Genomic DNA, 125925 nt, shown 5'->3' on the forward strand with positions numbered 1-125925 from the left:
GTTTTATTAATCGATTATATACACAGTTCCTGTCTTTGAAATACTTGTAATCAGTGTTTCTTTAGAAACCATGGAACCCCTTTTAATAACATGCAGATGTAACTAACAACCTCAGATTCTACCACAGCCAAACATTTCCTCCTCCACAAAAAGATAATTTCACCAGAAGTCTGAGTTATTCTTTCCTCAGAGTAAACACCGTTTCTTTCCAAGTCCTGATATTCATGCTAATGTGACTCTGATGTCACAACAGATTATGAATTTCATTATTTGTGAAACCTAAAAAGGAACTTTACAAGATGCTCCACATTCCTCATTTAAATGCAGGCAACAAACTGATCTTCTGCTCTTCCTCCTTTAAAATGACAAGTAGCCTTAAATTATGACTTTTTTCTCAATCTCAGTAGTTTTGCCCTTTAATACTGCATTATTATTTTAGTTCTTTGTGTGATCGTTTTCTCTATTCGTCATGTTTTGATTTTATGTGCCTACAGATGGGAGTGATTCAGCTCAGTGCTCAGATTTGTCCATCCCGGTGCTGCAGATTTCACGGAGGTCACAGCAACAACAGAACAGAGGATGCCAGTCAGCTCCACCTTAAGCTGCAGGCTGCTCCTGACGGACGGCTTATGAATGACAAGAGCCAGGCTCTGAAAATTGCTCAGACGGTGGGAGTGCAAATACAATACCACTGCTGGCCGAAGGCAAAATGTCCCATAATGTAAAGTGAAGTGTCTTGATCTCAGAGCGGTATTACAGTTCCTGTGCGTAATCGTCTTTGCGGAGGACGTGAGCGATGCGATGCAATGATCCTCTGCCTGAACCACGCATCTTTATTAGCTTATGTGGGCTCCTCCCAGAGGTTTCCTGGCACCGCTGCAGATGAGTCAGACTCCTCACAAACACCAGAGAAAGAGAACCTGCTGCCTTGTGGTGTTATTGACAATTTATCTTCCTTCCATCTGTTACAGCAGTCGTGTTAGCGTCACTTCTACTTCCCTCAAATTGAACAGTTCTCAAAGCACATTCCTATTCGAAGAGTCTGTTTGCTCTCTTTCTGTGTGTGGGTATGGCTGCGTGTGTTTACCAGTGTGCCTGCTCTGTGTGTGGTTTTCAGTGCAGCTTCTCTGATACCACTCGTCTTTCAGTCTCTGGCTTTCATATGATAATCCAGGAGGCATTATTCAGAACCGATATGACAGTGGGGATGAGACATGAACAGGAGAGAACCAGACTAAAAGTGTGCCGGCAGAAAGTGTAAATAATACTGTTAAATATATGAATATATATTTTATTGTATCATAAAGGAGAAAGATGTTGCTTATAGGCTGTTACACCACTGAACTACTGCTGAGGTCTGTGAGCTAACTCACTCTGTTGGAAATTGTGATACTCATGTAAACTAGTGGAGGCAGCAACAACAAAGGCAGCAAGGCAACATTTTTTCATGAATAAATCTTGTAAACTCCTTATTTTTCACTTTGAAATACAAAACCTGTGCAAATCAGGAATGTTGAAGCTGTACCTGACACTGAAAAACAAAAAACAGAGAAACTAGGACAAGAAAAACAAGATTCATAACAACCAATTTATTAAAAGTGCTGCATGAAATTCCCACATAAACCATAATGACTAGTGGTGGGTTTGGGCAGGGTAGGGTCCAGGGAGATGGAAACCAGAATGAGTTTAGCCTAGACGAAGCTTATTACTTCCGTGAGGAAGTTGTGTTTTCACTCCTGTCCAATTATTTGTGTGTTGGTTTGTTATTTTTTATTCAACGATGTTACGTAATGACTACTCAACAGATTCCCACAAAATTTGGCAGAAGGATGGGACATGAGCTTAGAAAGAACCCATTAGATCTGCACAAAGGGGGCAATTGACATTTTCACAGATTTTGCTGGAGATAATTCATGGATCTTGATGAAATAAATCAAGGGTACGTAGGGGACTGTATCTTCCAGGTGCACAGTGTGAAATTAGGAATAATGGGAGAAAAATGCAAATGAACCCTGTAAACATAATGTGTAACAGAATACAATAGCCTAAACAACAAAGACGTTTTTCATTTCCTAACCATATTCCACAATCTGTACCCGTACAATATTTTTGATATTTCATTCCCAGGTTCAGTTTGGTTTTTCAATGGAGATTAGCTTCATCAGCATTTCAAAAAAAAATAAAAGGAGCCTGTGGTCCTGTTGAAACATACAGATGACGGAGGTTTTCCTGATACCAGGGAAATATCTGAATTTTACTCCGGCAGAGCAGTAAACAGCTTACTGGGATTTTAAAAAGCTCCCCTTCACTCCTCCCTACACATCTACACAGACTCCACATATAATAATCATACTCTGATATATTGTCTGAAAGTGTGCCCGGATGTGTCATTCATCTCGGAGGTGATTAAGTGCAAATTCCTGAAAAGCGCACTGTGAGTGCAGTACAGCAGCACCAGTGGGTGTTGGAGGGATGAACATAATCGGTAGATATATAAAAATGAAAAATGAAGCAGGGAAAAGTATGTGATGCTTAGAATATAGAGGTTTTCTTTGTCATTTATTTATGAATATAGACATTTCATTAAATAGTAAAATGTCCAGCCGATGGTTCAGTGAGTTTCTGCATTTCTCAGGTGTGTTGCATATATACGTTTAAAAAAGGCTTGTATACAAGGAGCAATGATTTTTCTTGGGTTGAGATGGATTTAATTTGCTGCAGCCTTTGACCTTTGTAACTAATCAGACCCCTCCACTTAAGTGTCAGTAGTTTTTGTGTATTACTGCCAACAGACCCACACCAATGAACAGATGACAAAAGCTGTATGACAAAGTATAGAAAAAAGGCTCACATAAAATCGTAATAAAGGCAGTTATAATGCTTTGTAAAGATTTTTTAAATTATATTCATTCATATATTAAATTTAAACTGCATTATTAATCTTACATAACAGTGAAATCAGGTCCAATAAACCCTCTGCTCGGCATGCTCCACACAATTACACTCGAGTCTCCATTCAAAGATGCCTGGAGTTATTCTCGAAATCAATTAAACCTGAGATGATTAAAAACATATCATGGCTAATTAATTAATAAAAAGGAAGTATTTTTAAACCTGGAATGGCACAGTTGCTACAGCAACAATAATGATAAAGCAGTTCACGTATGTAATTTAGACTTCTGTACTAACCAGGCACAAAGGTACATGACAGCAAGACGTTTGAAAACACAATGAAATCTGATCTGCTTAATAAAAGGCAGCCAGTCCCGTCCTTTCTTTTAGCCGTTATCGTCTCCTCGTGGGGAATATGAAGCATCATTAGAGTTGCTGTGGCGACAAGGCAAGCAGAAAAAAAACATTTTTCCAAAGTAGGGACTTCTAGTGTGAGATGATGGTGTTTACCAGCCAGGTATCGGTCCAGGAGCTTAATATTAAGATGAAGGGTCACTGAACCGAATACCTGGCAGAGATATTTCTTTTCAATTCACTTTCTTTTAGTCATTTTGGAAATTTTGGAAATGTTTGGGTCATCACATGAATCCAGGGATGATTGGGTGATAAGTGAAGACTGAGCAGGTCATTGAAAGCTTTGGTCAGTCAGTTGTGTCTGTAACACAACTGACCAACCAAAGCCGTGTGGAGCCATGGTACCGATGCCCATCGTTACAAGCCTGACCAATCACAACTAGGTCCCAGCTGTCAATCAAGACGTCCAATTTGTATAGCTTGAAATAACCAAGTAACCGAACTTCAACTTGAACATCAGTGTGATAAGGACTATTCCTAAAATGAATGTATTTTGCGTGTGTTTTCACTTATAATTTTGGTCTATGTTCCATCTGCCATCTGTGAGGAGGCTGGCTTTCTGACATACTGTGCATTCAGCCACCAGGGGACGATGCAAATGTTTTGCCTTCACCTTGGGGAAGCTGTCACGTTGTCCATCTTTATACACACTTCATAGTTCTGGCCTAAAATCTGTGTGACACTTTCTGTCATGACCACTATAAAGCAACCAGGCTCATATGATGTGCCTCATGACAACTACAGTGTGTATGTTTGAAGCTGTCAAGTGTATTTAAGCTGTAGTAAACCACTGAGCGAGCCTAACCTTTCATCTGGGTATAGAACTGGGCATAGAATATAATACAGTGAATAAATGTACAGACCGCGATTTCTCTTGTATCCTCCCTCGGCATCGGACATGCCAGCAGAGGACTGTTGGCTGAGCAGTTTCTCCTTGGATGCACCCATCCAGTTCAGAGTCTGCCAAGTGTATGTCAGCCTGGGGATGTCAGGCAGACACCAGAGTCCTCTTTGTGTGTTTGTGTGTGTGTGTGTGTGTGTGTGTGTGCGTTTGTGTGTGTGTTGAATGAGAATGTACCCCGAGTGCCCAAGTTTGGAAACGCATGCTGCTTGTAGGCAGCAGACGCCACAAGGTGAGCACACGCTGGCCCGAGAACAAGATGGAAAGAGACAAACATTCCCAAACAACGGAACTCATTCATGAGTTGAGTAAGAGAGAAGTGTAAATGTCTCAGTTGTGATATGCAACACTACGACTGCCCCCAGTGGTTAGTTTATGGGTCTGGACATCTGGAAGAAGCAGCACGTCCTCTGTTCTCATGGAGGAATGAGAAGAGATTTACTCTTGTGTCAGGAGAAGAGAAGTCGATTTTCATAAAAGTGTCTTCCTGACGTGAACCACTGCGAGGTCTGTGCTCAGTTTTGTGGCCATGTCAGTCAGGTCGAGTTTTGAACGAGAAGTTATGTGCTTATCTTCCCTCTATTTCTAACAGAAAATATGAACCATAAAGCTTTCTGACAGTGTTGATGAGGGCAGCAGAAATCAATGCATTAATTCATTAGCTGAACAAAAAATGGTGGGAGATAAATGTTGAAAAGTCGATGGAATATTTCTTTCTCGCTGAGGACTGCGTTTGTCTCAATCTTCCTCTGGGCCTCTCCCATCCAGCAAGTCACGTCAGCCTCGGGACTGAGGGACCGACAGCAGAACTTCATGTGCGATTTCAGTTTGAGTGCGTATGTGTGTGTGTTTGAGAAAGAGAGAGGAAGAGACAGGAAGTCAGACGGAGGGGTCCGCGTGTGACTGTGCCTGTGTGTGTGTGTGTGTTTTGCGTGCAAATCAGAACATATCTGTATCCACTGCATGTTACTGTGGCTGTCAGCTGCGGATCTTGATTCGATGGAGCGAACCTGTCATGCAGCGAGTATGAAATCAGATGGATAGGCCCAGAAAGAGAGACGGAGGGAGACGGCTCAGGACGTGCCCTTTCTTTCATTCGCCATTTCTCATGCGACCTCCTGGTTGATTTACAATTCTGAGCGATTTTGTTTAAACTGTGCAACAATGTGCAACTGCTGGTCGGCATCGTAAACCTGCTTTACAACTCATTTAATGCCTTGTGACCACGAGCGCCGATAGTTCTACACACTGAAGAATAATCATTAATGCTAGTTTTTAACCTTTTCCTGCTGAAGTGACACTTTATTGTTTGTGTGTTTAGTGGGCGTGTTCAGCCGAGTTAATTTAAACGTAACAAGTGACACAAGTAGACAAAGAAAAGTGTTTTTTAAGGCAGATGCAATTAAATGCGACCAAAGACTTTATATTTTTAGTAGCACTAAAGCAGAAGTAAGAACAGAAACATCAAACCTGTTAAGTCCAGAGTGCAACGATAAAACGTTGTTTCATAATTTAGCTTCTAATGCTTCAACTAGTAATTTATTGTATATCCCTACTTTGGGTTTGAGTGTTTTGTTAATCACATATTCATTTAATTTAATTAATTAATTAAGATAAATAAGCATGATCGTCTGTAGAATAGTTTAAAAAACAAAGAATATAATCAGCAGCCAATATTGAATACATATTTATACACCAACTACAAAATAAGTATCTGTATGTGTTTATAGCATCAGTTTTTGATTCATATAATCTTTACCTGGAAAATGAATCAGCATTGAATTATTATCATTAAAGAGGATTTAAACTTTTTTCTAAACTTGAACTTTTCTAACCTTTTTTTCTAATAAATGAACATATATAATAATAATGTTCTAATAATTAAATATATTCTGATTGACCCTTGAAATGAGAGAGTGACAACGCAATGATGCTCATTGACTTCCTTAGTGGAAAGCATTGGTAGGAGGATGAGGAGGATAAGGATGAAGATTGAGGAGGATAAGGGATGGATATGGAGATGAGTATGAGGATGAATATGAGGATGGGGTTGAGGGAATAAGGATGAGGACTGAGGAGGATGGGAAGGAGGATGGAGATGAGAATGAGGATGGGGATGAGGATGAGGAGAATAAGCATGAGGATCAGGGATGGGGATGAGAATTGGGATGGAGATGAGAACGAGGATGAGGGATGAGGAAGTGGAAACATGTTGCTGCAGACTGAATCTGGATCTGTAGACGCTGGCACCAAGCAGAGGCAGAGACGTCTGATTTACTCTTAACAACTTTCTGAGGCTTTGCCTGCATTGACTAAATGTCGGCTAAAAGAGGAGTGAAATGTACACACTTAATTGTCTGTGAAGATATTGATATATTGATATAGGGGAGCAAAACTAGCCTATTTCACTATTGACTCTGCTAACAGGTTGATTTCAACCATGCACATACTATACCTGCCTTCCTCTGTAAAATCATGCTGTCCCTTTCTTTTGTCTCTCTCCTATCTTCCTTTTTTCCCTTTGTCTCTGGAAGCCATGTCTTTCTTTGCACCTTGGCTGAACCATTTCATGTAAAAACAATACATTTGCTCTTTGGATGTTGTCTTTTTTCCCCAGAACATGAATGAAATATGCTCTGAATAATTTAATATTGAAAGAAAATGTCTCCCAATGTTTTTTCACCGACCCTTAGAATCCTCCTCGACTCCCCCCCACTGTGCAGCTCCAGCTCTGACTCCCCTCTCTCATTAATTGCTCCTTCATGGATGTAATGGACTTAATAAAAGGGAGTTGTTGGACAGAGGGAGTCCTATAGATTACAGAGTGTAAAACCATCTCAGGCCAATTTGTGATTATAGATGAAATAAATTTGCCTCAACTATAGTCCGTTTGTTATTTGTAACCTAATGACACATAACCTGGAGGCAGCATTACACCAGCGTCCCTCTGCCTTGAATTATTTAAAAACTCATTTTAGACAAAGAATATATCATATGACTAAAAAGCTCAAAGCTGCATTAGCTGCTGTTAGAATGAGGCACTCAGACCTCTGACTGAAATGTCAGCAGTCGTGCTGCATTGATGATAAAGTAGGCACCAGAACAGTGTGGAATAAACAAAAGACAATATTTGTGTTTAGAGTTTTTAAACCATAAAACCCAACAATGCTTAAGTAATGCCTCTACAAACAGTATGTAAATATATGCATGCAGTGTCTCCTGGCACAGAAATCCACCTTCACACCCTCTTCTCCACCTCCCTATTGCCTCCATAGGGGAGATATTCAGCAAAGCCATGGGCTTGTATTGATGGTGTTTCTAAAAAGTGACACATCAGAAACTGGAAGAAAAACAATAAAGAGGTGCCATATGCGTCTGATCCACACAATCTCTTGTTGAGCTCCTCGGATGTGAAAAGCAAAAAGTCCAGACCCAGTGTGTGTGTGTGTGTGTGTGTGTGACTCACCCTGCTCTCCTTCTGCTCCACATGTCTTATTCCCTGAATTCCTTCTGTCATGTGCTTGCTTACGAATACACTTCTGTTACAAAGGATCAGCTAAAAAACTAGGTGCTCCCCCCCGTCTTTTTCGGGGCAGGATCTGACAGTTTGTGAAATGAAGGGTGTTGATTTTGAAACAACAAAACACATAAGGAAGCTCAGAAGCAAAGCAGAGGGGATGAACGAAGACTCCTTGACTATTTCTCTTTCTCTGTGTGTCTCTGTGATTTAGGTTCCATCGCCGGCTGAAGGAGTGATGAGGCGGACATGTCGGAGAGTGAAGGGCCATTACAGGATGATTAGTGAGGGAAGTGGAGGGGAAAGAGATGGGACAGGTGAGGAAAGTTGTGAATAATAACTCAGAATAAACTCTCTGACTTTTAATGAGCCCGAGGACAAGAGGCGGCAGCATGAGTCATGATTTCTTCACTTGGAAATGTTAACATTATCCAAACCTCAATTATTTCTTGAAACAGCTTCTTTTTTGGGACCAATTTCAACATACATGTCTTCCCTGAGAGTGACCAAGCAAACAGTGTGATCTAGATTAATTGTTATTGAGTGAGTCATGAATCCCATAATGTGGACTAAACCAGTGATTGAAGAAAGCCACATACAAAGTTTCCAGTGATTTAATCACACTTATAAAAGGATTCTTTTAATGGTTGATTGAAGTAAAACTGCAACAACAAATTTGATCATTGATTTGATCGAATGTAAATATATGAAATATTAGTAAGTTCCGACTTCTTAAATATGAGGTGATTCTGTTTCTCAAGTTTTTATTATAATATTATATTTCATATTATTAATATAAACTGATTACATTTCGGATTTAATGTTTTATGAGTCCTTTTAATTTTAATAATTTGTCATACAAAATAATATAAAATTAATAATGGTAATCCTGTATAGTAATTTGGTAGTATAATGATGTAATAATATGCAGTTTGTTATGCTCTGCTTGTAATAAATGTTCTCATGTGAAGATCTAACCTCAAAGTCACAGACATCAACCTGTTGTGTATTCAAAAAGACTCACACGATCTACTCAACACACCTCTAGCATACAGCATCTCTAAAATGGTGTTCAATTTATGTAAAACTTGTAAACACAGCTGCTGAGATGTTAAAATATGCTGATTAATGTTGATTGAAATAACCTTTAAGGCTCAGATAAGTCCTGGGTTGCATCAATGTTAGTTTTACCCTGTTCGTGATTTTTGTCAGAGAGTGTAGCTGATTTTATTATTAATATTTTAACATCTCACATGTTTATTTCATGTTTTGGGCTTGAGTCACCTAAATTATAAATCTGCAGGATGAAGATGACTCCTCCCCTCAGAGGAGCTAGACTCCGGCACTCATCATGTGTGGGATCAGAGTTTTGTGGACCAGCCACTGGAGCAATGAGCTTTAGTGTCATGACCACGAATTAAACAGTAACAAACCCATGTTGGTTCGTCCAGTCTCCTCAGAAAAAAAAGACAGAATTACATCAGTCAACAAATTGACACACTTGTAGTCGGCAAATACATATGAAATGTATCCAGGTTGGTATTTAACATTATCTCTTGGTAATCCCTGCTCTCACAGAGCACGGTTTGCAGTCTGCAGCGCACACAGTCTTGGCATCAGCTCCTAAATATGACTGACATCTGACCGGGGGATTATCCCATTGCCCCACTTTCACTGAGACTGGCGAGCAGAGAGCGCCGTGTCGTAAATAAGCTGCACAGACCCGGCGCTGCACTCCCAAAGATCAGAGTGTGTGTCTGTGTGAGTGTGTGTGTGTGTGTTTGACAGCCTGACTCAGTCTGTGTCTGTGTGTGTGAGTGTGCCTTTTTAAGTATGATCAAGCATAAATCTCTTCACATGTTCATTTCATTCTGTGTGATCATTGTGTACGTCTTCACAAGTGTGTGTCTGCAGATGTGAGACAAACAAATTAAATACGTCAAATTTATTTATAAGCCTATGATCTGAAATATTATAACCAAAGACCAAAGCTATGTTTTCTGTTGTGTGCAATAAGGAATACAGCAGAGAAACTTAAATATAATGTGACCTCTTTAGCCGCTCTGTGAGAGAGACAAAACTTACATCCTTTAACCCAGACATTTTTTCCCCTTAATAATTTAACCATGCTGAATATTTTGAATATTATATGAACCAAAGTCAGAGAGCGAACCCTGGGAGAGGCAAGGGTCTGTGAACGTAGCTGGTATCCTCCTAAATGGGAGAAAGTAGGCCAGACCATAGTACTCGCACACTGACACACACACACACACACACACACACACACAAGGGAACACACGTGTGGATAGAAAGTCCATTCTGTAGATATGCAATAATCATTAATATACAGGACTTTGTTCTGTTCTTAAACACACACACACACACAGAAAGAGAGAGAGGGTCAATTTAAAAACCTCAGTGTGTCCTGTCATGAAAAAGGAACACATGGAACAATTTTACAATATTTTAATAAAAACTGTAGGTTCTTTAAAATATATTATTAACTGAGAAGCGTGCACACACACACTTACACATTCTAGCATTGTATATCTTCTTCTGGCCATTCAGCAACATCAAGAGTCCAGTAAGCAGGTCAGAAACAGACTGAGTGTGAGGTGAAGGGTGTGACATTCACATAAATGTGAATGTCTTCATCACTCCCACTCTCCTTCAGGAGTTTATAGATTCATCTTATCCTAATTAAGTTTGACATCAATTGTATATTAAAGCAAAAATTTGCCAAATTTCATCATCAGCAATAGAAGGAGAGCAACATGCATCGCTGGAAACATGCGGTGCTATTGACAATTTGGACAAAGCGTCAGACTTTCCATCAATTTGCAGCTCACATCCTGTTTCCTGCTGAGTCATCTACCTTTTAACCGTGATGATCGATCGCACTCAGTGAGACGACAAAATTCTCATAAATCAGTTAGTTGTTCGGGTATTAGGGTTTTCTCTGGACTGAGCAAACTAGTGAGAGTGAATGATGGTTTGTGTCTGTATGTATGTCCTGCGATGGGTGTTCTCTGCCTCTCGCCCCCATGTCAGCAGGGATCTGACTCCACTTCCCCAGAGACCCTCAAAGGATGAGCAGTATAGATGATGGATGGATGAATGGATGGATGGTTCTCAGATCCTGATTCACTGTAGTGCTGCTTGTTTGGATTTGACTCTATTCCGTGGCTGTTGTTTCCCAGATTAAAGATTGTACATTTTTCATTACTTTTATTTAAAATCACCCTCTTTCCTCTTTCTTTCATCGTGTGTTCATTGACTTTAAGACTGAATGCAAAAATGTCAACACCTGTCGATGTGCAGGTCTGGTTAGCACTTTTGCTGCTTCCTTCCATTTACTTGAATCCTCTCTAACTCCCCCTAACTCTCTCCACCTCCCACACTAATTCCCTCCTTCTCTGCCTTCTCTTCCTTCCTCTGAGGGCCAACTGCTGAGAGGCAGCCTTTCTCTGACAGCAGGAGAGCTCGCCGACAGGAGAGATGGAGGGGTACAGCACACATTACCCAGTGTGTATGTTTGAGTACATATTCATTTTCTGTGCATGTGTGTGTCGGTGTGTGGGTGTGAAGGAGGTTGGACGCAGGACTGACTAATCTTTTTTTCCTCAAAAACATTCGACAATTTATATCAAAGACCTTTAAAAACAACGTCTTTTGCATACATTCTCTTTAATGTAATTGAATAATTAGAAGGAATAGCAATCAAGAAATCCTGTAGTCATATTATTATTAACTGCTCAGACTCAAAAGCTGCTTTGAGAAGACAAAGAAATTGGGTTTTAAAAAATGGCTAAATCATGGAGGAGATCAAGGTGTATGAATGAAAAAGACTAAAGACTTTAACAGGAATCACAGAATGGTGAGGAGCTTTAATCAGGATATGTGAAGAGTGTGGATGAAGAACAGGGACTAAGGAGATTGGCGATGTACGTGAAGAGCTTTACTACTCTGTGCTTAAAGAATCTTATACCACACCCACTAAGACTTCTGAGTTTTGATTGGTTAGAGGGAGTTGATGCACTTCTTGTGACAGTTTTTACATAATGCTCAGAAGCAAGTGCTGTATCAGTACCAACAATGTTTGACACAGTAGCTAGAGCAGGTAATAGTTGCTAGCAGTAAATGTTTTAATGATTACTGAAAAAAAAATATGGGTCTAGACCATTCCTGTATATTTCAAAGTACTATAAAAGCACTTTGCTCAATAAGTTCAGACAGAGACTGATATGCCTGTGTTCAGGACCTCTCTGGCTACCTACATACTGAATATTAAACATATTTGCTGTATAGATGTGGAGATTTCTCAAAGTAAAGTCCAACATGTGTACAATCAAATCAGTTCATTCGCCTTTCAACGACTCCTACTAGCCTCATTCTCACTCTGCAGAAACCAACGGGTAACGTCACAGACCCTCCGTCCATTCATATATAGTCTATGGTCTAGACGTAGACCTTTATTACACTTTTCGACCTTAAGTCTTCACAATAAGTTATTAATTTAATTTCAATTGTTTATGAGCACATCTGTAAATTATGGTCTATTAAACTATGATAGGAGTTACTGACACAGAACATGTTTCCGCCGCTTCAAAAATGAAAACAGTAAAGTATTGATTTTCGTTTAGGTTTGGCTCAGAGACGGATCCTCGACGGAGGCAAACAGCCGTTGAGAGTTGAGGGGGAAGAGCGATGACACCAGTGAAGGGCCAGTAAAAGAGAGACAGATATTTGAAGATAAAACTAAGAGGACAATTGTGACGGGGGAAATGTACACAAGGGGAATGATACTCTGAATACAAATTATTAAACAAATACAGAGAGGCAGTTCTCATCATTCTGTAGAGGAGTCCAACACAGCACGTCCAAATCGTCTGAGAACCATAAGCACTTGTATTGTGTAGGGAAAAAGAAAGGATGTGTATGAATGGTTGTATGGACGACCCGTCTCTATTCCTCCTGCTATTTAGAAATTAAACCAAGACTCCTAGTATGGTTTCCACTTGTCCGACTTAATCTCTGTCTTTGCCAAGGAAACGCAGAACCTTAATTTTTCTCTCTCTCCACCTCCCTCTACAATTTCCCTCTTTTCCTCCGACATCATGTCTGATTTGAGAAAAGCCCCAATGACCTGTCTGCAACAATTAGTCCTTCTTCATTTCCACATCTAATATCCTGCGCTGGAAGGGGTTTAGCATGAATTGTGCCGCCGAAAGCTATTTGCTGCTATAATTAGAGGGTCATGGAGAGGATTGGGCCACAGGTCATTCCATATCTGATGGCCAATTGTCCCTCGTAAGAAATCAGGGCCGTATAGGAGTTCTGAAGCCTTTGACATGTCAGAGGGAAAACCGCTGCTGTGAAAAAGGTAATTTTTGAATGAATGGTCTAAAAAGCTCGGTCAGGATCAATAAAATCAGTGATCTTCAGAGATGATGCTGCAATGCTACATCATCCTCTACTGGTGTCAAAAGAGGACGTGCATCTGCAACCTTTTCTTTCCTTTCTCTAACTTTTCACATATTTTCAACCAAATTTCTTCTTCTCGGTTAAGTCACTGTCGATTCAACCTGTAGGAAATGGATGACGTGCACCTTCTGTCATCCATGTTAAGTCACCAGCTGCTTCCCTTTCAGTCACAACATGCCAGGGTTGTGTTAGCATTGTGTCAACGCTGCAAACCATCTGTCCGGTTTGAAAAGACTGTGTCAGTTGTGTAGTCGACACGGAAGTCAAGAAAACGGCAAACATCTGGAAAGACGTCTTTCGCTTGTCAACATCCAGCACCTCGTAGATTTGAATGTCCTGCACTTTGGTTTACGTGACGGTGACACTCCCATCACTGTCAGGACTTAAGTGCCAATTAGCAAAGGATAATCTGAGATATAGGGCACTGTGAAAAATAATGTGTGCTCAACTCCAACAAGTTTGCATTGTGATTGTGAGCATGTGGATTCAAAGAGCAACAAGTGACTTGGGCTGTCATGCACCATTTGTTCAGAGCATAGACTGAATGTAAAGCTGGATGACGGGTCTCCACCTCCACAGCTGTCAATTATGACGTTTAATCAAACAACCAATTAAAACCAAATACGAACACTTGAGCATACATCTGTGTGAAAAGAATGTACTTTTAATTTTTGGTTTTGTTCATGCGCCATCTGTTAACATGGAGGAGGCAGAGTTTATGACCTGTATTTACACCCCAGTCACCAGGTGGCGACCAAGATGCTTAGACTTCACTTTTGGCCAGCCGTCATATCATCCATTTTTTATACAGTTACATGGTTCGAAGTGAATATGTGCTAAAGACCACATGAAATATTTAATTGATTAACCAACATCAGGTATTCATGCCTGTCTATTTTATAATTGAAATGCGTCTATGAATTGTTTATTTTCATGTAATACTATATGCAGATAGTGATTTTATTCAACATACCGTGATATACGGTTTCTTTATGTGCTTCTTTCTATTGTCCCTGAGCATCATGTGACCCCACGTTTAATGTTGAGATAAGAAAGCATGTAATTCTGGCAGAAAGGGAGATAAACCTTTAATGGCTCCATTGTGAACTAATTATAGAAAACATGGCCATGAGCACAGATTAAAGATGCTGTCTGCTCGGCCTTAATGCGAACAGTTAGTTTTACGACTGGATGATCGTCTGTTGTTTGGAGATACTTTGGTTTTATGCCAGACGACAACATATAACGTATTACTGAGCGTGAGCAGCAGTTGGATCAGGGTGGAAACCGTGAAGAATAAAGTGTTGACTAGGATTCTAGTGCTATAGTCAAAGAAAAAACTGGTATTACTGCTGCTACTGTGTCACGGAGACATAAATTACCCTGATTTGATGCCTTTTCATCCTCATGCATTTCAGTAATGTTGAAGCTGGTGCATTCAGCTCCTGTTTCGCTCCTTAGAGGGTGAAAAGACAGAGAGCTGACGGATTCATTAGAATACAAGCCTCTAATTAGGAAATTCAGCTCTTCATGTCACTCACTGCAGGACACTGTTGTAAGTGCTACACACAAGAAAAACAAAGGCCTTATCTGTCATTTGCAGCAGACCCTGCACATGAATAACACATTCAGCAGCCATTACAGATACAGGTATTTTTCTTTCCCTGTCAATCACTGGCGCTCATCATTACCCACAAACCTGCTTTCCACTGCTCGGAACGCTCCACACACACACACACCAACACACAGCAGAGACCATCATTCATGTAATATGAATGTGTGTAGGTGTGTTTGAAAGTGTGAATAGCGGAACGCGCCGTGATGAGAAGTCATCACTGTCATGCACGCCTCTCTGCCTCGGGCTGCATTAGGCGCTGAAGAGAGGCGCCGGTAGGTGGGACTGACAGACACGCTCGGCACAGGTCACAGCTTGTTTTTATTTTCAGTTCAAATCAAACAGAGGAGGGACGGGGATGCACACTGATCAATTACACCAGGTATCGCTACATATTAACTAACAACATCACAATATCTCGTAAAAGCGCTCTTTGACAGCAGATCCAACGTTACAAACTTAACGAAACAGCAGAAAATAAGATTTGGCAAGAGACGGCGATGTTCTTTCTCTCGGCAGCATTGTGTTCGATGGAGCTAGAAGTCTAGCAGCTGAAGCAATAACTTGCATGGAGGAATTGTAAAACCGAACAAAACAAATGAATAGAAGTGGGGAAAACCTAAGGAAAGCTACTACAATGCATACACACCAAAAACTAGCCTGAATTCACAGTTCTATGTACAGCTTGGGTCACTAGAGGATTTAAAATGTATCACACAGCACATTGGACATGTCATTGAATGTGAACTAGCAAACAACCATGATGGGGGAAAAAAATCATTCAATCAAACCAGGATGTGTTGTGGAGGTGGACATCGGCATTAAACCTTCCGTAGAACTGAAATGTTCTATTTAAAATGTGTTACAGCAATACAAGACCATACTGATTTATTCTGGATTGGGGAATTATGGGATCTGTGTGTGTTTGTGTGTACGTGTGTGTGTCGTGTTTGACAGACATGCCTTAAGTTGCACAGTTTGGACAAGAAAGGTAAGAAATAATAACTGTACTGTAACTCTGCAGTAAACACACTTTGAACGTGAATCTCACAGAGAAGAAGCGTCGAGCTCAGCATTGACTCGTGCCTTTGTACAAAGAGTTGCCGGGTAATCACATAGAAAACATCCATACAGTACAGTTAAAAAATAAATATATCATGACAGTCAATAAATAATAAATTAGAGGGAGGCGAGTAAGTAACAAGGTTACGACAGAGCAGACTGTGTGTGTGTGTATGTGTATGTGTTTGTGTGTATATTAGCCAATGAAGATGTTCCCACGAGTGCAAAAGATCAGTGGAAAAAGCTCTCCAGAGAAAGAGCACAGCAATGGGCAGACGATGTGGCCTAGCATGTGCTTGTGTGTTTTCATGTCTGCATGCATGTCTTCAATCTATATTGGCATTACATATGTAGCTGCTGTGTTTGTGTGCATCTCTTTTGTCTACGTTTCTACATGTTCTCCCTACGTGTGTGTGTGTGTGTGTCTGTGTGTGCACCCGCCCGTGTCTGTGTGTGTGTCGTCCCGTCTGCGTTTTGTCTGTATGTGTTTGTACAACGTCGGTTATGGCAGCTGACTCAGTGGCCCTCTTCGCCGGGGGGTTTGGCGTCGTGCTGCTGCCCCACCACCCCTCCAGGCAGCCAGGGGGAGACGGAATGCGAGGTGGTCTGCTTGGCCATGCTGTAGTGGCTGATCACTGTGTAGAATCGGCCCCTCGAGTTGGCGTCCTGGGCGGCGTAGTAGGCCTCCAGAGAGGCTGGGATACAGCGCTTGTGCTGCGATCGAGAAGGAGAACAGTGTGAGGCGATTCATCAAGTCACTATCTGTTAAAAGTAAAATACGTAGCATCTTTGTAATCATCAATTCTCAAGATAGGATTAGAACAATTCTGTCAGTGTTCATGTTTATTATTGTTGGCCCTCTAATGCCTTGTTTATTTATAACTTGGTCGTTGTGTGCGAGCCACTTTGCGTGCTGGCCCGTGCACGTGCGTTTTTTCTCCATCGGCAACTTTGCACCTGGTGAACGTGCATGTGACACAGCTAATAATACCTCTGCTGACTGCAGTCTGAGCGCCTGCAGAGGTTATAAGCCTCAAACTAGATTCATTCCACCTAAAAAAAAATAAAGGATTTGACACAGACTTCCAAGGTGACCGCGCACAAAGTAGCGTGAAGCTTTTAAGTGCAGTGGAAATCTATACCGGGGGAGTAGAGGACGAGGAAACTGCATCCCTACACTGTGAAGCCTTAAAGATCCAACTGTGATACAGCACTTGAACAGCAGATTGTTCCGTGTTTTATTACCTCAGCCATATGGATATAGCCTGGAGAGCTGACCAATCAGCAAGCTCGTTTTTTATTTGCTCTTGCATTCAAGGACTGTATATAGAGATGGACACTTCCTCCCACTATCCAGAGATAAAGCCGAACTATCACATATGAGCACTTTTATATTTCACATTTGGAAACAGTCTGATCAACACTGATCCGGGGGAGGAGCTGTGGCAGCGAGGTCCCGCCACTGCACACGCTTGACAAATTTTGAGTCAGTCTCAGCTGTCGAGGTTTCACACATTTTTTATCACCAAATAACTAATTAAAACTGAACTGAAAAAATAACACTTGGACATACATCCGTGTGATAAGAACTTCCTAAAATTATAGAAACCAAATTTGCTCCTCATTTTCCTACGTCACCTTTCCTTTGATTGGTTGTAGGTCTGTTCCACAAAAGCTAATAATTTATGTTTAAGACCCATTTCACAAAGCAGATAGCTCTGGCGGTGAAGGCTAATGTGGATCAGGAGTTATAAGGTGGTCGTTAATGTGAAATAGACAGTGAGTCTCATTTGTCTCATTTTCATCTAATCGTCCGCCAGCTAATGACGTCTGCTGTGGGCTTCAATGGAGTCTCTTTATTCGTCTTTAGTTTTAAGGAACAAAGACATAAAATTACAGCTGATGACACGGGTCAAGATAAAAGCCCTGATATCACTGATTGATGATCGCTCTTCTGAAGAGACGTGTTCGCTTCATCTTGTAATGACGGCCAAGATGAGTCAAGGAGGATGAGAGTGTTTTTATGTTTTTCTCTTTTCCTTTGAGAGACTAATGGGTGATGAACTCATCTTTGAGTTTGTTAGTTTGCCCCATCTACGGTTAGTGATGAACAGTATGTCTACTTTTAGAGGATCCTGCTCCACCCTCTTTAGTAAAACTATATTTCAGATCTGTTAAGACTCATCCTCCCTGTTGATTGGGACAGACTAGCTCCCATATGCTACATAGCTAGATATGCTACCATGCACTATCATAAGCCACTTCTTCTGGTCGTCCTGCCCTCAGATGTTGGAATCCCTGCGGTATATTCACATCGTCACATCACACCTCTTTATTTTAGGTCTGACAGTCTGTGTTCCCATTTCTCATGATCCATTTCCTCCAGAGACACCTGTAGCTTATGTTAACTATCACAGTTGCAGCCGCTCCTACTATTCACAAAGTGGAGAGGATGTCCTATGACCCTCTGCACATCCTGCAGCCCACAGTTGTCACTACTGAATTCTGGGTCTTACCTTATAAATGAATCCATCTGGGCAGGCGTGGTCGTAGGTGAAGGCTTTATAAACCACCAGGAACACGATGCAGGCGAGGAAGGCCAGTGCCAGGATGATCAGGATGGTCACCTGCAGGGAGGACAAATGCTGGTCAGTAAATTGAGGGTATGGTTTATATATATATATGAGACAGAATTAGTGTTAGACAGCGAGGAAGATGGAGTATGGTGCACTAGTGTGTGTCTTTGCGTGTGTGTGTGCAGCCATAATAAATGGTAAGATGCTGCTGACTGAGGTCAATGGCTCCTCCAGGCAAGGTGTTCCTGTGGAGTTGGGTGATGAATGACTCAGGTTGTGACACTGTTAAAAACTACTTTGTTTCCATGGACACGGCGCTGCTTGGAAAATTATGAGACGTCCAGTCTGTGACGTAAATCAGGAGGAACATGAGAATAATTACAATACTGTTCTAGGTTTCTACTGATCTGTGTTCAGCATTTTAATGATGCTGTACAAAAGGATGCAATATGACTATTCAGAGTAAAGGTCTTACGATAAAAAACAAAACACAAAAGAAGTAAAATGGCACTCAGAAGAGCTTATACCTCCACGGACGGCTAATCCTTGGTGCACTCATAAATCAGTGCCCTGAATATGCCAGAGTTTTTCATCACAACCCATTAATTTTTGATAAAATAGAAATGTTAAATACAGATATTTAAGAATTAAAAATCCTGGATCTGCCCTTTCGGGTCCTTTTCTTTACCAATTTCCCATCCTTCTACCAAGCTTCACTGAGAGCAGTTTTTGTCTAATTGTGTTAGAACCAACCTACCGACGAACAAACAGACAGGGGTGGAAACATAACCCCCCAGGCAGAGGTAATAAAAATGCAGTTTAAACTCAAAGACCCCTCAAGACAAATAAATGTGTTTATGTATCGAACTTTTACGATTCATACTGAGTTGAACTTTGCTGTTGATTTCACTTGTTGAGCATTTTATTTAAGAATATCTAAATTAGAGAAATCGTCCTCTTTCTGTATGTTTCCTTCTGTTTTCCTGCCAAATTCACTGCCGGCAAACATCGTTATGAACTGTGTTTCCTGACACTGCATAAGGCTGAGTTCCTTACGTGAGCAAAATGAAGCCATTAAATCGCTTTATACAAGATATCTAATTATAAAGTGGGACACACTCAAAATGTTACAGCCAGTTTCCTCGACAAGGAAATATGAACTGTTACATTCTGTTTCATTGTGTTTGCATTTGTTCAGAGTCAAAATACATAAAGTGTGAAAAATGCAGTCAAAAGCAGAGCTCATGTAAAGCAATGTAAATGATGCATTTATATCTGCATTTCGATGCCTCTGTCTTGTTTGAGGTGTGAAATATTCATTTTTGCTGGCAAGCCAGACAATGTCGTGGCAAAGCAGATTAACATATAAAAGGATTTGTTTCCTCCAACTCATGCAAATGAAGCGGAAGGGATAGCGGTGTTTAAAAATTGTCCTGTCTGCCAAGTGGTAAATGCCACTGTGGGTATGTGCGGCGCATACATATTCCAGCATGAGTCTGTTTTGCCATTTAAAAAGTCATATCGACCCCAGTGAGTTATGTTGAAAATGGACCGTAATGGATGAATATCTCTAATTTCCTATTTTCCATTTCGAGTCAGAGTCCAGCGTTAAAGCTCGTTCTCCCGCCCGGAGTATGATCTATCACCACGGGACGTCGGAGCAATTACACAGGGGTGTGATCATCAGTCTCCATCAGCGCTGTGGGGGCGGATGGGGACACGCAAGTTAAGTGACTGTTTACTTGGTGTCAACTGGGGGACACGACTCTCAGCCTTGGTCGCCGCTGACATCCTTTTAAATTGCTTCTCCCGGTACGTTCAAAGGGACGCGTCTAAAGTCACAACCACCCGGCTTCTGGAGAGGAAACAGATGTGGAATGACTGATTAAGAACGACCCTGACCCCTATTTGAATAGCTACGGACATAAATAACACTTGATAAAGAAGAGGGATTACTGTAAAGCTCCATATCATGAGGCGAGCTATCAGTGTTTAATGCATGTGGAGACTTTGCTCTGACACTTTAAAACATGAAGCAAAGACTGGAGTTAATAACGACAGAGATTTACTTGTTTACACACAGAATCCAAAGGGAGGAAATTTGCCTGCATTTATCGGACACTAACATAATCATCCAGCGGATTATTTATTGAATGAAACTGCCTCCTGGGTAATATATTGTCTGACCACTCTTTAATGATGCTTCAAATTAGGTCCTGACATTGCACATACAGGGCATGAAACTGATTAGTGGAATTAACCCTGGCACGAGGAGCAGAGCCTTTGTGAACATGAGCAATAGTTGGAGCAACAACATGGCCTTTGTGTAATAGAAAATGATGTGGATGCAGCTGCAGCCATGTGGCGTATAAATCCATTAAAAATCTAACCTGACCTTTCTCCATTATTCATAATCTGGCTGAAATCCGCAATAAACCATAGGGGGTCGTCCGGGCAACGCACCAGCTCACCGATGAAGACTTCCTCCTTGCATGAGCTGGATTCATAACTTTTGTCCGGCAGCGTTGGTCTGATGTAATATTCCCCTGTTCTCACGCTGAGCATAAGAACAAAATAGAATTAAATTAAATATAAAAACCTTTCCGGTCAACACTCGACTCCGATACCTCCCAACATGGCATCTTCCCCCGCCACACATGCGGATGTTGTGTCATCACTGCACCAGTACTTGCCATCCTACACCACTATCACCACCAGCACAACCATCGTCCTGTGTGCTGTGCGACACAGATAACACACAGGCGCTTGTTTCCCTTGGATGTAGGTAGACGCACAGCATGAGGCTGAAATTTGGACCAAGAACAATGTGTCCTGAGTCAGAATTGGCTGCATCAGTAAAGAAGATTGGATTGACTCTGTGGCAGGTGTTTGTGCCCACTGGGTTTTAATCGTCGTGTCCCCCCCCCCCCCTCCCCCTCCCCCCCCCCCCCAGAGCCACTCAGGGCTGATTGAACCATTTTTGTAAATAAGAAACACTGTGATCGTATTTAAGGCTTTTTTTGCAATAATGGATTTTGACAGCATGCTGTTCCATTTGTTTCACCAGATGAAACTGCAATTGACAAAACCAGCTTTTAATACAGATATGTAAACATTTAAAAGTATACTTCATTAAATATTATCATGTGAAACCTCAGAGGTTCAACTTTTATTTATCATCAATGTCATTGATTTCGAATCTTATTTCCTGTGATACATACAATACTATGAAACATAATAAAAGAAGTCATAAAAGAAATTGCTATAATGAAACAATATGTAGAAAATACATATAGATCACATCCGATACCCAACTAACTTTATATAAGACTTTAGCCTATATACTCATTCTATATTAGGCTGTGAAACTAAAATTAAATTATGCGACGGTTTAACTTTTATTTAACATTGAGAATCTAATCTCCCAGGATAAATACTGTAATTGGATGAAAATGATTGTAAAACTTGACATTTTGGGAAGTAACTCTGGACAAATTGATTGAATGATATCAGCGCCTAGTTGATTTATGTTATTTAAAATGTAAAATGTATAGTTCTAGTTAAGTTGAAGTCATGTGGTCATTAAACCCTTTAAAATCGTGAATTGACATTTGTACACTTTGCATAAACAAAGCTTTAACAGTACTGGTAGTTGGATTTTGTCAACTTGTACAAACCCATACAGCTGCTTATCTGTTTCCAGTCTTTATGCTGAACTAACTTCTCATATTTAGTGTAAAGAGACATGAGCTTCTCATCTATCCCTGCAAGACAGTAAACAACTATATTTCCCAAAATGTCCCTTTGACATTACTTTAAAAACAATGAATACAATAAAATAACTATACACCGAATACAATCTATCCACCACAACATTTGAATGAAAATTACATTTTCTGAACGCCCACTTTCATCAAACATTTCAAATCTTAAATTTACTTTAAAATACTCCAGCGCTCCCAAACTGAACTATGGATGACTTGTCCCGTTTGTGTTGTTGTTGCCTCACAGAGCGGTGTCCCTGAAACAACAGGCAGCTGCAGCTGGAGACAGTTGTGTATTATGGACAAAGACAAACAATCAAAGCAGATTACAGAAGATCCAGGAGGATTGTTCTCTGTTCCCCGGCTTTCTCATCTCCCACCGCAGATTAAGTATCTACACTTTGCTTATTGTTGATGTTGATGTTTACACAAAGGCACACACACACACACACACACACAACACCTGCTATAACACTGACTGTCTCTGAATCTGAGAAGAAAAGACGTCTCTCATGATTTCCACAAAACACATTTGCCCTCAATTATTTATCGTTGCTCGGTGCATGAGGAGGTCAAAGACAGTCTCCTCAATGGACCTGCTTTTTCACGGCCTATTTAACCACCGTTGTACATATGATTTCTCTCTTCATTCTTTTTGGGGGGGGATGGGGGGTTAACGCCAAGCTTGCAACACACCACCCACACTCTCACTGCTGGAACTTGACAGGCCATATGGGGAGGCAGACACCTCCTCACATTCACCAGAGGAAAAGAGGAGAACATGTAGAGAGAGAGAGAGAGAGAGAGAGAGTGAGGGGAGGGGGAGGTGTGACAGGAGAGGGACGCGGGAGAGAAATGACGCTAATAAAAGTGGATAACAGAATGACGGAGAGGGAGCAAAGTGAGAAATAAAGGAGGAGATGACAAGAGACAATAAAGCTGCGAGCGAGGGGGCAGACAGAGAGCAACGATCAACGAGCGGGCGAGCGAGATCCAGGGGCAGATGGAGGATGTCCCTCCCTCTCTTGGAGGCAGGTGGCACAGACAGACAGGCGAGTGGGCAGCAGACGCAGTGGGATATCAGTTGAAGCATAAACAACTATTTTTCATTTATCCTCCATATTACTTCTCTGACAGCTTCTCAACAGCAGCATAAAGGGAGCTCGGTGGACCCGCATTTCCCCGGATTATTTTCCCGGCTCTTTTGTGACCGAAGCCTGGTGCTGCACAGGGAGGATGTGAGCCGAGCCGCACGCCAGCATACAAAAAGGAGCTATTAATATCAAATGTGAAAAAGTTCTTACATTAAATGCATTTGATCTCGGCTGTAATAACGTTGAATGCCTGCAGGGAAGTTGGTTGATTAATGAAATTAATGAGCATAACGGGTTGAGCTTGCACGGAGAGAAAGAGTCCCTAACAAAACATAATTATAACCCTTTAAAGGTCAGATCGCAGTGAAAGCCAGTTCATGTATATTTAACATCTAACATGTAAGGACAATAAGTCCAGAATTGGCCCTTAAAAGAGATTTGTTGGAAATTCTTTTGCCAACAATTTGTCCATCAGTTCAATCATAGTTAAAAAATTATAAGAGACATTAAGAGAGAGAGAAACTGTCATGATTTCAATTTGACTTTTTTCCTGTTTTTACTTGTGTGCACAGTTTTTTGGTTAAGCGCTGTATGTTTCATAAATATTACAAGTGAACTTACTCTTTAATAACCTGAGTGGGGGGGGGCAGTGGACCTCAAGCTGTATTGATTGATTGACGTGAGCTCAGTCCTCGAACTTAGGCCTTCTGCGATTAACTAGAAGGTCGAGGATTGATTAAAAGCTTTTGATAGCATCGCTACACATTAAGATATGTTGTGGATTATAATAATTGTAAAATAAATATTAGTTACTGTAACTGTATCATAAATTACATCAAAAGGTGAACAGCTCAGCTCAGGGTATTTAAATATTTAAATGCACAGCTAGATTAAAACCCTCTTGTCTCATCCCCTCTGGAAACCAACCAGCCGGTGGGTCTGTAGCCTGGAGGTTCAGATGGAAACGTGTCCTGCTGAAGTGTCCAATCAGTAAGACACTAAGCCCCTCCCACTCGTCACAAGTATGAGCGCCTAAGTCAGGGATCAGATCGCTACATAAAAATGTAAATGAAATATTCTCCTATCCTCTTAAGGCAAGTTTTTGCAGTGATGAAATAAATGAGGTGGGTCACATTGTATACCTGTCGGGAGGCATGTGGGTGGAAACTGGCAGTGATAACTGAAAGGTCACAGGTTTGATCCCTTTGTGTCCTTGAGCAAAACACTCAGAGCCCCTATCTACCCTGTCTCTGTACATGGAATATACATGTGCAGGATTATTATTTGAAGTTATATGATGACAATACATCGACTTCTGTAATTACCAATTATTTTAAAAATCTAATATTAAAGTAGTTTAGCAAAAAACAAAAAAGAACAGCAGCAGCCATTTTGGCTCCAAAACCACATTTTATTTCATCTTGTGGTTTTTCAGAGGCAGATGAAGATTTTTTTTCCATTTAAATAAAGAAGTCCTGAAAGCTAAAAGTACTTAAAATATTAAAGTGAAAGTACTCTCTTTGTACATTATTAATACTGATGATTTAATGCATAATCAGCATTTTCCCATTGAGTTGGAGTTAAATTAAACTTCTTAACATAATGGTCACTTCCCCCCATAACACACAGACACACACTCACACACAGACAGACACACACACAGACAGATAATGAAAGGGCTTTTAATCAATATCTCTGCCAAGTAGATTTTCAGCAGCATTGGTTTGTTTGTTTGTGGATTAAACGAAAACAACAGAGATATGTGATCTCCCAGTCTTTAGGCTGTGCACAGTTATTTTAACGAAAACATCCGAGCAGAGTAAAGGTAAAATGTTTCTTTAGTGAACCATAACCAGTAGCGGGAGCAGTAACATAAATGTATGAAGTACATGGTTAAAGTAAAGTAGATCTGCAAAGGGATATAAAAGCCTGAAAATAATACTTTACTTATTTAGACATTTCTACCCAACAGAACTGTTTTTGTCAGTTTTTGAGAAAAGCTTTTCTCTTTTACATTGTCCTTCCTCCCAAAGTCAAACTCTCCGAGCTCCGATCGCTCGGGGAGCCGGCCAGCTCAGAGCGGAGGATCTGAGACGGGGGGGCGGAGTGATGTCAAGGAGACCGTGTCGGGGGATTTGGGCTCTGGGGGACTGGCCATCCGGTTGAGACGAGCGCGGCTGCAGTGCTGTGCCAACAAGGTGCAAACACTCCACTGAGGAGATGCTGCATCGCGTCTCTGATCGGAAAAATGTGTTAAAATGTTAACCCGACAAAACACAAGCCGCAAAAACATCCATTGTGTTATTGCTTGCCGAAAGAAAAAAAAACAACGAATAGAGAGTGGAACCTTGTGGAGCTTTAATCTGTACCCTTGTTGTTTTTTCTGTGCCTGTGAGGTGATTTTATTACAGAGCCACAACCTATAATAAAGGTCACTCAGATGCAATAAAGAAAGCGCTGTCCTCAGTAAAGCTGCATATGTTGATGACTGCAGGTTTGATCCCTGAATACGAGGATTGAGACCGATTTAAAGCTTCTTTGTCACATACAGAGAAAATAATGCACAGGATAAAATAAAAAGAAGCTTTTCCTGCGCAAATCTCGAGGTGAATTACTAACAAAACACTTTGTACTTGAACGTCCTCTGCAGCCTCCTCCGTAAAGCACAGTGGCTGTTGTTGTGTTTCCTTTTTAGGCGAACAAAACTGGAAAGCTGGAAACAAAGCGAGGGCTCTGCTTCTTACAGATTTATGTGTTCAACCTAAATGGGACAAATTCCTGCCAGAAACAAACCGGAGGACATTAAGAATCCTCACACGCACATGAAAAGTACACGTGTAACAACTTATTTATGCAGATTAGAGTCGTCTTAGTTCAAATACTTTTGGATTTATTGTCTTAAACCACAGGATCACAGCAATTTTAGGCTATTTATATTGTAATAATCAATCTATTCTGATTTTATCTTGAAGCATCCGCCCGCTCTGCTGCTTCTGTGGGCAAAGGGAGATTTTAAATTGTGAGATAACTCGCTGACTGTCCGTTGTGACTTGGCCTATTTTCCAGGAGACGAGTGCAAGACTCTCTCAAAAGCCGTTTTCATGAGAAAGTTTGGATTAAAATCAGTCCTTATATCACATATTGTGTTTAGTGAAGGAATTATCTTGTCTGACTGGGATAATACAGGTATTTTTTGAGCATGTGTGTTTCTAAATAAATCATAGCATGCATCATTGTGAATTTCCACTTCCTGTTCTTGTCATTAAAGAACATCAAAAGTCTTTCCCTCACATGTGCACAGAATCCACAGGCTCACGACGGGTAAGACAGCGCATGTTCTGCCGGAGATATAGACGCTAATTATGCTAATGTTTCCCAATTAAGCCAGGTCTCTATGGAGACACAACTTCAAAGGTTTCCCGAGCACACTGTCATATTGGTTGGAGACTGCGCTCGGAGGAGAATGTGCTCTGGGGGAAGAGACTCCAAATCAAATAGCAGGTGGGCTCATATTGCCAGAAATGAGAAACGCAAAGTGACAGAAAGGGTAAAAGAGACAAAGACACACATGAGTTAACAAGGCCACGATGAATAAACATCATCGTGTGCTGCAACTCCGCAAAACCCCCGAAATCCAAAGACGAATAATACTTCCTCCTAAATTAGGATCTGCACCGAGAAAATAAACAACGCAAATCGGTAACAACGAACCAATTCAAATAACGAAGAACAATTCTTCCTCCATAACGTGAACACACGAGCATCCAGGCACAAGTAGATTCTAATTGTGAATCAGTAATGGCTCTCTGAGGAGACACTAAACATCTGGATTAGATTTACTAATCAGCTTCTACTCTGCTGGCTGAAGATGTTGCAAAAGAGGGATATTATTAATGATGGGATCCGCCTTACACACACACACACACACACAAGCACACACACACACTCTGACTCACTCAGAGCACACCTCTAAAGACTTGTTTACATCACCAGACAAGGTTGATTACTCTAATGTCTACCCAGCTCAGTCTCATGGGTGATTTTTATGTTCCTGCATATGTTCACCATGTAGGCAGCTGTGTGTGTGTGTGTGTGTGTGTGTGTGTGTGTGTGTGTGTGTGTGTGTGTGTGTGTGTGTGTGTGTGTGTGTTTGCAATGCTAAGTGTTGTATACAAAACAAATTGACATCTTAATTTCGGTTAGTCCTTTGGTATTTGTGTCATGGGCGGGGCTTACTTCTACTGGCCTTCTAATTATGTCAGCTTGTTATTATCATATCAAATCAAGTGTCTCCCCCACTGATGGAAACATGTTACTTTTAATAATATGTGTAATAGACTTTGATATATATATATATATATTCCCTTTCTTGGTTTGACACATTTGATTTAGATTCAACTTTTGGAGGATCTTTAGAAACCCCCAGATTTAATAAATCACAAAAGAAGTTATTCTTGTCTCATATTTATTTGATTTATCTGATCTTAATTTTCATCTTTGAATTATTGGACTTTTATACTAATATTCATATGAACATGCCCGGTTATCATTATCATCAATATCATTAACCCTTAAAACACTTGTTGTCCATGTACAGTAGTGTTATCTTGCTACTCCTCTCTCTAGGGCTGTAAACTAACCACTGTATCAGCACCGACAGTCCAGACAGGATCATCCACTAGCCAGAAGGTGGTTGGTTTGATGCCCAACCATATTTCTAAAGCTCAATATAAACACAGTCCTTTTACTATTCACCTTTGAAATATAAGAAATATCTTTACCATCAACCAATCAACCAATTTAAACCTAAAGAAATCTGGACTCCAATAATATCCCAAACACGAGTGAAGTCGACAATGACATAAAGAAAAATACAGGTATTTGTAAAACATAGAAATGATTCGTGCCCTCAGCTGCAGAGGATTTAAAACTATCTGATGTATTTTCACTTAAGTCCGGCTGCGTATGAAAATGTGAGCTTAGAGATTTAAAGCTGTCAGGTCACACGGACGTCTGGGCCATCGATCAGGCTCCGAAATCCTTTTCCGTCTTGGCAACCTCTCGGCTGGCAACTTAATTACGAAGTCCAAACAAAAGAGTTTGGATGCACCCCCGCCTCGGCGTCCTCGTCTTAAAACTAGACACAGATCTCAGACAGATTCCACGTCCTCTTTCAGTGATTGCATATTGGATTTTCTCCGCGCTTTGACCTTTGAGATAAAATAGGACACGCAGGGAGAATTTGAACTTTTCCTCGTGTCGCGACATGATTTATGTCCGTGTATTCACATCTGCTGATGATGATAGGCAGGCAGTGAGTGAAGCCTGCCGTCCTTTGAGGTGCTGTTTGAAACGGGATCTGAGGCAAGAAGTAGAGCAGAACAGAAGCCATCTGGACGTGTAAATCATCCCAGAGATCCCTCACACAGCGGCGGCGTCTGTTGTCCGTCCCTGTGGTTGTCAGGCTGTCTGAGCGTCTGTCAGTGGGTCTCACATGGCGGCTGACACCAGGGACCTCTTTGCACTGACAAATGACTCAAACTTGAGTCAGCTTCCATGCTGTGGGGACGGCGTTCTGACCCCACCGGGATGGTGTTTGTGCTTCAGCGGAGCGTGAAGAAACTCGTGTGGAACCATCCAGTCGTGCGCTGGTTCTGATTTTACACCGTTCGATTTCTCCGCCTGTTAACAGCCCCCACTTCCTGCCTGTTGTGCACTGATAACTGGTGTTGTTGCTCCTGCTCGGCCAACACAAGCAACATATCCAGCTGAGATCTGAACGCAGCTCTTCAGCCGGAGCCAATTCATAATTCAACAAAGAATCAGCTATTCAACGTGCGTGGACTTCAAGTGTGTGTGTGTGTGTGTGTTTGTGTGTGTGTGTGTGTGTGTGCACAAGCCAAGGCTGTGAGATTCAGGTATCACATCTGGCTGGTTCATTTTATAAGAAGCCAATTTGGAACAATGTCTTTGACAATCAGCCAACGGAGGCTGGCACAGCTATAACAGGAGCTGTGAGGGTGTCAGTGTTGAAAGTGTAAAATACAGCGAGGAGTTTGAGGGTGAAAGAGAGAAGGTGAAGGAGAGAGAGAGAGAGAGAGGGATGGATGTGAGGAAAAAGGAAGAGAGGCTTAACGCTTTTCACTGTTGGTTATTGAGCCATGTTCCGAATCGTCTTTTTCACAGAGTAAACTGTGGGCATCAGTTTTTCTTGCAGCAGAAAACAACAATCATCGACATGATATACATTCAGTGGTGCTTAAAAATCTTTCTGCTAAATAATTCTGGGAAAGCCTGTACACACTAAAAACAATTGGTATTTTTGTCGTAATTTAAAAATGTATAGATGTAAATGGATGATGGCTTTGGAGCTCTAAATCACTCGTAAGCGAAAAAAATTAAATAGAACTTTCTAGTGCACGTCTGAAAGTTTTGTTTGTGTATCAGAAAGTAACTTTCAAATTCGCACGAGTTCAGGAGGATTTCTGGCACACACTGGAGGACACACTGTCACCTAATGCCTCTTGGCTTATTATGTTTCCATTTGGAAATTAGCTGTGTCATATTTCAACCTCGGACTTCCTCATGAAACTGTCTCTGCTCGCATGTCGTCACTGTTACGTTGTCTCCGAACGTCTTTGCTCAACAGATACACCAGATACACGTGAAACTTTCTGGCCCACACCAGAAAGTTTCTGTGGGCTGTAGTCAACCAAAGAAAATCTTGGTTGACTGAAACTGCCTCTTTATTCATCCAAGCCACTTGTCACAGGAAAAAAGATTTCAGGTTCTTTACTGCATCTACATATATCCTCTCTTTTTAGTAACCTACCTCTAAATTTATGTAAAAGGAGAAAAAAGAAAAACCAATCAAAATGAGGCCACAAAATAAATTGAATATTAAATTGAATATGAAAACATTTGAACCTAAACATTAGACCAAACATATTCGTATAAGTGCATACTCAGATTCAGACACAACATCCCAAAACAGACACTTTAACCTCTCATTACTAGATTATGTGTCATGTTGGTTGTTGAGCTGTTTATTAAGTTTGTACACAACTTTTTGGTTCAAACAAAACTTTGTACTTTAAGTAAGTTAGACCCGGAGGCCGTCTCCATTAGGCCGGGTCGAAACATAAAAAACCTCCTCCCTAAAGGGTATCGATGTCGGGACGTCGAGCGTTAGACTGCAGCTCCACTTCTGACTCCTCCCACTGATGTTCTCCCTCCGCTCACAGCAAACAACGCTCAGAATATTATACCAGTGCTGACGGTAAATCAATTGTGCATTTAAATGTCTGTGTTTGTGTGTGTGTGCATCAGTGTGGGTGTTTAACGGAGGGCAGACAACTGGGCTATATACTCTCCCTACAATCAGCATACCATTAGTCATCCATACAAAACAAGGAGGAACAACACGTGGAACAGTGAGGTTGTGTGAGGTTTCGAGCCGCAGCAGTAATTACCTCCAACCTGACAAACAGTGCAGAGCTTGTGTGGAGGCGGCCGACTGCAGCAAAGCTTTTATCTAAAGGCAAAGTGGAGGTAATAATGGGATAATTGTTGTGGACGCTGGCTGTGTCTCCCGAAGCTACCTGCACAGGCTTTGCTAACTTCAGGTTGGCAGTGGAGGCGCTGTCAGGAGGTCAGTGTGTGTGTGTGTGGGTGAGATGAGGTTTGTGTTGGCATGTGTTTGGGGGGTGTAAGGGTTCCAGCCAGGCCTGTAGGATGTGGCGTGCTCTCGTGTTCTCAGGATGGCGCGCCCAACCAGAAAGCGAGCAGGACGACATGAATTCAATCTGCCCTTCATCACACTCTACACCTGCATCTCTCTCTCAGAGCCGGCCCCTCCGAGCCACCCTAATCCTCTCCTCCAGGTTTTTCATTTTCACAGATGCTCCTCTTGGCATTTACTCTTTATTAGAAAAGTCGGCCTTTGAGTGTGATGGGGGGGGAAAAACGAACAAGAAGTAGGAGAAATCTTTTGCAGCAAAGGTCATTAGCTGAGTGTGAACTGAAACACAGCATCTCAACACCTTTCTCCTTCCTCAGTTTCATCCTTCTCATTAGAGCCAGACCTGTATTCGTCTTTTAATCCGATCCAATACTAATACTTGAGTTTCCATGCGTTCAGTGATGGTATATTTGATGATTACATCGACATTTTTTGCAATCAATCTCATTTTATTTGTGTAGCTTACAAACCACATTTTGCTTCATAGGGTAAGTCAGGAAAAACTACCCCAAAAAACGATTAACATTACTTTTAATGAGGAAACTAATAAAACCCTTTAATCTTCATATCATGAAAACTAAATAGTTTTACATAATATACATATTGAATCCAACATATGTTTTAATCGCAGCCTGGATTATATTTATAGCTATTTATGATCAAGTTTTTATTTAAACTGTAAAATATCAAACCTGTTCAATCATTGCCCTTCAAATAAATCTGTATTAGTGTATCAATATATATTGATTGGGCTTGACAACAGTTAGTGTAGAAAAAATAATAACTTGTGATAATATGGTAGAAATGAAATGATGAGGTAGTGTAGTGTATTTATGCATTAACCGTTACAACCAATAAGATTAGAGACAAGTTGTACAGTTCATTTAAATAAATGTAATTTGTCATGATGTCATCATAAAGTGCTGTTATTATCGCAATATACAAAGTAACCCTGGTCTGATTGGAGATATTTAAGCCATGCGATGGAGGATATTGACCTCTGGTTGCTTTTCATTTCACTTGCTCATGTATTTTATCTGCCATGTTTGCAGGATTCTGTATCACAGGAACACTTCATGGCCACGTTTGTCACTGTGGATTAAAGCTTCAGCTAAATGCCTGAAATGTCATTTAAAAGTGATGCTGTGTTGCATTTCAGAATAAAGCAGTTTAATCAAAAAGGGGTCAAAGTGTTGCAGTAAGCAGAAACATGCGAAGAGAGGAAAGAAATCCGCAGCGGGGAAGGACAGCGGAGGAGAGGAGGATGGAGAGGAGGATGGAGAGTGGTAAGCAGGAGTAAGACAGTGAGGGGGGGGGGGGGGGGGGGCAGATTAGAGAACGTTTTACACTCTGAGCTCTTCATCCATCAACACAATCTGCAAAGCTTTGAAGAGAGAAGAGATGTGCAAGCTTTTCAGCCAGAAATGTTTGCTTTGCATTGCACAGCATGCTGTACAGTGTGTGTGTGTGTGTGTGTGTGTGTGTGTGTGTGTGTGTGTGTGTGTTTGTGTCAAACACAACAAGCGCTTCGGTCGAGAACCAAAAAAACAACTGACATCACAAAGACTGAGAGACTGAAATTAATTCCTGCCAAACAGAAGCTGATGATGTGCGACACAACAAGACTCGATTGGAATGTCTGTGGCAATCGTTTTAACAACTCTGGGAAGCAAGAACTGCTGTTTGGCAGTTTGTCGACGCTGTGTCGTGATTTGTGTTTCCACCGCTGCAAGTGTCCCAGAGCCTCGAGTCGACAAAACACCTGTCGTACCAATAATAGCACGAAGTGAGCGTGAGAAAATGGTCGACAAAGACTAAGATGAAGCAGCTGCAGGTTGTGTTAGTGTTGAACTTGCATCACACGAAGCATTACATTGAGAGGTGTTCCTACTATTTTGTCCACCCAATTTAAATGAATGGTGATTTGCTAAAGATCAGACACACTAACTTGTTACAGTCCAAATCGACACCTTTATGACAGAGTTTCAATACAAACTGAACATTATAATGATATTTTGTTGTAGGGCTGCTGTATTAGACTGCATTAAGTGTACCTTATAAACCGCCAACTGAGTGTATATTGATATTTTGATAAGATAAGATAGTATTCTAAATATACTGTGATAAAATATTTCTTCCACATTGACCATTGCTGTCCCTGTTTAACCTGTGTCATCTCAAATCCAGCTCGGACCACTTGGCTGACATTACACTGCCGTTTGAAATCAATACGGCTCAGCTGGTCTCAGTTGACTCCGTGGACAAGACGAGGATTTTCTTCACACAGACGCTGCCTGACACGCTGGTTCCACCGCTGCCACTTCCAAGACACCGACCTCATTGCATCGCTTTGAAGTGTGGAGGTCCAGGTGATGCAGTTTTCTACTTAACCTTGGCAGCAGTGCTCTGACACAGCTTCAGTATGTGTGTGTGTCTGGTGTGTGTGTGTGTGGGTGTCTGTGGGTGTCTCATCCTGACAATTAGACAGCCTCTTTTGGTGTCCGATATCTAATCCTGCTCTCCTCCGCTTTCAAGAACCTTTCACGCCCGTGTTACACCTCCCATTTACACACACACACACTCTGACATTTGCACACTTTCTCTCTCTCTCTCTCTCTCTCTCACTCTCTCTCTCTCTCTCTCTCACTCTCTCTCTGCCTCTCTGTCAGGGTTGCCATGGACCGAGGTTTTCTTTGCTGCCATGACAACGTAGGCTCTCTTTGGTCTCCCCTAACGACAGCAGAGTGGAACAGACAGCGCCTCGGAGATGTAGATGCTGTTGGACGGAGCACACGCAGCTGAAGTCCTATGTCCTAACCTTTGCTGAGGAAGTGCAGTGGTGTAAGAGGCACTCGGCTCTATTACTCAAGAAAAGGCAGCAATACAGCAAAGACCAATGTAAAAATACACTGTTACAAGTAAAAGCCAAGTGAAGATGGTTTCCATAATGTGAACAGATTGGTTTAGTCTTTTACTGTCAGGACGGATCATAAGGTTTCATCGGAGTAGTTACACTTATAAACACATTGGACGACAGGAGGGAAAAACATAAGGTCACAATCTTTAAATGTCGCACACAGCATGATTTTATCGGCCGCCGCTCAACACCAGCTGATCCAGAGCTCGGCCCATGCTGCCGTCACAAAACCAAACCTCATTCAAAACAGGCTAAACAGTTTTAATGAGTGTCTGTTAAGGGGGCGTGAGATGAATAATGAGAGAAAAAACAAGTTCTGCTTTACTTTTAATATTCTTATCTCTTTAACTTGTTATCTATCGATCTCAAACAGGTGATTGAATGAGGCAAATGCACCAAACTGCAGCTTTTTCAAGTGAACCCAAGCAAAAAGATCAAGAACCACCGTCACTGCGTTGTATGTTATAAATGCATCTTAATTTAAAATGTAAAGTATTTAATGGTTAAGTAACAAGTAATAGTATCTCTCCAATAAATGTAGCGAAGTAAATAGTATGATGTTTCACAAATCTTCAGTAAAAACTTCTACTTTATCATCAGTGATATTTGTGTTTGCACGGGATTTGTATATTGTTACCAGTGTTCTGCTCGCATGTCTACCTCCTGAATATTTGCATCGTGAACAGACTCAGCTGCCGGAACATTTCTTAACCAAACTGGCAGCCGACTAGGTCACGCTGATTTAATTTTGGTGAACTGAAGGAGGAAATGTCAGATGAATAAACATCTTGCTTCTAATCGGAACGATGATGACAAGAATGACCTCAGTACAAACTGAAAATAGAAGTTCAACTATATAATCACGTGGGGCTTTTGTTTTTGTATTCATCCAATTTCTCCGTTCTTACCTTAAGTCTCTCGGACACCCCGTCAGTGAAGCTGATGGTGAACTCCTCCACCTTGGGAACCTTCAGTCTCTTCTTCTCTGTCTGGTACTCTGTGCGAGTTTTCACCACCACCTGCAGGAGGGAGAAACGGTTCAAGCAGTGAGACACAGAGAGATGCTTTAATACACTTATGTATTATATATATTATATATATTAAAAGGCGTTAATGTTTAAGATGTAGAAAACAAGATGCAGAGGCACTTAAATGATGGACTATATTTGAGAACACTGTGTCCAGGACACTATGAGCCGAGTTAGAAGACCTAAAAAAATCGAATGTGAAGATAAGAAAAGTCTGCAGAGGCTAAGGGTGCATCTGTCCATGCGTATAAATAAATATTTCTATCAGTATCTCAGCGGAAATGCATCCCACAGACAACGTTCTGACATTGTCGGAATCGGTAGAGTCTCAGTCTCGCTTGCCTCTCTCCACATGATCTTACTCAGAACGGGAGTCACATGCCTATGAATAGAGATAGCGCCACACGGGTCATCTGTTGCTCTATCTCCGCACATTCAATATATGCCATTGGAGCTGAGTGTGCACAACCTTCTCTGCTGCGCTGCAGCTGTCCAGAGAATTCAAAAGTTGAAGAGATTTCCATTTGTCTTCTGAGGTTTTTTTTAACAGTAATAAAGCAACAAAGCATTACTTGTACCTTTAGTGCACACAGTTTCACATTCACAGGTTGATACGACACTAGAAGCACATCAGGGGCTCAGAAATGTCATAAAGAGAGATTGAGAAAAGGGCACATTTCAAAACTCAAAGGTGTAAGTTAGGATAGAGGAATAAGACACAAACAGATACTGAGCACAGATGGCAGATATAATAACACGACTGTCGATATATTGTTCTCCAGAGCATGTTCACTCCTCTTTATTTTACTGGAAATCCGGATTTGGGCATAGAATGAAACCCAGCAAAGCTATAGAAGCCGTATCCTGCTGGAGACACTGTTGCCAGGCATCTGTTAGAGCTCCACTGTATCTTAATAAGGTTTGGTGCCCACAATCCAAAACCCAGAGTCTGAAGAGAAAACAGCTAGATGGGGGCTGGAAGAGTCAGGGCAGCAGAGGCTTGCCCCAATACTGTCAGTGCAAAGCTCCTCAAGCAAACAGGTTTAGAGCTACGGTCAAAATACGGGAGGAGGAGGAGGACACGAGGAAAAGAGACGGCGTGGAACTCTCTCAAAATCAGTGAGTATAGAGAAAGTGGAGGAGATTTCTACCTGAATTTTGCAACTGCAGCTGAGGTTCCACTGAGCAAAGCGTCAACTCTTCTTAAGGGTTATTCTGGTTTTCCAGTCGAGTCGTGACGCCTCTTTGTTTCCAAATGTCTCCTGTTTTTCAGTAAATAGTAACCTCGGCGTTTCCAGACTTTTTTTTTGAATGGCAGGTGTTGACATGGCAACAGGGATGGGCTTTAGAACTAAGACACAGTAGAGTTGATGTAGCCTAAGGTTCAGGTTTTAATAAAGCAGCACTTCCCTGTATCTCTAATGAGTGACCATAAGGTATCAGGTAGTTACCATAGGCAAGATCATATCTGTGTCACCTGTATGCATTTTTTTTAAAGACTTTAGTTGATATAAAATAAATATACATTTTTATATGTATATCAATCTGAAACTGTGCATAAATTATTAAAAACAGTGATGAACTTACACTTCTCCTCATTTTAGCAATACAAACTTTAAATTCTGATTCTGAATCCTGAAACAAATCACTTCTTTCCCATCACCAACACAAATGGCAGAAGGAATAGTTTTTACCAGGTTTCCCCTCAACTTTGACAAGAAAGGTGAAAGTGTCCCTGCTGTTTTGTGCATTCACTGTATATTCATGTGCACCAGAGGACGTGTCAGACGCAGAGGAAGGTGAATGGACGACAGAGCAGAGGTGAAGGGAGAGGAAAAGATCAATGTCTCGGTGTCCTTGTAGCTAATTGTGCTGCCGCTGAGCCGCTGTCTCCGGGACAAAACCACAAACTGCTTTGCACCCTACGCGGCTCCACTATCTGAATAGCAAAGCAGCCGGTTGGCTCCAGAAAGCACTTATCTTAAGAGTTCAAGGCCGCAGTAGGCACAGTGAAGACAGCACATTTTGATTGGACCCCCTAATGCTCCGGAGCCCTGTGGCTTTTCTTCGTCATAACTTATGTCTCCGTTTTGCCTCAACTTCCTTGTTCTCTGACTCATTTCACAGTTACGTGTTCAGGATGTCGAGGTTAAAATACACCAGAGCTTTACGTGGGTTGATCAGTCCTCATTCTAACTCCTTTATTACATATCTCCTGATGAAGTGGTTATCAATAAAACGTTGGCTCGTCTATATACTGTGAGTCAGTGGTACAGTACAAAGTGCCTCCTTCTTTCATTAGATACTCGCTGCTAAAACATTAATTCACGAGCAATAAAATCGGGTTTGACAAAGTTTGATGTTAAATAAAAGATTGTATAAATGATGCAGTCAGGAACAGTCACGACAGGATGAATGGAAATGTAATTACAGCTTAATTACAACGAGCTACAGTCACATTTTTGATTTGTAAATTCTATTTATGTTTTCAATTGGTCAAGTATAGTTTTTAACCAATGATTGCAGTTGCTTCACAAAGGACAGCATCAGTTAGTTGACTGGTCCATTGGTTTGATTCAAATAGCTCAACAGCTGTCGATTTGTGTCTTGAAATTCAGTTGAGACATTCATGGTTCCTAGAGGATGAATTGGACAAAGTCGTTATGTGTGCTTCCACATCAAGAACGATTAGTTTCGGACTCACTAATAACTCGGGTGCTGTCTGGCTGCTTTTGGTTTGTTTAAAGATTTTCCAAGTCATCAGTAATGTCTTATTTTTATTTAATTTTATTAGTCAAGCGACTGTAACTCTGCTTTTTTAGAATCCTCTTTTGGTTATTTTGCTTCTTTGATTTGAACAGTATCCATTAGCCTCTTTCCCCTATAATTGTGTCGGGAGATTTTTCAAAATTCCCTGACTTGACTTTTATCCGTCTTACAGTTTACAGCATTGCAGCCTCACAGAGTATGTAGTTGGGCTGAAGCAGGAGGAGATTTAAACAAAAATGACCAAAAATCCATGCCCCTAAATAACCTGTCAATTCTTCCATTTCCTCTCAGCCATCTCCACATCCCTTAGGAGAGTGCTGTGTGTGCACATGGAGAATTTGCTTGTGCAGGTGAACATCCTGTCGTCGAAGCTGATGACTAAATCTCAGGATCCACAGTTTAAGTGGAAATGGCAGGAGGACGGCGCTCATTTCCTCGCTCTCCCCCTCTTCCACACAAACACACTGACGTCTGTCAAACTGACCAGCGGCACCGGAATGCTGATGGCCGTCGGCCTTTTAAACATCCATAAAGATTTAACCATCTTTGGCAGGCAGGCATGATTAATCGGTAGAAACTGAAACTAACTAGTTTAAACTTCAACAGCAGTAATCTACAACATAGACATTTCAATATAATGGCAAATTATAACTTCTTCACTTCCCCTGACCCTAAAGTTTGTTAACTACAGACAGACAAATGCTTGTACAGCAGTAACTGGCAGGCAGAAAGTAACACACAGACTCAGACGCAGCTCCCTCTGAGGACTGTTCAATTAGTCGCGTATATCTTTGATGTCTACACTTTGATTCACTGTGACCTGTTAATATCTGTTAATGAAGCTCCACAGTTTAGTTGTGTGTGTTGACGCGGCTGCTACCACTCTGTCCTGTGACGTTTCTGAAGTCAACCGGACTTGATACTTGATTTGATTTACACTTTTGTAACAGCACACTTTTTTTTGTATTTGAGTGAATGAGCAAATAAACGAGCGAGGCATGAAGAAGTCCAGTGAGGCACATTTCAGAAAAGACAATTTAAGCCGGTCAGACTCAGCCTGTCGATCCTTATTTATGTTTCTCCATCCTTCTTTCTCCAATCACAGTATTTCTTTTTATTCTATACTCTCTGTAGAACAGCTGTCAGAACTTCTCTTTCCTCCCTGTCTTCCCGTTATTCCTCAAACCTGTTATCACTATCATTTCATTTTTTTCATCCCCAAAGACTACGCTTCTGGATAGGGTTTTTTTATTGGGATGTTTTTGGCACAGGAGGCAGCTCCAGACGTTTTCCTTGACATGTTTGATTCCAGTGTTTCCTTGTGAATAAAACAGTGAAAAAATCAATAGGAAAAGCAGAGGAGAGCCTTGTAATAACTTAGTCTTGTAATAACTCTGTTTTTGGCTATACTGTGCAAACATACAGCAAACCAATTAGAGTGCCACCTCCAGTCCACTTTAAAAGGCAGCAGCACTTCTACCTATATTGAGTTATCGGCATCCCCCAGCATTCATGGTGTAAATCAATCTGTATTAAGGCTCAAATGAAAACCAATAAACAGCAATGAAGTGCCATTGAATTGGGCAGTAAACAATACAAGGGAGATGTTGACGGAAGAAAATTACATAAGAATCTTGATCTTTTTCTTGTTGGAGCTATCACTCAAAACACGACATCTGAAGACGTCACACTCGGTTCAAGGATTTTCTGACACAAATGATTATCACTCAGTAGAGAAGATCCTCAGCAAACTAATCGATAGTGGAAATAATCACTATCTATAATTTGACTGAACTAGAACTAGGATGACGGAATCCCTTGATTTCATATATACATTGTACAATGTGAAATTAATTAAACAATAACACTTGGTATCTTGGGAGATGAAGGCTCTATCTGTGTGCAGGCTTTCACAACCAGTGTGTGAGTGATTCTGTAAAACATTAGTTTTTCTTCAGAAATCACGTGCCGATCGGATAAATTCCATAAAAAGTATAATTTGTTGTGATTTGTGAAATTAACCTCAGACGATGTTTCATCTCGTCATGTGGCCCCGCGTCATCTCAACACGTACGAAATTATTCAACGGCCCATTACTGACTTAACATGCTCTGAGGGATCCCTCACTATTTTATGACGAAGGGAAAACACGGCCGTGAAGAAGGAATGAGACATAAAAAGCTGCTCCAGAGGAAGTGAGGAGAGCAGAGGAACAGGGTGAGGATGTGTAGGGAGGCGTGTCTGGAGAGGAATAGAGAACATTTGTCTATCACAGGCTTTGAAGCAGCTCTTTGTACCTCGGCTTTGTTCCCAGAGAAACGACAGGCCGAGAGAGAAAAGATTTGGCTGACTTTATGTGAGTCTATTTCTCTTTCTCTCTCTCCACCCTGTTTTCTTTCCTTTTTTTTTTCCAACTACCAGCAATCCAATCAAGATATTGGTGACCCAGCGGTGGCTGCGACGCGTCCCTGCCCAGATGGAATCAAATCTAATACCTCTCTAATGCCTCAGCCTCTGTTGGCCACAGCAGCATTGTTAAGAGTGTTTGTGATTGTGTGTGTGAGTGTTTGTTTGTGTGTGTGTGTGTGTGTGTGTGTGTGTGTGTGTGTGAACTTTGCTTCAAACCCTGCCACCACCACAATCCCTCGCCTGCAAATATCCCTCGGTGACCCTGTAGTCGGGAGGTCACGCAGCAGGTCCAGGCTGAAAAATCGCTGGGGTCATATTTGTAAAGCTGCTCAGAACCAGGAAGCTGATCTGGGGTAGCATTGAGGTCACGTGACCAGTTAAACCTGCCTTTAGCTCTGAAGGACGGAGACACAGAAACTGGTCTGACGTCAGATCCTGAAGGACAAATAAAAGCTGATTAACCCTGAACTACTTCTGCGTGAGGCCAGTGGCAAAAACAACAAGTCTTTGCAACAAAGGGATATTATTGGTGAAACGTCTTTTAACATTTGGCAAAACTGTCCCACCGTCCTTTTCCCCTTGAAGTTATAATCCTTAAGATTTAAGTCCAAGCTGTTCCACTGCTCTTTTCTGAGACTGGAACTGGGAACACCGTTTTCCATATTTAACAACAACTACATTGCTGAAAAGCTCTGGTCTTTTAGAAATATACTGTTTAACATCCAAGAATAAATATATATAGGACTATATACATATTACATTTTCTTTATAGCTAAATTGTATGTTCATGAATACAGGTTAAAAACTAAACTTCGTGGTATTAACAAAGCAGGTTAAACAGTAAATAATGAAGCTATCCTAATAAATATGGCTGAATCAGTAACTTTCTTTTAATTAAGGCTTAAAACATACTTATCATGTTGCATCTTCTAATTAGGGCCCGAGCACTGATCAAAGGTCAGGGAGGTCCCTATTGTTATTGTAAGGATTATTTCTTCTTCTTCTTCTTCTTCTTCTTCTTCTTCTTCTTCTTCTTCTTCTTCTTCTTCTTCTTCTTCTTCTTCTTCTTCTTCTTCAGGCAAATTAATTGGCTTTTTGAGGGCTTTAACATTCTCAACTTCTTACCAAAATTTGCAGAAAGTTAGAAAGTGGTGAAAATGTACGTATTCTGAAGGAATTTTCATTCTATTTGTGTTATGGGTGTTTTTTATTGTTTCGTTTATTTTTTTGTGAATGTTTTTATGTATTCTTGCTTTTGTGTGAAGCATAATGAAGATGTTCTATTTACTCAGCTCCAAAAGACAATGGATCATTCTTTAGCCCAACAGCGTAATCACGCTAACATTAAAAACATAACATCCTTGCTGGCGGTATCAACGCCAATGTTTCCGATGACTGCTTCTGTTTGTGTTGAATGTTTTTGATAAGAATCCTCAGAAGTGACTTAATACAGCTCTGACGCAGCTGACTGTTGGGAAACTAACAATGCGAACTGCTTAATGTTCAGGCACTTACAATCTCAATTGCAATGATCATTTATTTACCATGTTATTACAAAGTTATTCTGAAAACTGGCATGAAAATGGCAGCAAAACACGGCTCTTTTAAAAGCCAGAGGAATATCATCACACATACAGTATCGAGGAAAGAAAGCGATGCGTGTAGAATTTCAATTAAACGACCCGTGCTCGCCATCATCCATTCCCTCTGCGCTCTGATGTTTAATTACAGATTTCATTATTTCTCTCCGCCTCTGTTGACTTCATGCATCACCGTGCCAGGAAGACGAATGCTCAACCTCACAGCCGGAGACAAATGCAAAGATTCTGCAGCAAACTGACCTTTGCGACTCCCACACTGTCCCACTTGAGAACAAATAAATTGACCCATCTGCATTTACATAATGACTTGGAAAAAGAGAAAAGTAGTTCTGTGCATGTGCCAGAACACGCAGGTGCTGAGCTGACCCTTTTCTCGGCCTTGTGAGCGCAGCACCAACACCACAATGGGATTCAGCGAGTGTTTCCAGGAGCAGCAACGATCTCCGTGCCTGCGTCTCCTGAGGCGTGGAGGAATTCACTGATAGTCGACGGAACAGCAAACCTCAAACGACCTCTTTTGCATTCAAATGTCAGCGGCTGTAACATCGCAGGAGCTCAGACTCCAGGTATACGGATGTTTGAGGAAGTTTCTTACAGCTCACTGCTTCTTTCCTCCTTCTCCAACTAATGTCGGGGTTCGATCCTCGTGGTTTAACACACGTTTTAAGCAACATCTGAAATCTCTAGTTTCAAGATTTCTTTCCTCATCCTGTATTGATTCTGCACTTCTCTCTGCGCTTGGGCCTTCGTCTGCAGGGAATACCCACATCCCTTTATCCTCCTTCCCTCGTCCATACCCACATCCCTTCATCCTCCTTCTCTCTTCCATACCCACATTCCTTTATCACCTTCCATTTTACATACCCACATCCCTTCCTCTCCTTCTCTTATCCCTACCCACATTCCTTCATCTCTTTCCCTCGTCCATACCCACATCCCTTCATCTCTTTCCCTCGTCCATACCCACATCCCTTCATCTCTTTCCCTCCTCCATACCCACATCCCTTTATCTCTTTCCCTTGTCCATACCCACATTCCTTTATCACCTTCCATTGTACATACCCACATCCCTTCCTCTCCTTCTCTTGTCCCTATACCACATTCCTTCATCTCTTTCCCTAGTCCATACCAACATCCCTTCATCTCCTTCCCTCATCCATACCCACTTCTATTCATCCTCTTTCCCTCATCCATACCCACATCCCCTCCTTTCCTTCCCTCATCCATACCCACATCCCTTCATCTCTTTCCCTTGTCCATACCCACATTCCTTTATCACCTTCCATTGTACATACCCACATCCCTTCCTCTCTTTCTCTTGTCCCTATACCACATTCCTTCATCTCTTTCCCTAGTCCATACCAACATCCCTTCATCTCTTACCCTCACCCATACCCACTTCTATTCATCCTCTTTCCCTCGTCCATACCCACATCCCCTCCTTTCCTTCCCTCATCCATACCAACATCCCTTCATCCTCTCTTCTCTCATCCCTGCCCACATCCCTTCATCCTGTCTTCCCTCATCCCTAGCCATGCCTGAGAATAGCCCCGACTTTGAGTCTCCCAGCACCCCATTCATCGCTGCATCCTCCCAGACCAGCCAATCAGACCCATCCTCACCTCAACTCCTTCCCTCAGTGTCCTCAATATCCAATACATCAATTTGCATTCAAACCTTTAAATCTCATTGTGTTGTCGTGTGGTATTTGCAAGTGAACAAACATTAAACATTAAAGCTCCAACAGAAAAAACAAAAAAAAACATGTTCTTCTTCACATGTGAAATGGGGGCAACTGGAAGCAAAGCAGTAACCTGATGGAAGATTGGGATGATGAGTTATTTTACTGATTCCGTCTACAACCATCGGCCTGAGGGCATCACTTTAAATTCTAGGTCAGATAGACAGTCTCACATTAACCTCTCTGCTCACATCTCCTCCCTGACTCTGTACGTTCAAGATCCAGGTTAAAAGTCTCATTCTTACTTGCAGAGCTCTGCACAGGCTCCTGCACACGCGTCTGATTTATTCCGTCCTCGCCCATCAGCTCGATGTCTTAGGTCAGATCAGCTAAACTCAGTGTCTGTCCCACGCACACGCTCAAAGACCCGCGGTAACCGAGCTTATGAGGCTGTGACATCTCAACCCTGTTGCTCTGCCTGCACCCGTTGTGTTTGCAAAGGCATAAAAAGACAAATCTGTTCAGACGAGCCTTGAGGTAATCTCTTTACACCGGGTCTGTGTTTTTTATTTTATTGACTTTCTTTTATTGTGACTTTTATCTGTTTTTATGTGGTTCTGTGAAAGCACTGTGACTTTTATCTGTTAAAAGTGCTGAACAAATAAATTGTATTTACTACCTGCCTTAAGTTTATATCAGGTTATCAGTTAAAACCAAAACACACCCCTGAGCCATCACTCGATATGTGTGTGTGTATGTGTGTGTGTGTGTGTGTGTGTAGCTGTGATGATAGTATGTGTGTTGTTCTTGTGTTTACTGGGACAGATTTAATCAGTGTAAATTGACTGACAGCTCAATGAATGTCATGTCACAAACTGCTGCTGACTTGTCTTACACACACACACACACACACACACACACACACACACACACACACACACACACACACACACATGCCTGCATTGGACACAACACACTCCTTAAAAATGCAAGCTACATTGTGAGTGTGTGTGTGTGTGTTTGTGTGTGTGTGTACTTAACAGGTATGTGAAATAGAAAGCGACTGTGCCTCTCTCAGCAGAATAACAACAGTAAGCGCTCCGAATGTTCTGGGTGTTTTTCTGCAGCGAACGAACATTTCTGGGATTATTTTAAGACTTCACTGTGAACCCCTCGACAATAAAAACCACTTAAAGAGCTTCAGTACATATTAACAGTTGGTATCCATCACACAAAGTACGTGACCCTGCACTGCTGCGCTTCTCAAGGGCCGGAAACTCAGGTGCTCGGCTGACACAATGATGTAAAAAGCCTTTTATACTTTGAGCTTTGCTGTTTTTAAAAAGTCCCGCAGGGTTATATCTTTACTTTTGTGTTGTATTTCTTTTCTTTTTTTGGGGAATAACAGTGATGCAGGTTTGCAACCAGCTATTCTTTTCTTTGTGAATTATTCTGTAAATGTTTGTTTTGATCAAGTGATTGATTGTTGTTCATATCACGTCAGAAAATAGTGAAGAAAAAACAGTCCAAAACTCAAATACATATAAAGGAACATTTCAACGTTATATTTTCTTTATATAGCTAAAGATTTTGATGAGGATATTGAAACCACTCTCAGGCCACGACCCCCATCCAGTTAGCTTAGCATTTAGCATATACACTGGAATTAAGGGGCCAATACTAACTGATTAGATATGAAGCTTCTCATCGACAAGGAGGTGAAAAACACATTTCTAAATATGTCAAATGATTTCTTTGAATTGAAAAAGTGCAGTAAATCTTCACATTTAAGAAGCTGAATTTAGAAAAAAGAAATCTTGATAAATCACTTGATGGCTAATCAATTAATTGACGAATAATTTTTTTATCAATATCATTGAGGCTTTGTTGATGGTAGTTTTTTACAAGAAGTTCTGGTCTGTATTTCTTCTTGCAAACAGCACATCTCAAGTTATCGCTTAACATGTTTTCCTACGAAACAAAAATTATATTTTTTATTAATCCAGTTTAACTAAAAGCTCATAGGGAGGGTAAAATCACTGTGACTGGCAGGATTTGGGGTTGATTCCCCAAAAGGGATCCATCATCCTTTTAGACTCTAGGCCAAGAACACTGGCTCAAATACTGTTTCATGACCATGAATCAGACTAGAACCAACGAAAATAGGCAAGTGATGCTTTGATTCTTTTTCCTACAATAATCAATCAGTGCTCAGTGAGAGATATGGATGTAGAATCATCAAACTCTGACTGTTTCCCTGAAACCAGCCAAACCCTGTCACCCAGTGAGTGAGCAATAAAGCTTCCATATGTACACATGCAGAGCGTCAGTGAGCCTATTGTCCAAATCCATTAATTTTCATAATGTGCAATTATAGCAGCTCTCTGTCCCGACCCCATGGAAACCCCAGTCAGTTCTCCATGTTGCAGAGCCACCATGGTAACTGGATTATCGTGCGGCGGTGCACTTACTATGGGATGTCGAGATGATAAATGACAGCCTGTCTGGCACCAAATCTGTCTCCTAATCTCAGCAGGAAAACAAAGGACGCGGCTGGGGGACGGCGGAGATGAATTAGTGTGTGAATGACTCAACGTGTGTGTGTGTGTGTGTGTGTGTATGTTGGGGGTGGGGGGTGTTATTCAGCATAAAAGTGTGTGTGGGTGGTGGGTCGACAACACAGAGTAAACAGTGCAGAGGAGTACACAAAGCAGCAGACGCATTGGCCAAACTCTCTCTCTGGTCTCTCACCTTGTCAGGTGCTTGGCTCTGGAGGCTGCCCACGTCCAGGGGGGTGATGAGGGGCACATTCTGAAAGCCGTCCTCCACGCTCACAGGTTTGGCCCCTTTGTCTTGAAGATTACTCCCCAGTTTCACCATCTTTCCCCGGCCTTATATATCCTCCCTTATTTCCCCGAAGACTGCTCCTGAACAGAGGGGGTGTTTGGAGAAAAAATGATTTTACCTCAGAGCCTTAAACCTGGCACACCTAAAGACAGATCTATTAAATGAGGATTTCAGCTTCAAACTACACAGCAAGCACAATATACATGTTTTGAAATTACTGTTTTGGTTAACTGGCGACTGATGAGAGGAGGAAAACACTTCAAAAAGCACATTTTATTTGCCATTCAACCTTTTATTTGCCAAAAACAACCTTCACCGATGGAATCTAGATCAATCACACTGAGGAACGACTGATTCATAACATAGAGATTGATTCAAAGTAGTTACTCACAGTGGCTCGTCCTTGTCCGTCTGCTTGCTGTGCGCTGCGGCAGTGTGTCTGTGTGTCTGTATGTGTGCGTGTGTGTGTCTGTGTGTGTTTGTGTGTGTGTGGGCAGCAGGAGGAGAGGATGCTGGAGTCTGGTGCTGATGCTGGAGTCTGGTGCTGATGCTGATGCTGGAGTCTGCTGCTGGAGGCTGATGCTGGTGCTGATGCTGGTGCTGGTGCTGATGCTGCGGGAAGGCGACGCTGCTCCGGCGGAGACAGACTGGGAGTGTGGCGGCAGGTTTCCGACCAGCAGGCAGCCCAACCCCCTAATCCCAACACAGCCTCCTCCTCTGTGCTGCTCGGCTACACCCAGCAGCCGCAGCCACCACTAGGGGGAATGATGTAGACACCTATTTACACCTATTTACAGTTTTATTAACGAGTTACTTTGTGATTTTTAAGATAGAAGATACGTGCAGATTTCTGAGTTGCTTCTCAAATTTAGCTGTGAGTTGCATGAGTCAATTTAACTCCCAACAACCCTTAATAAAACAGATCTGTTTCCTCTAATCCATCTTTAATTTCTGGCTCAGCAAATGTAAGAACTTCACTTCCGACACGTTTTCCGATGCGTTAACAAGTCAGACAATCGATATTTCCCACAGTGCATGAAAGCAGCGTGAAACACATGGCCCCCAAAACAACTCTCTTTGGTGCTACAGCGCCATCTTGCGGTTTGATTAGTAACACGCATCCAGAAAGCTGGTGTTTAACATTGTTTGTCTGTATAAAAAAATATTTATCTATAATCCAATTACCTGTGACTCAAACAATCGAAAAGGCAGATGTACACGTGGGAGACACAGGAATGTTGTTGTGATTTCATAGCGAGAGATCAATAGATTATTTGTGCTTTGTTTTTTTGTTGTATCCTAAGAAGTAGATTTTAATACTGTGGAAAGATAAACATTAGATGCAACAGGTTATAAACAAACACACAAATAAAAAAGTAGGGACAACAATAATAACATGCATGAAACCAAATGAAAGGAATGAAACTAAAAATTAAAGGAATACAAATACAGATGGAATACAATGATACATTAAAACCAGCTGACCCGAAAGGCATGCTAATAATTTAGTTTTAAACGATGATAGCGTTGGAGCCCCTGTGATGTGATTTGGCAACAAATTCCAGCGGCTTTAAGTAGAAGTGTTAGAGGCACCTTCACCAGTTGTCAGCTGGGGAATGACCAGACAACCTGTTCCAACCGAGCTGAGGGATCTACAGCTGGTTCACAGCTCATCAAAAAGACATGTAGGACCTTAAAAACAAGTATTGAAATGTTAAAATCAATCGTAGCCAATGTGACGCACTCAGTGCAGATGTTATATGGTCATAATCCTCAAAATTAAAATCTAAACAATATGAAACAATAGTTTAGAGGCAAATATACCTGGTCTGAACAAAAGTGTCAGAACACAAATGTTCGTCCACCTGTTGGATCTTAGATGTTTGCATTTCTTCTTTATCTTCTTTGGGAGAACATACAATACTTCACGTGGACTCCACTGCTAAATTAAATATCCTCCACGGTGCAAGATATAGCCAGGTGGTGGTGCTACAGAGCCCTCCCTCAGTTTGTTCAGTTTTTCCTAGAATTGGAGAAAACAACAACACATGACCCGGTCTGCACTCTTACTTTGAATGAGAGCTCACGTGCCTGGTTATCAGTTATTGATTTATTTTCTTACTCCACTGAGCGGGCTGCACACGTATTTATATAACTTACAATGTGAACTGCGTGTTGCAAGGTCAGATACTTTCTTCTTCTTCTGACTATTATTATAGTAATAACAATAGAGAGTAGATTCATAGTGAACTATAAAATCTGAATCAATTAATTGGATATAAAGTTTAAACTGGATTTGATTTACTTGCCTTATTCAATGAGTGGATTGAGTTTCAGAGAACTACTTTCCACCATCTTTGTTTTTGCTGACCTCTAGTGGTTTAATATGGCTGTGCCTGGGCATTTGTATAAGCATGATTTGTTTGGCTGTTGCTTTGAGGTTTTCTGAAACTTCTACAACCAACAATGCAGTTCTATACCACGTGACGTCACCCAAGCTTCCAGCACATATGTTAGATTTGTGTCAATGTCTAAACTGCTCATTCATACATTAATATTACACAACGTCATTACAACAAAGACAGGTGGGGCTGGGTAAGGTCGCAGTTAGAAAATGAAAAAAGCACAACGAGCACAAGTTTTCATCACAGTTAAGATTTATTTCATTCAACATTTCACATTACAAATATTTAAAAATTATGCATACTGTTATAAATAGTTGGCTGCAAACAATTAAATAACATTAGATTTTTCTTTTTCGTTTCACTAGCACTTCTACAGACCAACTCCTAGAAATATGGACATATCCGTATTACATAACTTAATTAGAAATGAAAATACAAAAATAGGAACTTATAAAGTGAAATGACAATAAAAATTAAGGTGATATCTTAAGTAAAAAAATGCTATTAATAAATACAACAACCTTCCCATACACAGTTAAAAACTATTGAAATCTTGCCATTAAGTAACAACAGACAAATATTTAAATATTTATTTTCCTTCAGAAAATGTGAACCATATATTGTGGAGCACAATATAGCAATTAGTAAAAACTAGACACTTTAACATATTAAAAGCTTCACCTCAAAAATATAACAAAAATCTGATCAAAATTATAAAAATCAATTATACATTCCAATTAAAAATATACCAATAAACAGCTAAATACATTGTTGACCTAATAATTACAATGCAATCAATCACAGTAGCTTAAAATAAACAAAATAAGCAAATGAGCACAAAACCTTTTAATGTTTTAAAAATAACTTCAATTATTTATATTAGTACAAATAGTTTGATTTCTTTTCTTTTTTACAAACACCAGCATGAAAAGGATTACAATAACAGTAGAAAATGACTGTGAAAAACATATTAACATCTTCTTTAATTAAATGTCTGCAATTAAAAATGGCATTAAAGAATTACATTGCAAAGAGTCTTTATCTGGAAAAAGGTTCAAAAGAAGTATTGCACATAACAACTTGAAGTTAACTTGCAACATTTACCACATTCAAGTCTTTAAGCTCCCCTTCCTCCAGATAGGTCTATATAAGATCGCCTCGACAGACAGCGGGGATGAGTTCTCAAGTCTTTTAAACAGTGTTCTTATAAGGATGCTCAAAGTCATGCACTCCCAAAAAAATCGATTTAAAGTGAGATTCTGTCTTGTTTCTCGTCTTATATCTTATCTCTTGTCATGTGCATCCTGCAGAGGTCTGCGATTGGGGGGAGAGGAGATCAACACGTGTCGAAAGGGAGCAGGGGTCGAGTGGGTCGGGTGGGGACGAGGGTGAGGTGAGGTGAGAGTGGGATCGGGTGGGGTGTCCTTAACAACTTAATAGTTGAGAAACATTTGGTGCACACCACAACAATTAATTTTAATAGCTAATTCATGTACTTGTCATTTTCTCTTTTTTTTTGTCATGCATGCTACGGATTACAATAGGTGCTAGTTGGCAAGTTCAAGAATATATATATATATATATACTTTTTTTTTCAAATATTAAAATATCTAAACACCAAACATCCATCCTTGTGATACGAGATTCCGCGTTAAGCGTGAACCGAATTTGCATTCTCCTTATAATAAGTTATGCTCCATCTATGGAGAGGAAACCAAGACAGAAGTTACCATTTCCAACTAGTATAGCCATGTTTAGAGACATTAACATCAATTTCAAATTACAACTTGTTTTTTTTTTTCCTTTATATATTTCTCGCCATGCCATTATTGACCAGATTGACTGGAAACATCTAGCGTACGAAAAGCTAAGACCAAGACAGCGATACACTTTGGTCTCTCCTCTGCAGATCTGAAGTCGCATCAACACAAGTGCGCACTTAGTTGTAAAGATTCCTCAGCACTGAAATGTATAAAAAGCATAATTGAAAATAATATATATTGAAATCACTCAACTTTTTTTTTTTTCTTAAAATGAACATTTCCATATATGCAGATCTCTCAGTAACAAAAGTACAAAAGCTACCTTTCACAATGTGAAAAATTGAGGTATTGCAAAAAGGAGTTTCCCCATTTGTGAAAAATGTGCCTAAAATGACTGTTGGAAAAAGAAAAAATATTTAGAAAAGTAGTGCATAATAAATGTTTATATGTGCATGACAAAATAATTTAGCTAGAAAACACTGTACCAAAAATCAGCAGGCCATGTATAAAATAATCTTTTTTTTTCATCTCATTTAACAGCAAATTCTTCACAAAGTGTTTTAACTTCTAAAATGCTCACCCACCACACCCACAAAACTAATGTCCAGGGTGCAAAACTGGTGCGACGACACCACACCGATATGAGGATTCTCACTAGTGTGTATTATCAAGTTTCTGTACTGACTCCCTGCCATGTTTAAATGCTCGGCTAGTAAGGATGCCACTGAGTGACCTAACGTGTCAAACGAATGTGAGGATTGGTTTTACTTTTCGCTGCGTGAATGTGCACTTGATGTTGAATTGTCCCAAACGTGCAGATCTATTTGAAATAAAAAAAGAACTTATGCCAACCGGTGTGCACCTCCACTTTGAGCTATGGAGAGTGTGAGGCCTTATGTGTGTGTGTGTGTGTCTGCAAGCCCTGTGTTGTTTTCCTCTGGTGTTTTAATGGGTTTTGTCTGCACCGTCAAATACATATATACTGTGTGTGTATATATAAATATATCATGTTCCAAGGCCAATCTTTGGTTTGCTGGATCTCATCAGGGCTTGACAGCGAAGTAAAACTGGGCAGAAGTGACATATTTTTTTGAAATAGGTTTGTGTGAAAAGAAAAACCTCCTGGAGGAAATGAAAAAGGAAATAAAGAGTAAAAAATCTAGACAAGAAATGAGCTACAGTATGACGCCACTACTGCACAGCCATCTTTGGTTCCCAAAAGCCACTGGGTACAACCGACTGGACCTGCGACACACTGGGTGGGTCACGAGTGTGTAGTAGCAGAGCACACTGCAGAGACTATCTTCATTTATGCTTCAAAAACACTGGATGCTGAGTTGGACTAACTTGGCAGGAGAAGGGATCGAGGGTTTCGCCCCAGAAGGCCACAACCCTCCATGACTCAAATGTGTGCCGACTATTTGGAAATCAGTTTGAACTGCTTCTTTCCTTAAATGTAGCTGACTGTTGGATGCGCACTAGAATGTTTTTTTTTTTTTGTCAAAGACTTGGGAGAATTGCACAAATGGATAAAAAAAGAAAAAAGAATGAAAGGCGACTACCGATTGGCGGCGGCCCCTCCCCCGTGAAAACTGCAATAAAAAGGCGGCCATTTGACCGGCCCTGTCGAGGAGTTACCTAAACCTCCGTCCTGAAAGATCTGTATCCGAGCTCCGCGGTGGGCAGACACAGAAAGTGGGTTTTGATCCACGAACGAGGCCCTACCTTCTGTTAGCTACTAGCTTTAGCAGCAGAGGCCACAGGCAGACATGAGGAGGGGGGAGTGGGGCTGGATTTATCTGTCTAGCAGTTAGCCTGTCTTCCCCTGTAGCCTCACTACGCCATACATTCCCCTAATACACTGGATGCTGTACGATGCTCTGCTCAGTCCCTCGCACAACCCTCGGCTTGATTACAAAAATAAGGAGGTTATGAAGCAAGTGAGTACAAAACGGTACCGGTCCCGTCACACTGCCTGTTGCGTCGCTTCCCTGTGATTAACGCTTGTGAGGAAAGGAGAACAGCAGCAGGTGATGATGCTCGCCTTCTTTCTTTCATTCATTCCTTCTTTCGTTCTCTTCCTTAACCTGTATTCGGCACATTAGCAGCTGAGTTTGAGGTATTAGTTTTTGCATGTCAAAATGGAGATCAAAACCCAAATATGTGTTGCTAAAAATTTTGTTTTGCGATTTTTCAAGTAACATCAAAACATCTGTATGGACTTGGAAAATTATAATAAAAAATAAAATAAAAGAGGTTAAAAACGTTTTGATTTGGGAGAGAGAAAACAAATCGATTTCTTTTTTCTGCAGTGGGCCCCTCTGTGTTTTTCAAAGTTAATTAAAGATTCAGCTTTGGTTAACAACTAAGGGTCTCATAAAGTGTATCTGCACTCTTAAAAACTGGAAATAAGTGCACTCTTCTTTAGCAACACCTTTTTCATTTCACATTTGCTCTGGAGCCTCTTGTATCAATAGAAAACGTAATCGCACCGCTCAGAAATCAAACAGCCAATGAGACGCTGCTTCGGAGACTCGATACAAAACAAAAAGCAACAGCTCTGCTACAAAAGATCCAAATGTCACATGAAGAGTATTTGTTTTTTCGGGACATCTTGTATCAAAATCAAATACATAGTTTAGAAAAACAAAAAAAATCCAATTGAATAGCAGAGTACCATTTCACACCTCAAACCTTCCTATATATGATTTTTTTTTTTTGAGAACTAATAAAAATATTTCAAAAAATCAAACGCATAAATAAAATGATGTTACACATCTTTTTTCCTTGCTGGACATATTCGGGTATAATTCCAGTTTTTCTTTTCTATCTTCAAAATATAGATATATATTAACTTAAAAAAGAGAAATGAGAAATAAAAACAGGTTTGGTGAAGATTAGAGCGAAAAGGAACCAGCAACAGAAAAGTGCATTTATTTGTACAATGATTTGCGACTCCTGCACTACCTGCCCTCCTGCTCCCCTGTTGCCTCTCCCTCTCTGTCGTCTGCTCAGTTCCAGCGGAAGGAGATGTGACGGGGTCGGTCGCCCCCCTCCTTCACCAGGGGCTTGTGAAACTCCCGCCCGGCACGCGAGTGGATGGCCGCCCAGCAGTACTCGCAGTAGTACTGCAGGCAGGTGACGTTGGCGCAGAAGAACGGTGCAAACTTCCCGCCGCAGCGAGTTCCCTGGCACTCGTCGCACAGCTGGTCGTCCAGCACGTATGGCTTCACTTCCACCTGCAATCGGGAGGGAGTCATTTCATCAGCCATGTTATTTTCCTAGCACTCCCTGCCTTCTGTATCCTGCAGTTCTTCTATTCCATGTCTCAAGATGTTGTTCAGGGCATGTACAGAAATAAAACTGAGGAAATGAGGAAATGAGGAAATGAAACAGATGGCTGCCTGGAGGTAGAAAATCTAATTCCAAAACCATTTTTTTTGGGAAGTGTAACAAGTACACGTTTTCTTTTTTGTGCCCAGCAAGAAAGAAAACTACTGGAATTGTTCTTTAAATGTTATGAGACATCATGGCTGACCACAGCCGTGTTCTGCTATTAGCCAGAGAATGTGACAAGACGTCCAGTCGACCACATTGGCACATGAATTATGGAACTGAAAAAGCAGCGTTCTCTTATTAACACGCTCAATGTCGTGTTATGCAAATGTGAACAATATTTGTGTCAGTTACAGGCCGCTGTAAGATGTCCAACACACCTGCACATATGACTTTAATTCCTCGGCTGTTGACAGCAGTGTGTCGTGAGTCATTGTTAGCATTAGCTTGCAAGGGCACACACATAATATTGTGTGTACTGAGTGCACTGAGTGTGTGACTGCAAGGTCAGAACATGCAGCAGACCGGGGGGGGCGGCGGAGTACGTGGATATTTTGACAGAGGACATTTTGACATGTAAGACAAGCACGGGTGTAAATAATTAAACGAAGGATGGATGAATTCCATTCAGCAGCTTCAGTTCCATGTTGTTTGCATTGGAGCTTTGCTTTCTCCCCTATGACAAGTCAAAAATGTCTTCGGAAAAAATATGGATATGTTGCTGCAGAACAAATTCAGCACGGTTCGCAAATATTTCACTGAATCTTAGTTATTCTGTGCCACTAACAACTCTGTGTGTTCCTATTCTTCTCATGTATTCTCATCCCACTCCGACTTGAACTGAAGATAGCTTAGATAGAAAATAAATAAGGGAGGGGGAGACTTTAAATTTTGCAATATGGGGGAAACAGTGTGGGTACTGAGAAGGGGAAGATCGAAAAACACTGAGCTCCCTTTTCTTTCTGCTCACCCGTTTATCGATCTCTCCATGCTGCAGCTGCACAAAGCGAGCACTGATAGCAGCAATGTAGCTCTGCTGATTAGAGAAGGCGACCCGCCCCGCTCCCTTGGGGTACTTCAGCTCAGGGTCGGTGTCGATGCCAGCGTAGCAAACTCCACCGTACAGGCGGTCCATGATCATGGCCAGCTCCACTGCACAGGAGGAAAAAAATGTAAAACTGGATGAGCAAAAATATTCACAAAAACAAGTTTAACGCACAGAGGGAATAACAAGCGCATGAACAAAGCTTCTGGCTAAATTTAAAATGTGCGCACACAAACACAGACCTTACACATAAACTTGTGTAGCCAGTGAACACAAACACGGGGACATTATGAGGGTTGTTTGATGGGGCAGACATGAGGGTGGTGCAGTGAAGACAGCTGCTAAAATGGCTGCAAGAAATTCAAACAAATGTATTTACTTAAGTTTTTGTGTTTTTCTTTACAGGAGCTGAATATTCAAAGTGAGGGGAGATAATTTGTTAAAAACAAGGTCAAATGGCAGTTTCTTTTTTCAATATATTTCAAATACTTTACACAGCAGGAAAGACCCACTACACGTGATAAGAATGAAATGCACAGCTCAGTCGGCCTCAGACTGCTTCCTGTTAGGACCAGCTCAGGTCAGCGACTCTTTAAGCTCAAATTTCTTGCAGATCTAATGTTTATTGTGAATACAAGCCGATCAACACTGCAGCGTCTTACAGGACGAAGAATCTTGCCCACAGCTGCCACTTCAAAGATTGGGAGGAAATGAGGCATAAGAAGTGAGGGACGGCTACTTTGTGTGGCCTATTGGTGTATAAACATACTGTTTGCATACGTTTAAAAAAGTAGAGATTAATGGAAAGGGTGATTGAAAATAAGGCAAAACAACATTTTAGGGCCTCAGATTAATGACAAAACAAAAACACAGAAATCCGCCCTTATCCACATTATTCTTCAAACCTGTTGTCATTATAAACACATGTGTTGTTAATACACTCTGTGGAGACTTGCGTAAAAAGATCAAGATATGAAAGTGGAGGTTACCTGCTCGGAGCGGACGAGGGACGCCTCCCACAAAGATGGTTTTCCTCGGGTCCAGAGGCTGAGATCCATCCATGACAAAATCGCTGTCGTTCAGGTTCCACGGGCGGATCTGGACCTGTCACGCACACAGAGCCCACGGGTTCAAATAGATTCAAAGTCATGACCGCAAGTGTCACAGAGTTCAGTGGAAATAGCCAGAGATGTGAGTGTGTGTGTGTTTCCACTAACCGGCTTGTCTTTGATGGTGGGGCTGGACACACAGAGGTACAGCTTGCCGTCCTCCTCGATGCAGGCATCGATCAAAGCCTGCACTGAGCTCTCATCCTGGAACAGCAGGAAGGCATATCCTACAGATAAAATAAAAAAATACAGCAGGGTTATTCATGCTACCAAGGACCAGAAGAATCATGATATCTGTGCACTGATTACTGTGACTGGTGTGTGATCACAACGTTCTGCATTCACAGAATGAAGCCATAACCTTTTTCCAAACAGACAAACAGTCCAGAGCCAGTTAACAAACGCTTCAGATACAGAACCACACTGAACAGATGCACACATGTCGATAATGTTCTATCATCTGCCCGTCTTCCTCCCATGAAGGAAGATGTTCTGTCAATATACAACACAGACTTGTGCAGTAATGCTTGATCATTTGAAGACAGTACTGCGCACTATGAAGAAGCTCTGACAATCATTTGTTTTATGATATCACAAACCTTTGGGTGGAAAATAGGATTTGCTCTCAGCTTTGTGGGGCCAGTCCACAAACAGGTGTCCAAAACGCCGGAAACTGGCTGTAATCTCATCTGAAATAAGGCAAACAGAAGGTTTATTCACAGGCACGTTTTTAAAAGGAGGCAAAGAAGAAGATTTAAAGGCAAAGTCCTGTCTCAGGATTATTTTTCATTTTACAGTAAGACGCTTTTTTAGATGACATATATTGTACCGTCCTCTCCCAATCTCTAAATCATTGTAAATGTTGACTGATGTGGCATATCAATTAAACCCTTTCCATGTAGTTTACTTTACCTTCATCTATATCTGGGGGCAGTCCTCCGACAAAGACCTTGCGTGAGTAGCGTTCGACGCGCTCGCCGTTCTGATGCGGAAAGCAGTGTGGGGATCCGAGTCCGGCGAGACCCTGATCACCACGGTCGTCATCGGGGAATCCATCCTCCATGGGGAAGAGAGAGGAGTGGCCTGAGAGAGAGTGGGAGAGCAGGAGAGGTTTAGTTTCCGAGGTAATGGTGGGGTCGGCGTTGTCATGGTAACACCTAGGCAGCAACGACACCTGTGCAATCGCAGTTTCATTTTACTTGTTGTCACCCAGCGATAGGTGGAGGGGGAACAGGCAAAGCATTTATTTTAGATGTTTCAACAAAAATATAATTTATCACATAAATTGTATTTTGTAATGCACGTTGTTTGGGCCATATTTAAACATACAGCAGTTTTTCTATTTCCTGTAGGACCATGTGGCTTTAAAACCACAACATCAATATTTCTACCACTCTTTGACATCTGTAAATGTACTATTATGAAACCTCTCGACGAGTGCCGAGACACAGGAGAAATTGATATATATATATACACCATAAGAAATCACATGGATCAAAAAAACAAAAAAATAATAAGAGCACAGAATGTCATGTTATGTGTCTTTCTGACTAAATGTCTTGTTTCTTAATTTGGTGACATGACTCACACATGGCCGCAGCAACTGTGCCGTCCCTGGAGAACTGGACAAACACAGTAGTCCTCTCAGTGAGGCAGTGTGAACAGTTTCACAGTGGCCTGTGTGCATGTTTGTGTGTGTGTGTGTGTGTGTGTGTGTTGGAGGTTAAGCCCTCCCTGGCCTGTTCCTGCTCCCAACCAACCCACTCTGAGCTGCTTTATAAAGATTTATGCAAGGGAGTTAGCCTCAGCTTACAGTACGTGATGTGTGTGAGTGTGTCCAGTCGGCCATGTGTGTGTAAATCACCAACTACACTGTGTGTGCCTCATTAACTTTCAGCTAAATGTGACGGAAACAACTTCCACTGAATGAACAATCCTGCAAAAGTGTGCGTGTGACAAGATTCAGATTTGAACTGAACGAGAAAAGACAAATTCATAAGATGAAAGATGCTAAAGATGGTTTCATGCCATCGTGACAAGGCTCGACACAATCATGCAGACAGACGTCACTTCACTGTACAATAACAAAGCAAAGGGCCATTCAAAATTCATATGAGCAGCAAAACCAATGGCCCGTAACCAAGGAAATCATAAAAAGCACAACATTTTTAACATGACAAAATAAGTCAAGATTAATGGTCAAAAAGTGACAGAACATATCCATGCTTATATGTTACCTCGTCTCCTGCTATAATTCCTGGCTGCATGTGGAATAAGGACAAACCAAAGGAGAGGATGGTTATTAAAAGACGTGTTATACACTCTACCTCCAATAAAAGTGCCACATGGTTCCTAACAGCTGAGGGATGATCCGTTGCCTCCCTGTCCTCTGTTCTACCAATCAGCTGTGAATCATTATGAGCCCGTGCGACTGTCAACATGTTGCTTTACTGACTGGAGCATAAAGATGACGTGCTGGTTCTGCTTTAGGGACATTGCAGTGAATTACTTGCAGCTTGAACATGTCAACACCACAGTTTTATCTCATGCCTCTCACCGGGGTCCCGGCATATTTAAACTCGTTAAATCGAAGACTTTTAAAACCCTTTCAAGACCCATGTCAAGAAGGAAATATATAAAGTGATATTGAAGTCCCGGAAATACTTGCAATTGCCTAAAATTGAAGATAACCCTTGATATGCTGCATTATCTTGCAAACATGGCCAGAGACAGCAGGTAGGGTATTTATCTGTGATAATTTATCAGTTCCACGTTGGTCTTGTTTGTAGTTTTCTTACAGTAGCCTATGCTTATATCTATATCATGGAGAAAGAACTAGAATAAAAGGAGACATGACAAACTGTATGTAAGCCACCAAAATATATATCTCGAAAACATTTCAGAGTTTTATAAGTGTGACAGAATTAGCATTTAATGAACATATTTAGGATTTTTTTCAAATTTAAGACCCCATGAAATCCCTGTTCAAATAAGGACAGAGATTACTGATATAAATCAAATTAAATATATAAAAATAAAGGACAGATCAGTATAACAAAGCTGAGGAAAATAGTATCAATAATAAATATAATTTATCATTTTCATAACAATAAAAGACATTGAAATACAAACATTAGAAAGGGAAACTGAGAACTGAAATACATTAAATAGGAAATAGAGTTCCGAGTAGATTAAAAATACTGATGCTGTGACTTTCCTGAACAGAGTTCCCCGAAGCAGGTGGCTCTGAAACCTGGTAACCTTGACAGAAATAGCACGGTAACCTTAACTCTACCCCGGCAAATAAGAAATAGCCATGACGCTCCTGACTCCAGCAAAACACAACTCCTCACATACAGCAGGCAGGCTTCTCGAGGAGAAAACAAATGACCACAACAACGTTTTTTAAACACTCCTTCGGGAAATTTAAAGCATTTACTCGTATGTTCCGTTCTTAAAAACAACATGAACTAAATGCCTCAGATCCGCAACAGAAATATTCAAACAACATAGCTGCAGATGAGAAATGTATTTCAGTTATTAAAGTAAGACGGGCTTGACTTGCTGAATTTTAGAGTCAAGGTCACGTATGTCGGGCCCTGCAGAGGAAATGTGAAAAAGTGAGGCATGCATAGAAACATGCTCAGGGACAGTTACAAGGACAGCAGCTAAAACCTGTGAAACTGGTCCGGATCACTCAGTTTGAGAACAATTAAAACCAATAACCCTCTGCTTCAGTGTAACCAAGACACTACACAGCATCTAATGCTTCAAATAGCACAAACAGAGAATATATACAACCCCTGATAACAGCAGACTCAGTTGCTATATTTAAACAATAATTCAACCATAAACTTAATGAGGCCAACAGAAGTAATAGCACAAGAGTTATGTCACGATCCCTGATGTTAAAGTTTGGTTCTCCTAAAGCCTAAACACAAAGCATCTATGACAGCGAGCGAGCATTGACCGTTGTAGCCTCGGTTGTTTGCAGAGTAAACACAACAGCAGCCCTGTGGCCAAGGAAGGCAGTAGGGGCAGCAAGCAAAGTGAGGCCCACCCCCACGTACATGAGGCTATGTGCCTCTGTCGCTTGCCATTAGGATTCTTGATCTTTCCTCAGGTAGCTCCTGTGTGCTCGCCCTGTAATCATGGCAACCAGAGGCGGCGTTTGGGGGAGAAACAGCCGTGAACCCTGGCATCTTCTAAATCTATACAGCATTCAATCTGAGGAGAAAATGAAGTTAGCGCACAGCTTTCTGTACACTGAGAGTGATGTGTTTCAAAAACGAGTGTGGCAATCATACCGCGCCATTCTACCAAGCTCTGTGGTAATCTGTCCAACAGCTTTTGTGCAGACTAAAAAGAAACAACAAAATAAACCAACATAGATTAAAACCTAACCTTCTGATGTAGGGAACTAAAATGTCTCTGAGTAGAGCAGATACATCTTTCAAGGCAGAACAACCCTACACGCCTGTCCAGTTCCTATAGTCAAAATATAAAGATCTATATGGAGGATTAATGGATATCGTGATCAATTATGTGTTATTTTGTAATGTTAAAGAAAGATATTTATTCAACAACATTTTGTTGAATCAATATCAAAAACCCGGACACTTTTTTGTTTGACTCCTGCAAAAATCCGACTCTTTTTTTTCTGCCTCAAAACAGGTCATCACACTGTTTGGTTCACTGTGACATGCGCACACAGAAAATCACTTCTTCTACTGAATCTGCTTAATACGCTCACTGGGAAATCATTTCTCTTTGCACAGGGCCGAAGTGAAACGTATTATAATATGGACGCTGCAGAGACTAAAGCATCGACCCAGCTGAAAGCGTATAAGAACACGGAGAGGATGAAGAACTGGCCAGTACACACAAGCAATAATCCCCAGCTCCCTCCGTGGACTTTCCAACCCAGATGGACATTAACTCTGGGGGAGAAGGTCAAAGAGAGCTGGAAAGAGAGAGAGAGAGAGAGGACGGACAGAAAGAGACAGGAAAGCAGATTGAAGGAGAGCAGAGGGTGCTATAAAAAGACGTGTGTGTGTGAGTGTGCGTGCGCGAGTGAGCGAGAGAGAGAGAAAATAGATTGGAAGAGATGAAGAAACAAGCTGATAAAAAGCTGTGTGGGGTGAGAGAAAATGAGAGTGAGCGAAAGAGAGATCAGGAGAATGGGGAATGCAATCTGTGTATGCTCACGAGAGAGAGAGAGAGAAGGGGAGAGGAAGAGAGAGAGGGGAAGAGAGATAGAGTGGTGTGCACAACCCTCTATCCGCTGGCACCATCTGTTTCAGGGCTTGATGACAGCTCCTGACCATGTGATCTCACCATGTGACCCGGCAATCTTGTGAAGAAACTACTGGCCTCTCCTGTTTTGCATCCTGACCCGAGACCAGAAGGCAGAAGCGACAACAACACAATTACACAACGATAAAGGGAATGAGATTGCGCAAGGGCACGGTGGAGGTAGCTGAATATTAAACTGCTGTTTGTGGAAACCGCAGCACATGTCAAGGGGATTTGGCAAATGTTTTTTCCAATCATTTCAGAGAGGCAGAGATATTTATATGCGATTTAAGAGGCTTTTTTGCTCAGTGCAACCTGGCCATATGAGGAAAAACTTGAAAGAGTGAGTTATCACAAATTCAATGGGCTGTATATCATAAAATTTTGCATTAACAGAGGCACGGATGATTGTATTCAAAAGTAAAACACAAAGGACAGAATACCTTCACTACTAGGATGGCATATAGCAAAATTCAATTGGATTGTGAATTTGTTCCTGATTTATTCAACCAAAATCCATGAACTATTCCCTGGGAAATCAGTGAAATGTCCCAAAGAAAAGTCACTTGTTAAAGCAAGTGATAAAAAATGTCCTGATTTCACCACTTTGTCCGGATCTGTCCCAAAATAGAATGACTTTTTTTCTTGGCCTAAGACCCATCCTGCCAACAAGTTTCATGGAAATCTGGTCAAGTGGGTTTTGTGTAATCCTGCTGACAAACCAACCAACCAAGAACAAACAAGCTGACAAGGGAAAACATAGCCTCCTCTGTGGAGACCATCAAAAAAATATATAACTAAGGGATTTACAGCAGCACAGTGGTCCAAGATGCAGACCAAATTCAAACCACATCCCTGGTTTGAATCATCATCCTCTCCTAAATACTTATTGTCTGCTTCTGTACTGTGTCTATCAAATGAAGGCAAATGTCTCCCAAAACAAAAACAACATGGTATTTACATTATGGACGGTTTTAGTGCACACACAGTGAGTCCCATGCTGAGGCCATTCTTCTTTCATGTTCTATTCCCTCAATCCAACCTACTGCCCCTAAAATCCTCAAACTCATTTGCAAAAATCACTACATCCTCTCCCCATCTACTCTTTCCTTCCAGGGACTAAGCAATATCAGAAGTAAAATGAAAGGGAAGGACACAACAAACATTACAAAACAAAGGGAAAGGTCATCACTGCTGATGCTTGTGGTTTTTTTATTACGCAAATGTGAAAAACTGCGATTTCATTATATGTAGACATTCATAAAAGGGCCTCGGCACGGAAGTCAGACACTGCTTAACCTTTGTTCAAAAATATTTTCTGATCATTTTAATTTAATTTGTACAATAAGCTATCAAAGTTTTCCCACAATTTATGATTTTAATTTATAAGGTCAATGGCCACGTGAGTAGGTCACCATACGCACCATTGAGGGGCAGAGGGTTGTCTCCGCCTGGATGAGGGAACCCAAGACGACCTGCACAGGGAGACAGAGCACAAATATTTAAGATGACGGAGCCAACACATGAATAAATGTGATGCATTAGTTTTTACAGAATAACCAGCCTTAAAGCTATTTTAGGGAAGTTTTGACTTCACTCCTTTTTACGTAAGAAACTTTTAATGCTGAAACCTTATTCTATAATATCTATTTCTGTGTGGGAGAAATGCAGACACTTTTTGTTTTTATATCGAGTCCATCTGTATTTTCAACAGAATCATGATTGTGATGAAACAAATCACAAAATGAAAATCACATTAATCAAAGGTCAACAGTCAGAGGCATGGAACCAGTAATACTTTAAATTAGCCTGCTCCCAAATGGGAAAAAGGTTGTGACCTTGTTAATAGAGCCTGACCATTATGGATTTTGAGGGGACCGATGCCAATACCATCAGGATGCAAAAAATTCAGATACTGATAAGTTGGCAACTAGGTTAAAAATACCAAATAGTCCATATAAAGCCAGGCATAGTGTCAGTATAAAGCCTGTATAACGTAAAAACAATTGAATCTAGATATTTTACAGTTTAACCTTAAACATTAATATAAATAACTATAAAGACAAAGAAAAAACTATCAAACCAAAGCCCTTTATTATAACTGTATATAATATATTCACTTTTATACATATATATATACATATACTGATATGTATGTGAAATGCTCATATTGGCCGATTTTCAATTGGTTGGGCTCTAGGTGATTATTCATGTCCTGGTCCCAATAGACTGACTTTGTTGAAAGGCACTTTTTTAAACAGGTCATACACTCTCCAAATAAAATGACACGATTTGAGTTTTATATAACTGGCTTATATAGAGATGTATTAAAGTGCTAATGCAGAATGTGTTCGGCTGTGGCAGCAGAGAGCCGAGTGTTGTTTCCACTTCAATCTCATTAGAGGCTACATCTGTGGGACACCAACAAGCCCTCTCCCTCTCATCGACCTCCATTTCCCTATCTGTGCCTCTCTCTCCTCATCCGAGCCGAAAATCATACATTTTACATGGAGCTATTTGCCAGGAACGTACACGCACACACACACACACACACACACAAACACGTACCCACACAAATACATGTTATGATGCCAAACAAGCTTCGAAGTTATGCAAGGCCCGCTTGCTGCAGAGGGATAATGAGATGAAAGAGCTGAAATAGTACAACCATTGTTGTACGGGTACGGACCGCCCTGTGATTGGTGCATTCCAGCGCCTCAGTCACATGGAAATCTGCTGGCCCCTCCCCCACACCTTGTCTATTGAGCCCCACAGTCACCAGTGGATGTGGTGCATAATACAGAACTGGGACTCACAGAGAACAGAAACCAGGGCGGACCACCCGTTGCTCAATCAGCTATTGTACTACAATGCAGATTTCCATACATTAACGCACTGTCATCACAATATGGACATTACCGGCACGTTTGGCTTAATCAAGCTTAAATCACAGATTCCAGCCCAAACCAGATAACACAAGATAAGCTCAATTCCTTCAGACTGCACTGCAGAATTCACCACTTTATCTCCCTCTGTAATTCAGTCCGGTTATATTTGCTGATATGTGCACTACCCGAAAATCAAAGTCCATTTGAGCAGAACACAACACATTGGATTTTGAGAGGCTTTTATGTTCAGGCGCAAGAGCACGGCACATCCCCGGGTGTCTGCAGGGCTGTGCGTGCCCCCCCGGTGAACCATATTTGCATGCTGCTGGCTGCATACATGTAGAGTAACAGCTAAAGAACATGCATGCACAAGCACACATCACACAGTGCCGTGTGACTGTGTGTGTGTGTGTGTGTGTGTGTGTGTGTGTGTGTGTGTGACTGTGTGTGTGACTGTGTGTGTGACTGTGTGTGTGACTGTGTGTGTGACTGTGTGTGTGACTGTGTGTGTGGTGGCAGAACAGAGAGATCCTTTCTGTCAGTCAGGACAATGCTGGAAGCGATTCAAAGCCACTTCTGCTGTAGACATTTTGTCTCGCCCATTTCCCTGGCTTCATCGCTCACACTTTGTTCAATGTGTTCCGCTGGAGGGAGAAGTTTGTGCTTCGCTTATGTGCGTCAAAAATATGCTCCTGTGTGTTCACACTGTCCTTGTTGGCTACATTTGTGTGCGTGCATGTACGTGTGTGCGAGAGAGAGCAGGAGTCAGTCGGCCAGGAGAGGAGTCGGCGCTCAAAGAAAATGTGGTGTAATTATGTCTTTCTTTCTACTTTGCTGTGAGGGAATAAAGGGAAGAACTCAGTGAAGTCAGAGCTACACCACACTGCCAAGTCTGGACTATAATTATGAAAAGGAGTAATAAATAGTATAATATTTTGCAGCATGCCAAAGGCTACAAGACAAAAAGGAATCTGGAATGGGATCAGGCATGATGCATCATGTGAACGCAGCAAAGAATGAGGTGCTGTACGAGAAACTAATCTGAAGGAGACGGTGGCTGAGGAAAAGATGGAGAAAGGGCAAGACAAATGAGGAGTGATTGAAAAGATAAAAATGACAAACTGATATGATATGAAGTCAGTCTGTTCCTCAAGCTTGTGCTTTCAAATTGAGAAGACGTGTTTTTCATCCTGGTGCCCCGCTCTGAGATCTAACAGCCACTGGAATCTGTGCCAGCACAGTTGGATCTAGGATACCAAAGAACGAGCTTCGTGAGTTAACTTCAGTCCTGCTTTCTTAATATTGAAGGAAGATTTACCAATGTTTGACAGCGGAACATTAGTTCACAGCTGGACGTGCCTGAACTCGGTGGGTGTGAGGCTGAAATAAATAGGACAGTGAAGTGTCAAGTGCTCGGACCTTTCACTCTCCATGGCATTGTGCTAGTGAAACTGGTGTGTGTGTGTGTGTCTACGCATTTTTTGTAGAACACATACAGGCAGCATTATTAAACAGGTAATAATTTCGAAAAATTTGGGACTGAGATTGGGAGGAAAGGAGTTCGGGGGACTATCTTTGATTTTCCATTCCGGGACACTTGATATTTCAATGTTCAAAATAGAAAGAAGAGAAATAAGAAAACTTTATTGCCACTGCCATTTTGAGATCTTTCATTTTGAGGTTTGAGCTCACACAGACACACGAGTTAATCGTTTCTGGGGCTTTAGCTCGCTGATAGATTGTGACAACCACACCATAAAACATTTGTGTGCATCGCTTGTTATCAAGGATTAGGAGAGGAAACTCGGAAGAAATATGGCAGACATCTTAAACTAATCTGTAGCAAATCTATCTCGAGCGCCGCACCCCACCCTTGAGAAATCAAATGTGTTTCCTATCAAACAATGATCATTACCAGAACTACTCCGACAAGCAATTCCCCCTCGAACAATGGCTTATAACCCTGGTCACAACGCTCAGTGTCAGTCAATAATTACTGTAAACACTTAACGATGAAACAACAGCGGCTACCTGCTGAATTCAATAACCTATTTCTGGGTTTACCACTGAGCAAGTGTTGCCCAACACCTTTCAGCCAATAACAAACACTGGCGTGTCTCTGTTAATCAATAACCAAAGTCTGTTATAATTCAATTTCAAATAGATTATGCTCCTTGTCAGACTCTGCTCTGTAATATAAAGCACACATACTCAACATGTCTATAAACGCTCATCAGTGCTCATTAAATCCACATTGGATCGAGTTTCAGAGCCTGTGAAGAGCGATTCACTTTCACCTAGAAACAAAACAAACTTGAAACTGAAAGCTTTGAGATTGCACCTTGCGAACACACCAGATGTTTCATTTGTAATTGAAAATATCTTCATTCTGGTGATGTGACATTCACGGATAAACAACCACAATGTGCATTAGCGTACATCACAGCTGTGTCGGACTTTTTTTTAAACAGAAACAACTTTGTCATTGTGTTGAGAGAACTTATATCCATCCGATGTTGAGGCTCAGCAGCTGTGATCATTAGAAACTTATGATTGCCAACAACTTCAGTTGAGATGGATGGGCATCCCTCCATCTCTCACATAAATCTCCTCTTAAACACAAGGCCCCAGCATCCACCAGCACTGTATTCTTCCTACCATAAACCATGCTCAGGTGGATTCTCAAAATGAGTGAAAGTGAGCCAACACTTTTTTTTGTGGTTTTTCTTTTGAAATTCAGACTGGAAAGGGAAGTAGGAGGAGGACAGAGGTGTGAGCCGAGCGCTGCACAGAATGACCTTTTCTTATTGTTGTTGATCATAACACAAAAAGATGTCTGATGTGTGGAGGACGAGGTGTTAGATCGTGAGTGTGAATGTGTGAGTGGTTACCGGCTCTAATTCAAGCGTAACACTCCCACGTGATGCGTGGCCTGTGAGATATACAACTGTGACACACATCTTTATATGTATATTTATATCAGCGTAGGCTCAATTTACAATTCAATATGTGTCTCTTGCCATAATTCTCTGTAATCTATTAAAAGTGTTTGGGGTTATTTCTGGGGGATTTATTATCATTCTGGATCTTCAGTAAAATTTTGAAAGTCACCTTGCATGAGTTGACATAGTTTGGATGAATATTCAGGGTTCCCACTCTTATTAGGAAAAATTTTGTTGGATCTTTCCAGGACATTTTCCAAGAGTCTTTCCTGACAATACACGTCAAAAATTGGTCACACAAAGTGCAGTACTTGTTTGCATTTTGGCCAGGTCTGAGATGATCACCTTATTTTTTTCCACGACTAAAGGACACTCTAAATGTTCAGTTATTTCCAGATGCGTGGGAACCATGACGGTGGGAGGTGCAAGAGTGCTATTAATAATAATGTAATAAATTTGTATGAAACATAGGAACATCGAAATACACTTGGTTATTTCCCGTCTGAAAATGAATACGGTTTATGCATGATCTGTTAAATCTTGTTTTATTTTGCTCTTACTGATGTTTGAATCGGATCACTACGTATATGTGTTATTAACTGAATGTGAAACTACTTAGTGTTTCATGGTGTTGACTGCCAGCTGCAGTGCTCACCTTTCAGGGTGTCCTGCTCAGCCCTCATGATGTCGATCAGGGAGCTCTCCAGAGTGTTCATGTTGAAGCTGTCAAAGGACCTGGTGCGTTCCTGAAGAGAGGAGATAAAGAAGAGGAGCACATTCAAATTTTTTTGCACGTGATTCAAAGTCAATTTAACCGTTTTTTTTCAGTTGCCCGCGGAGCAGCTCCAAGGGAACAACTGGGGCAGGCACATTTATCTACTTGTTTTAATGTAACACCGGTTCACTTCACAAAAGCTGATCAAGGAGAAAACCAACACAAGCAGAAGAGGCAGCACTCATCTTCATTATTACAAGGACATTTACTTCTTTAGCAATTCTGCCTGTTTCGATCTCTAAGCCAAGCCTGGACATTTATGAGTAAGGAGTAGAGCCATTAGTAAAATAAATAAACCCAGATGCTTTCCACCTCATATGTGATGTGTTTGTACTTTGATCTCGTTTGAAAACTCAAAAGAATGCTTCATTTATATCAGTGTGAGTTTCTCTCTACCTTGCTTGCCTGCAAGAACTGCAGAATACTGTGAAGGTTTAAATGCACGTTGACCTACATAGTGGGAAATTACAAACAAAACACATTATGAGAAGGTCCCAGTTTCACATAAGCATCACTGGTATTCTAAAGTGAAGTTTAGTCATATATTCTGCATCATGAAAACGGAGAAAGAAACTTGGATCAACCTTATAAAAAGACTTTGCTTCTGGGACAGTTTTGATTTTACATCTTTAAACATTTGTCGGCAGGTTTACACAAAAACTTCTGAACAGATTGCCACCAAACTTGTTGAAGGACAAGACATGGGCAACAAAAACTCATTCAATTTTTGCGTGAAATCCAGACAAAAGGGGCAGATGCCTTTCTTTGAGACTTCCTGACATTTTCACAGATTTCCCAGGGAATCATTCAGGCACATTGAGAGGACTAATATCCATGAGTGTGTGAAATGTTGTCTGGCTTGATTTGATTTAAAGGGACTGACGGGCCTTGCGGAGTTATGCGCTCTACTGAGTGACATTCTAGTTTGTTCTGCTTTAATTGTCTGGGCCTCTGGCCAACTCTGACACCCCACAAAGCAGGAGCTCAAACAATACCTCAGACATGTCTGTGGCACAGGTGTGTGAACCCTTTTTTGTGTTTGTTTTTGACATTGGGGAAGACACACTTTAAAGGGCATTTATGGAAAGAAACCTGCGGCGCTGCAGGAAGCCTCAAGCCTCCGTACAACCAGGGAGCCACCGGGTGCCCTGTGTCTGAACTATTTACATTAAACAGAGGCTTTTATACTGCTGCATCAGCAACAATGTTGTATTTGGTTTCTTTGTTGTGTACATATCTTTTTTGTTGTCACTGTTACATTGTTTGATGAGATGTCCTCTTTGGTTGGTGTCGATTTGTTAGTTAAGGGCATTCCCCCTTTTTACATTTTCTTGTTGTGTATTTAAGTTGACTAGTTCTCTATCTTAGCAACAAACCCACTCATTCAATGAGGCACAATAATAGAAGACAACAGTGAAATAAACAGGAGCCAAACCAATTGTTGAGGGACAGCTTTGTCACCTAGAACAAGGGCATCATTGGCATACCACACACACCCAGCCAATGTGTACACACAAAATATGCGCGCGCACCGAAAGCATGTGCCCTTACCCAAACACGCTCGCACATTCTCCAAGTGCCTTGGTGATAAGGCTTTTGACTCGACTCCACCTCAACCCCCACAAAAAATGCAACAGCTAGTAAACAAACTAATACGCTTCTGGGCTCCTCCTGTCCCACACAGCCACAGTTAAGGCACACAATGCGGCTGGAAGTTCTACCCTCCTTATTTACATTTACAGTTGATGCTACAGGGCTCGAAACTAAAAAGTGGATAAGTCACTGTGACGAACCGATATGGTCCGTTGGATATAAATATATATATTTTTAAATCACTTGATCCACTGGTTAAAGCAAAGGTCCAAAACAGCGAGAGGACTTGATGCAGATCGGCTTGGAGGGGTCTTCAGTACACAGATTTGATCCCAGTCATGCTGTGAAGCGCTGGCTGAGCGCAGAACGGGCCAGATGACCTGTTTACAAAAAAGCAGCTGCTGGACCAGTGATGTCCTGAAAGTCTAAAAGGACTGCACAGACTGTCTGGCGTTAAGAACTAAGAAGGATGAATTATTATAGAGCTGTTCGTTCTGATTATACAGTTTAAAGCGCTTCTTTGTCTGATCCCTTTCTTAAGCAATAACAAATTATTTGATATATTTTCATTGCACTCCTACGGTTTCTAATGTTCTCCTGAATTTTTCAACTCGTGCTCCTTGGTGGAAAAAAGTCCTCCCCTGTGCTAAATGTGCACTAAACTTCACGTGTCTGTCTCATTCCGTCCTCTGTCTCTTCCCCATTTCTTTTCCAGTCGTTCTCCGATGTGTGTCACCTTAAAGCAGGATATAAATTTGAGTTTTAGGATCTAGTTGCAGAGATACCGTCAAACAAATTGTCTAAACCAGCCAGTATCATTTCACATAATGTCAACCCCAGACTATTCACATTTAGGAACTAAAAAGATGTATGCTTGAAAAATATAAAAGCCATGACACCATGACAGCCATGAGCTCATTTATTAAAAAAAAAAATCAGATTTAAAATCGGAAAAACATAAGAGCATCACTCTGTAATGGCATAGCCTATTTGTCAGTTAGTATAGCAACCGTTTACGTGGGGACCTCATTGTTAAAGAGAGATGTTGTTTGTCAATTGTGCGGCAGTCTCAACAGTGACGACTGTCGGCTCAGGTTCCCGGATTAAAACCAACACATTGACAAAACACAAGAGGAATAAAGCATGACACTCTGCAAGTCACGTCAATTAAAGCAAGTGAGAGAAGTCAAAAATAAAATTGTTTAAGTCAAATTCACCTCTCCTGAAATGTCTGAAAGAAAACACTCCCTAAGACCAACAGTGCAAGATCAAATCTGCCGTTCGCCTGACTGATAATTGACGAGCCCCACAAGAGTTACCGAAATCGCCTGTCAACATGTAGGCAACCTGTTAGCAATCTGTATTGTCAGTCACTCCCATTATGCACTGCTTTGTCTTGCATCTGAGGCCTAACCTCCAGTATTTATCCAACAACCAGGTCAGGTCACACCCTTGCGACAAACTGTAGGCCAGTGTCTGAGGAGATCATTCGAAAAGCAAACCCAACTGGGAGACAAAAGCTCACAGCATACTCTGTTACACCATGAACACGGAGTCAAATGCTACAGGGATCAGCAAAACAGATCTGCGTCAGTGAAGCATATGAACAATGGTGTGCGGCAGGTATCTACTGCGTGCCGTCTACAGTGGCTCACCAAATTCAATAGCTCCTTCTGCTATCTCATCTGCCGCAGAGTGGAGATGGAGGTCTGGCACGATTGTTGCCAAAACAACCAAACGTGTGTTTTAGAGGCATGTTAAAAAACGCTGACGTAGATTTCCCACACTGACTGAAGGAACCGACTAGAACAGCGGTGGCGTGGTGGAAGAACACACCCAGTGATCACTCTCCCTCAAAACAAATATCAACGCTGGGATATAAGCCAGACCTGTGTCTACTATTTTCTCATATCCGCCTCAGTATCTTATGTGGAATTAGGTTATTGCTGCGGGTCAAATAAACTAAACATTGAAAGAGAGGGCAAAGCCAATATAAGTGAAGGACTGGTTATTGTGGCAAGTATACCCAGCTGGAGAGTATATCTTAGCATAGGCAAGCACACAAAACACATAATCCAAAACAAAAAAAGTCACAGCAAGTTGCAGTTTTCCTTTTATCTGCAGCCTTTGCACAGATTGTGGTACCAGTTCATTTAAGCGTTGCAGGGTAATCCTATTGTGTTGTTCCAGAAGAAAAATAATTCATTTTGTGCTAGAGATGGGCCGAGTACGGCGAGCTGGCAGCTTGGCTGGAGCTCTGCAGTTGCTAAGCATTAGCCTGGAGAGTTGCACCCGGTGATTAATCATCAGAGTCATCCAACATTCTCCCTCTCCGTCTCTCAACAACTGGCCAGCTGACCAGTAAAGCACTCATCCCCGATAGATTGCTGGGCCTTTACACACACACACACACACACACTGCTATGGTCACTTGTCTTATCCAGAGACAAAAACACACACCGATTAGACGCAAGCAAGACACACACAATTTACAGGTTAGTCTCTGTCACTGTGTGCCTAGGAAAGCTTGCCCATATGAACCCAAGGTCATAGGTATAAACATAGAAAACATGGCATGACACACTATATTATTTACAGGCAGCAGTGAAATGTAGCCCAGTGTGCCTGGATAAACAGAACACTGAGCATAACACAGTCTGGTTGAAAGTGAAATGATCACAGAGGCGAGAGAAACACCTTCTAACTGTGACTGTCTGCATCGATTGGCGTTATGCAGCCTCCAGCGAGCCCGGTCGCCATTTCAGTTTTACCCAGAATCATTAAATGTGCTAATCTATACTGTATGTGCCTGGATTATGTAAATCTGTTGATCCTTTCCTCGATAAATCATTAATCGCCAATAAAATAACAGATAACTCTACATGCGAACTTCAGGGAACTCAAGGTAGTGGTTTGCGTTTTTCTATAAAATTGAAAATGGTTGAAGTAAGAAAACAAATCAGATTAACTGCAAGTCGGCTCCTTTAGACAGGTTTTAATCTTCGGCACCATAAAACAGACAGGACAACCTCCGACTGATTTTGATGACATGAAGTGCTGCAAAGCATGATTAAATAGAGCATACTGTAGGTGATTAACTCCAACATTAATCTTCTGTGTCCCCTGTTTGTTAATGAAAAATGGAAGTCGAGGGAAAGTGAAAGAGTTGGGAAAGCAAAGGATGTAAAGAATATAAGAGATGTTTAAAGTAGTTTGATTTTTTTACGACATCCATGTAACATTCATCGCCTGGAATGAAGCGCCTTACATTTCCGTGCTTCTCATCACATCCCCGAGACGTCGTGGAGAGAGGAAGCCCAAGGCAAAGACGGGAAAAGGAAAGTGGCGATGAAAGAAAATGGATGATAGAGAGAGGGAAAGCGGGTATTGAAGCAAGGCAGCACAAACAACTAAGAAGAAAAGGGGGCAGGAAAGGGAAGCAGGTTGAGCTTTTGATGCTTGTGATAATGTTTCTTCCTGGTCTAAGTATATCAAAGGCCTGCTATGACATTAAATACCCCCAACTGTCAAAAACAACCTGCTGCCTGGTGCTGCAGCTGAATGGAGCCGTGGACGGTGTGTGCATGCGTACAATCGGGGTGTGACCGGAGTGACAGAGGCCTGGGTTCCAGCAGAATCTGCACTGCCTGGGGATTACACTGAACTGGCTCTTTTATTGTATGCAATGAGCTAGGCTAAATACAGTATGACACTTCCATTTGGACTCTGCTTTGTCTTCTACCTTTGTTAAGACACATGTGGGGATGACATAGGCCAGGGACTAATTAGGACTCGTGCACACATGAGAATGTGCACATGCACACACAATCTCTCTTTCAGAGCGTCAAGGGTGTGGGAAGGGCACAATGAGGCTGTATGCGCAGCAGAGCTGTGGTCTTGCCAGCGCAACTCGGGCCGCTCATTAGTCCAAAGAAAAATAAAAAGAACCACTGAGGTAACGAGTGAAACCTCCGGCTTCATAATGGCTCGAAACTGTTGGTGGATGTGCATGTAAGCAAGAGAATTTACATGAACACGTCATAAATGAGGGAAGGAGGTTTATCTGAAAGGAATCAAGCGCCTTAATTAAATGTAAACATTTCCTCACCAGCCTAAGAGCTAATGGGAACATTGGCTTCAACTCTTGCTCAACTTCCCCACTTGATAATTCAACCTCGGCAGGTCTGATTACAAAAATAAAGATCTTTTCAATTAATTAGCTCTTGCTGAAAGCCGACAGCAAAGATATTCTTAATATAATCACATGTGTGAACTAAGACATTTTAACCATGCATACTGTGATCTGATCAGAAAATGTGCATCTGTGACACAGTAATGTTACAGATACACACAGTAAAGCATTCAGAGAACAGGTGTTTCCACTGCAGATCTGAAGAAACGCTTCAATAACATATCTTTATAGAACGGCACTGTATAAGTCTGCAGTGTATGAATATGTAAGCTACAGAAACAGTGGGGAAGTAGCCGTAACCATCGGTTACTTAGGTAGCTTACTGAGACAATATCCTGTCCTGGCTTACTCGCCTTCAGGCACTGCAGGTCTTACCATGGTCACTGGCCAAATCTACCAATCCAAATCAGCCTAGTACACTTGACACAGCAGCAGGCATCTGACTGTGAATATCACAGGTGAGGAAGAAGAGAAGGAGAGAGAAAGATACAGGAGGGTGTGGAACACGGTTTCCTGGCATTAAAAAGTACACATTTCTGTTCTAAAGCTAGCTACCAGCTGACCAGTGCATTAGCAGTTAGTGGCAGACTGTTTGGCCAGGAGCCCAACGTAAATGCTAAAGCTGCTCTAATACGGCAACTGCAGCGCTTTTCGCAGCAGCAGCAGCAATGGTGCTGGTACATTGGCACATACGTGTGCCATGGCATCGTGCACCATTCTGGATACTATCCACCGAATGGTCTAAACACATTTGCTAATTTACACACAAATCCCTGATTCCAAACCTCCTGAAGGTTAGCAGAATGAGGGATCTTAGCTTTAGCAGCTAGGCACTTTCATACAGCAGCACGGTGACCATTTCGATATGTTATGATATATATCAGTATGTGTTATGAGTATTTTTCGTTCTTATAAATGCTCTGCAAAAGAAGCCTCAAAATCCATGGTACAGGAAGTTTTGCACCCCCGAATATGTCTTAAAGAGAACAGAGCTAAAAACCAGGCATGTTCAGACAAAGGCTAGAAAGAGGGGCTGCCAAATTGGACAGATTTAGGAAAGTGATGTATTTTCTTCTTATTAGAGTGTGTAAACCTTTTCAAGTCAGCATAATGTCTCCTTTAATATGCGCTTATATCTACTGAACAGCATCTTAATGGCAATATTTCAGAGGTACAATTATATGCGGATAACTTTCAGATTTAACGCTGTGTTTTGCAATCACATTTGTATAAAAAGTTAACTAATAAACAAACTCTACAGTGAAGTAACATTGATGGTACATAACAAGAACAATTAGGCTTCTAAGTCAAAAGCCACTGAGCCTTCATCTGTTGTGTCAGTGCTAAAATGGAAACTATGTGAGGCAGTTGGAGCCGGCTACTGGAATAGTGTGACAACAGTTCCTCATGGCGTGTGTTTAGTGCAGAGTTACAGGAGCGACGGTATTTCAATTACCAAACCTGGGGGGGTTGCCTCGTGTTAGGCAACATGTGTCATCAGTCATCTGAACGGTGCATGATCTCTGACAAACACTGACAAGCACCACTGACTGCCGTCTTTTTTTTTTTAATTAAACGAAGCTCTTGATCAAACAGTTTTGACTGAAAGCCTTCTGCAGCAGTGGTAGTAAAATGGAAGTGAGTAAAGAGGAAATGGCCCAAGTCAACTGGTCCCACAGACGTGGCAATTTTCATGTCACATCTAAATACAGATCCAGAAAATGAAAGTCAAAATCAAACCCTGACAAAGATATCGTTCAGAGTGAACTACAGAGGAGGAGTCTGACGAACAAACCTGACACTGACTGACTGTGTAATAATTAAACACTGGTTCCTACAGTTACGGCTTCAATGCTGCAACAGGATCAATGTCTGCACAGACCAAAAATGACCATTTTTCTATCAATTTACAGAAGAGAACAACATATTGTCAACACATGATGTATGGATCATAATTGAATATATTTAATCAACACCTTAGTTGGACCAAATCCTTATTTCTTAAGTGAATGTGGTAAACGCTTCTCAGCTGTTGCATTGTACGATGTGAGTCAATATTTGAAAGTGACATTAATCCAGACGGCAGTGGAAGATGTGAACATACTGTAGGCAAAATGATTGAGAAACACATTTGGGAGCACACACTGAAACACATTTGCTCCAGTTAAAAAAAATGCAACTAGAGCAAATGTGCACACATTTGCTAATTTGATAAACTCTACTTTTTCACACATGCATAGATGCAGGAGCAGAGAGGTCTGATTTTGTAAGGAAATTGAGAGTAGAGTTCTTGGTGAAACTAAAAAATCAGTCTGCCGGAGGCGTTTCTGTGTAGAAGTGTGTGTGTCCTAAATCAAGGAACTTATTTATCACCTCACACTCGGCAATCCCAGGTCTAAGAGTTTTAGGGCTACACCTATCCTCCATCTGCCCTTGCATCAAGGGGGCAGAGGGACAATGCTCCTTGAGCTGATCTGATTGAAGTACGGGGAAGCGCAACATGCTGCAGCCACAGTAATGCTCGCTTAAGCTTAAATCTGATATGGGGATGGAACAGAAGGGACGTGCTGCTGCTGCTCAAAATGGATGCAGAATCATGGTTCTCTAGCAAATATCAGAGCACGGTGTAAATTGATGGGCCTTTTTATTTCACATCTACAATTATTAATTGCTTCATTTTTATTCAACTATATTTAAATATAATGCTTGTCGAAGTTGACAAAATATACAGAGATCATATGACTTTAAAATATAAATGAGACCTAAATAATGGAAAACACATTAGGTGTGATCGTAACCCCATGACTACCAACAGTAATTAGGCTGTTATCTGCTGGTAAATTGCTGCTCAGAGGTAAGCTTTGCTACTTATTCAGCACAAAATACTCTGGGCATGTCAAGACATGTCAGTACAAAGTCCTTCACTGCTTGGCCTGTGCTGTGCTGTGAGTCAGTAATTGCAAGTGAAGATAAGAAAATACCTGAAAAAGGTCAAAGCATCGCTTTCTGAATTTCTAATTGAGATAATTTGCCTTTTCGAGAATTTTTTAATTATTCCTAAAGAAAATGTCTCCACGAAATGGATTTCGACTTCCTCCACGGACGGACGAGGCCAGGAAATGAAGCTATACCTGTTACTAGGGGTCTCTAAGCCCAATTAGTGATGTTGTTGAGCTGTTGACAGAAAATTGACAAAACAGAGGCAGGCAATCACTCAGACAATTTAACACTATCTGCTCCACCCAAGATCACATGGAGAAATTGATTGACCTTAAATTAAGCAAATGGATGGACACATTGTCCGAAGATAAAAAGACAGAGAATATTCATGATACTGAGAGAAACCTCTCATTAAGTCAACAGGCTGAGCTGGGCCAATGGCAACCTTACCCTCTCCACCCCCGCCTCCTAGTAACGACCGACACAATTAATCATGAGCCGGATCAATAAGATGAATCCATATCCGTGCTCCCTTTACCTCTTTCAATCAATTCTATCAGCGGATTCTACATGTGACGAAAGAATTATTCGCGCCATCTTCATTGTGCGGGCCTCCAGCTTTCAAAATTACAGTGCGAGCAGGGTGGTGTTCTTGAAAACGAGTTGCTAGGCATTACCAGGCCTCGACCTGGGTTCTTTTTTAAGTGGTCATCCTGAAAAATCATTAGGCTCCATTTCACAGAGTAGAATGGATTGATACCCTGTTACGTTGAAGGGTAAAGAGCTCGGTCCTTCAATCTTCAATATTACCTCTGTTATTTCTTTCTATTTGTTTCTGAATGGAATAAAGGACATCCCATAATGGTGTCTACTTGTTCCCGGGTTCATCTACTTTTGTCTTTTTCATCTCGGCGTCTGTCTTTACGTGCTCCGTCCCTGGTGATCCTTCTCCTCGCACCCTCTCTCACTTTCCCCGTTTCTCCCCATCCCTTTCTCTCCATCACTCCTCGACTCCCCACACCCCGACTCCTCCCCCCAGCCCCCCCGGCTTGTATACGTGGCACACACACACACACACACACACCACTGCAGTGACAGAGCCACATTAGTCATCATCAGGGACGTACAGCTGTGGAGGTACAGAGCCCAACGACGCCTTTCTACGCTGACGCTGAAACAAACGCATCATGTAAATCCATGCACCCCCCCCATCTCTAAAAATAGCATTTGCAGAAAATTACGAGCTATCATAAATAAAATGTTTATTAATAAGCACATAGAATAGAATGCAAATAGAATAGAATGGAAATAGTATACCAGAATTATTTCTAAAAATGGTACAATGAGGCTATTCAGAGGGAGACTGACCTGGAAGGGGAAGATGTTATCACTGCGGCCGACTCCTTCGTCCACCCAGGACTTGGGGTTGAAGCCTGCGGGACTGTTGCGAGGGTACTTCTGGGAGGCCACGTGGTTGTTCGGGAACGTCTTCTTCAGTGGGGAGATAGAGTTGATGGGGGTCATCCCGCCGTTCAGACCTCTGCGATAATCTCGGCCCTGAGACCCTCCCCAGCCGCCACCGCCGCCGCCACTACTGTAGCCTCCTCCGGGACTCCAGGAGGTGGAGGAGCCGGGGGAGGGAGAGGGGCTCTGGTAGCTGGCCGGACCCCAGGGGGACGGGGGCTTGTTCAGGCTGTTGGACATATGCGGCAACTGGCTGAACGCCGGATTCCTGTGCGGGAAGGGCGGCGGCGGGTGTGGAGAGGCCGGGGAGCGCCGGTGCTGCTGGTGTTGGCTGTGAGGGTGTTGGAAGTGGGGGTGGGGCGGGGGGGCCGCGTGGTGCTGGGACAAGGCCGTCGCCGGTCCTATCTGGGGGGAGAAGTTCCCACCGAACCCTGGACTGACGTGGTGCGAGAAGTTCTGGAACAGCAGGGGGCCGTTGTTGGCGGAGGCCGGGTTGAAGAAGCTCACGTCCTCGTTGATGATGGTTGACGGCGCCGGCGGGATGGCGGCCGACCAGTTGTTGAAGCTAGTGAGCGATGACGAGGTGGCGCTGGACTGGACCTGCCCGGTTCCCCCGAGACCAGACGTCTCCTGGTAATCGAAGCCTGCCAGGACTGGAGACTCGAGGCGCAGCTGCTTCTCCTTCCCGTTGCTACCTTCGGACGTGCCGTTGTCCGTCTTGCCTTCGTCGGACCGGGCCTTCTCCAGCTCTGAAATGATCCCGCCGCCGCCTCCGCCCTCCTGGTGACTCCCGGGGGACAACTGCTGCTGCTGCTTTTCTTGCGTTTCCTGCATTTCCTGTTGCTGCTGTGCTTTGGGCTTCTCGGGCCCCCCCAGGATTTCGTCTTGCACACTGCCGTGGGTGGCGGAGGCAGGGAAGAGCCAGGGAGAGCCTCCCGTGGTGCCATTCCCTGCGGCGGTGGTGCTGTTTATGAAGGCAGCAGGGCTCTGCGACACATTCTGGTGGTGGTGGGGGGGCTGCAGATGCGGGTGGATTCGGACCGGGAACGCAGACTTGTTGCCAGTGTTGTTTTGAACTAGGACTCCGAACCCGTAATCCCCCATTTGTTTTCTCCCCCCACACACAAATGCTATCCCGTGATCGTTCGGTCCTATTGAGAGAAGAGCACACAGGATGGCATGCACCGAGTTAGCAACTGGCCCCTCTTGTGTGTGTGTGTGTGTGTGTGTGTGTGTGTGTGTGTGTGTGTGTGTGTGTGTGTGTGTGTCCCTTCAGATCAAGGCGTTTACACACAACCAAGTCATGGACACACAAAGATTTTATACATATTCCTACCTCTCTGGGTCTGTTCGACTCCCTCAGAGGCTTCCTGGACATATGATAACCACACAGAACATGGTCATGAATGAGATCATTCTTGCTCTGAACAATCTAACCTTATTACTGCGGAGCCGTGGACAAAAGCAAAGCGGTTAACATCGCATCTTTAGCTAATTATAACCCCGTGACGTTGCCAGCTCGACTACAGCTGAGCTGCTGGCAGAAGGGCTCGAAGCACTGCTGTGTCGAGATCACACACACACACACACACACACACACACACACACACACACACACACTCAGAGACGTTTTTTTCTAATGCAACCCAATTGACAGACAGGCCATCCCCCACACTACATCGTCTAATGATCGTGAATTCGATGAACCCTTGAATAAATGAGACTGGAACCGCGACACTTCCGACTGGAACCACTCGACCTTGTTTGACAGCTGCCGGTCCAACCTCGGATCTGATCGGATCCGAACTCGATCGCTCGCTTGCTCTTGTCGTGTCACGCCGTGTTATTCATAAATACATTTCTCTCACGGATCGAACAGTCGAGTCGAGCCGGTTTCGCGAAACGACCGAGGCGAGTTAAATGCCCCAGAGCTAGCGAGTGCACCCGTCGTGATCGCTAGCTAGCTAAGCGTTAGCACGGATGCTAGCTAGCCGGGGCAGCCTGCTGTACCCGGCGGAGAAGAAGAGGAGACAAAACGGGGGATTCTCACCTTCTGATCAGCAGGTTCGACCCGGGGGCGATGTCTTTGTGGAGCGGCTTGTCCCTCCGGCTGACAGCGAGGTGTGGTGTCGTGGATCAGGCAGGGGAAGCGTTCCACGGGCGGGTGTGAAGGCTGACTCGTACAGTGCAGTCGGTCAGCTCCTTTTCTCTCTCTCTCTCTCTCTCTCTCTCTCTCTCTCTCTCTCTTTTCTCCTGACGTGTCCTGCCTGCTCAATGACACACAGCCTCGGATCTGGACCGTCTCAGGCAGCAGCAGCTCTGTGAACGTGGCAGTGTGTGGAGTCACCTCGGCCAGCAGGTCTGTCACGACTCTTCACTCGATGCGGTTCATTGTTCGTTTGATTTAATTCTTGTTTTTGGGTCGTTTTGATCCCGCAGAGCCAAGTCGATCCCGGTGCTTCTCCTGGCTGCCCCTGTCTCCTGGAACCGACCGTGGCCGAATAACAGGGAGAGATCAGCCGAGACTCACTTCCGCTTCTGGCGCCGCCCCCTCCCGCCGCGGCCGCGCCCCCGGAGAGCCACACCTCGGCGTGTGATTGGTCGGCGTGCCGGCTGCCTCGCCCGATTTCCTCGTCGTGTCACGGCCGCGCACCAATAGCACGGCCGTGTCATCCGGAAGCCCCGCCCACTGAGGTCGGAATTATTGTTAAAAAAAAAGGAAGGAGAAGCTGCTGCTGCTGCTGCTGCACGGTCGTGTCCTTTCCCGATGCAGCCGGTACCGGGTCGTGAGAAAGCTGAGATTCCCCGTTGTGTGGATAAATAAAGAAATCTAATCTAATCTAATCTGCACCTCCCATCCCGAAAGAGTGGGAATGACCTGCTTTACAGCACGCATCCTGTGGGCCACAGCAGAAAGGGTTTGAAGAAAATAAATAAATAAAGGGGAATGTCTCATTGTCATTCTGTTCAATGCAACACATCACAAAAATAAACCAAATGAACCAATGAACCAAAAACGAAAGATAAATTATTATCTGCTCACCACTCTGCCGATGGAGGGTTGGTGGGTGAAAAAAACAGGTTTGGATTTTCAGGGGTAAGGAGCATTGCAGCCACATCCAATACAATTGAAGTGATTGGTGAACACATCTTTAAACATAAAGAAAATACAGACAAAGTATATAAAAAATCCTCCATACTGCTTCTGGGGTGTGACCCAAGTGTCTGTAAGGCCCAACATTCAAATTCGACCAGAATTGGCGGCTATTACACCATGTTTTAAGCCCCGATGTCCATTGTTATCCTCCTGCCTGAGAAACGCGTTCCTGCGCACACGCTCTCGCCCAAGATGCGTATAAGCATTGCTACTTATGGTAGCATCGCTAGTTCCAGTAGCATAGCTGAATAGCACCTGCTGAATGACCTGCTTTACAGCACGCATCCTGTGGGCCACGGCAGAAAGGGTTTGAAGAAAATAAATAAATAAAGGGGAATGTCTGAGCAATGTCATTCTGTTCAATGCAACACATCACAAAAATAAACCAAATGAACCAATGAACCAAAAACGAAAGATAAATTATTATCTGCTCACCACTCTGCCGATGGAGGGTTGGTGGGTGAAAAAAACAGGTTTGGATTTTCAGGGGTAAGGAGCATTGCAGCCACATCCAATACAATTGAAGTGATTGGTGAACACATCTTTAAACATAAAGAAAATACAGACAAAGTATATAAAAAATCCTCCATACTGCTTCTGGGGTGTGACCCAAGTGTCTGTAAGGCCCAACATTCAAATTCGACCGGAATTGGCGGCTATTACACCATGTTTTAAGCCCCGATGTCCATTGTTAGCCTCCTGCCTGAGAAACGCGTTCCTGCGCACACGCTCTCGCCCAAGATGCGTATAAGCATTGCTACTTGTGGTAGCATCGCTAGTTCCAGTAGCATAGCTGAATAGCACCTGCTGAATGACCTGCTTTACAGCACGCATCCTGTGGGCCACGGCAGAAAGGGTTTGAAGGAAATAAATAAATAAAGGGGAATGTCTCATTGTCATTCTGTTCAATGCAACACATCACAAAAACGCAAAGATGGTTCAACCAAAAATGAAAGATAAATTATTATCTGCTCACCACTCTGCCGATTGTTTATAAAACAGGTTTGGAGTTTAAGGGGTTAGCAGCATTGCAGCCACATCCAATACAATTGAAGTGAATGGTGACCACATCTTTAAACATAAAAGAAAATACAGAAAAATAACATAAAATGCCTCCATATTGCTTCTGGGATGTCATTGAAGCCCCGACATTCAAATTTGACTCGAATTGGTGTCATTTTCACCATGTTTAAAACCCAATGTCCATTGTTATCCTCCTGCCTTGAATCGCACTCACGTTCCTTCACATAAGCTCTAGCCCAAGGGTAAAAAGGGTGAAATGGTTTTGTATTTATATAGCACTTTTCTAGTCTTGATGACCACTCAAAGCTCTTTACAGTACAGTTTTACATTCATCTATTAGCATCACTTTGTTGTTCTACGAGGGGCAATTCAGGGTTCAGCATCTTGCCCAAGGACAATTCGGCATGCAGATAGGGAAGACTGGGGATCGAACTGCCGACCTACAGATCAGAGGACTACCGCTCTACCCCTCAGCCACAGCCTTGCTAGTTGTGGTAGAATCGCTAGTTGTGGTAGCATTGCTAGTTCCAGTAGCACAGCTGCTTAGCTGTAGTTACTGCTGAGTATTGCTGGTGTCGTCACGTGACCCTTGAGCGAGAGCGTAGAGGCGCTAGCATCAGATCAGGTTTATTTGGCCAGTTAGCACACACAAGAAGTTTGATTCCAGCTAATGGTTACACTCTGCTAGTACACATACTGTAGACAATATACAATACAATATATAGACAGTACGTAATACATTCTATACAATGCACAATACAATTTATACACAATAAACAATGTGCATTTTATTACAGTGCCTTTCCAGGATAATGGAAAGATCTTGTCATTCATGTTATTCCATCTGATGGAAAAAACATGAGCCTAAATTATTGAAGAATTTCTGAATTCGCAAAGTTATTACAACTGAGGAACAGCAAGTCTGTGGTGTCTACACAGGAGAACAACTGAGGCCTTTATGAGCTGTAGACGTGCCTTTGTTTTGACCTTTCTTTAGAAGGAGTAAGACGAGCTCTTTCCATGGGCCTCTTTGGTCTTTACGCTAAGCTATGCTAACTGCCTGCTGGCTGAACCTCTTTATGTAGCGAACACAGAGGAGAGCGGTACAAATGTACACATATTTCCCTCAAATGTCACACTCCCCCTTGAATTTGTCCATCGATAACCTCCTTTGATATTATTCCTTATTCTTTATTCTGATTCCCATATAGCATTTGCTGATACAATTGTTTAACATGTAATACATCACATACATTTCAGGCAAGTGTATCACAACATAGCCCAGCTCAGAGATCTGCCCATCTTCGATTTCTCCGAAGGATGTCTGATCGTCCAAACCCTTTGACTTTATCTCCCGCCCACACCGTTCGGCACATCTCTTTATCTCCCTCTCTGTCCTCCTCTGTGTCCTTCTCCACTGTACGGTCATTATCACTTGGAGGTCATCAAACAGCTTTGACTCCGTCAGTCTCACCGACCCTCGACCGGCAGAGCTACATGCAGCCGCAAATGGCTATCTAATAAATCTGTCACTTCAAGTCCAGCTGGGAGAGGGTGATAAATTAGGGGATCTGTAGTGTTCGGCTGTGTACAGAAAGGGTGAGCAGGGTGGGGGGTCGGTATTGGCAGGGTTCCGTATAGTGACCGGCTTGAAGTAATCCGATTAAAAAAAATAGATTACTGATAGCTGATAGCAACAAATTGGTTTGAGCTGCGCAAATAACCACACATGAGATAGAATTTGGAGGAACATATAGCCTCACAAGTGAGTCATTTATTCTGACAACTACAATTAGATGCCAAACATAAAGGTACATTTTCTAATTAGGGACAAATTTCACATTTTGATCTTGTTTCCGTGTGAACGTCCTTTGTTTCCCAAGACAGACTATTCCCTAAACCACAGCTTTCACAACAGTCAGCTCAAGTCATGAAAACGTGACCATTTGTCCACCTAACGTCCTTGCAGTTAAGTTACACACAATACTGATGCTTGTTCAAGTGTTTTCCAGTAAGTTTGGTTTTAATTCCTCATTTGATGCTCGTCTATGACCGTGACTTAAAAAACACAGAAAATCCCCAAATAGCGATAACAAACCACATTTCTGAAGGAAAAGTATGTGTTATTTATGTCTCTTGGTGATACCAGGCTGGTCTACATAATCTGGAATCCAATTTTATTTTATTGGGGGGTGGAACATGTTTTACAAGGAGCAGCATCAGCCCAAATCTCTTTAACTTCCAAATTAATCATTTCCTTTTTTTACGAGGCTGAATTCTGATTTCAGAGTGCAAAATGTTCTGTCCTTTTATTTTCTCTGGACTAATATAGTTGATAGTGAAATAATTTAATCGTCTAATCATAATTTTGTAATAATGCAGCAGCTATGTTCCACATTCTAATTATTATTGCACAGCAGCTCCACATTGATATCATTCATTCCCATCATTCCTTTGTTTGACCTCCATTTCCTCTCCTCATTTTCTAATCTCTGTTCAACAAGCAAAAGTGTTCAAGTGAATTCTTAACCATACACCGGAGGGAGAGAAGCAGCAGGAGGAAGGAGCAACATTTGATAGTCGTAGATGTGCTCCAGCTCTACACTGTCTCCTGCATAGGGCACAGTATTCATCTCTCAGTGGGGAGGACGATTAGAGGGAGAGCTCGGTACTGTAAATGGATTTCTGGGACAGAATAACCGGTCTGACTGGCCTAACTCTGGAAAAAACACCTTCTCCTCCTTCTGCTCGCTGTCTGTCTTTCACTCGCTGTCTCACAAACGTCTTATCAAATCCGTGTCTGTGTCCAGAACAGCATGAAAACAATGCCCAAAGCAGAAAAGGCAAAGATATTTATGGAATTTACATTTTCTGTATTTACAGTTTCAGTTGAAAATGGTACTCTGTGATGCTGCTGAGATGTGTCATTTGTCTACTGTATGAAATAGCTAATAGCAAGTTTTACCATGTGTTCTTTCTCTGGCAGTGTGTGGGCATGTGTGTGTGTGTATGTGTGTGTGTGTGTGTGTGTGTGTGTGTGTGTGCGTGCATGTGTGCGCTCTGTGCCATATCCAAGACTGGATAGGTGCTATGAATAAAACATTGAATCCATTAAAAAATTAATCGACTCTACCTTAGGCATAATTATGGTGCAATTCCTCCCAGAGTGCATGTGTGTGTGTGTGTTTGTGTTTTGTGGGTGCGAGTGTGCTGTTAAATGCATACGTGCACATGCTAAGCTCATAAGATGCGATGTTTATGGCCTATATCTTAAAATTTCAATTGAACATGCCTGCTAATGTGATGGATATAAAAAAAAGAAAAGAAATTCAGAAGCTTAATCACGCAATGAGCCAAACTCTTGTCTAACTTGACATTTGGGAAATACGAGGTCCTGACCCCGCGGTTATTGTATTTGTGCACGTTATCTGGAGTTTTGCACGTTTGCCGTCACAGGGATATTTAGTTTTGAACGATGGAACAAAACCTTGTGATGTGCTGCTGTATGTTGTGTTTATGTCTTATGAAATATTCAGAGATGGTTCATGTTGCTAACAAAACGGTGCGGACATGCTCCTGTGTGGCTCTGGGACACAACAAAGAGACCTCTGAGTACAAGGTGGAGCAGGAGGGGGGGGGGGGTTGAATTAGATGATGCAAAAAGCAAATATGTGAGAGGAGGATGGGAGGATGAGAGGGGGAGGCAAACATGGTTGAGGGATGGATGCAAAACAAATAAAAGCATGTAAATCGTTCTGTCTACAATAGAACCTCTTGAGTATCACCAACATACAGGTGGGATTGAAATGATCTTGAGCTTTATTTTCAACATATATTATATATTATTTAGAGCCTTTGCAAACAAAAACCTAGGCGATTAGTGAGATTTCTCATATTTCTACAGTCAAACTGATTCATAAACTTATTGAAATGGTTTTGAATGTAAACGAAAAGCTTTCATTATAATTATCCATATATTAAAGAGCAATTCCTCCCCTCAGTGGTTTTTCTTCTGACAGCCTGACACTGTTCACATCCTTCATCCGTCCAGTGCATTTTGCCCTGTTGTGGTCTCTGTGGGGACGCTATACTAATTAAGTCACAGAGGTCTCTGCTGGGTAGCGAGCCAGGATGACTGTTGGAAAAAGTGTGTGTCTGTGTGTGTGGGTGTGTGTGTGTGTGTGTGTGTCTGTGTGTGTGTCTGTGTATCATAAAGGCCAGGCTGATTTCATGACTCTGCTGGGTACAGAAGGGATAATAAATTACAGCAGAGCAGCAGCTGGGGGTCTGTGATGTGGCAGTCTGTATGTGTGTGTGTGTGTGTGTGTGTGTGTGTGTGTGTGTGTGTGTGTGTGTGTGTGTGTGTGTGTCTGTGTGTGCGTGTGCGAGTGCGCAAAATTGAGCAAATATGTGGTTACGTGAGTTGACACATATTTACTATTTCAACATTTTGAAGTTTTTGAGCAAAACTGGGAAATCTGCTCTTTTTTTCTTTTGTCGGACTTCACTTCTGTCTGATTCCCATCTTCATAGAAGAAAATATGACAAAGGATTGAAAATTTGTATTTTAAAAACTCACTTAACAATTTATTAACTTGAATCTGTGAAAAAACTATGAAATTTAAAGTGGCACTAAAGATAAAATTGTCAAAATTAGAGTAGTGGGATCAAAAAACAGTGCTGGTAAATTAATCTTTTATTGCCCTGGTGGTAACCATGACAATCAGATGAGAACTCCACATACTAATGCCAAACTTTCATGGATGAATATGTGAAAGCAGAGTTAATATTAATCAGAGAACACAGTGTCTAGTTTTATCCAAAATGTTGTTGATCTTTCTGCGAAGAGAAACTGGGTCAAGGATGCACATAAACTGTTTCTGAATGTCTTCCTTATTCTTGAGAGAATTCATATCTACACATAGTCTGCTCTGTATGAATTTGTTGTTGCCATGGCAATGTCACATTTGCACTACATTTTCATTCATTCAATGTTCGTGACATGTGAAACTGACTCTTCTTCCGCTTATTTTCATATATTTGGGTCTTTATTTTTGTAATCAATCATTGCAAGAAAAGCAATTGGAAACGATTGATTTGCCAAAGGGCCATAAAGTGTGTGCATGTGTGTGTTTGTGTGTGTAATTAAAGAATGTGCACAGATGTGTGTGGAATCAATTGAGGGACCGTGCCCGTAAAGAAGGAGCGGTTTCATTTACCTTCTGGGCACTTTTCCATGGCTGATGAGTCTGGCTGAGGGACAGGCTGAAAGGAGCAAGGACAACAGACAACAGCTGCCGGGTGGCTGAGGTGGTGTGATTGTCTTCAGCTGCTTTTTTGTGTTTGAAATGTGACGTTCAAGTCGCATATCAACTCAAATCTCTTCTAAAGTGTTGTAATATGAATTTTAATGTAATAATACAATTAAAAATCCATGAATTTATGGTATACATTGCTGTTTGAGTGCGGCAGGAGAAATTTCACGACTCTCAGGCCAAGCCCAACGACCAGGAAAAATAATTTTTCACCAAAACTCTCACTCTTAACAGAAAACATTGTGTATTGAGGCCGCTTGAGGGCTTGATCCCCTGAACCTCTTCAGCTCTGAGGGTCTGAGGATGAAATTTGATCTTCTCATCAGACTTGTTGTCTGTTATCCACTGACCTGTGAGCTGCTCTCTGTCTTGGCTTGTTTCTCGTCTTGTCTAGTCTGCGTTGGAGTGGTTCATTGTGCGTGTCTCTAACCCTCTTACTTTCTCTTTTCCTGTGTGTCTGTACACACACACACACACACACACACATGCACACTTGCAGTGCTGACCCAGGCTAAAATAAAAACCAATGGACAGAGGAATGCTGAGTCAAGCAGACGTGAGCCACCCCCTACCCCAATAAGGGTACAGAGCATGTGGCTTCATCAATAATGGAAAGTCCTCCCTAAAGCCCTGCAAGTCATGTGTGTGTGCGTGTCTCTGTGTGTGTGTGTGTGTGTGTGCGTGTCTGTCTGTGTGTGTGGGTGTAAGAGTGTGTCACTAAAAAGAAAATTAATATGTTCTAGTGTCACGATTGTTTGTATATCTTGTGCGTTTGTGTGCCGCACTACTCTCTAGTGATTAGGGACAATTTTGGTTCAATACCATAATTGTGAGGACATCTTAGTGACACACACTACCACCCACACACACAGACACACACGCAGACACGTGTTTAGACATTAAATTCAGTTTCGGTTAAGGTAAGGGTTAGGCATTTAGTTGTGATGGTTGAGGTTAGGGTATGGGGCAAGGAAATTACTATTATGTCAATGAGTGTCCTCACAACTATCGAGAGACGTGCATGTGTGTGAAAAAAATTAGTTTAGGCTTCTTGAGTTTTTTTTTCCACATCACTTTAACTTTAAGGTGGAGCTCCAAGTGTCTCTTATCAGTTGACACAGATGTAGCTCCGAGGATACTGTGATGTACTGTGATGTCTGTGTGTGTGTGTGTGTGTGTGTGTGTGTGTGTGTGTGTGTGTGTGTGTGTGTGTGTGTGTGTGTGTGTGTGTGTGTGTGTGTTTGTCTGTGTGTGAGTATGTGTCAGCCAACGGATGTAGCTAAATTTAGTGCATCAGGTTTCCAGACGAGACGCTATGTCGCTCCCTCCATCTATTCTGTAATCCTCCAAATCTTAGTTTCTTCAACTATGTGTTGAGAATGAAATAATTTAAGACTGAGCCTTATGTCACGTGCAGGAAAGGCAAAGCAACCAGGCATTGCTTTGATATTCAACTCGTCACTTGTGAGCTTTAATTGGGCTGGTTTTGTGCCAATATGTATGTGGGCCACGTCACACTATCATAAACTGTATACTCTCTCCTTGCATCAAATCGTGGAATCAAGCCACCGCCTGATTGTGAGCTGTCTGCCTCTGACCTATAACGCTGCCGCCCAAAAGGAACGAGATGTTGTTTGCGGTATGCAAAACATTGATAAGCCTCAAGAGCAATGTGTCCTTAAATCACTCACTTTTTTCAGTTTTTGCGGTCGGCCTTTGTTGTTAGGAGAGAATCTAAACGTGAAAGCAGGAGAGGGAGAGCAGGGAAGAGCCGGGTTGTTTGGAACCGCTGCAGAGAACCCAAGCCTCTGTTCACTCACCTATTTAATCAGGCTCCCCATCATTCCGTTTCTCTTTATAGATTTAACATTTAAAATTTACTGTCCACTGATTCATTTGACTTTCCCAAATCCCCCCCTTAATCACGTCAATAGTGAGCTGTGAAATTAAATGAATCACTGTAATCAGTGATAGAGTAGAATATTAATAATTTCCCCAATCCCCATTTTGGGATTGTTTCACTGTGCGTCTAATCAGTGCTACATTTTTGTTCCAATATATTGTAACTATATTATTACATGCTAAATATTGTTTTCTGCTCTTATCTTGTTTTGTTTTTTATTTGCTCTGTTCAATAAATCAAACTGTTCCTCTTTCCTCTGTCGCATGAAGAAATCCTTCAGTGTTTCATTTAAAGCTGTTTTCTACAAAGATTCATGCCCCATTAATAACATGAAGGCTGAAAATTCACAAATGCATATTGTGGTAATTGTCAGGCCGGGCGAGAAATTTTAATGTGATGAGTTTTATCAGGTTCATTTGGCATGGTCGTCTATATTAGGAATCAGTGGGAGGCTGGTGAGAGCCTTGGAAAAGAAGAAGTGATTCGTTCTGTCAAAGATTTATATGCTGAGAGCCAGACTGTTCTGTGTTAATTACTCTTCCACAGCCAGGATGTTTCCTTCCTCGTCACGGTCCCTTTGGACGTGAGAGCTCCTTCAAGTCAAACGCCAACTGAGGTTATCGCTCTCGGTCATAATGAACTGAAGTCTCGCTCAACTTTCTCTCAAACTTGGCTCATAAAAGATTTGACAGGTGGATTGAAGTTTTTTCCTCCCTGGAACCTGTCAGTACTGTCACCACAAAGCTCGATCACTGACATTATTTCAGCGGTGTAGCAGAGCGGTGCTTCCTTTTCATCGCTGGCTTTTCTGAAAGTGAGGTCCAAGTTTCATAACACACTGTGCATGTGGTTTCTTAAATCTGCCATCAAAACGCTGATCTCAGACAATATCTTCAGACTAGGGAGGTTCCCAAACTGATCGGAGAGAGGGCGACTGTAAGAGGAAGGTCATGAATGCGGATGAGGTCACAGGAGTTTACAGGATTTCATTAATCCCATTTGATGTCTGGACTGGTGATGATTGCTGTACAAGCTGCGTTAGCATTATTATCAAGCAGAAAGACTTTGTGACCTTTGCAGTATGAGGCAGAGGCCTTTAGTGAAGAGATTGATCCCCCCCCCCCAAAACCCAGCTCGACCCAACCCAACCCCTCGGGGCCCCCCAGGATCTGTTGTGTTTATTGACCTCAGAATAAAGAGTTCACAATCTGGCCCATTGGTAGTTAGAGCCATTGATTGGAGTACAACACATGGATGATCAATCTGTTAAAATCGCAGTGGCTGGGAGCTCGGCCTGTCACCAGCCTCTGGGGTCACGGGAGGCACACAGCAACGTGACTGCTCTCCTGCATGCCTGCAAACAAAATGGCCTTTCATGAATATTTGCTTATCACCCAAAATCACTCTCTAAACAAACTGCTTAGAGAGTCTGAACATGTTTTCGTCATTTGCAATGGTGATATCAGGAGAACATTTTACAGCAGATACCGTAGATCGATAGCAAATGTTATCTCCTCAGTTGTTTCAGGTTTAAATCCGCAATCACATGTTTGGTTTTTATCATAGTTTGAATGTTGCCTTAAAAACACGATAGCTTGCGTTTTCTCTTATGTGGTTGAGGATTCAGTTTTCAAGCATCTAAAGGGTTTATCCATAAACAGGGGAGCGTAACAACAAGGTAAGCAAAGCAGGCCTGGTGGCTTGAGATGACAGGAAGTCCCAGAGAATGGCTAATCCACAGGGACAACACTATTGTGAGAAGCCCCTTAAAATCTATGATTGTCTGCAGGAGGCTGCAACAAAACCATGGACGGAACCCCCCCCCCGCCCCATGAGGCCCCATGCCGCTGTCGTTCTTTCAAAAGCTTTGTAATTTTAGCAGTTTGGTTGAAAACCAGAGCATCTAAATGTGTGTGTATGATGGGCCTGGGATGGTGGTGGAGGTTTGCACTCAAATTTGACTCCTTTCCTGTTATTTGTGTTTATGCACAGTCTGCAATTTGTCTATCATTTTGATACAAAAGCAATCATTGGAACATTGGAATTATAAACTGACCTTTTTCCTGGGCTGCCTAAAATGTCCTGAAACTCTCCTGGATATAAGCATTGAGGCGACATAGCTTTGCAGAGTTAAACGTTGATGTGAATTCGTTGCAGAACATGATAATGAGATTCTATTGTGCTGTTAAGGGAGACAAAGAGCATTTTGTGTTTTTTCTTTTTACTGTCGATCCATGTTTATTCATGTTGAACATCAACAAAGGATGTAAATGATACGAAATGCAAACGCCATAGGCCCGCCACATTCAATCGTGAAGCCTATTCGCTGTGTGCATTCTGCATTGCATGTGCATTAATCACACATTTAAAGATGAGCGGCCAGTCCTCTGTAATTCTGCTCACACGATGACAATCTAACATTGTTTTATTTTAAATCGTTGTCCGTGTTCGTGCTGCCGGTTTTAACCCGGCCTCTCCGCACACTCGTTCTCTGAGCCAGCAGCAGTGGACAGATGGTGGGATCAAACCCCATCAAACATTTACAACCTCACAGACGCAGCCTCAACACGCTCACTGCCTGACATCAGAGAGGTCCACCCATATACCACCCCCACTAATACATACACTCAAATGAAAAAGACCTAGCTCAAGAGCAAGGCAGTTTTCTAATGATTGTGTAGTGGGGCACTGATAGAGGTCTGAATGGCACCGTCACTGTTCAGCACTGGCCCGGGTAAATTTGTAAGCAAAAAACGATCTTGTATGTTACGCATGTGCGTGCGTCATCCCAAAGGTGGGTCTCTGTTATCCTGCTGCTCAAGGACTTTCATCAGGACATATTGAAGGCATCAGACTTGTTTTACTGCAGCCTCGAGTCCCCGAGGTCCTATATCTCATACAAAAGGAGAAGGGCGATAGAGAGAGAGGGAGGACAAGGATGATGAGTCAAGGGAGAGAGAGAGAGAGAGAGCAAGAGAATGAAACGAGGAGGAGGAGGGGGAGTTGGAGGAGGAGGATGACAGGGTTGAGGAGGATGGTAAGGGAGAAACGCAGGCGATTAGCGGCCGGGGGAGAAGAGAAGCAGGAGGAGGAAGCAGAGGAAAGGTGACGGCGCTGGTGCTGGAGGAACTGAAATTGATGTCATGCAACAACGTCCTTCAGGCTTTTAGTGAAACAACAAGCAGGGCTTTGCACCCACTGAATGATGACGATAACATCCAGCAAACTGTTAGACGGAAAATATATCCAATATAACTTGCAGAACCGTGGGTGGAGGCTCAGGTAAAGTGCAGCAGCAAAAGTCCCATGTCTTAAATGCTGAGCTGTATTGAACAATGTAATTCAGCAGATACACATATAACATTTTGATGTGGCAATTCCTCTGGTAACAAAACATTGTATTTTGACCGCAATCTTTGCAGAAACACACACTTAAAGATACGTCCAAGCAGGGAAAACCTAATACATACTTATGAGCTTGCAGATGAATAGATGCTCAAGTTAAAAAATATCTAAATAATCATCAGCCTGTTTCTATCCCAACAAGCCCCAGAGAGATTTGGTTGCCAAGTCAACCACAGCCACCTCGATGACAGCCACGCAGTAGTCAGCTTGTCTTCACCTCTGTTCTATATTCAACTGAATCATGCTCGCTGCTTTTCTTATCATGAATTTGCATTTTCCCGGAAAACGAGAGCGCCACCTGCTTCAGGGATCATTCCAGGTTGTCATTTTTGAGTCGGCGGTTTCGATCATGAGATTATATTGTATGTTTTAGTCTTTACTGTAGCTTATGTGACGCTGAGACAAATCCCTCGCTCTCAGTTCGGCTTTATTACCTCAAGAGCTGCCAGTTTGTTCTGGTGAATAACTGAGACAGCAGCTGATGAAAAAAAATATATTCCCATCTCCCAAATGTTGACAGGACGCTTGGAAACAAATTCAATTATTTCTCCTCATATATTTGTAAAATACGTTCCCTGGCCTAGGATGGGCTTAATGTCATCTGGTGGTTTGAGTGAAGAAGAGGCTGTGGATGTGCAGAACGTGAACGAGGGAGCAAACCAGGAAGAGAGATTTTTTTTTTTGATGCGCACAGTGGGTACGCAACTTTCACTAGGATGAATGGGCGCCATCTTGGAAATGCACGTTTGATAATCTGTCCATGTGTCTAACTCACAGTTATGGGTTAGTAGGCAGTAAATAGACACACATGACTGTCAAAAGGAGGTTATGATATTCTGGGAATTTCTGCTGAATAATTGTTTTACAGGATTATGATCGGAGAGAGAATCTGTCTCAGAATTCAAAGAAAATGCAGCGATGCCTGGGGCCTGTTGTGGGTCGCCAACGCATCTCACTTTCATGTGAGGAATCTTTGTCTGTCTGTTGATCTACTTCAAATGTGGCAGGTGTATTTCTAGGGGGGAACAAGGAAGAACACTGGTAAATTTGGTCATGCGATTTGTACATAGTATGCATTTACTTGTAGGTCCTACCCACCCACCTATCAAAGTGCTCTAGCTAGCTTTTCCACGATTGCCAGTATTAGGGTTGAGCTTCACCACACTTTGAGTTAACAGCTGGATAATTCTGTGTGCAGCCGCGCTGAGTCCACCATGTCCTCACCTACAGTATGTCTGCAGCTAGTATTTACTTTGAGCAGCTCAGTAACTGCAGGTTACTTTTGCTGCTCCATAAAGCAGCCATCAGCAATACCACAGGCAAATGGCCCATTCCAAACAGCTATGTTTAGTACAGGTATATGAGAGGGTTGTTTTGACAAGAAAAAAGATGAGGGTGTTTATGTTTCTGAAATGCAGCAAGAGATGAGAGGTTGACAGCATTTCTTTACGTCTTTTTGTCTCACTTTTAATGGTCGGCATGCTACTTCCTTACACTCAATTAATGTGTGGATGCCTTGGAGTCTGCGAAAGTTTAATGTTAAAGTTGTAAAAGGTTTTTCCCCTGGGAGCGGCAAACACAGGCCGGCTGCTGCACGATCTGCAACCCCAAGCAGAGATAACGTGAGCCGACGGCTCGCAGCTACGGCTGTGTGAGGGCTCACGTACAATTCTGTGTGCAAAGGAAGTAAACATTTGAAGAGGTTTGCCAGAGGACAGTGAGACAATCATAGCATGAATAAATGCAAGTCATGCATAAACCGGAGAGAATGTCTGCTCTCACATGGACTCACTCACTCACCCACTCACAGAGACGAGCTGCTTATTGTCACATCCTGGCCTTCAATAACATGCGTGGGTCACTCTATCGTTTTTATTTTAGACAGATAATTACCCATACTGACATTGGACATGCAGAACAAAGCAGGCAGAGAATACCACAGAGATCACACACACACACACAAACACACATACACACACACTTCTATCTAAGGACACTCATTGGTATAATGTGTTTCCCAACTCCTTACCCTAACCCCTTCCATCACTAGCCCTAAAAGCAAATCTTAAGCCTCAGATAGGCCTTTGAGTACATGGGGGCCAACCGAAATGTCCTCGTTTCCAGAAAATATCTTCACTCTGTAACGTCCACGCTCCTGGTCCTCACAGATATACAAGTACACACATACACACACCTTGATTTTCAGGAACTCCAACCCAGAGATGAGACTGAGTTCTCTGCCAGTGTGGACCACGCTCTCCTCCTGCAGTGTGTCTGCAGTCATTGAGATGCACAGCAAGGTCTAAACAGAGCTCTGCCAAGTTGTTGGCAGCCATTCAACCACCACCGACACACAAACACACACGTGCACAGATGCATGAGAGAGATCGACACAGACACCAGGATCATTGTTTAAAATCAGAAATCATTTCCTGAGTTGATCCTTTCAATTAACAGTACGATGTGATCCTTGCAGAGGTGATGCATTGCATGTTTTACTTCCTGCTCTGCACCAACATTAAAACGTGATGCTATTAGCTCTGCGACGAGCCTGTGCTGCAGCCACAGTTGTGCTTTCAGTTAAATGCTAATGTAGCAAACATGCTCAAAGCGACAATGCTAAGTAACTGATGTTGAGCAGGTATGATGTTCACCATGTTCACCATAATGTAGTGAACTTTATTACAGCATGGTGGAATGCTAACTTCTGCTAATTCAAACCATATATCTGCAAATTACAGATGAAGCCAATGTGAATACGGTTAGCATTGCAGGTATTTCATCTCTGGCAAGTCAGGTAATCAAAGTTATTACACTTTATCCTGACAGAGACATATGTTTGTGAACCAAATTGCACGGCAATCCATTTAATGGTTGTGGAAATATAAACCATTAGTTGGCAAGTCAGTGTATCACCAAGTTCATAGAGATATTTCGACTCAACAGGCCACCACTGCTATTAAAGCCAAGTACTGCCAACACAAACACTTACATATCAAGCTTGAGCCAGACAGATTGCTCTAGTTTTCTTCCTAACACCACTGACTGCAGAAAGTAAGAGGCATCGTCCTTTGTTGAAGCAGCAGAATTTGATCAAACATATCTGTTCCCTTGTGTTAGTTTCTAGTGGCACCTCTTTGCCATGCTAAATAAATAAATAAATAAACATTAGCACTATAAAGCATTGTTTGTAAGTCTTCTCCTTTGCTCTTCCTTTGAGCATCAACTTTCTTGTTGTAGATGATGAAACGATGCAGAAACAGCTGAACATTAAAGTGCAGGTGGTGCAGGGGCATGAGGTGATGTTTGCCTTTTATTAACATATCCAGACACTGTGCTGCAAACAGACACATCCTCCATTGTTTTGGTGAAATGAGCATGATGCAAACGCAAACCCAGACTAACCCCAAATTTATACGGCTTTTTTAAACGTAACTCTAAATCATTGTAGTTGAGAGTTGTTGCTGTTCAAAGAGCTGCAGTATATAGGTCCTAAAACCCACCTCCATGATATTTGCTTCCCCATTTTTTTGTTGCCAGTTTTGGCTCATCCGGTTGTGTTTTGGCTGTGGCCCAGTATTGCGCTGTGTGGACTCACGATTGGTCGATTGGCGTATTAGTGAGACCTCGATACTACCGCTCCATCCCCCAACATGGCAGCGTTTGTATCGAGGAAATTGTGTCTTCATTTCTGGGAAGTGGGAGAAAATGGAGACTTGTTGTCCATCCTTATATACAGTCTATTGAAACGATCAGACTTTTATTAAGACATTCATGCTCCCTGGAGGATGAATCTTTACTCCTTAATTCCCCATATTGTCCGCACCATCATTTGCTCCAAATTCTAATTGGCCTAAAACCTTGGTTTGTGACTAAATATCTTAAATACAAAACTGACAGCATTCTCATCAGCTTCACCTGTACTAAATGATAAGTGAATGGTAGCAAATGGTAGCAGGCTAAACTAAGATGTTGTACGTGCTAAATGTTACCTGCTAGACATCAGCACAGTACCTTTGTCAGGGTTAGTATTTTACTGGAAGGCACTGCTGTGCCTAAGTGCAGCCTCAAAGAGCTGCTGTCATGGCTGTGGACTCTTGTATTGTAGTGATTCTAATAGCTGCCTGTTCAGTCACTGAGTCACTCTCTTCAGAATTTAAGCATATGTGGCCTTTTCTTTTCCAATGGGAAAGTACAAAATCTTGCTCAAAGGACCCGAAAGATGAAAATCCCTCTGAAATGTATAAGTCATCTCTTTATTTAGGCTGGAATCACCAGATGTGCTGACATCCAATTGGTCTATCACACTTCAGAAGCTGCTGTAAAAGCTGGTGTTGAACTCTGAGTGACACATCGTCGCTTCCAAGCAGATGTGACACATGTAAAGAACTAGAAATTGTGGACTCCCACGGTTTTAAGCCCACAAGCAGGTGCATATAAGTCAAATAACACAATTCAGCACCCAGATCTGCAATCTGTAAGGAGCATTTAGTGGAGCAAAGGTCATAAGGCAGCAGTTTATCTGCACGCATGTAGGGGGGGAGGGTTGGCACGAAGAAGGGATGAGGGTGTGTTTGTATAACAGAGCCTGGCCATGCTGAGCAGGATTTAAGCCGATAATTTGGCATATTTTCGTGTCCATCCAGTCTCCATCAGCAGCACTGGCATTTTGATGTTTTCATGTTTGAGCATCTTCTCTCTGGGATTGTCAGTTTGATGTCTCAGATTAGGAGGTAACTACATCTCAGAAGAAGAGTGAGAAAAAGAGGAGCAATGTCGCAATATTAAGACAATACATCACATGTATTGTATTATGTTACAATACAATGATTAAAGTTGTCAGCCACACAAAAACAAAAACTTGCTTCCCCACTGGATCAGATTCACAATGTGGCTAAAACTAATGGTGAGATTGTAAAAACAAATTGTAAGGAAAATAATTTTTGCAAAGAAATGTAATGGGGTTTTTTTAAAGTAGCAATCGGTTTATTATCAGTTTATTTTCCTACAGCAAGTTACAGATGTTGCAGAACTGGTCAAGGTTGTTCTGTGTTGAGTAACTTATCTTTTTCAAAGCAAATAAAGAAGTCCTTCCTTTCAGCCATTCTGAGGTTACACAAGGTGTTTGTTTTTTTCCATGGAACAGCTTACAAAGCATTTGACATCTGCTTTGACCCAAAAGCAGATGTTGAGCAAGGATCTTCCAGTTTTAGACATCACAAAGTCATTGTGGTAAATATTCAATAAACACAGTGAAAGGTTAAGAGTGAACCTCTTTTCCAGAGAGTGACGTCTAATGATTTTGGTGACGTCCAGACCATTCGGATTGTTCCAAGCAATTATTATCAGGTCAGGCTATTCCCTGGAGCCACATTTGCACGAGGCATCTGAAAAATGAACAAATGTCAAGATATGTCATGAAATTCTCTGCAGATATGCATTGTCCTTGGAGGATGAAGCCTCAGCAACAATGAGGTTTTCTTCCAATATTAAGACAACATAATTGTGATTGCAGCCTCTATAGAACCCACCCAATTTATATCTGACTTAAATATTTGTGAAAGCAGTTGCCCTTTTTTTCCCTCTCTGTCCATCGCTATTATTCAGTCAGTTAATAATCCTCCTGTGGCTCCAACCCTCCCAGCAAAGCAGACGTCTAACTCATTCTGTCTTTCTTTTTTTTTCTCTCACAGAAAAATGATCATCGTTATAATTGGGGTCAAGGAGAACTCATCATTTATGAAGAAATATCCCCTTCTCTCCTCTTTCTCAGCTTTTTATCATCTTCTCAGGAGGGTGTCACGGCACCCGGAAAAAAACTGTGACCTTGCTGTTCCACTTCAGTTCATATCCATTTGTGTGTGTTTGTGTGCGTGTGTGTGTGTGTGTGTGTGTGTGTGTGTGTGTGTGTGTGTGTGTGTGTGTGTGTGTGTGTGTGTGTGCATGTGATAGTGTCTGGTCATCTAAAAAGGCCCCATAGGAGGTAATTGTCCCACATAGGCACCTGACAGGATTGCCTCCGAAGCCCCTAAAAAGTACACCACACACACACACACGCACACACACTCCGACAACATTAATACACACAAGGGCAGTATGTGTGTGAGGGAAGGAGAGAGAGGGAACACGGGCAGGGCCTTAAAAAGAGCGAGAGCTGCACACTCGCTGCATCCAGCCTCACTTCCTGAGAAGCTCCTTTGTGAAAGAGAAAATGCACTGTCACTTCTAACACAGATGCCATTTTGTTTTTCAGCACCGGCGTGTCAAGGTTACGACAGACTTGCCGATGCAGGATCGAGTCACCGGCTCTAAACATCTGACACTGTTTTTCTCTGAGTCGGGCTTCTGCCGACAATGTCTGTACAGTTCACACTCAGAGATACAGTTTCCCTGCAGCGTATCTGTTTATGTGACTCCACACAATTTATATCTTTGCTCTTTTATCTCTCCCTCCTCGTTTTCTTTTTAGTGTCCTGATACCTCTGATTGCCATAGGTATCAAAAAGAAGATGGAGGGATTACCATGACAACATGAAGGCGAGACGTGGGGGTTATTTCTGAGGCCGCACAGTCCGCAGAGAAGAACGTGATGGCACTGATGAATCATCACAGTGACACTCTTCTTCCTCTTTCCTCCTCCTCCTCCTGTTTAACATGCTTATCCAGCATGTGCACTGTGTGCTGTTTAAACTGTTGGAGCTTAATCTAATACATAACGGCGGCACAGCTACCTTACATCATCCGAGGATGCTGTTCAGTGTCTTTCTCAGCATCAGCCTCATTCACATTGCTGCTGACACACCATCTCCTTCCACGTGGTTGGATGCTTAGCTCAAGGGCACCTTGTCAGCAGTAGGGAAGAAAGAGGAGAGGAATACGCCCTCACGTTCCTCAAACTGAGTTTCAGGACAGGTAGAACTAAATTGTCGTCTGTAACCTTCACATTCACAGACTTTTCCCACACATCTCCTTCACTTTTGCACCCTAAACCCGACTGGTTTTCTTTCGCCCTTGTTCTCTTCACCTCCTGCTGTCTGCGACTCATCCCGCCCCATGTCTTTGCTTTTCTGTTCCACCTCTTTCTAACCTTCCCCTCTCTGTCTGCGGTGGTCTTGGATACACGGCCTTCCATCTTCGCACCCACAGCCTCACCATAGCAACAGAAGTGACTGTGTGACAGCCCGCAAAGCGGAAAGGGGGAAGGATTCAGAGGAGAGGAGAGGAGGGGGATGGAGGGAGGAGTTGCAGAAAGAGTCTGCTCGAGGAAAGATAGTGAAGGGAAACGCCAGGCTTTGGTATCCGAAAAGATAAGTAGGTCAGTCCTAATCGAGGTTTGAGTTTTGCCTATAAATAAATAATGAAGCCAGCCTCACAGTAAAAACACCATCTAGGTGGAAAACTTGCTAAATTTGTGAGCTTGCACAACGTTACAGACTCAGGTGATGTCCTCTAACGTTCATGTTCAAAGACGTCGGCTCACTATAACTGCAGAATCGTATGAAAGGACATGAGGCACATGTGGGGTATCGCCCGAAGAAGCTGAGTGTAAGAGATACATTAGATAGTGAGGGGTAATCAGTGGCAAATTTGATTGTGTGTTTGTTTGTGTGTGTGTGTGTGTGTGTGAGGGCGAGAGAGAGAGCGAGAGAGAGAGAGAGAGAGAGAGAAAGAGAGAGAGAGAGAGAGAGAGAGAGAGAGAGAGAGAGCCAGCCTGGACTTTGTTGTGGAGATGGCACCACTGGAGATATGAGGTGCATTAGACAGATGGGGCCTGTGATAGATCACATCTGGTAATGGGTCGAAAGGAAGAGAGGAGAGGAGAGGAGACACAAAACACAAACGTATATGGTGCAAAGACACTATTCAAAATCAATACTTATATTTACCTACTTATTTTTATGGGCAATTAAGTACTTTTTACAATATGTAACCATCAAATAATACATATACTACATTTGCCGGACTGGTATAGATATATAAACATTTAAAAAAAAAGTTATGATACCAAAAGGTACAAAACCATAAGATGCCATGCGATACAATATATTTTATTAATCTCTCAACAGGGAAACTGAATGGAATAGGACAAGCAAGACAAAATCATACATGTCTCACGGCAGTACAATATAAGTGGATAGTACAGCAGCAAGGTATCCATCAATGTGACATCAACATATTCCTAATATCACATATTAACAACGTATTAAATTACACTGTGAAATATGAGTAAGTGATGAAAAAAACGGATAATTGACTTTACAGCAGATTTATAGTGGCCGCACTCCCGTAGGGTTTTCTGCCACAGCACCAAAGCAAAGCTCTAAAAATGTAATCCACTACCTGAGACCCATAGACAAAGACAGAAGTCAGCAACTAACTGGTGAACTTGGGAACATTTAGTAGAGCCAGCTGCTGAGGATCCGCATAATCCCCCCAGGAGTTCAGAAGAGAAGCTGAAAGAGAGAAGTGAATATTGGACTTGCAATCACCAGCTGGCCAGAAGCACCACTGCAAATGAATGGTAATGTTGTTCAGTAGCTGCTGTTTGTGTGAATTAGCAACTGTTAGCAATCGAATCAGCAACCATAAAGATGGATGACATGTCTCCTCTACCTCCCACGATCCAGAAATGAAGCCAAAATGCCAATGCACATGTGGGGACACAGTAGAAAAGTCCGGTTGATACACGTGCTCGACCAATCGTGACTCATTCAATAATTCACCCTGTTTTCATAACGAAAAATAACTGTTTAGTTTGTTCCATGTCCCATCTGCTTACATGAAGGAGGTGGGATATACTTTACTGCAGCGCAGCCAGCCGCCATCATACAGTCTATGAGGATGACATTTCCATTTGTTCTACCCCTAATTGTTGTGGATTTAAATGAAGAGCTTAGGGCTTGTTAGCTTAGCATAAAACCGTAACGTTCCAAAATATAAATGAACAAGAGGAACGAAAGTCGACTTATTTGCACAGTGTTGCTTGTTCAACCCCTTGTGACAAAATGTGTAATAGTACAAGGAGTTACAGCTTTTTTTTCTCTTGGAAAATATGTGAGTAAATAAACTGAATAATTGAATAACTACACCACATTTTTGAGTGCAGCTGAGAAATCGAACCAGACGTCAGAGAAGAGGATCTTCTTTCCCTGTATCAATAATCTCGTCTGATTTAGTTTATCATCCCAGCAAACACAATCACTCACAGACTCCAATTGTTCTTATTTGGATATATTTATATGTGTGTATCCTCTTATCATCACAGTTGATCACCCTTTTCAAAATATTTGTATGTATTATTTTTCCCAGTCACTTGCTCTGACCCCAATGTCAACACACATCTTTGTTTAATATCCTGGTTCCATAACATACACATTGTTCTTGACACCTGTAATTAACCCTGGTAGACCTCTGTGCTGCCTGACACACTCCTTTGTCACCATCGTCTTTAATGGTTGTTTTTTTCCGTCTTTGCCCTAATAGTATATAATAAAGACACCTTTAATTTCCCTGTGACCTGAAAGAGACGAGCTGAACAATGGCTGCAGCGGACGCAGCTAACACCTCCCCTGCTGGCATTATGCTTTGGTTTCCTGAGCTCGCCTTGCAGCGGCTCAGTCGTGTTGTTAACCCCCTTCACAGCAGCAATGACATCCAAAGGGTCTAATAGGTCACCATACTTCCTGTCTGTTGGTGAAGTAACTGAATTATGTATATAAATGATATCCTGGGACATGTCTCTGCTGTGCTGTTGAGAAGCACTAGCGTAATTTGCATCATGAAGCCGGGAAGGCACTCAGTAGATTAACAGTCCAGGTTTTTGTTGCACCAAATTTCACACACTCATAAATATCAGTCCAGTAAACATGCCAGGTTTCTTTCCTCAAGATCCATTAATTGTTCGATGAGAAATCAATCAAAATCACGTCCTATCTCCCAATTTTTAAGGAAAGTGAAAAAGAAAAAAATCCTGCATCTGCCTCTGATCCAGATCTGCACCAAACAGGATTTTTCCTCAGGGCATGCTCCACCCCTTCACAGCATTTTATGGAAATCTGTTCAGTAGTTTTTGTGCACAACAACTTCTGGTGCTAAAAACAGGATTAGATTTTTCCTCTCTCAGCTTACTACTTACAACTTAATTTCTTTGAAAAAGTTTTGGTAATATTAAGTCCATGCAACTTGTTAAAAACTGTTATTAGAAACTTTCACTTCAATTAGAATAAATTACGCAAAGCACCGTAGGACTGAAGAACTTTTAAATATGTATTCATTTACAGTCTTGAAGTTTAGTCCAATATGACATAATTGCTGTTGTCAGGACATTAGATCTCCTCAAAATCCTGGACTGACACGTACGTCTGCACTTTTCACGGCTACATTTCCCAAAAGCATCTAAGGTGATGATGTAAAATCAATTTTATGAACCTTTTCAGTAGATGTTTCCCAAGAGCATGGCAGCTGAAGATGATCTTCATGTGTAAGGAAACAAAAACCACATGATTTATTTACTTATTTAGTGTTGTTGTTCACCTTTGTGTCAATAATAATCACTATTATTTATGGGGTGTACTGTATGATGTTTGCACTTGCACACACTAATATACAAAAACATTTTGCCCAAGTACAGTTTTTTTTATTTTGGAATGATGCCAGAGATCGAACCAGCGACCTTTTTCTATCATTGCACGAACCGTTATAACTCCTGAGCCACAGCTCTACTGCACATTAAGTATTTCATTTTCATACTGGACAACTCAATTGTGGTTGTGAAGATTCTCAGTCATCCAGGTCATGGTAAGTTCCAAAAAAAAACAAAAAACTGGACTTGGTTGAGTTATGGTTGAGTTTTGAAAACGTTTCTCATCCGAGAGGCTTCTTCAGTTCTGTGTGTTGTTTAAAACATCTACATCTGGTCATGGATCCCTTTCACGTGGAAACAGTGGGTTGCAAATGAGAAAGTCTAACGACCTCAAACACGTCCTAACATGGATTTTGTCTGTCATCTGACTTCCTCCTTGGATATCAGTCATAATTATCAAAGCTGCTGGATGTCGCTTAAAAATAAAACGATATGTCTAAGGGTAATAATTAACTTCTTGCACAGACGACCTACAGAGTTGTAATTTGAATTTATATACTTGCAGTCTGCAGGGATTTTTTCTCATTCCTCCAACATTTTTCTTTTTTTCAGATTTACCTGAAAAGATGAGGAATCATTTGGAATGTGACACTCGTGCCTCAATATAATCAATCCCATGAGACGCCATGGCCTGGTTCAGGTTGCCCAGTTTGACGTAAATGTACCACTTCACAGAGCGCTGCCTGTAACGGGTGATCTGATTCCCTAGGACAATAGGTGACCTCATGTGATTGAACACCAACGCCGGTATCTCTGGTTACCGTCGTCGTAGCAACGAATGCTAGCGCTCCATGTCCAGATCTGCGTTGATGATGACAGCCTGGTTTGGACAGTTAATCCCATCCTATCAGCTGAATTATCTCTCCCTCGCTCACACAGCCTCATCCTTCTCTCTCAATCTGCTTCTAAACCCTGCTGCCGTTTAATTTTTTCCGTCACGACTCCTCCGTGATTGTCTTTTGCAGCCAGGCTTATTAAAATATGCTTGAAGATGAAACGAAACAAACACTGAGCATAATTTTGCTCTCAGTGCCAGTGTTCCTTTTACTGCCAGTACACGCAGGGTGAGAAGGCTAGTGTTTATCATCTCCTCCGATTCCTCCCATGGGATGTGTAAAGACATTCAACACTTTTTTTAAAGGGAGATTAGAAAATTAGTTTTTCTTTCAAAAGCACAATCTTTCAGCATTTTCTTTTAAGATGTAGAATGTGCACTCAAGGCAAAAAATGTCAATATATTCACACTTACCAACAGCTCCAGATAAGCTGTCATTGCTTTTTCACATTTTCATCAATGAGCTGTGATGGTGTATGAGAGCCAAAGTATATATAAGAAAAGGAGGTTAGGTAGGAGTTAGGTGAGGACTGATGTAAAGGTGTCTGTGTGTATTATGGACAACCTATGTAACATGGGGACACAGGGTTAACCCTAGCCCTTCCAACAGTTACACTGGTGGCTCTGTTGCACCCCTTTAATTTCAACTACACAACTAAGCTTCAACAACCAATACATTTAAAACAGGATTACATTTGGTGAGAGGATATTTTCTTAATGGACATATTTGACGATTTGACGCTCAGCCATAAGCTAGTGCGCGCTCCATAAACAAAGGCTTGAGATCACCACACTCTTTCTCCATTTCATGCTGACACTGTCTGGTCAATAAAGGTGAAATGTGCCAAAATATCTTTCATAAAAACGGATAAAATTTGTCCTGACCACAACAGTACGACACGTTTTTATGGTTTTGTTCACGGCTCTTGGTTAAGGTCAGCAGAAAAGAGAGGTCTGGTTTTATTACAGTAGAACATTCACAATGTTGTAACCTCCCATCCCTCCTCTGCAAATCCACTCCCATTAACAATGTGCCCTTTTTTTACATTGGAACAGTTCCTTCTGATCATAATCCCGCTGCATCACCTATAACACATATTTGGTGCTGTCGTTTAGTTGTGTATGAACATAAATTCTAACTTGTGCTAGAAATGCACTCATATATCCTCACAAACACAGTAATGGTACTATGGTGATTCTTCTTTAGGGAATCACCAAAGTTATCACAGTTGATCCCGATGGGAACATTTGGGCATCAAATTTAATGGAAATCTCCGGAATGGTTGTTGAGGCTATTGACTTTAAACCCAAAAAGGTCACCCTTAGTGGTGCCAGAGGAAAAGGCATCGCATCGCCAAAGCAATCCAGCTCAATCCTGAGGGAACCACAACTGTCTGAACCCAATTTTATGGCAATTTATCTCAAATATTCCAGTCAGAAGTTATCCAGCCACCAGCGGAAACAGAGCTCTGCCGCTAACGTTCAAAACAATATCTGTGAAATTCACTCCCACGTCTTTCATCACTGGCTCTGTCTTTTCCTGCTGAACTCTGTCATCTTACACAGGGAGTTTCATGAGCCTGTACCTCGATGGTAGAGAGCACTGTGCGGTCTGACCAGGCACAGCTGCTGTTTACGATCTCCTGTTGTTATTCCTGCCCCATTAGGACACCACAGAGCAGCTGAGGGAAACGACAAAGGCACACAGACACAGACACACACACAGACACACACCGGCAGAAGACTGATTGATTTTAAACCTGGCATTTTCACAGCACCTGTTTAAACCTTGAACAATACAACCAATATCCCTTCAGAGGTAATAACATCTTTCAGATTCTCAGTTCCATCCAGGATTAAATTGCCTGTGAAGAGGCCGGAATCTGAAACAGAACAAATATCACTACCTGATATTTAACTGTCACCAACTGTAATGGTGGATCCAGCCTGGTAAAGACTGGTCACTTTGGCAGAAGAGGGTTTGTTCTAAAAAGCTGTGACGTTGTTCCCATAATGGAGTCATCTGCTTGAAAATAAAACACCAGTTTGATGCTAAAATATAGGCCGAGAACAATGACTGCATTGATGGAATAGGATTCCCGCAAGGGTCAATAATCTAAGACTCAAATAACCTCTTCTTAGAATGATTGTTTTTTACTTTTGTTTTACTAGTTTTCTCAAACTTGACACCAACTGCTTCAATGGAGATACAGAAGCTGAGATAGCAAAGAGTATAAGAGTAGCCTACGTGTTATTTGATTGGTTTTAAAATGCAGAGGAGATGTGTAGCCCATTTTCATTTACAATCTGTGGTACTGTTGTCTAAAGCCTTCTTGGATTTGGAATCACTGTTCGTGATGTTTATTATCATCCCTGACACCTCACATCTGTCAACACTCTGATCTCACGCTAATACGTGGTTAGTGTTTAAAACAAAACCCCAAAATCTGTATGTATTTAAGTTTTCTGGTTCGAATACACATCTCATTAGACTGGGAAGACGTGTCCCAGTTGTTTTCATAAATCTTGGTATGTGTGTTGTTACTGAAAATATAAATATGGTGCTAAATAATTCTGATCAACACAAAGTCCTCAACAGTAAAAATTATTTAATTTATGAGGTTTATTTCCAACATAACATAACACCCTATTCGCACCCATTCCTCATTGTCAGACTGCAAAAATACCAGTCGCACAAACAAGACACAATGAATCACACTTATTGTTCTGTTTTTATCAGCATAATCACACACACACACACACACACACACACACACACACACACACACACACACACACACACACACACACAAACACACAAACACACACACACACAGTAGGAGGATTGTTTTGTGAAGGCAGTTCATCAGGCCTCAAGCAGCAGCACATGGTGAGCCCATGTGACCTTATCCATGTGACCCTCTCTCTCTCTCTCTCTCTCTCTCTCTCTCTCTCTCTCTCTCTCTCTCTCTCTCTCTCTCTCTCTCTCTCTCTCTCTCTCTCTCTCTCTCTCTCTCTCTCTCTCTCTCTCTCTCTCTCTCTGTGTGTGTGTGTGTGTGTGTGTGTGTGTGTGTGTGTGTGTGTGTGTATATGTGTCTGTCTGTGTGTGTGTGTGTGTGTCTGTGGAGCACATCTGCTTCGCTACAAGCTTGATGACACACAACATATCTTATACACTCATGTGACATACACTGCTCAATGCTGCATATGCAACACATATAGACATCTAGGCACACACACACACACACACACACACATACACACAGTCTTTGCGGGCTAGAAACCCTCATGTGACGCTGATCACATGACCAGCTTTCACTTCTCTGTGAAGCTCTCCACTCACAGCCATGACTGTGACAAACGTTCGCCCTCCGCTCGCGCTCCATGTTTAAAAACAAAAGTGAGGCTGCCGGAGTTAACTCAGGAATTACAGCGTCGCCTTGGAAACCAGCCAATGACCATTTGCAAAACACTATTTGACAAGCTTATTATCTTCCCCCTTGAAGGGGCCAAAAGTCATCATGTTTCATCTCCACTCCACTAGTCAGGTGTGAGGAGGAATTTCACAGCAGTGTTTCAAACATAGGGATAGAACCACAGTTTTGTATTGTAAAGACAAACACGCCTAACATGCAAAGCAGTAGGAAGCGTACAGGAACACGCTCATCACCTGCTGGCTGACTCTGTGAAATGCTATATTTAGTGGTGCAGACTCACTTGCGACAGGAGCTTAAAGTGTCGGTGGATTAGGGTACGGCTGTTTGAATCAAGAGTCAATATTAAAAAGAAAAAGAAACAAAAAGTCCCAGTTTGTTTTTTATCTTTAACAAATGGAGGGGATCACACATCTGAGGCAGATGATCTGATTTATGTTATATTTGGAAGCCTATGCCCAAAATAAACCTTATAAAACCCACATGAACCCTAACCCACAGATCAAAACAATGGGATCACATGGAGGGACACGTATGATTGGTGGTTATTGTTTATTGAATGACAGTGAAACAACCAATGACAGTCGCCCCTCTAGTTGATTTAGTTCAGCACCATCCATAAAGTGTCATATCAAGCCAATTAATGTAAGTTAAGCCTGAACTGTACGCTGGCACATGTGGGTGCTCATCGGTTGTGATCTCAAGGAGTGTTAGATCTTGTAAGATCAGGTATAATGTTACTGATTTGACACATTTTGTATTTGCATTATTAATAAGAAGATACCAACATCCCATTACAGCTACCCTCTGTTCCACTAGCTCCTGTTACTTAATGCGATCTCTCATTTCTGTCGTTGGTCTTTCTCCATCCATTATCTACCACTTATCTTTTTTAGGGTCACAAGGAGGAGTGGGGGGGTGGAGCCTATCGCAGCTGACTCGGGTGAGAGGGTCTCCAGCATATTGATCACATTGGTCAATTCACAGTCAATGTCTTTGGACGGGGGAACATCCAGGCTATGCACAGAAAGACCCCGGGCAAACTGAGATTTGTACTGTAGTGTTAATCATTGCATCACAACCCCATTGGTCTTTCTGAAGAAGTGAAATGTGGTCTGAGATTCAGAAATGCAGCCATCAGCGTTAAACAATGATGGCGTCCCTCTACTTGTCAATGGATTTGCTTGTGATATAAACTGCATGTTAGAAGAATGGTTTGTTAGAGGAAGCTGAAAATTGAAATATTGAGCCAACAATCATGTTGGATGTTTAAATTAGTTTAGTTTTTCAAACCTTCTACTGATACTGATAATTGGTGACGATTGTGAGGATGTGGATTATGGTGCCATTGAACTGTGTTGCATTATACAGAGAGGTGATTCCCTTATTTAGCATGTAGTCTCTTTGATATAGGTAGATATAGGGTGGACAAAATAATAGAAACACCGGCTCTCCTGCTCCCCAAACTGTGGCCTCAAAAAGTATCATAAAACTCAATCAACACCTCTGTAAAACTATTTGAATAAGAACTGATCATTATAAACTTTACAGAATCCTCAAAGATCTTGAACACACTTTCTTTCATATGGCAATACTCTGCTCTGCTGCCACTGAGATTTATGGTCAGACAGTATCACAAAAACATTCATCTCCTCTCCACACAGCATAATTTCATAATGATAAAAAAAGCTGTGATTTGCAACAACATACAAAGTAGGTCATAGAGTAGCTCGCACCTGCACAGTGCTGCAACAAGAGCAACCAAATATTTAAATAACCTCTGAGCTCCACCACACAGTCGCTGCTAATTACAGTGCGATCTTTGTGTGGGAAAATCCTTTGGTCAGGAGGCAGCACACGGCTCGTCCACACTGTAGGATCAGGGTGAGCACATGACAGGATGTATAGCTGAAGGGGTAGTGTGTGTGTGTGTGTGTGTGTGTGTGTGTGTGTGTGTGTGTGTGTGTGTGTGTGTGTGTGTGTGTGTGTGTGTGTGTGTGTGTGTGTGTGTGTGTGTGTGTGTGTGTTTGTGTGTGTGTGTGTGTGTGTGTACTGTGGTTGACACTGCCCTTGTGAGCATCCTCTCAGCACTTTTTGAGGATGTGAGGAATGAAAGCAAAGGGATCACTGCTTATCTCAGGACCTCGGGGGGTCTTCTTGTCCCTCTCCTCCTCCTCTGTTCTATCCTTTCCAATCCTCTCCATGCATGTGTTCTTATTACGGCCTGTTTGGTAACATGAAGACAAACGTACCTATAGGGGCTCTACCTGGAAACCCTTGTCTTACTGGGCAGGAGGAGCGAGTAAAGGCTGCCGTGGGCTCCGTATGGATAATGTAATTTGCTGAATATGTATGTGGATTAGCAGCTTATGATGGAGGGAGGAGAGGAGACTAAATGAAGGACGACAAGATGGCAGCACAGAGAGAAAGGAGAGGTAAGGGAAGTGCACCTCCGTAGCTGCATGTGCCCGACCCAGCAAGACCTAATTGAGTGAGACAGCTAACTTCCAGGGATTCAGCTGATGAAGCTTTTCGCTCTCAGGACTGCTGGCTGGACACAAACAAACTCAGCGGTGGAGCAGCAGAGGAGCAGAGACGAAGACAGAGCAGAGAGAGAGGGAGAGAGAGAGGGAGAGAGGGGGATTCACTGTGTTTTGTTAACATGTCGACCCACAGTCAACCTCCCCCCTACACACACACACACACACACACACACACACACACACACACACACACACACACACACCACCACCACCACCATCACCACGATAACTGAGTGGAGACAAAGTGCTGATAGTGCTGTTCCCATTACAGGGTTGTGTGAAGGCACATGCATGGGTGGCTGGAGCTGTGAGGATAATGTGGCATGCTAGGCAGTAGACAGTCCTGCTGGTGGTGCAGAGGAATGTTGTCTGACCCTGTTTGGGCTGCGTCCTTCAAGACCCGCCCCAGCGTGAGCTTACATTATCTAACCTGGTGTGTGGCCCGATGCAAATCCAACATCTCCAACAATCACCTCAGATCAGTGCGGCGCATGCGGCCCTCCAACCTAATTCAGGCATCGACAGCAGCGTGCAGGCAGATTATAGCCTCCGCCGGTGCTTTCTCAGGGAGGCTACCCTGCGCTTCTCAACCCCTCCTTCCCCTCCTCCCGTCAAGGCTCTCCCAATCCCTGCCTCCCCCTCAGCAACACTGCTGCGTGTGCATGGGAGCCATAAATAGCACCAGAGAGGCTGCAGAGGGAAATCTGCAGATGAGAGATGCACGACCCTGAGATTACACCTGCTACTGCAGCCGTGCAGCCGCAATCGGCTCTGACGTTCCTGGATTATACACAGAGATGGGGAGAAAAGGAAAGGAAAGGAAAAGATTGTAATGACAAGGAAAGGAAATGAGAGGAAAGGGAATGGCAGGAAAGTAAAGAGGAAAAATCGAAGGAACGAAAAGAAAAGGAAAAGAAAGGAAAGGAAAGGAAAGGAAAGGAAAGGAAAAAAGGAAAGTAAATAGGAAAGAAATGGAATGCAATGCAAGGTGGCAACGAAAGCAAGGAAAGGAAAGGAGGAAAAACGAATGAGTGGAAGGTGGCAGAGAGAACAAAATGGGATTAGAAATGCTCCATCATATCTGGCGATGACTTTCTATCGAGGTTCTCTCAAGCCTCTCGGTAGATATTACACTGATATTTCATCACGGCACACTACAGTAGATTAGATTTCTGTCCTTAAATCCCTTTTCATACTTGAGCATGAAATGTCCATGGTGTTAGTTGGAAAGCAATAATCTGCCTCCTAGTGAAAGCCACATCAGGCAGCTTTATGAAACGGGTGAAAGAGAGCGAGAGGAGAGGAAAGAGAGGAGGGGGCAGAAACTGTTGAGGAAAGAGTGAGCGAGCGAGCGAGCATTGCAAACCATTAAACATGGCCGCTTTAATTTGAACTGCCGTGAAGGGTCCCTTTTTTTTTTTTTTTTTTTTTTTTTTATAAGAAGAAGCCAAATTGTTTGGAACAAGACATTTGTATGGGAATAAAATCTAATGAAAACTTCTCTATGTGACGCTGGACTTCAGTGTGACGGCGATAACAGCCGGTGCCAAACAAGATGAAAACCACAAGCGTTTGTGGAGTTGACAAGTTAGGAGGTTGGATTCAATACCACCGATGTGATTATAGATTTAAAAATATTGCAATTATTTAATATAATTATTGCAAACACAGGTGACAGAGTCGTCTCGGTGCCAAATGTGTCACTCAAGCCCCCATTGATCTCAAGTAATGAAACGCTGAGAGAGATCACCACAAGGCCGCTGTTTCCCAGTAATTAGAATGAAGAATAGTTCAATTAAACAGTGGGCAGACAGCAGCACTTTGTGAATTGAGTGGAAGACAGAGTACATGTTCAGGCAGGAATATTGCTTTTATTATTTAAAAATAAAATATGAAGACCTTTGCCACATATGTAATCTGAAAATGATAACGTAACGAGATAATGAGATCATTGATAACAATGAAAGGCAAATCATTAATTCCTCTGTGTCTGAAGACAGCCTCTGTGAGAGGTGGGAGGGAAACAGAGAATCATAAATTGTCGAAGCTCATTATGTGACAGACGGAAATCTATGACAACATATATACATATTATTTATCTTGCAAAATAAATCAATAGTTTTCTTGTTTCTGTCCTAATCATCATCTGAAATAACCTGATTATTTAGCTCAGAGGTCATACAAAGGTAAATGTTAATGTGAGTTAAATTTGCGCTAAATCAAAATTGAACACAAAGGCAGAAAAGTGAGTGAGAAATCACTTTTTACATTAACTTAAACAACCAGATGTCAGACAAGTCCAAATATGATACAGAAATGATAAATGTCACAGGAACAGCCGTCAAAATCATGTCAACAAAAGCAGGAATTAAAGAAAGACTAACTCAATTGAGGCTATATAAACTATATGTTGAGCTCAACAAAGTCTGTATTTATGAGCAGCAGCAGAATTGAGAAAATGCTTATGTGCAAAACATCCGAACCCAGATCAGAAATATGTGTAGCCTGAGGTGCAGGGTGCACAGTGTGGACTGACTACAGAGAAAACCTTGTGTGGTCAGATGTGGTACTGGTTTGAAGTGCAGACAAATAATGCCGTCAGTCCGCAGTGACGTTTCGACAATCTGGCGGTGCTGTAACAGTTTCCCCTAAGAGTGATCAGCTCCAGTCGATGGTCTGCAGAGGGAACTTGAGGCTGTAGAACACGAGCAACAGATGCAATTATCATGCAAATTGTATTTCCTCATTTTCCCTTCATTTGCATATTCAAAGGGTCCCATGTGCATCTTTAAGGCTCACTTCCATTCTTCACTGCAGGTTTATTATTAATGCTGAACAAAGAATGAACTTAAGGACTGAGCGCAGCGAGATCCCTGAGTAAGGACCAGACTCTCAGTCCTGTGGCTTGCCTCACCGCGTCGCTAAAAGTAGAAATGTAGAGCTACATGAACCAGTCTTTGTATTTATGTGTCATTTTTTAGAAGAAAGGGTGGGTGGTTTTTTGTCATTCAATTTTTTTTATTTTCTTTATTGAAAGAAACATAAAAACACAATCAAATAAGTGAACACAAAACATACAAAAAAATACAAATTATATGACAAAAAACAATCATGGAAAAAGGAATCCCAGCCCCCCCATCCCCCAGATTCAGGCCACAGACCCCTGCAGAGCTTCACTGCAAAAGGCCCTTGAGGACCAAGCCTCAATAAATAATTCCTTCGCCCCACAACCTCAAGCAGTTGACAACCATACGTACACAACATCCAGGTACATCATTCACCAGGCATGAAGAGGGAAGGAGTCAGGAGGGCTCTGAGCTCAGCTAACGGTGGTTACATTTTAGTAATTGGCCCAAATGTGACAAGTTATTTAGAATAAGTGTAAATTTTGGAGTTAGAGGCGACTGTCTTCCAGAATGCAAACAAATAATAGGGGCTTATATTATATTTGAATTTAAAACTGTACAATTATATGACAGAAGCAGATATAAGATATAAATATCAGGTTACAAGGTTTAACTAAGACTACGGCTGCTGAGATTCTGACCCTTGCAATCAATCTGGTGCCTGTGCAATGTTTTTTAATGTTTAAATTTTACATTGATCAGCTACATTTCTGTGAAAGTTAAGTTGAACGTGACTGAATGAGTGAATGTGAGTTGATTTAATCCTGTTGCAAAATTCTTCTTTGGTTTTGTCACTGGGCCAAGAGGCGGTGACATGCACTCTTGTAATTTACCCCAGAGATGAAAGATTTCACAGCCAGCTCATAACTCAAAGTCTGAGTTCGTGGAGGCGATTGCATGGGTGTCCGTCACAGTGCCTCTGACGTGTTGCACTGCAGCGCAGGATCAGATATTCATGTGACAGACAATCACGGAAGAGGGAGACACATAAGTGGTCACAGTGGGAGACGCTGCGAGGCAGTGAAAGAAGGAGAAAGATCCCCGACATGCGAGGAGGCAGAAAGAAAACAGGGAGGCAGAGAGGCAGGGAACATATTGGTCTCCACTCATTACATTATCACCATGAGCATCCAATCTGGGACTAGTTGGCATGAATACAGCCTGATCCCACCCAGAATGTGTGTGTGTGTGTGTGTGTGTGAAGGCTGAATGACTTTGTCCTAGTAAAACCAGGCCATGGCACTATCTCCTTTGGGAGAACAGGCAAAGCTTAGGTCTGGATTCATATTAAACCGAGGATTACACTAATATAAAGCCACAGGGTTGGGCCGAAGCGTGTGCGTTTGTGTCCGTACTGCATCTCCGCCCCTCTGTGTGAGGCCATAAATCTGCCATACGCATGCATGAGTGATTGCTCATATGCGATATGTGCAGGCGTATACTGCATCCACAGCACTGTATATGCCTCTGCTTGCTCACGGGTGCGTGATCAGGCCATGCCCAGCGAGGGAGGCTGCCATTTGTTTGTGCTTGGCCCGCAGAGGACGATCGGCTGCCAAGGACTGGCTCAGCAGAGAGGGGGAAAGAGGCATGGCGTCGCAGAGGAGAGGATGGAAACGAGGATGAGAAGGATGAGGAAACGTTTCTGTGATCTGGCTTTATTTAAACAGCAAGTTAAAGGGTCAGTTCACCTAAATACAAAGAATATTCTCATTTATCGGTAATGTCGTTTTTATTATTGACAAACTAAAACATTCTCTCATTGTTTTGAGTTGGATATTTCAAAGGCTTAAAAAATCATAGAGATAGCTGCAGAGATTAAAGATATTATATGTAACCATTCTTTATTATAATGTCTAAAACACAGAAACCCAGAGAAATCACACATTTTATTCAAGGTAATGGGAAGTTATATTTTAGTTGCTTTATAACTGCATCTTTTACACTTTACCAGTGGCTTTACTTTTAAGTTCTTGATTGTTCCTTGAAAATATTTGAAGTAAAAAAACGAAAAGAAAGACAAGTTAGAAAATAAAGACATATAACAGTTGCAAAAAGGAGAACAAAGAAGAAGAGAAGATATGAGCTGGCATGGAGGCAGCATAGATATTGAAGGAATGGAGTAAGGACAGAGGAAAAGACAAAAGGGAAGGAAGTAGGATGAAAGTTAAAACACAAATATACACGTACACTCACTGTGTAGACCTTGATCACTTATTCATTCAGACCTGAGAAGAGAGCCCAGAGGATCAGGTTGTTCAATTACTAAAAGACACACACAAACACACTCACACACACACACACACACACACTTACCCACACATACACACACTTACCCACAGGCAGTGAGTGACTCCCAATGGCCCGGGCTCGCCAGGCTCAATTGAATTACTGTTATCGTACACCCAGGACTGGGACTGGGACCCTGTCTGCCCACCAGCCACACCCTCTCTGTTTGCCCTGCATTGGAGGTCACACACACAGGATCAAATACCAGCACTCGACACGCACGCACATACACACACACACACATACACACACACACACACACACACACACACACACACACACACACACACAAACACTAACACACAGGATCAAATACCAGCACTCGACATGCACACACACAAACACGCACAGGCTCCATCCACATCACTGCTGCAATGTCCCACCACAGGCATGGTCCCATTATAGCCATCATTTACAGTCAGTATTGATTACCCTCTTGATGACACTCACACACACACACACACACACACACACACACACAAACACAGTAACAAACAAAGGCATTTCATTATATATTTGTAGAGATATGCACATACACATGTCCACATGCATTCCGTCCAAAGACACATACATATACCTACATGTGCGCACACACACATTGACTACACACTCACATACACATGATGTTAGATCTCGGTCTATTGATTTTTTACCGGGAATGGAAATCGGCCATCTACATTACACTACTCTATCTGCTCTACCCCTTCACTTATCTTTGTCTTTATTCTGACATACTACCGAAGCCCCTGTCGTTCCATTGTTCAAGCTAAATTGAAACGAGAAGACAAATGGACCACGGAGGACGAAGATCGCTGAGGAAATACATGCAGCACCATCCTGCTTAATGCTGAATTAATGCACAGCTTGAGAGGCTACCAGCCCTTTGAGGTACTATAGGCCTGGTGTAGCATAGAAATGATGCCGTGACTTCAAGAGCAAGAAGGACTGCAACAAAAAAAATTCAATGAAGACGGTGGAAGGGAGAATCTATACTCCTGCACCAATGGAGGAGTTGTGGGAAAGCATTGTAGCGGTGTGCAACATTCCCATAATTTTCATCAGCCAGAGATGAGAGAACCTTGGCCAAGGACCAACTGTGCCATGTAAATGATGGCTGGTGGCCTGCTCACTGTGGTGTGTGATGGAGAAGACACAGAGCGCGAAAAGAGAGAGAGAGAGAGAGCGAGGGAGAGAGAGAGAGAGAGAGAGAGAGAGAGAGGGAGAGAGAGAGAGAGAGAGAGGAAGAAGGAAAGAGAAAGAAAGAGAGAGGAAAGACAGAGGGTGCAAGAGGAAGAGGGGGGAGATTCAGAGCTGATGTTGCTACCATGGTAACCAGCGTCACCTTGGAGAGGAACAGAACAGAACCGCTCTGGGGAAAGACCCAATACAGGCACACACACACACACACACACACACACACACACACACACACACACACACACACACACACACACACACACACACACACACACACACACACACACACACACACAAGCTCATCAAACAATCACAAATTCATTCATGTTTAATCAGCACAGCCCTATTTTTGGAAGTCAAGTCCTGGTTGAACATGAGAGTTTTGCGGCGTTCCATCCACAGTTCAGTATGGTGTGAACGACGCCCCGCTGGCCAGTGATGTTTAATTGATGCCGGGGCAACGTCTCGTAGATGCTCCGCTCTCCAAGCTTTTGTGCAGTGTGCAAAAATCGCAAACCTCGATATCAACCATTCTGCACTGCTCCAGTTTCGTGTGACTCACATCTACTCTCACATTTGCATTCGGGCCATGTAGATTAAAGAAAACATCCCGTATTGTTGAGCTGGACTGTGAGCGGGCTGCAGTGCATGCCCTTGAAAAACCTCTATAGGCACATACAGTATGCCATACTGTATGCATTCTCTCAACCTGAATCTGCATCACGCATATCCCCTGCTGTGGCGATGAAGAGGAGATCCCCTCCCCCCACGTTTCACCCACAGTGTAATCTGAATCAGTTCCATGTAAATGAAAGATTCCCTCATTCTGCAGCGTTACCTTTCATTCTATTCATGTTAAGGGCTTATAATTAGATGATTTGTTGTATTGGCTTTGCCTTTTAGTAACTAAGCCTCATACGTTGCTCTCTCACTTCCTCTATCTTCCATTCGCTTCGCTGATCATACAGACAAAGATGAGTCTTAGTTGAAAACTATTTTTATCCATGCGTTCACACATAATGTATATATATGCAATCACAGGGAAGAATCTGAAAAAATGTGATATGCTGCAACTAAGAGTGGGGCTATATGTTGCTTATTCATTTTGGTTGAGAATAAAAAATTGCTTTCCAAACGTACAACTGACCCAAACTCAAGCTGACATCTTCAGTGTTTTACTGCTTCAATGCAAAATTCATATCAATAGTGTGTTTTTATGATATGAAACCAAAAAAATGCACATCTCAACATGTAAGAAGCTACAACCAGTGAATATTTGACCTTTTCCCTTGATGATTTCCTCTTAATTGATATTTAAAAGGTTATCTTAATCAATTCATACTTTCAGAAATATCATAGAGCAGCTTTGTTTTGATTTTGTTTCTCAGTGCGAACCTTCTACCTTGACTTAAGTGAATGTCATAAATGCCCTGAGTGTTTGCAGTAATTTCAAGGTGCTATAACAGAGCTGACAAGGAAATTCACTGCAGATGCCATTTAGCTATTTATAGCACATGTGCCAGAGAAACGTGCCAACGGATGCAACTGGGTGTAGCAAGGACATATAGTGAGTGTGGAGGGTGAAGACAGCGATGCTTCGGAACAGGCCTGAAATATATATATGGCTGCTAAGTGGCTTGACGAGATAAGGTGGGACGAACACAAAACAAGACGACTGTTTACAGCCGTGCAGGCGGATCTATGTGGCTGCAGATGTGTTATTTGATGTTATGAGAGCTCTGCAGGAAAGGTCGGGGGATTAGGGCCGATATTAGAGTTCATCTCCAGACCATGAATCTCAATCCTTTCAATAGGTGATGAGATATTTCATTTTGGGACCACTGTGGTTGACAGAAGGACCAACATGGCTAATCCTGGAGCCCTGTTGCTGCAAGCACGGCTAAAAACGGCAAGGTTCACCAGAGTACAATCACATTGTATGATGAAAATTTGATTTGTGGCATCAAATATCGACATTTTTCAGTCATGTAAACAGGATGTTTGACTTTTACTTATCTAACCTTATGCAGGTTTTTATCTTGGACCAATGAGAGTGCATGTGGTTTCAGGAAGGGGAGTCACCTCCCCTTTTGATTTGATTCCAGGATTCTCTGGTCAATAACATGTTGCTCTTACCTGCACAGACGCATCAATCATCTCAAATACGATAACAAAAGGTCAACATCTGTTCACCTTCACTTATAGGAATGTGTTATGATGACAGGTGGGTACACACCACTACAGCAATATTCATTCCATGAAGACATTTAAAGCACATATGAGTTCTGCAGAGGGGATCATCATTTCCGACATGTAAACCTTAAATCCTCTTCGCACATGTTCACTTGAGTTGACAGACAACAGGCATTATGGATTATTTCCAAAATAATATCATTATAATACAAGAATTAAATTGTAATTCTTACGAGAATAAAGTTGTAATTGAAAAAACACACACACAAAAAACACATTTATTTCAGAACCTATGTTCTACCCCTTCTGATTATTGAACCAATCTCCTTTTTTCTTCTAATGTGGGCTGATGTACCAAAAGATGAAGTATTTTGCTATTTGTAAAACCTATATAATACAAATATAACAAGATTCTCCACATCCCTCATTTTAGCACAGGAAACAGACTGTTTTTTTGATATTCCTCCCCTAAATTTACATTTATTATATAAATTATGACTTTATCCTCAAAATAAAGTGACTTTTCTCTTCTGCAATATTAACTCTTGTAAATTGTACCTTAATTCTTGTTTATTTATGGCTTTTTTTCTCGAAATATTACAACTTTGTTCTCAAATAGTTATGACATTTTATCGTTTAATATTACTCTTGAAAAATTGTTTGAAAATTCTCTAATGTTTTGTCATGAAAGAGGAAAAAAACTGAAACTCTACAGATAATGATTATAAAAAGAGATGTGTAATATGACACAACTCGCAGCCGGATGTTCTGCTAATGCACAGATGATATACTCCACTGCACAGGCTGAGAGTATATGTTTCCATTTACACTCAGGAAACATGAACTATACATGAGCCTGTGCTGTTTGAATGTGTTTTTGGCTGCAACATCCTTTCAGTCGATTTTCCACTGTTTCGAATTTTTAAAGACAAATTCTCTCTGAACTTCTCTGCACTTATGTGCACTTATGTTCTCTGCACTGTTCTCTTCCCCCGGCCACCCTTCATCTCTGCTTAATCCGTCTCTTGCACCAATCCTCCTCTTCTTCTGGACGTATGCAGAATATGAGTGCAATTTGCAAAGACTGTGAAGTGGCTAATGAATGGAGGGGATGCTCCGGCTAACAAAGAAATGTCTCGAGCAAAACGAGAAGGAGATGCTTTGGAGGAGGAGGAGGAGGATGGTTGGGAAAAAAGAGGGGAAAGGTGCGTTGGAGAGGAGAGGAAACGGTGGAGAGGAGAGGAGAGACAGAAATGAAGGGGGAGGCAGGGGGAGGTCAACAGAAGGAGAGGCAGATGCTCGTGCCTCGGATGCCTGTGTGCGAATAATTATCCTGATGAGATTCACCAGGAGCGGCACAAAATCTCTGTGTCGTGAGTTATTCCTGACGTCACAGAAAATAAAGCCGGACAAAGGGTGATTAAGGTTTATATAAATATGCAGCGGTAGATTGTGTCTGTGTGGTATATGGTGGGCTCAGCGTGCCGCTACCTGGTGTTTCTCCTTCATCCGGGTCTGGTTTCCTCCCTCCTCGTCATACACGGCGTGAGAAAGTGGAGCCACCTCATTTTAAAGATGCATGAAGCAGCAGCTGCAGAGAGTCAAGATGAGACCGTAGAAGAGACAAACAGAAGCCTTGGCTCCTTATAAACCGTCAGTTTCTGTCTGCTGAGGGGATAACAAAGAGAAGAGGAGAGTTTCCTTTTTTTGCTCTGACACTGTGTCCTTCCTGCTGGATTAGATTTGGACGCCAGCTCAGGTTGTGTCAGTGAACTCATTCTCACACTCTCCCTGTTGGGTGATATTAGGGCCGCTGGGCTCACCCTTATATCAGTGGACGTCCCTTTTTTGAGATTCGGCAAGGCACAGTTAGATGGCTGAACATCAAGAACACAGAATCAGCCCCCATCCCTTTCTCTGTGCTCTGTTGAAAGAGTTTGATTCAAAGGCAACGCAGGTGCTGTGTTGTGCGTGCACGCAACCACCTGTCTCCATTAGCTGTCTATTCACACAACACAGACACAGACACAGACAAGCCACATTCACACAATCACAGCATATTTTTGGCAAAACGCCTGCTCGTGACCCTTATCGAGAAGAACATTTAACAATCAATAATAATTGATCTATAAGTAAAATGGCTGCCGTCAGTCAGATAACATCACTTCCTGCACTTTCCCGTGCCCTTGGATGCTCAGTGGGAGAAGGAGAAGTTCACCTCTGGAGATTTTCTGTCAACCAAATATGGTGTGTTTTTCTTGTCAGATTCCATGTTTTATTCTGCTTGAATTCAAGTTGCTATAATTCAACATATCAACAACAACATCTTGTTCCGTGTGTCTCTTTGAAGGTGATGCTCAAAGAGGATTATCCCTCCCTGCATCTACAAAGGTTCTGTGGTCAGATCCTTAAAGACCCGTCACACACACTCTTCTCTGAATTTAACCGATTACCTTCAGGCAGACGTTACAGAGTGTAAGACCAATCGCCTCAAGCTCTCATTCATCCCAACGTCTATGACACTACTCATTAGGAAACATCTTGATTCGGGTGTGTATCTCAGTAACCTTTGCACTTTGTCTGGCACATTTTACACTCTAGTCTTAGGTTTTAATGCCAGTTATCGTTTTAGTGTTTTATCATTTTGAGTGATTTAGGGCAGGTGCAATATTCAACTCACTTTTATTTTGCATCATTATTATGGGCCTTGCATAATATGTCCTTGTTTCTTGTTGATTGTTGTAAAATGTACTGTTTTGCAGCAGCTGTGGAGCTTTGGCCCAAGACAATTTTTCCCATGGTGACAATAAAGTATATTTGATTTGATAGAACTTTGAACAGCTGCCTCCCTCTCTCTCTCTGTTGATAGGTCAGAGGCACAGCATTACTTGATAAAGGCCACATGTGAAGAACTGCAAACTCACAACCCCTCCTTTCCAGGAGGAGGCGCCAAGTAGTAAAGCAGAATACATGGTAACACATCCTCCTACCTAAACTAATGAACTTTAAACTGATTTGAGTTAACATGTTGCTATTAGAATATACAAATCCTGTATACTCTCAACCAGCCAATTATGGTCTTTGAGAGCAGTTGTTATTCCTCGACGAAGATATCATGAGCCCTCTTATTAGGCTCTTATTTTGAAAATAAAACCACAAAATGAGTAGTTGGCTTTGTGGTCACATGTGGCAAGTGTGTGGAAGTCTCCACAGTTTGTTATAATGTGTTTTTAAACTTTAATCTACAGTGATGTGGGTGCTTGATCACTGGTGGATCCTAACACACTTTAACTTGATAATCATAAACCTGTGATGAATATGAAACGTGAAACATCTATATCTGAAAGTGAGTTCATGTGTTGGATTCCGCCTAAACTGTGATCGTGATAAAAGTCAAGCATCTGCACTTGGGTTTTAGGACTTGTTCTGAATATTTAAATTTCTAACCAGCTTCAAAGAAAAGAAAGAAAAAACAGACTCATGTCAAGTTGTCAACTTTATAATCTGGATAAATCTTTAATCCACATATGAAGAGCAGGGCCCTGCTGATGACGCTTGAGGAAAAGTTAAGGGATTACCAACGTTTTTATGATTCATGCTGAGGGGGGATAAGAACGTGTGAACCAATTTGCACAGCAATCAATTAAGCAGGTGGTGAAATATTAAACTTCAACTGGGGGATCTGCAGAGTCATTTAAGCAAAAGTCTGCTCTATTTTTCTAATCAACCCATTATGTTAAACTATTTCCAATATATTTCAATTGTATTTCTTTCAAGTCCGTGCATGTGGACCTAAAATTATCATTATCTATTCATTGCAAATCCACTTTATGTATTTAAAATGTTTCCTACACTATTGTCCTTCACCATATTGTCTACTACCTTTTGAGTTTTATTGACTGTATAGGTTTGCATCCTCATGGTGTAATAATTAACAAAAGCACAATGTCTCATAATATTATTATTAATATTAGACAGGAGGACTTCCAGCTTCTTATACTCTCTCTCCCTCGTCTTTCTTTCTCTCTCCCTCTCTTTCCTTATCTGTCTTTCTCTCTGTCTCTCTCTCTTTCTCTTTCTGTCTCTCCCTCCCTCCCTCTCTGTCGGATTCTGCTTCTGATTTGTAGGTCATGTGTGAGCAAAATAAACGGAGAGAGTGACTGCGCAAAGGACTTTTACCCTCTAGTGGTGAGCCTGGGGAAAGGCCTGTCCAACTCAGTTTGGATGAAAAAAATATGAACGTCCAATTATCCCTTTTCAGTTGTGCATGGAGGTAGTGACCCAGTTGGAAATCAGTTTCAGATTTTCCAGATTTCATATTTTATTCACCAGAACGCCTCACACAGTTGAGTGGGAATATGCCAGTTCGGCTAAGTTTTCTCTTGGACGTCTGACTGAATAAAACAAGGAGACTGAAAGTTTCTTTAAGTTTTATATGGTGAATGCTTTTAGGATGTTCACTATCCACCAAATTTTTGCTAAATTTTGTTAAAATATATGACCCTTGGTTGCAAGTTGCTTGTGCTATAAATGATTGATCATAGTAATTTAAATTCAACACGGGGGGACATGCACCCTGTCTTTTTCATTTCAGTATTAATGATATCCATCTATATACATGATGCAGTGTAAACAAAAAAATCAAGGCCAAAAAGGACAATGAATAAAAGCAACTCCTTTAGAAAACATCAATTAAACATTCATCTGTATATATGTAATGGGATTCCAAATATGCCATCATAAAAAGAACACTTTAAGAAGAAATAACATGAGGTCGATAAATATTTTTTTACCTCCATGATTAAAATAACCTCATTTACTGTCAACATGATCCTCGCCTCTGGAACTGCTTGCAAGAGGATCCAAAGTCACCATAACTAGTAAACACTTTTAAAAGAGATTTTTAAAACCTACCTCTTTAGAAAGGTGGGTGGCTGTGGCTCTGAAGCCAGAGGTTCTCCATGGCAACCTCGGGCAAGAGAGCAGACCCCAGATTCCTAACAGCTGTGAGATAGAAAAAAAAAATGAAAGAAAGAATATTTGTTAATGTGATTTCTACTGTAAAACACTTTGAGCGGTCAATAATACTTCTTTTTAGTTTTATTTCACTATTATTAGTGTTACATTTTGTCCTATTTTGACCGTACCATTAAGCACCTTGTATTTCAACTTTATATGAAATGCGCTGTATAAATAAACTGTCATTTACTTCAATGAATTGAATATGTTGCCAAATTATCACTTTATTAACGGTCCTATCACAAACAATACGCACGACACACACTGTCTATGTATTACCAGTTGGAGAAATCATTGTGAAGCACATAAAAAATCTAATTGGTTGAAATTCAAGTTTTAATTTCCACTGCTAATTACCATGGATACATCAGTGGTGTCCCTGACAGTGCATAGTAGTGTTTTATATTTCACACGTAGACACACACACACAAGCAACACAATCACACTTCTCAAACACATACGCACAATGGCATATGTTTCGAAAAACTGTCAACCGGCTCAATATTTCACGGTTTTTTCACTTGTCCATATTCCAACACTAAAGCTGTGACGACGTGTCTGGGAAGCGCTCATGCCCCTGAGAGGGAAAAAGAGAAAATATTGAATGGAGCTGTGGTGTTGGTAACGCATGCCACCACTGCTTCATTATTTCCCATTAGAAGATAAACAGGGAAATCTCCCTGAGCCTGTGAGCCAGTGTGTGGGTGTGAAAAATGGAGAAAAGAGAGGAGAGACAGAGAGAGAAAGATATGTCAAGGGATGGAAAGAAATAGAGAGAGACAAAGAGAGGGGAGCCAGGGAGGGAATAGGTAGTATTTAAAATGAAGATGACACGTGGGAGAGTTTCCATTGTGCCTCAGCGGGCTCTCTGGGGATGGGAGTGACTTAACATTTCACAGCCTCATGTGAGACGCAGACACACTGAGACATATGCACACACACACACACACACACACACACACACACACACACACACACACACACACACACACAAGACAGCTTCATTTGGTTCAGGAGAGACGGATCTGAAGGCTTTCGTTTGAGGTGAAGGAAAGCGAAATAGAGTTCAGTGTTGAGTTTCCCAATGATCAGGGGAACGCTTCTCCGCTGCAAATAATGACACACGGTGGCTGAGGTGTGTGTGTGTAGGTGTGTGCATAATTTTAATTTCAACAACTGCACACTCAAATCATCATGGGAGATTTTTCCCATTATATGTTTTTGGTCTTTATAGTGTGTGTGTGTGTGTGCAGCAATACAGATTTAAAATTCATAGAAATCTTCCACCCTTTCTGTACCTGTTTGCTTATTTACTAGGAATATACATAAAACATGACAGATGGGCCCTTTCATTTCCTCACATTCCCACGATTCAATTTAAATTCTACTGAATTGGTCACATCCCCACAGATGTCCCAGTGCAAACAGGGATCTGAAACTATATGATGTGTCCTTCATGTTACACTGAGGGTACGTTAAATACTTGTACAGCATTATATGTTCAAAAGGATATGGTTTTTGTGCTTTTAGTTTGTGATTTAGGTTGGGCCCCTTGGTCCCAGTCGAGGGGCTTTCCTATAATACAATGGTGGTAACAGCTCAGGGAAGCCCAGTCTTATTTACAGTGTGTTTCAATACATCCTGAACATGGTTTGTACGATGAATAATTCACGTGCAGTCACTTTTATCACTTATAGCTCTTGTACTTTATATTCCTGCCTTTATCTTTGTCCTTGTGCTCAAAGCACTTGCTTTTTAATTTCCTTTATGTTCCCCTTATTTTTCACTTAATATATACGTTTGTTGTGCACCAAGGCAAATCACTTGTATGTTGAAAACCAACTCGTCAGTAAATATGATTCAGAATCTCAACAATCACAGAAGACATATGCAATGCTCAGTAAGATAGCAATATAGGTTCACTGCATTAACATGAAAATCTAGCCACCAGATCTACTACAAAGCTGTCACTGTAAAGAATGTGCTAATATACAATATTTTAAGT

The 125925-nt window shown here is 42.0% G+C and overlaps 2 protein-coding genes across 2 annotated transcripts; both read right to left on the bottom strand.

Annotated features, from left to right (window-relative positions):
- Nucleotides 1-16093: 16093 nt before the first annotated feature.
- On the bottom strand, nucleotides 16094-46766 carry nsg2 (neuronal vesicle trafficking associated 2). Its single transcript, XM_061086464.1, has 5 exons — nucleotides 46704-46766; nucleotides 46217-46392; nucleotides 34886-34996; nucleotides 18402-18512; nucleotides 16094-16599 (listed from the first exon to the last, which is right to left on the bottom strand). The coding sequence occupies exons 2-5, from the start codon at nucleotides 46343-46345 to the stop codon at nucleotides 16402-16404; spliced, it is 549 nt and encodes a 182-aa protein (XP_060942447.1). The 5' UTR covers nucleotides 46346-46392; nucleotides 46704-46766; the 3' UTR covers nucleotides 16094-16401.
- Nucleotides 46767-48951: 2185 nt separating this feature from the next.
- On the bottom strand, nucleotides 48952-80582 carry cpeb4b (cytoplasmic polyadenylation element binding protein 4b). Its single transcript, XM_061085369.1, has 10 exons — nucleotides 80110-80582; nucleotides 77964-79210; nucleotides 67751-67841; nucleotides 62690-62740; nucleotides 56883-57053; nucleotides 56570-56659; nucleotides 56079-56197; nucleotides 55851-55965; nucleotides 54787-54968; nucleotides 48952-53719 (listed from the first exon to the last, which is right to left on the bottom strand). Exons 2-10 carry the CDS (start codon nucleotides 79161-79163, stop codon nucleotides 53492-53494), a joined length of 2247 nt encoding a protein of 748 aa, XP_060941352.1. The 5' UTR covers nucleotides 79164-79210; nucleotides 80110-80582; the 3' UTR covers nucleotides 48952-53491.
- Between the last annotated feature and the right edge of the window lie 45343 nt (nucleotides 80583-125925).

Source organism: Limanda limanda, chromosome 14 (assembly GCF_963576545.1).
Source record: "Limanda limanda chromosome 14, fLimLim1.1, whole genome shotgun sequence".
NCBI lineage: Eukaryota > Metazoa > Chordata > Actinopteri > Pleuronectiformes > Pleuronectidae > Limanda > Limanda limanda.

Coding starts and splice junctions, on each gene's coding strand:
- nsg2 (XM_061086464.1), bottom strand. CDS start 46,345: ATGGTGAAACTGGGGAGTAATCTTCAAGACAAAGGGGCCAAACCTGTG. Junction 34,997..46,216: donor AGAGCCAAGCACCTGACAAG/GTGAGAGACCAG, acceptor TCCCTCCTGCAG/GTGGTGGTGAAAACTCGCAC. Junction 16,600..18,401: donor CAGATGGATTCATTTATAAG/GTAAGACCCAGA, acceptor TCTCGATCGCAG/CACAAGCGCTGTATCCCAGC.
- cpeb4b (XM_061085369.1), bottom strand. CDS start 79,163: ATGGGGGATTACGGGTTCGGAGTCCTAGTTCAAAACAACACTGGCAAC. Junction 56,660..56,882: donor GCCCCCAGATATAGATGAAG/GTAAAGTAAACT, acceptor GCCTTATTTCAG/ATGAGATTACAGCCAGTTTC. Junction 53,720..54,786: donor ATGGAGAGATCGATAAACGG/GTGAGCAGAAAG, acceptor TCCCGATTGCAG/GTGGAAGTGAAGCCATACGT.